This window comes from Lagenorhynchus albirostris, chromosome 9, assembly GCF_949774975.1.
Source record: "Lagenorhynchus albirostris chromosome 9, mLagAlb1.1, whole genome shotgun sequence".
Taxonomy (NCBI): domain Eukaryota; kingdom Metazoa; phylum Chordata; class Mammalia; order Artiodactyla; family Delphinidae; genus Lagenorhynchus; species Lagenorhynchus albirostris.
In genome coordinates this window covers 10,985,553-11,129,731 of record NC_083103.1, presented here as the reverse complement: position 1 = coordinate 11,129,731, position 144,179 = coordinate 10,985,553, and the positions used below count along the sequence as shown (strand labels likewise).

Below are 144,179 nucleotides of genomic sequence, written 5' to 3'. Positions count from 1 at the left end.
GAAACAGCCTTACAGAAACTGCTGAACTAGTCCACACAATTGCATACGGTCGATTCCCTGTAACAAATCTACTTTTTGGCTTGGACCCTGACTGATACACTTAATTTTGATCAACTAACTCTCTGAGCAACTGTGAGCTTAGATTTCCTGTTGTTTAAGCACTCATAATCTAATAAGGAAAATAAAACACGTACACAACAAACATATGCCCCATAGACAGAGCTAACTTATCCCATAAATATGCAATCACAATGCTATAGAATTCATGACATTTTGAAGCAGCCATTTTGATATGCTTTAAAATATAAATTATTCTCATTTTTATTACCAAATGATATTGAAAACGAATTCAATCACCCTATCCCCAATCCTCACCTCTTCTTGAGCCTTAGCCCATCCCTAAACCTAAGAGTCTGATGTGTATAGTGTATATCACTATGTAAGATAAAGCAGCATTTCTGCATTTTGACTCACTGTAGGAAATTAGGATGATCAGAAGAATTGGATCATAACATGCTGACTAAAAATGTAGACAGAAGACTGTGGCAAATCAAATGTTCTGCCTAAGGCCTACGAGATTCACAAAAGACAGAGAATACTTCTCAGTGGAAGCTTATAGCGTTCTTAAAGGAGATTGCACTAGAACTGGCCATTGAAGAGAGGATGGTGTTAGATGTCAGCTGCTATATCCCTGGGAATGACTGGCTAACTCTTCCTGACAAGAACTATGGAGAAAGTTCTTGTTAGACTCAAAATGGCATTAAATTTGGAATATGCAGAACCCTGTAGATATTAGGAGAAAGTCATTGTTGTTTAAACTCATTTATTTACCTAAGTTCCTGACTGTTCTTTTAAAGGTCATCCCCGGTCTGTTTTTGGTATCCATGAATTTAGCTCATCAATGCTAGGAAACTGACCTCAGCTGGCTTCTTCTCTACTTACTTTGTCTTCCCAGCTCTCTGGTCACTGTGTTCAGGGCCTGCTCCTCTTCAGCTCAACCCTTTGGGAACACTGGTCCTTTGGGATGAGCAGGTAGAATCTGTACTTGGAGAAATGGAACTAGTATTAGTTTGCGTCTATTGGCAGTCATGCTCCAGTTACCAAAGACTTCTTTTCATGTTTTGATCCTGCTGTTTTAACATGTTGGAGAATCTTGGACAAATTAATGTTTTGATTTTGCATATGTGTTCCCTTTTACCTGGACTTTTTGTCAGTTATCTGGGGAGAAAAAAATAGTCCCTTCATTTAACCAGGAGGTCCCTTCATGATTTGAGGGGAGGAGAGTCTAGACCAGAACCACTAAGGAGGTGGTTATCTCTCTTTTTTCCCCGCCTTTATTGAGATATGATTGACATATAATGTTGTGTAAGTTTAAGGTGTACAATGTGATGAGTTGATACATATGTACATTGCAAAATGATCACCACAGTAAGGTTAGTTATCACCTCCATCACGTCACGTATTTCTTTTTGCATTGTTGTGAGAGCATTTAAGATCTACTCCTTAGCAACTTTCAAGTACATAATACAACACTGTTAATTATAGTCACCATGCTACACACCAGATCTCCAGAAATTATCTCATAAATGGAAGTTTGTACCCTTTGACCAACATCTTTGCATCTCCTCCAACCCCTGGTCGCTCGCAACCACTATTCTTCTCTGTTTCTATCAGTTTGGTTTTTTTCAGATTCCACATGTAACTGAGATCATAGCGTATTTGTCTTACTCTATCTGACTGTTTTCACTTAGCATAATGCTCTCAAGTTATCCATGTCACAAATGGCAGAATTTTCTTCTTTCTCATGACTGAATAATATTCCAATGTATAGATATACCACAACTTATTTATCCATTCATCCATCTATGGACACTTAGATTGTTTCCATGTCTTGGCTATTGTGAATAATCCTGCAATGAACATGGGGGGTGCAGGTGTCTCCTCAAGATAGTGATTTAATTTCCTTCAGATATGTACCCAGAAGTGGGGTTACTGGATCATATGGTAGTTCTATTTATAATTTTTATAGGAACCTCCGTGCTATTTCCATAGTGGCTGCACCAATTCATAATCCCACCAACAGTACATTAGGGTTCCCTGTTCTCCACATCTTTGACAACACTTATCTCCTGTCTACTTGATAATAGCCATTTAAACAGGTGTGAGGTATTATTGTGATTTTGTTTTGAGCATCTTTTCATGTACCTATTGGCCATTTGTATGTCTTCTTTGGAAAAATGTCTTTTCAGGGCTTCTTTGCTCATTTTTAAACAGGATTAAATATATATACAATATATATTTTTTGCTCTTGACTTGTATGAGTTCTTTACATATTTTGGATATTAACCCCTTATTGGTTTGCAAATATTTTCTCCCATTCCATAGGTTGTTCATTTTGTTGACTGTTTTTTTTCTCTCCATAAGCATTTTTTTTTTTTTTTGCGGTACACGGGCCTCTCACTGCTGTGGCCTCTCCCGTTGCAGAGCACAGGCTCCGGATGCACAGGCTCAGTGCCCATGGCTCACGGGCCTAGCTGCTCCGCGGCATGTGGGATCTTCCCGGAACGGGGCACGAACCTGTGTCCCCTGCATCGGCAGGTGGACTCTCAACCACCAGGGAAGCCCTCCATAAGCTTTTTAGTTTGATATAGTCCCACTTTATTTTTTGCTTTCGTTGCTTGTGCTTCTGTTGTCATATCCAAAACTCATTGCCAAGACCAAGGTCAAGTTTTTTCCCCCATGTTTTCTTCTAGGAGTTTTACGAATTCAAGTCTTAATACATTTAAGTCTTTAACCCATTTTAAGTTAATTTTTAAAGTGTTGTTTGTATCTTGACTGTAGCTGCTGTGGGCAGTCACTGGGACTGGTAAGACTTACTTAAGTCCTGTAAATGAGTTTTTTTTTTTTTTACTATCAAGGTAAAGTCTATTAGTCTCCTCTGTCGTCCTTCTATTCCCCAGAAGACCACAGAATATTTCTTTAACTCAGTATCTGATTTAACAACTCCTGCCTTTCTTCATTTTATTTATGCTCTACTTCCAGAAGACCTTCTAAATCCAGCTTTTGCTCCCGTTTCAAAGTCTTACTCAAATTTCAGGTTTTCCCCTATTGACTCCCTCAATTTCCTCAATCCAAACAATACAAATCACTGTCTTTTCTGCCCTCCCCTAAGGTTATGTACATATTTCAATCACACAACTTGTTACAGTAAATTGCATTTTGTCTTCTAGATTATCAGTCCTCTGGGCAGGGCCTCAAATGATTTATTTTATTATTCTCAATGTTTATTACACACAGTAAGGACTCGATGTCTGTTTAGTGATTGAATGTACTATGTATTTGTATCAACATAATCAATTTAGTCACTCTGCTTACCAAGGGGGAAAAGACTCCTTCATTCATTCAACAAGTACTTGCAGAAGGCCAACTATGTTCTGGGCATGGGAATTTCTACTAGTTGCTCCTCTGAAAAAAGGCTCAGACCAGAATAGAAGTACCTGTGCCATATCTTGGAAAGTATCAAGACAGTAGTAGACATGTATCATTTCTAAAGACTAATCAGACATTAGCGAGGAGCATTTCACAAAAAGATTACATGAAAATATGAAAAATTCAATTTGATGCCAGTTTACTGGGGATATTAAAGTATCAACAAGTACATTTGGGAGAACTTTCTGTACGTGTGTGCACACACACACTGAAAACACAAATACGGTGTTCAGTAAATGCAGTTGACTAAAACTGAGGAGATTCATTTTAGTGGGTTGCCAGCATTGATAGTGGGCAAAGTCCTATAGAGCACACTTTGAAACCTTTGACAAAGCCATTCCAGAACTGGGAATTTATTCAAAGAAAACAATTCAGATGAAGAAAAATACCCTGAAAAAGTTTGTAAAGCAATACAATATTAAGTAAGAGGGAAGTATTGGACACAATCTCAGTGTCTCTCTATAATTTACATAAACTATGATCTATCATTATTTTACTACTCTAGAACCCATTAACATAAAAGTTATGATATATATGTGGTCATATGAGAGAGTCTTAAAGATGAACATGAAAAGGATTAAAATGACAGTGCAGGGGGCTTCCCTGGTGGCGCAGTGGTTGAGAGTCCGCCTGCCGATGCAGGGGACACGGGTTCGTGCCCCGGTCCAGGAAGATCCCACATGCCGCAGAGCAGCTGGGCCCGTGAGCCATGGCCGCTCAGCCTGCGCGTCCGGAGCCTGTGCTCCGCAAGGGGAGAGGCCACAGCAGTGAGAGGCCCGCATACCGCAAAAAAAAAAAAAAAAAAAAAAAATGACAGTGCAAAACTTCTAACTAGCTATAAAGTATTTTTCTGTTCATAGTTACATAAATCATGTAAAGATAAAAAATTAGAAGGAAACACCAAATATAGGGGCATTACAGCTGAGATTTTTAAAATTACATTCTTTTTTATGGTTTTAAATTCATATTTAATATCATCTGTATTGTAATTCTTTTACTAGAATCTACCTTGTCTCTTTGACACTTTAAGCAGGGCACTTAATTTCCCTGGGCATCATTTATCCAAGGGGGAAAAAAGTCTGACTATGTAACTTAGTACGTTACTAGAGGATTAAATAAGATCATATTTGCATAGTATGTCAACAATCTCTGTTATATACTGAGACCTGAACCAGCCTATTCCTTCCCAGATGCTATTACATTTTCTATCACCCATCTACCAATGGCAAGCTCCCAAATTGCTCCAAATTTATCAATTCAGAATAAAAGCCTGTCTTTATCCAGTGAAAAACTTCTCACAGAATTAGGATACTGCCGTACACACAGTAGATGCCTGATACGGGTTTCTCAAAGGGAATAGCTTCTGTTTCATCTGGCATAATTCCGTTTCATCTGGCATAATTCTCAACACAGATGAGAAATTCTTATCCATATCCAACAGTAGCATTTTTATTCATTCCACTTCAGTGCGGAAACAGAAAGAGATGAGGAGTCTCAGAGCAATGATCCTTTGTTCTCACCTGCAAAGCTGTCTTCTCATTCAGTCTCTGCAGAGGTCCTCAGAAAAAAAAGAGGCGGCCGATTTTTCTAGAAGATGAAATATGTCTTCTGGGTATAGTGGTCTTGAAAAGTGTACTTTAACCTGTTTGATCCAAAAACTGCTGAGCTGAGGTTCGTAATAGAATTCATGCACCAAGCTGCATGCCTGGCAGTGGAGTGCGAGATGGACTCCCTCCCTCCGGGTCCCATGTTCAGGGACATGGCTCTGTAACGTTGAGACATTGGCAGAGTGCCTCCTGAGGCTCTTTTTCCAGAAGGCTGAGCTGCTTTCTGGTCCTAAAGGTCCTGTCAACACTCAGCAACTCTGATCTGTGAAACCAGCTGGCTAAGAACTGGGAGGCAGGTGGATCACTACAAGAAATACCTATTTCCTTCTCTCCCCTTTCATAAATACCTGCAGCAAAAGCAAGGGACAACTATTGTTTAGATTTGATGTATAAATCAGAGCTCTATTTTTTTTTTACCATAAGTAAAGAAATTACTTGGAAAGACTAAAGGGTTTAGAATTCTCCCCCTTAGAATAAGCTCAGTAAACCTCAAACAGAATAAACAGAAGGAACACCACACCCGGGCATATATTTAAACTACTGAGAACCCCATTTAAAGAGATAACCTTAAAAGTAGCCAGAGAAAAAACATTTTCTACATAAGGGAATAAAAATACAAATAATGGCTGACTTTCAGAAGTTATAGAGTAAGGTCTAGAAGATAATGTTACCATGTCCAAGCTTGTATCGCTCACAGCAAGATAGGGCAATAAATTGAGAGACAAGTTGTTGGGGCAAGGGATAGTAACTTTATTTGGAAAGCCAACAAACCAAAAACTAGTGGACTTGTGTCCCAAAGAACCATCTTGTCTGAGTTAGAATTCAGGCTTCTTTTATACTAAAAGGAGAGGGACTAAAGCCAAACATTTCCTGGTTCCAGTCAGTCTCTGGAGAGGATGTGTTCATTTCTTCCTTCCTGCAGTCATTCACAGGTGGGCCTGGTCAGGATGTTTCCTGTGAGCTAAACAAAGGTATTTTAGCTTCATGCTCATTATCTGAGAGGCAGGGTTCCCAGAGATGGGCCATGATGTATAATTTAAGCTTATAGGCAACATCTCTTTTGTGATTAACTTATAATAGAATACAAAGGTTGTTCCTTATCACAGTTCCCCACTGTCAGTGTCCATATTCCACAATCTTGTGGGGAAAGGGATGAAGACCACTCTGGCTACTTTCTGCTGAATGGGGGTGATGAATCTTCCTTAGAATCTTTAGTCAGTAGTAAAATCCTCTTTCCTTTTTTATCTACAACTATTTGAATCTGATGAAACCCCTTAGCATTTTGTTGTCTAATTTGTAATTGAACTTGGAGTTTTTGTTCCAGTTCCCAATACATATACTAAATTCCTATGCTATTTATTTGGACAAAAATAAACAAATAGATTGATGCTTCTCCAGCTACAATGAAATTACCATTTACTTCCGTTGCATAGGCAGACCCCATGAACAGAGTTTAGTGCTCAATATTCTACCATATTTGGCAAGCTAGTTCTTTTAGAGCATTTATGGATTCTCCCACTGAGGCAGACACCTGGAATGGCCTATCATACAATATTTCAAAGGGGCTTAATTTAAGCCTGCTTCTGGGAGCCACTGATCCATAGCAGGGCAGCTGACAAGGCTGTATCCCAAGTTAAATTAATATTCATTTTCTCAGTTTTTCCTGTTGATTGCGGTCTCCAGGATGAATGTTGTTCCAATGCCTTAATCCAAATCAGGGGACAATTTCCTTCAGGAGGGCTTTAACCAATTAAAAAGTACTGATTTTTTATTTATGTGTGTGTTTTTCTAAAGTGCTGATTTTAAAAACTACTACACACAAAACAAGTGGTCCACAAAGCATTCTCCTTTCCTTTTGCAGGTTTTATCATGCATTGTTAATCCTTCACCAGTCTTTTACTATTAAATTTTAATGGCTAATTGAGGCAAACAGTTCTGAGACCGTTCTTCCACCACTGATTAAGACTGGGGTGGCAGATACTGGGGATAATATTCATTTAGCCCTCTGAGCTTTCGGGGCAGACTTGGTGACCTTGCCAACTCCAGCTGCCTTCTTGTCCACTGCTTTGATGATAGCCACAGCAACCATCTGTCTCATGTCACAAACACCAAAATGACCAGAGGAGGATAGAGAAGGTCTCAACACACATGGGCTTGCCAATCACCATATCAACAATAGCAGCATCACCAGATTTCAAGAATTTTGGGCTATCTTCCAGCTTTTTCCCAGAACGATGATCAACCTTCTCCTTCAGCTCAGCAAACTTGCAAGCAATGTGAGCTGTGTGACAATCCAGCACAGGTGAATATCCAGCACTGATATGGTTCAAGAAAATCACTTGAGCTGGAAGCCACCTGCTTCCATCAGTGGGTCATTTTTGCGGTCACCAACCACATTGCCATGATGAACATCTTTGACGGACACGTTCTTGACGGCGAAGCCCACACTGTCACCAGGAAGGGCTTTACTCAAAGCTTCATGGTGCATTTCAACAGACTTTACTTTAGTTGGAATGTTGACTGGAGCAAAGGTGACCACCATGACAGGTTGGAGAACACCAGTCTCCCCTCGACCCAGAGGGACAGTACCAGTACTAATTTTGTAGATGTCCAGGAGGGGCAGACACAAGGACTTGTCAGTTGGATGAATTGGTGGTAGGATGCAATCCAGAGCTTCAAGCAGCATGACACTACTGGCATTGCCATCTCCAGGGCTGACTGTCCATCCCTTGAACCAAGGCATGCTAGCACTTGGCTCCAGCATGTTTTCACTGTTCCAGCCAGAAATTGGTACAAAAGCTACTATGTCAGGGTTGTAGCCAATTTTCTTAATGTAGGTGCTGACTTACTTAGCAACCTCCTCATAGCTCTTCTGGCTGTAGGGTGGCTCAGTGGAATCTGTTGTTTTAGCTCCAACAACTAGCTGTTTCACGCCCAGAGTATAAGCCAGAAGGGCATGCTCATGGGTCTGCCCATTCTTGGAGATAACTGCTTCAAATTCACCAACACCAGCAGCAACAATCAGGATAGCATAGTCAGCCTGGGTCAGCATGTTTTTGATAAAGTCTCTGTGTCCTGGAGCATCAGTGATGGTCACATAGTACTTGCTGGTCTCGAATTTCCACAGGGAGATATCAATGGTGATACCACACTCACGTTCAGCTTTCAGTTTGTTCAAGACCCAGGCATCCTCTTCAGAGACTTTCTGTCCAGGTGGGATATGCTTCCACCCATCCTGAAAAAGTATCCACAAATACTGGCAGGTATCTGAAATTTCCTGCAGCTCAAGGCATTTGAGTCCAGTCCTCAGTGGCACAGGTTCCTATGTTGGGTCCTCATCTGGGGACGTCCAACAGCAGTCTTTGGGTTTATTTTTAGCACAAATCATGCAATTCTGATTGGCTCGCTGGATGGTGTTGTGTAGGTAAGGCCCCATTATATACTTTTGAATCCGTTGTAATTTGGCATCTCCCCCGTAATGGGCACTATTTTGAATGTGCTACAGCACAGTGTCCAAGAGCGCCTCAGGGATCAAAACAGCTGTGCACTACATTTCCAGCCAGATGAGGTGTGATCCAAGTGAAACCCCACTCTTTGGCCCTCTCTGTCCTTTTCTGAATACACTGGTTTGTATTTTGACAAGTCAATCTGTGGGAGAAGTGATCCTCTTGCCTAGAGTATATTGTTTTAGATTAGGTGTCCCAGCATCCCTTTTTAATGGTTTTCATACTGGCCACGTGTTTTCGGCCTTCCCTGGGGTGCTGACAGCACACACGTCTGGTCTTATCTTTTTGTAGACCTGGGGGCAGGGGGTGGGGGGAGAGCTCCGTCTCCTTTCCTGGGATTTTCATGAGCGCCATCTGTAGGCTTAAAGTGTGGTCTGGTGAAACTCTGATGTCAAGCTGTTCTGGTGAAAAACTTCAGGGTGAGGTCTATCAGAAAGTTCATCAGCTCATTCCCCACTGTCAATTTCACTGGGGCCTCCTGTGGGGAATTAGATGCCTCAAGTCCAAGGGAGCCTCTGGGCTTCTTCATTCATCACTGGGTTCCTCTCTTTCTACCATATGAGAAGCTCTCATCTTTTATCATCTTTCTTCTGTTTTCCAATGGTTTTCCTTACAGTAAGTGCATTATTCCTTCCCCAATAGTGGCTTACCTCTCTTTGGGTTACTTGCCTTTTAGGTATTCAATGCCGCTGCCAGGAAAGTGGCGTTCTGTTGTTCCCTGTTGCACACGTTAAAAGCAACACCTACCAGTTGAGAAGGGTTCATTCTAAATGCACCATCTAATCTTTGCAAACTTCTCTTCATATCTTAGGTACTTAGCTCAAAAAAAGGTCAAGTTTACCATTCTAATATTTTCAGGGGCTTTGGGGTCTGTATTAGTATGGCATCTGTAGTCCTGATAAATCCTTTCCAAAAGTTCAGAGAGGTCTTCCTTTGTTTTGCTGAATTTCTTGAACATTGTTTAAACTCATTTGCTTTGGTTTCCATTTTCAAAGCCCTGCCAAGATGCACTAATAAATAATGCTCTAATAAGTGCATTCTTCCTTTATCATGGTCCCAGTTTGGTTCAGCTGTGGGTACTGCCAAATGGGCTTCGGGTGTAGAAGACCCTCCCTGTAAGAAGGGTTGTGATCTTTCCAGTTAAAGAAGTCTGAGAAACCCAACTGTCTGGTCAGTTGCATTTAGCCCCCTACGTGTGATAACAGCAATGGAAATTGCCCTGCCCTGGGAGTGGCTCCTGGCCCAAACTGGCTGCCCTGCTGGGTCTTAGAAGATGATACCAGACCAAGTCCCTGTGCCCCAGAAAGTAACATAGGATTTTCTAACTGATCCCTAGAAGGAGGGGAAGTCCTGGGCCCCAGTGTCAGGAATTGGGGCTGGATAGGAACGGAAGGTGGTGGAAGGGGTGGATGTATTGGCAGAACAGGCAGAGCGGCTGGGACAGCTAGCTCAGTTGGAGGAGTTAAGATTTTAAGATTTGAAGGAACATATCCTCACTCTTTTTCTCTTCCTTTTCTTATTTTCCCTGATATAATAGCACAAATGCTTACACATAAAGGATTTCATCATTCTTCCCTGCTTCTTCACAAAATAGCTATAGAATCATTCAAAAAGCCACTGTGAAACCATAAATAGGATTTGATCATCTCTAACCATTAAAAGGATGACTTTTTGCCTTGGCATCAAGCAACTGGGCTGAATTCTGGGCTGGGGCTTTTGGTGATTTTAGAAACCAAGTTGAACCTTTCTCTTTTCCTGGGGAATGTCCCACAGACAGGTCTATTTTTTCCCTTTCTATTCCTTTCCTCCATTTGACACCAGTAAAAGTTTTAAATATCACAAAATTGATTTGGCTGTAAATGGAGAAACAGTGCCAAACAAAATGAAACGAAAAACCCCAAAAGACAAAGAGAAAATCCTAGATAAACCCCCAAGTTTGGTCTTGGGGTTTTACATATACCAACAACACAGGAGACCACAAGCTATGTAATTAACACAGCAAGGCTGACAGTACATGGTACACAGGGTCCCAAGATTACCCTGCCTAAACCCCTTGTGGAGATCCTAACGGGTACTGTGGCCACACATTGTTACTATAAAATATCATTTTCCTCTCAGTCATGGGTTCATGGCTGTAATCAGATCACTTATCCAAAATGTGCCTCAGAGGATTTTCTTTATAGATAGTGGATAAAAATCCACTTTTAAAGACAGAAATTCGGGCTTCCCTGGTGGCGCAGTGGTTGAGAGTCCGCCTGCCGATGCAGGGGACACGGGTTCATGCCCCGGTCTGGGAAGATCCCACATGCCGTGGAGCGGCTGGGCCCGTGAGCCATGGCCGCTGAGCCTGCGCGTCCGGAGCCTGTGCTCCACGGAGGGAGGGGCCACAACAGTGAGAGGCCCACGTACTGCAAAAAAAAAAAAAAAAAAGACAGAAATTCAAGACAAACAAAACACAAATGGCACACACAAATGCTAGCATCCAAAGAAACAGACAAACCGGTTCACAAATTGGGTAAAAGTCCAACAACTCTTTTCTCTCTCCAATAGGGCCTCCCTCTCAAATACAAAATAAATTAGCTTATTCCAGAGAAAAAGCCCCAAATAGAGTTTCCAGCTATCCACACCAGAGCGACTTACCCTACTGTATGGAGCCCGTCATCTCCCAGATGTCAATTCCTTGCTCCAACTGCCGAGCGCTGCTTTGGGGAATTTTGAAGGGCAGATCCTCAGGACAAGTGGTCTCAGCAGCTGCTAGGGCCTTACCAGAAAAGTCCCCCAATGGGGGTGGGGGGGTGGGGCATGGTGTGTACTGTTTGCGGCACAATAGGCCAATAAATTGAGAGACAAGCCGGTGGGGCAAGGAACAGCAGCTATTCAGAAAGCCAGCAGACCAAAAAGATGGTGGACTCGTGTCCCAAAGAACCATCTTGCCTGAGTTAGAATTCAAGTTTCTTTTATCCTAAAAGGGGAGGGAGTAATGTCATACACTTCCTGGTTCCCATCAGCCTCTGGAGGGGATGTGTTCATTTCTTCCTCCCTGCAGTCATTCACAGGTGGGCCTGGTCAGGATGTTTCTTGTGAGCTTAACAAAGGTATTTTAGCTTAATGTTCATTACCTGAGAAGCAGGGTTCCCAGAGATAGGCCATTATGTGTAACTTAAGCTTATAGGCAACATCCCTTTAGTGATTAACTTGTAATAGAATACAAAGATTCTTTCCTATTACAATAAAATAACATTTTAAAAATGCTGGAAGAAAAATGACTCTCAACCTAAAATTCCGTATCAAGCAAAACATCCTTTCGAAATGGAGGCAAAATATAAACATTTTCAGACAAACAAGGCACATCTGCCCTACAAGAAAAAAAAAGTCGGTAGGCCAAAAGGGAATTAAATTCAATGACATTTTTGGAACTGCAGTTAGAAAGGGAGACCATTGAAAATATTAAGTGGTTTAAACCTATGTTTCTTTTCTTAAATTCCTTCAAAACAATTGACTATTTTAAATCCAAATATAATAACTGGATACCACAGAGTTATAGCAAATGTAGCAGAAAATTATTTAACGATAGCACAAAGGGGGGAGGCAAATGAAATTATGTTGTTATTACATTGTATGTGAAATGGAGTCATATTAATTCAAGATAAAATATGATAATTTAAGAATTCATATTCGTAATTATTAGGGAACCACTGGTCTGAGCCATCAGAGCGTGACGTTCTCCTGGAAAGTGTAAGTCTGGTTGGAACTTCTCTCTGTGTATCTCTTGCATGTTAACAAGCAGCGAAATCAATCATAAAGAGAACCAACCTTAGAAGGAAACCAATGGTGATCACAGAAGGAAAAAGAACCTGGTTCCTTGAGGACATCAAGGGCTTGCTGATAGGAACCAACCTCAAGCCTGGTCCACATTTGGACTCTCAATTTGATGAGATACCAAATTTCCTTATTACTACAGCCATTTTGAATCAGGGCTTTTTTTTTTTTCTTACTTTAAGCCAAAAGCACCCAAACTAATATACCATGTGACTATATCATGGAATCATTTAAATTGTGTTTATCAAAAGACTTTAATAGTATGGGAGGGCTTCCCTGGTGGCGCAGAGGTTAAGAATCTGCCTGCCAATGCAGGGGACAAGGGTTTGTGCCCTGGTCTGGGAAGATCCCACATGCCGCGGAGCAACTAAGCCCGTGAGCCACAACTACTGACCCTGTGCCCTAGAGCCCACGAGCCACACCTACTGAGCCCATGTGCCACAACTACTGAAGCCCGTGCGCCTAGAGCCCGTGCTCCACAACAAGAGAAGCCACCGCAGTGAGAAGCCCATGCACCGCAATAAAGAGTAGCCCCCGCTCGCCACAACTAGAGAAAGCCCAGGTGCAGCAACAAAGACCCAACACAACCAAAAATAAATAAAAATTTAAAAAAATAATAAATTAATTAAGTTAAAAAATAGTATGGGAAATATTTATGTCATAACAGTAAGTATAAAAACATTGAATACAAAATGTTAATGCTTTTCCTTCAAGCATTAGCTACCACGGGATCTAATATTATTTCATAAGCTTCTAATATACACCAGACACTGTGCATGTTAGGATGTATTCTTTTTTTACTCTATCTTCACAACTACTCTATGAAGTTGCATTCATTCATTTATTATTTATTTATTCATTATTTACATTCATTCATTATGCATCCATCAAGTGGGTATTGACTGATAAGCCCCTAGCTAGGGACTACCATTGCAATATGTTCTTTGACTTCATGGAATCTACTTTCCAGTGTCAAGGAGGAGGCATGCATCTTACAAATAACTGTACAAATATTTATCTGCATTTGGGATGAGCTATGTGAAGGAGATATACAGAGTTTTAAGAGAACATGCATCAGAAGAAATGGATCTAGCTAGGGTATTAGTGGTGGATGAGTCATGGAAAATTTCCCTTTGGGAGTCATTCTTAAGTTCATAACTGAATGCTGCAGGAATGGAGGTGTAGTGAGGTGTTTTCAGGGATGGGGTAAGAGTAGGTGTAGAGAACCAGTGGAAAACCTGAGGAAATTAGACTGGATAGCTTCTGAGGTCTTTTGAGTTCAAACGTCTAAAGATGTCTTAATAACTTCTAAGCTTTGACCTTCACATAATAAGTCTCATTAACTTATCAGACAAAAGAAAGGGGCAGGTATGACAGAAGATGTGTGACAAATATCCCTTGACTCCAGTAGACTAGGATGATTTGGGGTCACTGATGGGGCTAAGCTGAGTAGGAGTACACTGCCACTGATGCCGGCTGCAGGAAGCAACTCGGAAACCTGAGCGTTTGTTGATTTTTCAGGGTTTGTTCATTTTGCTCTGCCACGTGTCCATAAAATGAAATGCCTTTGCTCAGCGAAGGATTTCGCCATGTGTCCTGTGACCTGCTCTTGCGAAACCATAGTGGTGGAGATCAGAGTGGGTAAAAGGCATTCTCACTTCTCAGGGCTGCTCCGTCACACTCCAGAAAATGGAGTGGGCACAGTAGGTCAGCAAATGCTGGATGCAGCTTTGGACATGACTCGGAGTCCATCATTCAGACCAAATTTCCAGTTACTGTTCACCAGCCCTTCATGGGAGACCTCTAGCAAAGACGTTTTGCAACCCATATTTTCTCTGCAAAGAAAAGTTCCCAACCAAGAACCATATGATATAGAGATGAAGAATTTTTTGATTCTAGATCATTCTGCCATATATCTTGCACAGGTTTTCCCTCATATCTTAGCTCAGTCATCCTATACCCAAATTCAACCACAGTCCCTCAAATCATATCCCAAAGTAGCCACTCATAGGTGTGACACCCCAAACCAATCTATCCCAAGATGTCCCTCCTCTCCAACACACCCCAAGCAACTCTACCCTCTGCTATTTTAACTCCTTGGGCTACCGAGCAAGATAGTTCAGTAGACAGAAGTGCCCAAAATCTATTCTCACCCTTCTTCTCCATCATTTGGACTGGATGCCTCAGAAAGGTTCCAATCTGATTTTTTTTTTTTTTGAATCCCTGAGTTGGTTTGGATCTCACCCCAAAAGAGGTAGGTTTCTTGTAGAGTCCATTTGTATTAACTTTGAAGCTACACTCCTTATCACCTGATCCAAACTCCCCTGACAACCCTGACAGATAAAAATAAATAACAACATGGAATATTTATAGAAAGTTCATGTTCTGGGCACTGTAAGAAGCATGTCTCATGCATTATCTGTTTTAGTCATCATTATAATTCTGTAAAGAAAGTTCCATTATTGTCCATTTTAAGATGTGATAACTCAGGCTTAAAGAAGAACCAGAATTCTAAACAAAGGCTACCTGATTCTAAAACCTGGCTGTTAACCCTTGCTTCTATAACCCTCAAAAAGAGAAGAAATGCAACCTAGGCACTAACTTAAGGCCCTTCTCTGTTGCCCACCCCACATACCCCTGCAACTATTTTATGGGCCAAGAGTTTAATTTTAGCAAATCTGGAAACTTTAAACAATAAAGTCCAACCCAGTTTAGCCAGTTTACCATAACTGCTTACCACTGCCTGCTCCTTCCTCAAACATACATCTGTTTTGTCCTTCCTTTTTCCTTGTTTTAATACTTAAAGACAAAGTTAAGTATGTGTGTACTTACTTACGCATCCTTAAGGTGGAAAGGTGTTCAGTGAACTGAGAAAGGACAGGTACCTGGCAAAATTTCAAAATACTTTATTTTTCTTTGTTATTTACCCTTTCTATTCTCCTAAGTCATCCTTTGGGAAACAATCCTTTCCCTTTCTTCTACTACTTTCTCAGAAATATTTCCGTGTCCTCTGATTATCACATCATGGTCCGCCGTGTCCATATTCCAAACATTTCCTAGTTCCCCAAATCCCTCTTTTGCACTAGGCACTGGGGGTGCAGAGTAATTACGTTACACTATTATAACAGACTGATAATACAACTGCTTGTATCCCATTAGTTGGCCCACGCACACACACCCATTCCTTCTGTTTTCACCAGCTGACACTTCTAACTATGGCTTTAAATGCCCTTTCAAGTAGATTTTGTTTGTTCAGTCTTTTTACTCGACTTCTATTATTAGAAAGAAAGATTATCTGACACAATAAACTCTGGGCATCTGTCCATTTTAATATTCTTCCTTAGCTCCTATTATCTGTCATTCCGTGCTTTTGGATTTTGGGTCCTACCTAGCCAGCTTGCAAAATAGAATTAGTAAGGAAGAGAAGACAGCTAGTATGATTTCTTAGGGGACCTCAACTTCTTCCATCTTGTAGCATACACTTTTTTTAAAGCTTGGCTTATAAATGCTCAATCTGTGTACCCTGAGATAATACTTATTATTTTCATGTGAACAAATGAACATTTATGCTAAATTATCGTGAAATTTATGGAGCAATACACATACTTTAAGATGTGTGTCATATTCTTTTGTTGCAGACTTATTTTCAACACGAAACTCCACATAATGTCAGTTGGATTTATACAATACCATTATAACTTGAATTTTTTGTGATTTCTGATTTTCTACTTCTGTGTTTGAGAACTGTTCATCTGTTTGTCTGTTCATCATAGCTGACCTACAGGGACCCTGGGGGAGACGAGGGCTGTGCGTCCACATGGGGGGCACTGGAAACTTGTCTCTAAGTCTTAATTCTGGTCCCTGCTTGTGCTCATCAACTACCTATTGGGTAAGATTTGTATCTCTAGCTTTGTGCTGACACTCATCACTTTTGCCTGTGGATAAATGTTGCTTAGGAGAAACAGAGATGTGAGGATGGAGGAGAGACAGGGATTGACTAGATATCCTAGGCCATCTCCCACCCAACTTCCATCATGCCCAAACTTCAAGTTTTTTTTACAGTTCCTATCTTCACAGCAGTCTGCTCCCATAAGTGTTTCAATTTGGTGTTCATTTGTCTGCTCAAAATTTCAGGCTCCATGACAGTACCTTATTGGGGCAGATTTATTCTGTTTTTGTTTCTTTTTATTTTTTCCATTATTTCATATAGTTATTGGTTTGAAGAAGACAGACACGTGTTTGGTTCACCCTCTCCACCTAACTTTCTCCCTTTCCACTCTTTCTCCCAGGCTGGTCCCACCCTCCACGTCATATCAGTTCCTTCATATTTGCCTTATACTGTTGCCCTTGCAGTCAGATGAACCTGGGCCAATCCTACTTTACCGTGGATACAAACTCCCCTGAAACAGTACCTGAGTCTTGGGCTTTACATATGAATCTTCCCATGACCCAGTGAACAGTCTTTTCTTTTACCTTCAGGGAAAGCCTCAGCTCAGGAGTATGGGAAGCACTAAAGTTGATCCCAGTGGACTGTCTCTGCTGTGCTCTTTTAGAGTCCTTTGAACAGGGAGAGGGAGTAGGTTACTAGGGACCTTCCCACCTCCCTTCCTTACCCTGAAGAAGCACCTGTTCTCACAAAGAAAAATTAGGGACAGTCCAACAGAAGCTCTTGGCAACCAAGCCTTGCCTTGTCACCATGGGAATAGTAGCCTGTGCGAGATATTTTTAAAAATTGAACGATGATGCCCAGGAGTAATAATAAAAATATTTTAAAATGGTAAGGGCACCAACTTTTTAGAAGAGTCTGTCTTCCCAAGGACCTACTCCAGGACCTGGAGATCATGGTACCTCACTAGCAGCCTAACGGCTACCCACCTGTCCCTATATGAACACACACACACACACACACACCTCTGCTAGCCTCTTTGGCTCCTGATCTCATCTAAACTTAGTCCAAATCTTTAGCTTTCTGTGTCCCAAACTCATGTATTATAGAGGCTTGTGAATCCCTTTTTGAGCATACTCACTGACCACCTAAAAAACTATTCATGAGAAATATATCTAAGGTAAAATTTTCATTTCCTGCCAGATCAGCCAGTCTTCTTATGCATGAACACTGAACTGCTCAGCTTCTGTGAAATATGTTGAAAAGGAGTTATTATGCTTGCATAGTCATCAATTATCCCAGGAAAGGTAGTGTCTTGAGAATGGGGTGAAAATTAATTTATTTCCCCTGTATATGCTTTTTCTCTTTTGAAGATTGTACCCTGTGTCTATTCAAAAGATAAGGGCTGTTTTTTACTGGGGATATTGCCTCCACTATGGAATCTTATGAATTCACTTATCCATCATATTCCCTTATTAGCTTTTTATTTAATCAATAGTATTTTTCTTCCTTTGTCTTAGATTAATTGACCATGAGTGTGTGGGTTTATTTCTGGGCTCTCTATTCCATTTCATTAATCTATGTCTATTTTTTTGTGCCAGTACCATACTGTTTTGATTACTGTAGGCTTGTAGTATAGTCTGAAGTCAGAGAGTGTGATACTTCCAGTTTTGTTCTTTTTTTTCCTCAAGATTTTCTTGGTGATTCCAGGTCTTTTGTGGTTCCATATAAATTTTAGGATTATTTGTTCTGGTTTTGGGAAAAATGTCCTGGGTATTTTCATAGGGGTTGCATTTTAAATCTGTAGATTGCTTTGGGTAGTATGGACATTTTAACAATATTAATTCTTCCAATCCAAGAATACATGATAGATTTCCATGTCTTCATATCATCTTCAGTGTCCTTCATAAATGTTTTATAGTTTTCAGAGTATAAGGCTTTCAGCTCCTTGGTTAAGTTTATTCTTAGGTATTTTATTTTTTTGGATGCAATTTTAAATGGGATTGTTTTATTGTTTTCCCTTTCTCATGGTTCATTATTAGTGTATAGAAAAGCAACAGATATTACCTCCACTAAGGAATCTTATGATTTGCTTATTCATCACATTCTCTTATTAGCTTTTTATTCAGTCAATAGTATTTTTCCTAGTGCTCAGAGCTGAACAAAAATTCGCTTCTATTATAGATGGGCAAAGTATCAATTACTCTCCCTCTGCTTCCACTTGCATCCCAATAAGATGACATCTCTCCAAAAGATTCATTTCCCCTATTCATCTCCCTCCCCACATCCAGAAGAGTATGACGCGTGAGACAAAATGCGCTACTCCTCTACCTGTGGTCCCCCTGAGCCAAACCCTGAATGTTTCAGCTCCAGATATTATAGAATTTCCCTTGCAGTGAGTCACTTCCACTTAAAGAATGCTTTTTTAAAACTTTTATTACACATTCCCAGAGTGTCTATCACTGTCCGTTTAGATTTAACTATATAGATAAAATTTGCCAGACTCTTTTGCTCACCACTGTTTGCTCTCCTTTTTTTCTGCTCCTAACTGAGGTCTCTGCTCCTATTTATTTGATGTTTGGTTAGAATTCTTACTCTAGTATTTTCTATGTATGAGTATGTTAGTGATATAATTTCTGAAGTCTTCCAAATCCACAATATCTTTCTTTGACCCTGTGACCCCATTGGTTTTAGAATAACCAATTTTTTTTTTCCATTCTAAACGAAAGGAAATTGAGGCTCAAAAAAGAAGGTAACCTGTTCAGGTCACATAGCTAGTAAGAAGCGGGTGACTAGTAATTGGGGGGGGGGGCTCAGATAGGGAGTAACAATCAAAATCATAGGATAAAATAGAGTTTAACCCAACTTCAAGTTTATAAAATGGTGTAAGAGTGCAAAGAGCTGGCCAGAGGTGAGGCGGGCATGGGCGTGCACCTTGTCAGTACAGGGAACCTAGTGCATGTCGGTGCACTCCACTTTATACCGTGCTGTCCTCCCTGGGTCTTCAGGGGTGTGTGACTGCTTCTCATCCTTGGTACAGCTGGGACCCAATGATTATAAATCATAATAAAAATCTCTACACTTTGTGTAGGTTTCTCACCATGTTCTCCTTACATTACACAGAAACAGGCAACCATGCAGGATTCCTCATTTCTCATTAGTTCAGGACACAGTTTGGGTAAGAAGCTCAATCCAAGATCAACTCCTAGGTGTCCTTGGCTCCTGTGTATGGGATGGAAGTCAGATAGTGTGGGAATAGGGTGTTCAACCATCCCCTTTACTCTTTTCTTCAGGGGCAAATCCAGTTACAGAGATGAGGTCTTCTGGCTCCTAGGCCAGAACACTTTCTACAACCACAAACGTCTTAAGTGAGAAGATGCTGAGAGAAACAAACAGCAGAGTCTTTGTGTATCAGACCTTTACCTTTGCTACCTGTGGGGGGTGAGGACTGAAAATGTGCAATTCCTCACTAAAAATCAGAGAGAAGAAGGGGAGACTATAGATAACTGGGGGAGAGGGAAGGGCTGGGTGATACTGGCCCTGAGCATTGCAAGAATGCAGCAATCAGGAGAGGAGTGAATAAACAGTCCCCATATTCCCTCTACTCCTACCCCAGCCCAGGGGAGTTTCAGGATGCACTGGGTAAGGCTTTCTCCCTCTATCCCCAAACTTCTGGCTTTGTTGCTTTTGTCTCAAAGCCCCCAGTGTTCAGGACTCCTTCCTGCCCCTCTTGAAGCTTTCATTATTTTTTTTTAATTTTATTGAAGTATAGTTGATTTACAATGTTGTGTTAATTTCCACTGTACGGCAAAGTGACTCAGTTATACATATATATATTCTTTTTCATATTCTTATTCATTATGGTTTATCACAGGATATTGAATATAGTTCCCTGTGCTATACAGTAGGACCCTGTTGTTCTTTGAAGCTTACATTCTAGTGCAAGGAGACAAAAACTAAACTAACAAAAAATAATGATATTTACTATACAGTGAAATGTAGTATATGAAATATTGGGATAAGGGGACAGAAGATGACAGAGGAGGAGAGGGAGTGGTCAGGGAAGGCCTCTCTGGAAACCTGGCATTTAACAGAGATCTAAAGAAAGAAGGGAGAGAGTCAGGCATGTACCAGGCCTGGGGGTTCCGGATCACAGAAGCTCTCCAGGAAGCGCCCAAGATGCTCCACTGGAGTGAATGAAAAAAATGCTTACACCTCCATTTATAATTTTACCCCCAAAATAAGAAATTAAGTGAGCTAACATTTAATGTATCAATTACAAAAGAATATATACATATATAACATAAATAATATATATGGAGTGGATGCTCAGTTAGTTAAAAGTTGTGGGGGTGGGAAATTAAAAGTTCAGAGATTACTCCTGCCTAAGGCCTCCTGAAAGGCAAGGGTAGATTTTATCCATGTCTTTGTCTTCAGACACCATCATATTATCTGGAACAAAATAGGTATCACTATTCCGTGTATATATTTTTTTAACTCTCCTGTATATATCTTTTTTATCTCCTCTACTTCATAGCAGAGTTCTTTTTTTTTCTTTTTCTTTTTTTTTTTTTTTTTTTTTTTTGTATTTTTAATAGCAACTAGGCCTATGCCTTGCGGGTGGGTCCCTAATAAATGAATAGATGATCGGAAGGGTGAATCTATGTGGGGAGAGGTGATTTACCGGAACTGTATGCACTGAAACGCTGCAAAGGCAGCCTTGGCACAATAAAAAGCCCTTGGGCGTTGGCGGCTGACAGGAGTCAAGATCATCCAAGGACTGCCCACGGACAATTTATTCACCTTGTTCCCTCATCTGTGAAACAGGAAATGGATTAAAGACAAAGATGATGAAATGAGACAATCCTGTGGCAAACACCAAAACACAATGCCTGGCATTTAGGGGGTGGTTCCCACCTTTCATCCCTCACTCTGCTCCCCTCATCCCCACCCGCCAAGCAGCCCGCTCTGCACCGTCTGTGCGGGAAACAGCCGCTAAGACAATGACAGGTAGCGGAGGAATCAGACTCCCTGACTTCAGACTATACTACAAAGCGACAGTAATGCCTTTTACCAAAACTACAAGGACCCAGAGTGATGGAGACACAAGTTTGCCAGAGACTGTGGTAAGATGTGCCTCAGTGAACTGAGAGGAAGATAAGTTGGGGGGGGGAAGGTTGAGCCCCCATGAGCTATTGCAACCTTGGACTAACAGGGGTACACTCAGGGACCACGTGACGCAGCAGGCGGCTCCTCCACCTCTCCGTTCCCTGCCACAATTGCAGCCCCCTAAAGCGGTGGGAAGCTCTCGGGGGCCAGAGCACGGAAGTTGGGCAAACCACACCATGCTGCCATTGGCCGTCATGACTGTCAATTCTCACCCACCTCCGCTTTCCTCCGCCTCCTTCCCCCACCCCGTTCCCCAGGCTGATCCTCTGGCGCCATCTGCAGGCCTCACGCGGAACTCCATCCGCCCTGAAGAAGTTTTTGCCCGCAGCGAGTACTAGCTGCTCTAGGGCTGGGCGAGGTTCTTTCCGGCTCTGCTGGTGTGCCCGGGCGGACCTGGAAAGGGGCTGTCGGCGCCGATCTGTCCAGGAGCAGTGAGGGAGGGTCACAAAGGGATAGGTTGGGGCATCGGGGAGCGGGACTGGAGTGGAGCAGCCCCGGGAAGTGCTGAGATGGGCTGGGGTAGTGAAAGCTGATTAGAACAATAGCGGAGAAGCAATGTCGGGGCGGGGGGGGAGGGGAGTCACGTGCCAACTGCTTGGTGGGTCATCCAGGCTCTGCTAAGAGCTGTGTGTCTTGAGGTCAATTGCTTGATGTCTCTGTGGAGACAGTTTCCTTTGAAATGGGGATGACTGTAGCTGCCTCCTATGGCTGTTATAAGGATAAAATTAGTTAATATTTGTAAAGTCCTTAGAGTAGTTTTGTTCAATGAAGAAAGATGGTCACCAGCACCATTGGCATCAGCTCTTGAGAAATGCACCTGGCCACACTCTAGCCTTACGGAATCAGGATCTCACAGGAGCTCAGGAATGTGTTTCAGCAAGCTCCCCAGAGGATCCTGATGCAGCGTAAACTTTGCGAAGCACCGGTCTGAGTTTCTCAGGCAGATCTGTTGATGCCTCTACTTGTTAAAAGATGCAGGTTACGGAGACTCACCCCAGACCTATTGAACTTACACTGGGATTGAGTCCCAGAATCTGTGGTTTTTAAATGCTACTCAAGTGATGAGTCTGAACAGGAATGGATGGAGAATCACAAATGGGCAATCACTTTAATTTACAAATAGGGAAATAAGAACACCCACCCCCACACCAAGAGGGAAGGGAGCTTGCCTAAGGTCTTCCCGCAGGGTCCTAAGAAGCTGTGAGGCTCTAAGGTTAAACTCCTCCTGGACACCCCTACACCCACCGCAACTAGACCCGTAGCCTCCAACAAACTATCCTGTTTCGTAACCTGTGAAATGGGGGCAAAAGTCACACCTAGATCAAGGGGTGACTGTGAAGATCAAATGCGACCCAGATAAGTCCCCACTGGGGATATAGATTGGACTGAAGTGTCCAATACAGTATTGGAGTATAATTGCTTTACAATGGTGTGTTAGTTTCTGCTTTATATCACAGTGGATCAGTTATACATATACATATGTTCCCATATCTCTTCCCTCTTGCGTCTCCCTCCCTCCCACCCTCCCTATCCCACCCCTCTAGGTGGTCACAGAGCACCGAGCTGATCTCCCTGTGCTATGCGGCTGCTTCCCACTAGCCATCTACCTTACGTTTGGTAGTGTATATATGTCCATGCCTCTCTCTCGCTTTGTCCCAGCTTACCCCTCCCCCTCCCCATATCCTCAAGTCCATTCTCTAGTAGGTCTGTGTCTTTATTCCCGTCTTACCCCTAGGTTCTTCATGACATTTTATTTTCTTAGATTCCATATATATGTGTTAGCATACGGTATTTGTCTTTCTCTTTCTGACTTACTTCACTCTGTACGACAGACCCTTGTATTTCTTTTACTGGAGAGAGAAAAATTCTGGCTTGCTGGCGGCCTCCTTCTTGGAGCCTCTGGTGTCCCAGGAGGGAGGGCTTTACCCTTCCATGAGTGCACTGTCTTCCTAGGATAGGAGGGACCAGGGGTCTCTGTAGACAGTTTAGCTGCTAGGCCTTCAGGGCTGACCCTATGTGGCTTCTGGAAATTTAGAGACCCCACTCCTGTCCTCTTTTAAAAAGGAGGACAACTTCTAAGCCAAAGGGAGGTGAGCCCACTGTGAACCTATAGGAGAGGAGGAATAGACCATCCCTTCTGTGCTTTTGCGTATCTCAGGGCCAGTTCTGGAAGAGGATATCCAGGCCTTCATCCCCAGCTCCTCCCCAGAGGCCAGCGCTCTAGCCCTCCATGCTGCTTTTGCATTTGTACATCAGATGACAGTCCCCTTCATCCCTCACCTATCAAGTTCAAATCTACACCCCTCTCTCCCTCTTCCGCCGCCCGCATAGTGTCCTCAGGTAGAGGCAATAGTCTCTTCTCTTTTCCCAGAACATGTTGTTTGCAACTAAATACAGAAATCAGCCCTCTTTGTTAGGATTTTTTGAGTGTTGGTGGGGGGAGAGACATCTGTCAGGATTCATGGAATAGTCACTATTCCAAAGCACTGGCCTTGCCCCCTGACTCTCTCAGGCTTGGCTTTAGTATCTGATGAATTCCCATCTCTCCAGAACATGTGAGTGGTCTTTACCTCATTATGGGATTGACGACAGTTAAATAACCCAACCACCTGCGACTTGGCCAGACGTATTCTTGTCACATTTATAATGAAATGCAGACTACTTATTACATACGGCCAACAAGGTGCCGAGTCCAAGGGACTGTGCAGTGTGTAGTCTTATCAAAGGCAAACACCTGTTCTCAAGGATGTCAAACTATTTCAACAGCATCATCTCAGCATCAGCCGAAAGTGAAGTCTCCTTGGTGACTCAGCAGATTCCTTGAGCAATTCCTACTCTGTCACTGTTGCCAAGTTGAGGTGGGTTTGCACCGAAGCTTTCAGAGCACAGCCTCGAAAGGGAAAGCAGTGCTGGGGCTCTGCCACGGACCTACAGGTCCTGATTCAGCCAGCTCTAGGCTGTTAGTTTTCTGGTGAGGGTCAGTTTTACACTTAAGACAGAAATGGAAGACTGCCACCTAAAATGACATCAGGCCAGTGATTCCAAGCATATGGTTCAGTTGCTATTCCAGTGACCAGTAAACAGACAAGGAGTAAAGCATCAGCTATTAGCTAGGCTCAAGGAGCCAGGATGCTCTGGGATTGGCAGGAACTATGTGCTGGTTGAGATGCCATTACAAATGGGCAAAAGTCCATTGGGAGGTAAAAATATAAATGTCACCTAAGAAACAGAGGATCTGGGGAAACAAGGCAAGCTTTTTCTTTATCTTCTGATGAGCTATCTCCCTTGGAATTCTTTTTTCCTTTTCCTTTTCACTGCATCTCAAATTTAGTTCTCAGTTAATGGCCAACCTCATTACCATCATAAAGTCCAAGCTTTTCTGTCTCTCTCTGTGTGTCTCTCTCTGTCTCTCTCTCTCTTTCACTTTGGTCTATGTTATTCCTTCCCATGTCCAGTCCTGTGTCCGTTCCTGACCCTCCCTGGATATTCACTGTCACGTATTGAATGTGAATCCTTTCACTTCACTCCTTGTCATTCAGTTGGAGTGGATTAGTATCTCTAAGTCAACATGTCAAAAGTAGAATTCACACACACACACACACACACACACACACACACACACACACACACACCCCTCCTTCCTTGGATTTCTCATACCCGTCAAGGAAGACTTTATCCTTGCTCAAGTCGCTCAAGTCAAAAGCCCAGGAGTCCTCGCTGAGCCCTCTTTTTCTCTTGTTTCTTGAACTCCCCATCCGTAAACAAAGCTCGTGGGCGTGCCTTTCAAAATAAATGCAGGGGCTTCCCTGGTGGCGCAGTGGTTGGGGGTCCGCCTGCCGATGCCGGGTTCGTGCCCCGGTCCGGGAGGATCCCACGTACCGCGGAGCGGCTGGGCCCGTGAGCCATGGCCGCTGAGCCTGCGCGTACGGAGCCTGTGCTCCGCAACGGGAAAGGCCACTACAGTGAGAGGCCCGCGTACAGCAAAAAAAAAAAAAAAAAAAAAAAAAGGAAAAAAAAGGAAAAGATGTAAGGATGGTGAAAAAAATGTGACAGTAATCATTCATCCAAAAAAGTTTATATTCCTATTACCTTAAGCCAAAATGTATTTTATTGAAAATATATTTAAGGTTTAAGAATTACTTACTTTACACCCTTTTCCCAATAAACCAACACCTAATTTACCAAGCCAGAAATGTTTTTTATATATAGATTATTTAAATTGTACAAAATTACATAAAGATTTAGAAAAAATTATAGATATCTCACTACATAGTAGGTTTAGTAGCATAGATATTAGAGGAACAAAATTTATACCCTCTGTAATCGTAACGTTTTATTATCTTCTTGTGCACTGTTTCAGTGAACAAAATTTATGAGTATGTTGAATTCTTAACATCCATGCCTTAGAAAGTGTTAAAGCCTATTGTCTATTAAATCACTTTGTTTATACTTTGAAGTATACAAAAGGCAAAAGGCAAAAAAAAAAAAAAAAAAAGAAAGGAGGGAGGGAAAAACCACAGAAAATGATTCACATCTGCACAAACACATTCTCAGTGGACTCAGTTGTATTTATTACCATCATAGTTCTTCTCACTGTACATGTAGTGGCTTCAACAATACCTGTGTTTATTCCAAAAAAGGATGACTTCACTCTTCTTTATATGTTTCTGAGATCCGTGTGTTAATTTTCAGGCAATGTCTCAAAAGCCTATCAGATATTAATAAGTCAGATCGAATGGCAGGATGCTGTTCAGTGTTTGGAAGCCACCAGGATAGCTCAGAGTTTTCAGCAATTTCAACCCTAGTGTTCTTTACTCCTTGTACTTGTCACGGAAATGTTTGCTGCTTGAGAATCCACAATGAAAAAAAAAATCAGCCAGATACTAATTCTCTGGTGATAACTGCAGAGATGTAGAAACCTACAAGGATTCAGGGAATGATAGTAAGTGGTGAAACTTTTGTACACGCTGGGTTTTTTGTTGTTGTTGTTGCCTTTTTTTTTTTTTTTTTTTTTTTTTTTTGCTTTTTAAAGGTTCCTCTATCCAAACAGCAGAGAACCCACAGAAGAGGAAGCAGGAACTTTAGCCACTTCAGGTGTATCGTATGCGCATAAAGGCCAGTTCTCCCAAATCACCACACGTACTGAAATTACCAACACACTTTTCAACCTGTACCTTTATATACATCGTATATTCCTCTGTCAAACTGCATAGAAGTAGTCACTGTTGCGACGCTGATCCCTTCCCGAGCACAGCCTGGAACACTTGCATGCCTGCTCTCCACGGAGACTCTTAAAACAGCAGGCTGCCTCTGCAAGCCCTTTCCGATCGAGATCTTTGTCAGCTTTGAGATGCCCCGTCCTGGAGTTCATAATGTCTCCCCCCTCCGGTTGGTAAACTTCTGCACGTATGGAGGAGGCACGTTTGGAGAATCGGTTTGTCCCACGAGGCTGTTCACTCCGCCTGCATTCGCGGCTTCTTCCTAATTGTCCTTGTCGTGGGTCCTGTCCCAGCTGCTGGGAATGACACCCCTGGAAAGTGCCCGAGTCGCCCTAGGCCCCTCCTCCCCACCCACGCGCTGTGTCCTCTGTGCGCCTGCGCAGCTGGAGCTGTGCGCTGCAGACGCCAGGCTAGTGTCTCCTCGCCTCGTCCCGCGCCGCGATCTCCAGGCGGGGCCTGCCGGGCACCCGGGAGCCCCTTTTCCGCCCGCCCACTCTGCCTTCTGCAGCCTGGTCTGGCTCTTGGGGCTAGGGCCTCCCCAGGGGCCCCTCCTCCCGCGATCAGGGCCTCCCGCTCCCGAGTCCTCTCTAGCCGCATCCCCGGCTCTCCTCCCCGCCCCCGGACCCCTCTTCCTTCCCGGACTCTTTCCCCTGTTCAGGACTTAGAGAGCTGAAGCAGGCCCTGTTGGCAGTGAAGAGCGAAGTAGCGGAGCACGATCTTAACCAAGAGAAAGAGCTCTTGGGAGGGAGGTGGACCAGCCCACACTCATCTTTTCTCTCTCTCCACACCTAGGCTAGAGCTCAGCCAATCGGCTTCCTCAGTAGCAGAGTTGTTACCCAATGAGAGCAGGACTCCAAGATCTCTCTGTCCACTGGCAAGAGGCGCAGTTCCCCAGATCTCGGAATTAGGGAGGTTCCCGCCTCGTTACCTGAGCAGACGAGTGGGAGATTGGTTGGGGAAAGACACTTCTTCCCTTACGTGAGTTACACCTTTGATCCTGGGGCTGATCTGGAGTTTGGGGGAAATTCACTGGCTGGGGCACAATTCGAAAAAACCCTCAGGTTTGGTGGAAGAGCCGGAACGTAGTCCTGGCTACAGCTGTTTCTGAAAGGGGAGATGAGGTCTGTCCCTGGAAACGTAAAAAGAACAGAATAAAGTAAAAGGATGTGTATTTCTTTTGCGGTGCCCAAGGAGGGGGGGAGCACGTTCTAATTTTAAAAACGGATGGGTCTTCTAAGACCCAACATTAACTTCATAAAAAATGTTTCCTAAGATCACTCTCTCTCTGAATTCTGTATGTAACAAATAAATCATGGCAAATGTGTTTTCCTGAGTGAACTTCTTTCCAGGATAAAATACTCTAAGTGACAAATGTTGATTACGTTCTCACAGGCAGGTTCACCATTGAGAGAACTGAAGCCATCTACGTTCACATAGATCTATAAGTGACTACGTTTATATGACCTATTCACTCTTTTTCATCAACGTAATTCCGCAAGCTTTTGCCCAGGGACATGAAAGCTGCAAATACCTTCATTGTTTATTTCAGTAACTTTCCTCAAACACCCAACCATTCTTCAACAGAAAAGCTCAAAGTACAGTTTACATCCCAAGACTTCTTGAACCCTTGCCTCAACGTCCTCGCCTTGTTATATCCACATCCGAAACTGTTACCCAACCCTTACCTTATCCTAATCAATCCTCTACGTTAAAGACACAACTTAAACCAGACTTCAAAACCTTAATAAAGAACCCAATCTTGCTCTCCTCCCTCGGAGACACAAACAAAATTCTGTCAAGTTATTGCTCTCCATGACTTCTAGAAGCAAATGACGTAGCTTTGTCGTAGCAACAGGTTGCTTTGCGGATATTTCTAGGAGCCGACAGTTGACATTCTTGGAGGTCCCAGCAAGACCTAGTCGGTTTCTGTTGCCGCAGCCCAACACCTCCGACTCAGAACCCTTGTGTTCCTCTGAGGTCCCTTGAACTTTCTCTCCGGGCACTTTGCACTCAAAGGTAGGGAAAGTGAATCATATATTAAGTTGAACTCCAGTTTCTCTTTGTTGAATTCCCCAAGTGATGAGTTTATTTTGCCCGTGGGAGCAAAGAAACGTCTTTAGGGATCGTTTTGCTTATCTGATCAAAAGATTTAAAGTCAACTTCGCGCTTCCCCGGTTGTCCAAAGAACAGAAGAACCCAGAGAAGGCCGGAAGAAGTCGGGAGGAAAGGAAGGCGAAAAGCCTCCGAAGTCCCGAAAGTCAGGCAGTCTTAGTCCCACCTCCCTCCTTTCAAGCTGTCCGAGCGGAAGAGGGAGCTCTGTCCTCCGCCAGCCTTGGACGGAGCTGCGAGGCCTTCGCTTCGCCAGATGAGGAGCGACCTGGGTGGGGCGCTGGCAGCGGGCGAGGTGCGCGGCGGAGCGGGTGAGCACGGGGGAGCCAGGTGCGCGCCAGCCCCCGGGGCTGGGAGGGGAAGGGACCGGGGCCCCAGGGCCTGGGCCAGGCAGCGTCCCCCACCTGGGGGACCCAAGTAGGAGCAGGGGGGTTTTTTGCTTGTTTTTTTTTCATCTTTATTGGAGTAGAATTGCTTTACAATGGTGTGTTAGTTTCTGCTTTATAACAAAGTGAATCAGTTATACTTATGTTCCCGTATCTCCTCCCTGTTGCGTCTCCCTCCCTCCCCACCCCTCCAGGCGGTCACAAAGCACCGAGCTGATCTCCCTGTGCTATGCGGCTGCTTCCTGCTAGCTATTTCAGGGGCTGCTTCGTGTTACGCTCCGTGCCGGCGGGAGCGGGGTGGTGGGCTCGGACGAAGCCTAGGGTCAGCCGCGATCTGATTCCTACCTCTCGACAATGGCCAGCCTCAGCTCTGGGGAACCCGAGCCAGGGAAGAGTGAGAAGGGGGGTAGGGAAGAGGGAGAGGAGGCGGGGGGGGGGGGAGAGAAAGAAGGGGGCCAAGGAGGGAGGAGAAGAGGGAGGGGAAAGGGAGGAGAGAGAGATAGGAGAGAATCATCTCGCATTTTACAAACAGAAAACTAAGGCTCAGAGAGGCTGAAGTGAGTTTCCTAAATAGCTCATTCCCAGTAAATGATGAAGCCAGTACCTCTGCTCCATTGTGAAATAGTCATGTGAATAAGCATAGTCTTTACATAACTTCTTCTTGACCAGAAATGCAGGGGCTAGAACTTAAACTAAACAAGGTGAAGAAGGAATCCAGGAGGTGAACATTCTACAAACAATTTCTCTGTTCTCTTCAACAAATCGTTGCTTTTTCTAGAATAGAAGAGCTCAAAAGACATAATAATTAAAGACAACTTATGTACCTCAATTGGATCTTGGTCTGATATAAGAAAAAGTCCAAAATTTTTCAGATGGAAAGTGGTAATTAGGATTAAAATGTCATGATGTCTCTAAGTGTAAAATAATGTAGTAAAATAAGAAAATGATGTAAATTTGCAAATAAAATGAGCACATTACCCTGTGTTACAAGTATATGGAGGCTCATTATACTATCCTTTTTTTTTTCTATTTGAAAATGTTCATAATCGAAAGTCACCAAAAATATACTCTCTGGGGCTTTGTGACCTTGAGTAAATAGTTTGATCTGTCTGGGGTTCAAAGGCTTCATTAGTGAAGTGGGACTAATAATACCTATCTCACAGGGTTGTAAGAATTATATGAGGTCGTTTATGAAAAGCAATTAGAACAGGGCATAGTTCCTCACGTGCACACTTCATTCATTCATTGACTATATCTTTGCTGAAGGCTTGCCCTGGGCCAGGCTTTGTGTTAGATGATGGAATTCTGAAGACAGATGGCTGCTACCCTCCATGGCTTTCATTCTAGTGGTATATATCACTATTGAAGATTTCACTATTTTATTTACATTGTTCATTCCCTTCTGGGGAGACATCAGAGGGAAGATAGATGGGGAAAAATAATACAGAATCCCTCTTTAAAACTAAAAACTAAAGCTGGAGCAAAAGTTTCTCACTAACTTCCCAGGTGGACTCTCACTTTACATTTATTTAGCCTTCATGGCACTACACAATTCTCTTCCCATCTGTTTCCCTATAATTATACCATCTCGGTATCATCTTCATCTTAAATGGAGGCCAGATTTTAACATCAGTGTATCTAGAACACACTTTTGAATTCTCCAACTGAAGAGCCATCTGTAGGGTATTTATACCTGCATTTGAATTCCATCTCTGCTTTGTAACTCTGGGCTTGGGCAGGTCACCTATTTTCTCTGAGTTATACTTTCTCCATCTGCAATATGAAGACAGGGCTTCCCTGGTGGCACAGTGGTTGAGAGTCTGCCTGCTGATGCAGGGGACACGGGTTCGTGCCCCGGTCCGGGAAGATCCCACATGCCACGGAGCGGCTGGGCCCATGAGCCATGGCCGCTGAGCCTGCGCGTCCGGAGCCTGTTGCTCCGCAACGGGAGAGGCCACAACAGTGAGAGCCCCACGTACCGCAAAAAAAAAAAAAAGCTATTGTAACACTTCCTGAACAACACCAAGAAATCAAATGTAACATATTACAGTAAACTATGGAATGAAAACAAAGTGAATGCTATTTCATAGCATGAAAATATACACCATCCCAAACATGGCTGATCTATTCAATAACAATAGTAACCTACATTTATATAATGCTTTACAGTTTATAAAACAATTTTTTTTAATGTTTGTTCTTACCATAACCTTGTTAGGCAAGCAGGGAGGATTTTATTATCCTCAATTTGTTGACGAGGAGAGAGGAGAGTGAATTGTTGCTTAAGGCAGAAGTGGAATGAAGACTTGCACTTAAGTTTACTGACATTAATTCGGGTCTCTTTCTACTAACTGGGCTCTGTTATCATATCAAACCATCATCTCCTTTCCTGAGTCTAAAACGCTCCTTGAATTTTTCAACAAGAAGGCTCAGAAATGGTAAACATTTGAGACTGCAAGTTAAAAACCTTTAACTTTTCTTTTATCCGGTTCTAACTAGAACATCCCTGTATCTAGAAAAGCCAAGACCAACATAGTTCTGTTTTTCTCTGTCCTACTCCATGATCCAGTGAGCTGATAACCATGTACTACCCCAGTCCCCTTTTTTTTTTTTTGCGGTACGCGGGCCTCTCACTGTTGTGGCCTCTCCCGTTGCGGAGCACAGGCTCCGGACGCGCAGGCTCAGCGGCCATGGCTCACAGGCCTAGCTTCTCCGAGGCATGTGGGATCTTCCCGGACCGGGGCACGAACCCGTGTCTCCTGCATTGGCAACGGCAGGCGGACTCTCAACCACCAGGGAAGCCCCCCAGTCCCCTTTTGAAAGTGTCTATATCTGCCCAAGAATCTTTTAACTAGTCAGAAATCCATTACAGTGTTCCATTGGGGTGTATGACATTTCTGAAAGCATTAGGCTGACGGGATACATTTTGAGAGTCTGTATGTATACCCAGAGTACCTTTATATTACCTTTTGTTCCTTTTTTGGGTTTTTTTTTTGGATCCAAAATATTAGTACCATTACCAAGAGGGAAAAGAAAAGTTAACATATTAATGTGTCAGTCATTGTGCTAGTCAGGCACCCAAGTCACTTTCTTGCCCTGGAAGAGGAAAAGATTCTGGGCACAGGAGCAAGCCCTGAGGGATGGAGCTGAGGCAGTGTGTGTGGAGGGAGAAAGAAGTCCCTGAACTTGGTTCTCAGCAGACACTGAGATGTACATGGGAAAGCAAGTAGCACTGGCACTTGGGCAATGACCCTGGAGCAAGGGGCCAAAGGAGGAAAGGAGACTGGCAATCAAGTTTCCTCTCTCCTACCTCCACTAGCGTCCCTGTTCAACCCTAGCTGGCCTTTCTCCACCACCCTGGACTTCCCTGGGCCCCCTAGATGGTAGCTTCTGTTGCAACCCCCGATTTACATTGTGCTTCTATAGGAGGAAAGGTACCTAGTTCAGTCGATGGGGTTTAAGCAAGATTTGAGGTGAGGAAAGAAATGACGTGAACTTGTGGATGAGACCCTTTGGATGGACTCAATGTACGGCTATTGTGGAATTGATGCCATATATGCCCCCACTCCCATCTCATAAGTACCAGAGGGGATTCTCCTGTTTAGGAACTGCTTCATGTGGGATGTGTAGATTGTCCCCAAACTAGTTCCCTGTCCCTTCTGGATATTCCAGCAAAAAAAATAATACAGAATCCCAAAAGGAGAAAGCGAATTCCGGGCTTTGCTTAAAGACCGAAAGGGGGTCTGAACTCTCAGACAGGCCGTTTCCTGGTACCACATCGCCACCTGCCGGATGGAGCTACAAAATGCACACTTTCTAAACAAAAGCAGCCCTTCACCGGTGGTTAAACTGATGTTGAAACTGACCAGGGGAATTTCCATCTGGCGTCCCATTTTGGGGGGGTTTTCAACTCCGACTCACCGACTAACAAAGGAAGGATTGAAAGGCATTGGCAGTCAAATGCAAATGGTATATTCAGGAGCTCAGTCAGCCCCCAGCCTAGGCATCTTGTTGGATTTTACATGAAAAAGTGGCAGCTGCCTTTCCGGGAGAAATCTTCACCTCTACTTCATCCCCGCCCTGCCCCAGCACTTTTTTTTCCCTCCAAGGAGGAGTCACCTTGCCTTCTGATGGAGAGAAATTAGATCATCTTAATCCAGTCAGAGATGAAACTGCCTTGAAACGGAGTTACAAGATGTTGAGGCTCTCTGTCTACCTCTGGTCTGCTCTGCCCTCCAGGGGTCCCAGCTGAGAGCTTGGGATATTTACTAACACCCCTTCCCTTATCAAATTCTGAACTCCAATTTTTATCTCATCAGCACTATAAGCCTTTAGGCAACTCTGCTCCGCTTTTCATTGACTTACCTACCCTCATTGGGGTGGGGGAAGCCTGAAAATTAGTGCGAGCCTTAAGGATCTGAAGAACACAGAACTCACCATCTCTGTCGTATATGCGTTTGCTTTAACAGTCTGGCCCCTGCAGAAATCTAGTAAGTCCCGGAGAATGACAGTGGACTTCCACAAAGTCAGCCAAGTGGTAGGTCCAGTTGTAGCCACTGTGTCAGATGTGGTATCTTTGCTAAAGCAAAGAAACATGGTCTCGGGTATACGGTATGTGGTCATTGATTGGATGAATGTGATTTTTTTTTCTTTCACTATTAGAAAAGGGGATCATAAGTAGTTGAACTCACACAGAAGAGACAATAGTATATATTGTTTAGTTTTGCCCCAAGACTGTATTAACACACTCTCCTTTTGTTACAATAGAGAGAGAAAAATCTGGGCGGTGTGTACTTCCGGCAGACTATCCCATTAGTCCACTATATCAATGATGTCATGCTAATCAAGCCAGATGACCAAGAAGTAGTCAACATCTTAGAGGCCCTGGCACTCACACATTTCAGATATTGGGAGATAATTCCTATGGAGAACCCCCTAAGTCAGGGGCATGCCAGGACATCTCATCTAAAGAAAATGATATATCCCACTATGAAGAAGGAGGTAACATTGCCTCTGGTTTCTGACAGTAGCATATTTCACACCTGGGTATACTGCTTCGGCCCAGTTACAGGCTGCCAGCTTTGAATGGGACTGAGATTAGGAAAGCGTTCTGCCGAAAATCCGGTCTGTGGTGAAGAGCGCTGCTGCTTGGGTGACTCAGCCTAGCTGACCCTATGGTATTAGAAGTATCAGATGTGGAAAAAAGATGCCATGTAGAGTTTACGGCACATGTGGGAGAATCACAATGCAGACTCCCGTGGTTCTGCAGCAAGGCCATGCCATTTGCAGTGGAGAATTATATGTCTTTGGAATAACAACTTTTGGTATGCTAGTGAACCCAGGTAAAGATGGAGCACCTGACCGTGAGACGTCATGTGACAATTCATCCAGAACTGCCCATGGTGTGGTGAGTTCTATCAGATTTGCCAAGTCATAATTCAGGTGTGGCCAAAAATTTGGAAGTGGTACACCCAGAGCTGAGCATGAGTGAGAAAAAAATCACAAGGGAGTTGCATGGGCAATGTGGGGAGCATTCCTGCAAAGACATCCATGTTCTTATTCTTGGAACCTATGAATATGTTAAGTTATTTGATAAAGGGCAAATGTGAGGCATCTCTGATTGATCATTTTTAGCTCCTGAGCTTCCCGTTGGGCAAGAGTCTTATAGGGTACAAGTTCCAAAGTTCCCAAAGACCAACTTCAGGTTCAATAATTTGCTAAAAGATTAGTAGAGCTCAGAAAACCATTATACTCATGGTATGGTTTATTACAATGAAAGGATACAGATAAAAATCAGCAAAGGAGTAAGATTTATTCTAGGCATACAGGCTGATTCAACATTCAAAAACTTACTGATGTGATTCATCACATGAACTGGCTAAAGAAGAAAAGCCATATGATCATATCAGCAGATACATTAAAACATTCAAAAAGACATGACACTATACACAGAAAATCCTAAAGATGTCGCAAAAAAACTACTAGAACTAATCAATGAATTTGGTAAGTTTGCAGGGTACAAAATTAGTGCACAGAAATCTCTGGCATTCCTATATACTAACAACAAAATTAGTAAGAGAAATTAAGGAAACAATTCCATTTACCATTGGAAGAAAAAGAATAAAATACCTAGGAATAAACCTACCTAAGGAGGCAAAAGACTTGTACTCAGAAAACTATAAAACACCGATGAAAGAAATCAAAGATGACATAAACAACAACAACAACAACAAAAACAAAGATGACATAAACAGATGGAGAAATATACCATGTTCTTGGATTGGAAGAATCAATATTGTGAAAATGACTATGCTACCCAAAGCAATCTACAGATTCAGTGCAATCCCTATCAAACTAGCTATGGCATTCTTCACAGAAATAGAACAAAATATTTCACAATTTGTTTGGAAACACAAAAGACCCTGAATAGCCAAAGCAATCTTGAGAAAGAAAAACGGAGCTAGAGGAATCAGGCTCCCTGACTTCAGACTATACTACAAAGCTACAGTAATCAGGACAGTATGGTACAGGCACAAAAACAGACATATAGATCAATGGAACAGGATAGAAAGCCCAGAGATAAACCCACGCACATATGGTCACTTAATTTATGACAAAGGAGGCAAGAACATACAATGGAGAAAAGACAGCCTCTTCACTAACTGGTGCTGAGAAAACTGGACAGCTACATGTAAAAGAATGAAATTAGAACAGTCCTTAACACCATACACAAAAATAAACTCAATATGGATTAAAGACCTGGACACTATAAAACTCTTAGAGCAAAACATAGGAAAAACACTCTTTGACATAAACCAAAGCAAGATCTTTTTTGACCCACCGCCTAGAATAATGAAAATAAAAACAAAAATAAAGAAATGGGACCTAATGAAACTTCAAAGCTTTTGCACAGCAAAGGAAACCATAAACAAGACCAAAAGACAACCCTCAGAATGGGAGAAAATATTTGCAAATGAAGCAACTGACAAAGGATTAATATCCAAAATATACAAGAAGCTCATGCAGCTCAATATCAAAAACACAAACAACCCAATCCAAAAATGGGCTGAAGACCTAAATAGACATTTCTCCAAAGAAGACATACAGATGGCCAAGAGACACATGAAAGGATGCTCAACATCACTAATCATTAGAGAAATGCAAATCGAAACTACAATGAGGTATCACCTCACACCAGTCAAAATGGCCATCATCAAAAATATCTACAAACAATAAATGCTGGAGAGGGTGTGGAGAAAAGGGAACCCATTTGCACTGTTGGTGGGAATGTAAATTGATACTGCCATGATGGAGAACAGTATGGAGGTTCCTTAAAAAACTAAAAATAGAACTACCATATGACCCCAAAATCCCGCTACATACACCCTGAGAAAACCATAATTCAAAAGGACACATGTATCCAATGTTCATTGCAGCACTATTTACAATAGCCAGGACATGGAAACAACCTAAGTGTCCAACAACAGATGAATGGATAAAGAAGATGTGGTATATATATACAATGGAATATTACTCAGCCATAAAAAGGAATGAAATTGGGTCACTTGTAGAGACATAGTTGGACCTAGAGACTGTCATAAGAGTGCAGTAAGTCAGATAGAGAAAATCAAATATCGTATATTAATGCATATATGTGGAATCTAAAAAAATGGTACAGGTGAACCTATTTACAGGGCAGGAATAGAGACACAGAGGTAGAGAATGGACATGTGGACATGGTGGGGGAAGGGAAGGGTGGGATGAAATGAGAGATTAGGTTTGACATAAATACACTGCATGTGTAAAATAGATGGCTAATGAGAACCTGCTGTACAGCACAGGGAGCTCAGCTCAGTGCCCTGTGGCTATCTAGATGGGTGGGATGGTGGGGGGGGGGAGGTCCAAGAGGGAGGGGATAAGTATACGTATAGCTGATTCACTTCATTGTACAGGAGAAACTAACACAAGATTGTAAAGCAATTATACTCCAATAAAAAAAAATTTGACCAAATCCAATACCCATTTATAAAAGCTATCAACAAACTAGAAATAGAGGGAAACTTTCTCAAGTTGATAAAGAACACCTACAAAAATCTTACAGCCAATATCATACTTCATGATGAGAAACTAGATGCTTTCTTGCTAAGATCAGAAACAAGGCAAGGATGTTGGCTTTCACCACACCTATTCAATATCATACTGAAAGTCCTAGCTAATGCAATAACACAAGAAAAGGAAGTAAAAGTTACACTATTTGGGAAGGAAAAAATAAAATTAATCTTTGATCACAGATGATATAGTTGTCTAAGTACTTTGCAGAAAATCCCAAAGAATCGACAAAAAACTCCTGGAACTAATAAGCAATTACAGCAAGGTTGCATGATACATGATTAATATACAAAAATCAGTTGCTTCTGTATGAACCAGCAATGAGGAATTGGGAGTTTAAAACATAATACCATTTACTTTACCATTCCCCGCAAAGAGAAATATTCAGGCATAAATCTAACAAAATATGTACAAGATCTATACGATGAAAACTCCAAAGAACATCTAAATAACTGGAGGTATATTCCATGTACATGTATAAGACGACTCAGTGTTGTCACATTGTCAGTTCTTCCCCACTTGATCTGTCATCAATGTAATCCCAATCACCATCCCAGCAAGTTATCTTGTGAATATCGACAACCTGATACTAAAGTTTATAAGGAGAGGCAAAAGACCCAGAATAGCCAACACAATATTAAAGGAGAAGAACAAAGTTGGAAGACTATGACTACTTGACTTTACTACTTATTATTATAAAGCTGCACTAATCAAGATAGGGCTGTGTTGGTCAAAGAATAAAGAAGAAAATCAGTGGAACATAGCCCAGAAATAGACACACCAAAATATAGTCAACTGATCTTCCATGAAGGAACAAAAGGAATACAATGGAGCAAAATGGTTTGTTCCACGAAAGGTGCTAGAACAACTAGACATCTCCATGCCAAAAAATCAAACAAACAAACAAAAAATCTAGATATATACTATACACCTTTCACAAAAGTAGACTCAAAATGAATCATAGACCTAAATGTAAAATACGTAACTATAACATTCCTAGAAGATAACAAAGGAAAATCTAGGTGGACTTTGTTTTGGCACGAAAGCATAACCAAGGAAAGAAAAAAATGTTATGCTGGACTTGGTTAAAATTGAAAAGTTCTGCTCTGTGAAAGACACCTCACCCCCACCACCATGCAGTGCAAAGGTAAGTGCTGGCAAGGTTGGAGAAAGTCCATGTAAGCCTGAGCACTGGGACACGAGGTACTTCCTGTCACTCTTGGGCCCTGCGGCACCTGCAGCAGGCTAGCTGGGGCAAACTCCTGTTACTTTAAAGAGAGAAAGAGAGACAGAGAGAAAGAGAAAGAATGGATAGACAAGCCACAGATTAAGATAAAATATTTGTGAAAGACACATCTGAGAAAAGACTGTTATCTAAAATACACAAACACTTTTAAAACTCAACAAGGAGAAAGCAAATAACCCTATTAAAAAGATGGGCAAAGATCTTAACAGACGTCTCACCAAAGATAGATGGCAAATAAGCAGGTGAAAAGATGCTCAATGTCACATGTCATTAGAAAACTGCAACTTAAAACAGTAATGAGCTACAACTACCTATGTTCTATGGGTTCTATATAAAAACTCAGAATTTACAACACCAAGAGTGAACCCTAATGGAAAATGTGGCCTTTAATTAATAATAATGTATCAATATTTGCTCTGCAATTATAGCAAATGTACCACACTAACCCAAGATGTTAATATTAGGGGAAACTGAAGGGGTAGGGCACTGATGGGATACATGGAAACTCTATGTATTTTCCACTAAGCATTTTTATAAACCTAAAACTGCCCCCAAAATAAAGTGTATTCATTTTTAAAAATCATCAAAGGGACAGACGATAGGGAGAGAACAGGTGTGGAGCTGTCCATTGTCTGTCCCTTCCCAGAGGATTTGTGTGGCTTGTGTTTTATTTCTCCAGCAATGACTTGTGACAATATGCATGAGGAGTGCTAACCAGGGAAGTTCCCCAAACTTTTGAGTCCAGAGTTTTTATTAGGGGCTTGTCATGTAGATGTGGTTGACCACCCATGAGGCTGACCTTCGTCGCCAGCCCCTCCAAATGTCAAGTTGATATTGTGTGCCCTAAGTCCTCTACCATATATCATGTTGTGTTAGTATAAACTATCTGTCATGGCCCAAGCCCGCCAGGTTAAACAAAGACACTCTTATCAATCAGGACATTCCAAAGGCTTAGAGGTTACCTCCCAGGAGCCAAGGGCAAAGGGCCAAATCTTTCTTTGGGTACAATTAATGCTTTATTGCCCACAGAACCTGCATTCCAGCGCAGCTCCCTTTGCCCAATCCTTGCCCCCTTTTCCCTTCCTTCCTTCCTTCCTAGGTGTTAAGGCAAAGGATGCTCCTTTATAAACATTCTGCTCACTAAGCTCTGTCTCAGAGTTGGCTTTCTAGAGAACCCTACCTGCAACAGAGCTTGTGATAGGATACTTAGTCTGTAGTTTAGGTCCCACGTCCAACTCTGATCAGATTTTATTCCCCAGGTTTTGAGATTTATTCTGAACTTTCCACAGAAAAAAACTGTACATCGTGTACCAAAATAGAAGCAAAAGTTTCAGTTGCTTCAGGAATTTAGATCTGTGAAGTATTTACTTTCAGGACTCCAAAGACAACTAAGGTAAGTCAGGTACTCTCAAAGAAATCTTTCTGTTTCTGGTCAGAGAGGCTTCAGGAAAAGTTCAAGAAAGATGACTGGCATTCACATTCAAGGATTATATTCATCCCAAAGGGCAGACAACTCCTTAAAAGGAGAAATTAACCACTGCTTTGGATACAAACTACATGAAATGCAAAAAAAAAGTAAAGGCAAGCTTAAAAGTGATGAAAGTGAAAACATGTATGTGTCACTCAGCTGTCAAAACAGAAGGAGAAAATCAGCAAGAACCTGGTGGCATTGGGGTGTCTCATGACAGTCTGGCAAGGACATAGGTTCCCCACTCAGCTTTTGTGGTCACTGGTGGGGATGGGACCACGGTTTGGCTAGAGTAGAGTGGTTACTATTTAAAAGTTTTCAGCTTTGCTATGCTGCCCCTTTCTTTGTTTTCTTGATTAGAGAGAGTAGGCTTTTCGTGTTGTGTTTGTTCATTTTGGGTCCATGCCCACGGCATTTCCAAGTTGCTGACTTCTTCCAATCCAAGTCTTGGGTATAGGAGGCAAAAGGAAAACTAGGGAAACACCACCATTTTGTTCCTTGGGTCCCAAGGTCCCTAAATGATCTGTCTTTCCTCCAACTTTCAGAGTCTTCACATGGTTTGCCAGGTTTTTTAGTTGTACTTAGCTAGAGTCATAGGGAAAAGTGTGTCTACTTCTTCTTCTTCCCAGAAGTTGAAATCCCATATTGACTTTTACACTTTATTGTCTTTTATAACCTACCCCTGAATGTCAGATAATGTCGTTTCTATTGTGGTGCCCTATTAGACAACGCAGCTAAGGATCCCACAGATGGAACCTCTTCATAAAGGAGTGACAATGTTCTGGAAGAGCATATGGGACCAGAAATATTGTTGAGGGCGTTTCTGGAAAATATATTCTACCATGCTCTTTGCCTTGGGAAACTGATAAGCAGCTGCACTCCAGTTAAAGTAACCCAAATTTGTTTCTCATCTCAGTGACTCAGTTGACTACATATCTGGAAACAGCAATCAAATCAGGACTCTCCCACCTGATTTGCCTTAACTTCAGAGGATTATTCACGTCACGGTGAGGAGGCACTATATAACACTGCAGGAAAAAGAAGAGAGCCAACTAACTGGGAAAAAATAATCAGTCGACAGAACGTAACACTGATGTGGTCCTAAATGTATATAGAGCAATTATAAATGGGGGAGGGTAAAAAGAGTTAAAGGGAAGTAAGATTTCTGTACTTCACTTGAACTGCCAAAATGACTACATTAGTAGATTGTGATGTTGTAAATATATAGTGTAATGCCTAGAGCAACGTCTAAACAAGCTATTCAAAAAGAAACATTGAAAAACACTATACATAAATCAAAATGGAATCTTCAAAATGTGCAAGTAACCTGCAGGAGAAAGAAAACAGACAGAGCAAGCAGAAGACAAAAAATAAACAGGCAGACTTAAGCCCTAACGTATCAATAGTTACATTAAATGTGAATGGTTTAAGTACACCAATTAAAGGGCAGAGATTGGCAGAGTAGATTAAAACATGACCCAGCTATAAACTGTCTACAAAAAAACTCAGTTCAAATTGAACATCATAGGCAGATTGAAGGTGAAGGATGGAAAAAATATACATCACGAAGACATGGATAAAAGAAAAACATGTGTCTATCTTAATATTAGATAAAGGTGACTTCAGATCAAAGAAAATTACCACAGAGAAGGATACTATATAATGATAAAAGGATCAATCTACCAAGACAATGTAGCAATCTAAAATGTGCAAAGCACAAACAACAAAGTGGCAAAAAAAAGGTGAAGCACACCCTGATAGAACTAAAAGAAGTAGACAAATCCACAGTTGTAGTTAGAGACTTCAATACACCTCTTTCAAAAATTTATAGAGGGCTTCCCTGGTGGCACAGTGGTTGAGAGTCCACCTGCCGATGCAAAGGACGTGGGTTCGTGCCCCGGTCCGGGAAGATCCCACATGCCGCGGAGCGGCTGGGCCCGTGAGCCGTGGCCGCTAAGCCTGCGCGTCCGGAGCCTGTGCTCCGCAATGGGAGAGGCCACAATAGTGAGAGGCCCGCGTACTGCAAAAAATAATAATAATAATAATTTATAGAACAACTATACAGACAGTCAGCCTGGCTAAAGAAGAATGAAACAAAGTCATCAACCAATAGCATTTCATGAAAATTTATAGAACACTCCACTCAACAACAGAATACACATTCCTTTTGAGCACCCATAGAGCATGCCCCTTTTAGCAGGGTTAGGCTTTTTCTACTTGGGAATTTCTGGTTTAGCTGGTCAGATGCTGTTTTCTCCCTGGTACTTCCAGCCTCCCCTTCAGTCGTTACTGATAGTTTATAGTTTCTGGATCTGTACCTCCCAGACCACAAGAGAGTTTCCAGGGTCTTCATACACTTGGTCTCATGATTGGAAGTAAAAATAGCTCAATACAAATTTACAAGACCTTTTTTTTTTTTTAATTAATTTTTTTTTTGGGGGGGGTACGCGGGCCTCTCACTGTTGCGGCTTCTCCCGCTGCGGAGCACAGGCTCCGGACGCGCAAGCTCAGCCGCCATGGCTCACAGGCCCAGCCGCTCCGCGGCATATGGGATCTTCCCGGACTGGGGCACGAACCCGTGTCCTCTGCATTGGCAGGCAGACTCTCAACCACTGCACCACCAGGGAAGCCCTACATGACCTTTTCTTCAATTCTACTTGTGTCCTCTCAGAACACTCTATCCTCGTTTTCTCCCTTCCTTTCTTTCACACTGAGGCACTTTTACATTGCCATATGTCTTGCCTCTTATCACACCGTCTCCTCATCACATAACTTGTGTTATGGAACAAGGTGAGTTTTTTGTTTGCTTGTTTGTTTGGTTTGGTTTGGGTTTTTTTGCCCAACTAATTTTTGGATACCAGTTTCCCCTCTGCTAAACATGTAACTGGGGCAAACTGCTCAAATTCCCTAAGCCTTGTCATTTATAACATGGGAATAATGGTGACTCTTGTTAGGATTAACTGAGGTAGCCTTAACTCCTTTTCCTTTTGTCCTTCAAACCCTAAAATTCCATGTTTTAATGAATGGTGCTGATTGGGTTGGGTTGGGAGACTGGCCTTAGGGAGGACGTTTACTGGAGATTCTGGAGGTCACCCTGGGGAGATTTCCGGGCAAGGGGACCAGCAAGAACAAGGCTCAGAGTAGCCTCAAGCCTGGTGCTTTTGGAGGCCAAAGAAGAGCATGTTTGATATTTTTCCTTTTATTTTGTACTTAGAACTCAGTGAGGAGGGAGGTAAATAAAGGCAGAGGGGTGAAAAAGATTTGGAAAGAACTAGTGATGGGAGAAAGGACAGGTATAATTCAAGAGAGAGCAAGAAACAGGGAGGGAAAGCAAATCTTCCAAAGCAAAAGAGATCATATATTATGAAAGAAAAGGATTATTTCAGAAAGGTTCATAATCCCGGTTCCTAACACATAGTCTACTTTTATTTTTCTATATCCTATCCTGGCTCTTGAGTGTATGAATTCATTGTCCTACGTAGCTGCAACTGTAGCAAAACAAAGTTTGTGTTTTCTGGCAAGATTAATATGTAAGCCCGATGTCAATCTACCTTTTTAGTCAGAACGCACCCATTTTAGATTATTTTCCACGTTGACTATTGATGACCAAAATAACCAAGTCTAGCTTGTGTCTGTCTTAGTGTCTCATTATTTCGGTCATAGAAATCCTGCAAAATAAATCAATTTAGCATGTGTCTTCTTGATTCTGGTAACGTCTAAGCAGGCCGGAAAAACCACATTTGCTCCCTACCGTAGACAGTGTTAATCCGTCACCTCTCAAATTGCTGCATCCCTTTGGACTGGGTCTCGTAAGCAGAGAGGCCCAGTTAGTTGAGCTAACTAGTGTGTGGCCAGTGGCCGGCACGCGTCTCTTTAGGCCAGCAGGGAGCGCGTGAGCTCCAGGGCACCTGCTCCAGTCGTCAGGGGGCGTGGCTCTGCATCCTTGACGGACAGCTGAGGATGCGGACGAAGATGAGGTAATACAACCACACCAAGGAGAGCGTGCGGATGTGGGCGCGTGTGCGTGCGAGCGTGAGTGTGCAAGACACTAAGTGTCTCGGAGCTCGCTGTACGCACATCGATCACACTGCATTAAAGAGAAAGAAAGAAAAGAAAAAAGAAAATTCCATTTCTGGGAGGGAGACTGCAAAGTTACGGCCGGCGACAGCTGCAGTCCCGGGGCTTTGTCCTGGGGGGTCGCTTTTCCGCGTCTAGGGACCAGAGAAACCCTCCGCAGGCGCGGGTTTGCCCGAGCGCCGGGCTTGGGAGGGGCGACTCATTCTAGAAGCAGCTGAGCGGAGCCACAGGGAGGGGGAGCTCTGTTCCAGGCGGCGACAACTGAACGTGCGGTGAAAGGGTGGGGAGGGAGGGGAGGGGAACTCGGCGTGCCAGTCCGAGCGCGATCGCGCGGCGAGATCCCACCCCGGCGTCTGCAGAGCCCGAGGCGCAACTGGTGCGAGGGCTTGATGCTCGCCTCGCCGTCAACCCCAGCTCGCGGCCGCCGGGGCTCCGGCCGCGCGCCCGCCGGGTGGCTTTGCTAGGCGGGGGCCAGTTTGCAGAGAGCCGGACATTTGCATGAAGCGACTCGACCCCACGGAGCAGCGGCAGCAGCGGCGGACCCGGGCGGCGGCGGCGGCGGCGGCGCGCGGTCGGAGCCCGGCGGCCCTGGTCTCCGGGCCCCGGTGGATGCGCGGCTGGGGGGCGGCCCATGGGCCGGAGCTGAGGCTGCCCGGGGTCTCGGGGCGCGGGGCGGGGGGCGCGGTCGAGGCCCGGAGGCGGCGGCGCAGGAGGAAGCGGAGGAGGGCGGGCGCGCCGGGCCCGGGAGGCAGGCATCGCAGCGCTGCCGCCGCCGCAGCCCCGGGCTCGCCATGCTCCTGGCCTCGGCCGTGGTGGTCTGGGAATGGCTGAACGAGCACGGCCGCTGGCGTCCCTACAGCCCGGCCGTGAGCCACCACATCGAGGCGGTGGTTCGCGCCGGCCCCCGCGCCGGCGGCAGCGTGGTGCTGGGCCAGGTGGACAGCCGTCTCGCGCCCTACATCATCGACCTGCAGTCCATGAACCAGTTTCGCCAGGACACCGGTGAGCCGGCCGCCCCTGCCCCGCCCGCGCCTCCTCCCCTGCCTGCCCTGAGGTCTCCCACGTCGCGAGCCCACCGGGGCCCACCTTTGTCCGCATCTCCATACACTGGTATCACCGAGAGGGGGTCGTGGAGGGGGCGCTTGACGCCCCACGATGCTCTTAAGATACCCCCTGCAATAAACGTCCATGCAAATAGTACCCGTGGTTTGGTTATGCAAACCGAGCTTCAACCTAGCTCCTAAAAACCCCTTTCACGCCCCCCTTTGAAACGCTTGGTGGCTCTTGTAGAATGCCGGGGCTCACCAGCCCACAAGCAATCCCAGCTGATAGGAAAGGCTTGCTGCTCTCATTCCCCACACATCACCTTGGCTCACTGACCCTACCGTGCCTCAGGCACCCTTGGGCCTGCCACATGTTCCCCTGGTCAACCACCTTGCTGCCTCTACCCCTCCGGGGTGGGATGGCTTCCCACAGCTGCATCCCGGGGGGGTGGGGGGGGAGGAAGAAGGGATTCCCGGGAGGCTTTCACTGTGGTCTAGTACGGGCAGGAAGGGGCCTTTCTGGGAACAGAGGTGGACTTGGGGGATTCCAGGGCAGGAAACGCCTGGGTTGCTGTGGCATTGGTGAGTGCCTCTGCTTGGGCACTCCAAGCGTTGAAGCAACAGGCCAGAGCAGATGGAGGGAGGCGGGGGAGGGACACAGCTCCGGAATGCCTGGCTGGGAAGCTGATCGCTTTGTCCTTGGAGGAGAAGAATTCCTAAAAAGAAACTGTCCCCAAGATTCACCCCGTAAAGGTCCCCTATGGGGGACACTAAACTCCTATCTTTTTGTGAGAATCAAGTTGCCACTGTGGCCACCGCAAATCCCACATCCCAGCTGGCCAGCCTTTCCAGGTCAGAGCCAAGAAGAGAGCCTGCAGGCTGGAGGTCAGGGTGGCGGGTCCTTGACGTGAGGGGCAGAGGGGGGGCTGCATCTTTTGCGTGGCCCACGCATGGTGCCCAGGCTTAATTTACCTGGGACAGGTCTGTCTCTCCAGCAGCCTCTTCATGGAGGTGGGCAGTTGTTTTGGGGATTCTGGCTCTGCTCTCCCGAGAGTGTGACCCAGGAGCCTGGAGAGACAGGTGTGGAAGGGAGGGACCGGAGGGGAGGACCGGGTGAGTCCCAGAGGGTCAGAGAACAGCTGTGTGAGCAAAGGCATCTCCGCCTCCTTGGAAAGCCCCCGCATCCTGTGCGCTAATTAGGATTGTCATGGGAAAGGGGTATCTCTCCACCCTCGTGTCCTCATCTTTAGTCATAACTCCTAACAACCTCTTTGCCAAGGACTTTGTAGACACCGACCGACCGGGTGAAGCTTTCTGGGGAAAGGATTCCAGAAGCGTTAGCATCTGGAGGGGCTTAAACCTTGGTGGGAAAGGGAGGGGGTTGGAGCTGAGAGGGACTGGGAGGAAGAGGGAATAAGGAGGAATGTGGGGAGGTCGAGAAAGAGGATTAAGTGTGGCCAAGGGGGAGGGGGGAGAAGGTAACTGTGTACTTTGGACAGAAGTCCGAGAGGGGAGGGTGGAGGCATCAGACTGTGGGGAGGGGGAAGCTAGCCCTGTAGGTGGGGTCAGAGAGTCTGACAGTCAAGACACCTACCTGACAGGGGACTCCAATCCTGCTCAGAATAGATGGGCAGGTGTTAGCTTTTCTATTTCAGACTAAGTCTCAGCAGCGGATGGAGAGACGTCTTGGTGACATAAAGGTCCCAGGCCTTGTCCCACATTTGAGAAGGGGGAAAGTTTCATCGGTGTTTAGGGATGTCTGAGATGGGCGTGGTTCCTAGGAAGGGTCATGGCCTGAAGGGCTCTTACTACAGAAATGAAGTTCTGGAGGAAACTGGATTGAAGGACAGTTGCTACTTCCCCCAGGTCTGACCACCCTTCCCTGAGGACAGGCTGCCCACTGCCTGGTGGTTCACAGTTAAGTCGGAGGCTGGAGCTCCTCAGATTTTAGACCCGACCTGGCCCTGGATCATTTTTCGAACTGCCTCAGGGTGTGTTTTACATTTTTTGTCTGTCTCTGAGGGATTCAGACTGCTTTGGTGTCATCCACTCATTCTACTGGTTCATCGGCCAACGTGGGCTGAGAGCCTCCATCCTCAGCGCCAGGCCCCGCGCTGGGTGCGCTGGGTGAGAAGGCACTGGGCTGAATTCCCAGGACTGCTGGGTCTGTCGGGGAGCTTGTCAAAGCAGAATAGAATCTCTGGGTTTCTGGGCTCACAGCCCCCCTCCTCTGTCTTCTCCATCAACAGACACACAGTTCCTCTCAATATAGCTCATTGATGAAGCCGTGACAGGGTAGGAACTGTAAGCCACCGGCTCCCAGGCAACCTCCGCCAAGCCCTGGCAACGTTTAATTAAATTACCCACCATCCCCAAGCCACAGTTTGAAGCTGGGAACCAGAAACATCCCCATAAACAAAGGAGAGCTGGAAGTCCCCTGCCCAGAGGCGATTCCTCTCTTTTTTTGTTGTTGCCTCCTCTGTGTGGGGACATTTCCTGACATGGGAGCTGTGTTTTTTCAGAAGTTGCCTGCCCTGCTGCCAAGGAAGTCCTCAGACTCTCCACTCCCCTGGGTTCCGACCTCATCCAGTCTGTCTCCAGGGAGATGGCTGGGAGGTTGCAGATACCCCCTGCCCACCTCTGTCTGTCCTGGACCCTTCTCCTTCCCCAGACCGTCTCTGAGTCTGCGCTTATTTGCATTCTATGCTGGTCTCCTCTAGGCATTTGGGGCTAGAGAATGGGGAAGAAGGGAAGAGACAGGGCTAGATAGAGGTGAAGGGGTCTTGGCTGCTTCGAAAAGCCTCTGTTGGGTCCTCTCCACCCACAATCATTCACCTGGACTGGGCTGACCTTCTTCTGTTGTAGGGCAGTGGCTGGAGCTCTGTCCCCTGTAACATCCAACATCCCTGTGCTCTGTATCTTCCAACATACCTGATCATTGCCATTTTCGGGGCCTGGCAGCAGGATGGGGGAGGACCAGGGCTGGCAGTGGGAGACGTGACTCAGGGTCTCATTCCAGCCCCACTGGCTTACTCTGTGGCCTTCAGCAAGTGCCTCGACTGCTCAGGCCTCATTCTCCCTCGTAGAATGAAGAGCAGCCTTAAGGTTCCTTCTGGCTCCTTTCCTCCCATCATGCACATCGGCAGGTGAACTCTGGACTCTGAACTCTGAACTCTTGGACTCTGCGCCAGTGATGATGCTAATTAGAAGTAACATGGTATGAGGGAGGGTTCTTTCCAGCTCAGTTTTCTGTGCAAATTTTACCTCCTTTATGTCTTTAACGCAGTGACAGGAGTCAGATGGAGAGTGATTCAAGGGTTTGATAGAAGCTGATTTTTAGTGCCCCCCCCAACTATACTCCCCACCCTGTGCGAGCACAAGAGTGGTGGGAGCAAATGTCACGACCATGTGATAGCTCCAGTATGAGGGAGGCAGCAAGCACATTGCACACATCATCTGGTTTCATCCTCGGCCGTCTTATGAAGGACCCATTGTTCTCACTTCATAGGAAAGGAAACAAGTTGAAAAAGATGAAGTCGCTCAAAGTTTTACAGCTAGTCCACGGCAGAGCTGAGATTCTGAACCAAGTGCCCATGTCCTCCTTCATTTGGAGGACCACCTACTTCTTGCAGGCACTGTTCCACGCTTGTGGGATATAGCGATAGCAAACCATCCAAGTCTTTGCCCTCATGGAACATTCTAGTGAGGGTGAGGGGTGCTGGTAAGAGAGGCCTGGGATTTCCTGGGTACAGGAGCACAGTGTTGTATGGACGTGGGTGAAATGCCCTGGAGTCCTAGGGTCATGCCTGAAAGGTGTCGTCTCTCATTTCCCAGGAGCCAGAACAACTTGGGTGCTTTGGGATGTACGTGTCTGAGTTGCTGGAAGAAGCTTTTTTCCTCTTTCTTCCTCCTTAGTCTGTGAAAACCGTTATCCCTGTGCCATTAGAAGCCTTGTCCTTGGGTCACACTGCACCTTAGGACCCAGTGGCTTTCCTCAGATCATCTAATTCAGGGTCCTGATTATAGAAAGGTCCAGGACTCGCCCATGTCAGATGGAGTGATCTCAGAATAATCAGAGAATGTAATCCCACCATCTCTCTTGTCCCACGACTTTCGTGCTGAGGTCTGCCTTCTGTTTTTAACTAACCCTCTAGGGCTGAACTGAACGCAGCATCTTTCCTTCCAAAAATCAGCTCTTCCTTGTGACACCCCTCTTCTTGTTAAATGGCGTCACTACCTTACCGCTCGCCCGTGGTCAAAGCCTCAGGGGTCTTTGACTCGTCTCGTCATTCTTTTTGGATGCCCCACATATACAGGCATGTGGAAGCTGAAACTTGAGCATACGCGATGAACACTCTGCAGTTGTTCACGTGCAGATTCCCGGGCTCAGCTCCCAGGGATGCCGGCCCTCAGGTCTGGAGGGTGTTGCTGATCTGTTCCCCAGGAGATTCGAAAGCACGTGATCCTGGATCACTTGGAATGCATTCAGCTACTTGTGGTCAGGTCCTACCCATTACGTAGGGTCCCTCTGGTCTATCACCTGCTTTTCATTTTTGCTGCCAGCAACCTCCCCCTTCCCCCCCCCATTACTTCTCATTTGGAACTAATAAACAGAGCAGCTCTAGTGTCATCACTTCTCTGTGTCACAAACCTCACTGGTTCCTCTTGGCCTGTACATAAAAGCCCTCATAGCCTAGCAGTCCAGACCATCTACGCCCTGGCTCTCACGCGCCTTTCCAAGTTTATCTTCCTGTATGCCCATATTTTCCTCTACTCCCGCCAAACAGATGTGCCTTTTATTCTCAGGCATTCCCTTAGACACCCTCCCGCCAACTATTCACAAGGTCCCTTCTCCTGAGATGCCCTTCTTCATCGTTTTCACCTGTTGAGGTTCTCCTCATTCAGGCCCTATGTTCTCTGTTATGCTCTCCATTTCTTGAAATATTCTCCAAATTATGATTACTTCCTTTCTTCAGTGGATATTTACTGAGCCCTCAGGACATGCTAGGCATGGGGGCTACAGCCATAAGCAAACTCCTGGATGCCCACCCTCATGAGATTGGGAGTCCCATGAGGTAGGTGGACATTCATCAAATGAATCACACAAATAAATGTGTAACTGCACCTCAGGACAGTGCAAAATATAGGAGCAGGAGTTTTACCTGGTCGGACAACCCAGAGAGCTTTCCTCGAGGAAGTGAGCTGAAATCTGAAGGATGGGTAGCCAGGAGGATGCCAGAGTGTGTGAGGGGAGGGACCAAGATTGTGAAGCAGCCCAGAGAGGAGAAGAGGCAGTGGCGAGAGTCTGCAGGAGGCCAGTGGGGCAGAAATGTGGGCAGAGTGTGTTAGGATTCGAGGAGACCACAGAGGTTGTGGGTGGAGAGCATCTTGGTCTTGACCTACGAGGAAGTCATGGAAGGGATCGAAGCACGGTGGGGTTGTGGTTACATTTTCTGCTAGCGTTGCATTTGTTGACACCCTTTTTGGTGGCGTGTCTCATAACTAGGCACTTGTCTTGTTTTAGACTGGGAGGTGCTTCAGGAGTGCGTGAATCTGCATTCCCCACAGCAGCTAACGCATACTCAGCAATATGGGCTAAATGATCAAATGCCAACGTAGCCAGAAGTCCTCACCCCATCACAACACGTCTGTGGAGCCCTCATTACTGCCGACTCTGCGTTAGGCACTGATATGAAAAGTGCCAAGATGCTTGTACCCATCAGACATAAGCAGCTGTGCACCCCAGACTCCTTGAAGATGGAGCCCGGACTAGGAGAGCATTTCAAGAAATGGATGGCAAGTCGCATAGGACCTGAACGATAAGGAAAGTTTTCAGTAGATCAAAGCAGCAAAGGAGGGCATTTTGATAGACGGGACCTGGTGAATAGCAGGGGCAGCGGAGAGTCAGGGAACACTGAGGGAGTGCAGGAGGAAAAGGGGGCATCTGTCCAGGGCAGAGAGGAGGATACACCTGGAAAGAGGCAGGGCAGAGTTTCCAGAAGTTCTGGGGCAACTCCCAGGCATAGCTGGGACTGACACCACCCTTGTGAAAAATGCCTTTTAAGCACATTTATGAGAATTGGTCAAGTGCATTGTTTGTCCCTGCTACCCTGGAGAGAGAATAAAATAGTGTCATTTAAGCTCTCTAAACTTAATGTCCTCATCTTTAAACATTGTTTCACAGGATTGCCAGGGAGATCAAATGAGATAGGATAGCTGAAGGTGTTTTCTAAGTAACAAAGATTGTGCAAAGAGAGAGTTTAAACTCTCTCTCTGGTCTTCCTCTCTCTGTCTCTGTCTCTGTCTGTCTCTGTCTCTCTCACACACACACACACATACACACACACTTCACATCCCCTGGACTAAACTTTCCCCGTGACTTCTCCATCCTGCTAAGACATACAATAAAAGATAAATTACAATCATAATCACCAACTTTTATTGGGCCCTTTGCCAAGCGACAGGTATTATCTTAGCATTTATATTCATTCCTGCATTTAATCCTCAAATCCACCCTTTGAAGAAGCTACCCAGGACCCAAACAGATGAGGAAACTAAGGCTTCATCACACAGCTGGAAGGGATGGAAACTCTGCTGTTGGATCCAAAGGTTGCGCTGTTTGTCCCCCAGCAAGCTGGCGCCTTAGGAAGGAAATGGCGGCAAACCAGGGGCCTACTGGCCACCCCGTTCCTCCTGCTCTCCCACTCCCCCCACATCCAGCAGACCTCCTGGCGCTGAATAGGGAGGGGATTGTTCTGCTTCTCCCTCCTGCTTCTGAATGTTGATGTTTTGGGTCATTAAGGGGCTTGGAGATGGGGGCGGGGGGGGGGGTTATGACCTGGCAAAGGCCTGAATAGTCATTGTTCCTTTTCTTCCCCCCTTGAATGAGATTCTGTCCCCAGTCTTGGTGTCTCCCTCTGGGTTGGAGGAGGGGGTGGGTCAGAGGCCAGGGAAGGGGAGCCTTTTCCCACCACTTTGATGGATAGAGCTTAAGCTGACGGATGCAGAGATTCCAGCATCCTTGGAGCTCTCCCCAGTCTCCCTACCCGGCCTTGAACCAGGCATCTTCAGCCTTGATGTTAATATCTATGAAATGAGCCCTGGTTGGGCATGGATCTGAATTCAAGGTTCCGGTAGATAGAGGAGAAAGAGGCAACAGTTACAGGTTTAGTTTTCCCTGACAGTCCTGCAGGTTCATTTCTGCTGTCCTATTCCCCTGCAACAAACCCTCATCTCCTCCCTGCCCTCACCACCCCCCATCCCCCCCACTGTGAGACTATCGAAATTGAGACTCTCCTATCTTTAGGAGGGTTGAGCTTCTCAGGGGCGGGGGGGGGGGGGGGGTGGGGGGAAGACGTTAGATAAATAGAAAGTTATTCTTGCGATCACTCTTGCAGTTGTTGATATAAGACTTAATGCTGGGAAGTATGAGAGAGTTCTTCCAACCTGACCTTTTATTTTTTTTTTACCACACCCAAAGAAGTCCAGAGAACCAGCCATCGCCCCCAGCCCTGGGCAGCCTTCCTGGGTTGGGGGCAGAGTCTTCCTCTATCCTCTAGGGTCCCATGACCCTGTGTTCATTTCCCCTGTAGCCTTCGGGGCTGAGGCATGTGGAGAATCAAGGAAGAAGGGAAATGATATTTCTGAGTGCCTAGCACGTGTCAAGGGCTTTATATACCTTATTGCAGAGTACAGGGCGCGTGAGAAATCCAGGTCCTGCCACAGACAAATGCATATTCGTTGATTGAGTGAGCCACATTTAATTTTACAAAAACTCAGCAAAGGAGTTATCATCTTGTTTCTTGGGGGAGAAAAGAAGGTTGTGGGGTGTTATATTAAGTGATCCAATTTGCCTGCAAACTAAGGTCTCCCGACTCCAAACCAGGAAGTGCTCTTTCTGGTACCCTGTACTATCTCCCACATCCTTCCCCGTGTAATTCATCTGCTTCCACCCCCATGTGACTGCTGGACTTCAAAAGGGCAGGAATGAGCCTCATTCAAAGCTGATATCTCAACAGGCAGCCCAGTGCCGGCACGCTGTAGGACTCGTTTAATGTCTGCCTATTAACGTAACACGATTCCGTTTCATCCCTTGGTGACCCTGATCCTCTCCTCTGTCCCACTCTGGCAGGGACCCTCCGTCCGGTTCGCCGCAACTACTACGACCCGACCTCGGCCCCTGGGAAGGGCGTGGTGTGGGAGTGGGAGAACGACAATGGTTCTTGGACGCCCTACGACATGGAAGTGGGCATCACCATCCAGCACGCCTACGAGAAGCAGCACCCCTGGATCGACCTCACTTCCATCGGCTTCAGCTACGTCATTGATTTCAGCACCATGGGCCAGATCAACCGGCAGACCCAGCGCCAGCGCCGCGTCCGCCGGCGGCTGGATCTTATCTACCCCATGGTCACTGGCACCTTGCCCAAGCCCCAGTCCTGGCCGGCCAGCCCCGGGCCTGCCGCCGCGCCGCCCGCCGCGCCCTGCTCCTGCCCGCAGTGCGTCCTGGTGATGAGCGTCAAGGCCGCGGTGGCCAATGGGAGCGCTGGACCCCTGCAGCCCCCGGCTGCCCGCAAGCACGTGCCCGAGTCTGGAGTGGTCAAGATGCCTCCCCCACCAGGCCCCGGGGCCAAGCCACTGGACGGCACGGGCACCATTCGAGGCCCGGTGAAGATGGTCCCATCGCAGGCGATCCGGCGACAAGCCTCCAGCACGCCGGCAGGGGCGAATGCGGTCTCCCCTGCTAGCCCCCCGGGAGCCAATGGCAAGACCGGAAGGGTGGCCCTGGCGACCTTGAATCGGACCAACCTGCAGCGACTGGCCATCGCCCAGTCCCGGGTGCTGATCGCCTCCGGGTAGGTGCTTCCGTGGCTGCCTCTGAGCATCAACTGATCAGGGCATCAGACGTCACTGATCATCCGGGTCAGAGATGAAGGAAGGGCTGGCGAGGCTTAAGGTCCTCCTCGTCTTCCCCTGACCCCCTGGCTGCAGGTGGAAGGCAGCACGGTGTGGTGGGTAAGCAAGGATGTGGCCTTTGGGATCCAGCAGATCTGGATTCTAATGGAGACCTTGCCTCTTCCTAGCCCTGTGATAGGGGCGGATCCCTAACCTCACAGAGCCCCAGCTTCCTCATCTGTAAATGCTGGCCGTAATCTTCATGTTAGGGTTGCAGTGAGCATTAAAGGATGTGATGCCTACCGAGAGACAGCAGGCAACATTCAGGGGCTCCCACCATGTTCTAGTTTGGGGGCTTCATCACTTTACTTAATCCTTACAACAAGTCTATGGAGTAGGCTTTTTTTTTTTTTTTTTTTTTTGCGGTACGCGGGCCTCTCACTGTCGTGGCCTCTCCCGTTGCGGAGCACAGGCTCCGGACGCGCAGGCTCAGCGGCCGTGGCTCACGGGCCCAGCCGCTCCGCAGCATATGGGATCTTCCCGAACTGGGGCACAAACCCGTGTCCCCTGCATCGACAGGCGGACTCTCAACCACGGCGCCACCAGGGAAGCCCCTGGAGTAGGCATTTTTGATCCCATTTTACCCTTGAAGACATGAGAGTTTCACTCGCTCCAGGGCACATACCTAATCATCAGTAGAGAACGGGATTCAGACTTCAGGAGGTCTGAGCCCAGACTCTTCCCCACTCAGCCATGCTGCTTCCCTGTCAATCACGGTGTCCAGCACACAGCAGGTGCCAGGTGGGGGTTAGTCCCTTTCCTCTGGTGCCTCCAGATTGGAATAACAGCCCGTGTTTAATGAGTACTTACTACCTCCCAGGCAGTTCCCATGCACCGTCTCAGTCGTTCCTGTGACAACTTGGGGATGTTGTAGATTCTGTTATGACTGCTTTTTATCATCCTCTTGGCCTTCCTGATCATAAAATGGGAGAGACGCAGGTCCACGTGGTACCCGTAGCCTTTGCCTGCCAGACCCTGATTTCTTGTGAGATTGGCCTCTTACATCTGTCCAATCTTCCCTTTCTCTGGAGGAGCCTGGCCCCGCCTGCCACCCAAGCCCCAGACATTCGGCATGGTTCAGAGGTAGGTTGGACCCAAGAGTGTGAAGGTCAGGCTGCCCAGAGGAAGATCTCTGTACATAGAGGCTCAGCGCCGGGAGGAGACAGGAAGGAGGGTAGCTTGCAGACCGTGAGGCCGGGCCTTTACTCCTGCCTCTGCCACTGGGTGAGGCGTGGAATCTTTGCAAGGTCCGTGTTCCCCCTGTGTGGAATGGGGATCATCATGCTTGCCTTGCCTACCCCATGGAGTCGGTGTCAAAACCTCAGCTAAGAGCAGTCACCCCTTAACAGCTGACCCGATGCGCTCGCCGGCACTAACTCATGACCTTACACCGTGATGCAAGTGTCAGGCATGGGCACTCAGCTAGGAATTAACTCCCCAAGGAGAGAGGCACAGCCCACGTGTTACAGAGCGGGAGCTGGAACCTAGATTTTCGTCTCCTAGTCTGCCGCTCTTTTGGCCAAAGCCCAGCTCCTCGTTGTATTCAAAGGCAATTTATAAATGGTCAGATGCTAGTCAGATGCCTGGGGTTTTCATGACTTCCTCTGAGCCTGCAGAAGTATTTGGCAGAGGGGAAGGGGTACCCGCACGATGCCGCTGCTCAGTTTCTCCACACTGGCGTACAGCAGCATCCCAGGGCGCCTAACGGAGTTCCAGGGTGACTGCTGGCATGGCAGAGGGAGGCTCCTATAGTGGGTAAGAACACAGTCTTTAGAATCTGACTGGCTGGGCTGGAACCCAAGTTTCTGGCTGTGTAACTTGGGGCAAGTTTTGCATCCTCTATCTTCAGTTTACTCATCTGTAAAATGGGGATAGGAATGGTACCTTGCTTACAGGGTTTGTCATGAGGACTAAATGAAATATCCAGTGTGGAATTACTACAGTGCTTGGCACATAATAAGAGTCTTTTCAGTATTAGCTGCTATTACTATTACGAACAGTATCTATGCGCCCTGTAGTTACTGAGTCGAATCTAACACCCTACTTCATTTCTGGCGCCCTACACAAAAGCCAAGTGACCCCATGCCATACTTGAGGGAGGGGAACCCCAGATTGCTTTAAATGTCAATGAAGGATTCGTCAGCTCTTTATCTCTCTGCTCGAGTATCTGCCTGCCAATAGAATCCGAGCAGCAGAATTGGGGCGGAGGTCTGGGCAGTGCAATTTCAAAAGGGCTATAGAAACAAGTTGTTTTTTTCTCTGCTCTGTTTTCCTGACAAGGGAGGCCCCTCCCTACCCTCTCTGTCTTCCAGCCCTCTCCTTTTCACCTCTTACCACCTCCCTCACCCCCACTACCATCTTCTCCTCCAGTCTTTCTTGGCCATTTAATTAGCGTGTTTATTCCCTTTGTCTGCCGTTGCCATCGACCTTCTGTCGTCCAACGGCCCCTTCCCCCTCCCCTCTCTGCCCATGACCTCTTCCAGTAACTTTCCCACGGAAAAAAGGAAGACCAGGGAGGGCGGGAGAGGTGGGATGGAGAGAAGGGTTTGGGGGGAACAAAAGATCCTGTGAATTATTCAGAGACACAAGCAGGGGGTTTCTAAAGAGGAGAGAGGAGGGCTGTGCTGAGGGGGGCGGGAGTCGCCCCTCTGGCCGTCTTTTCCAGAATGGAGGCTTCTCTATCTCCAGCGAGACCTCAGTTGCTGGAGAGACAAGACCATTGTTCCGCCGAGGATTCCTGGGTTGGCTCGTAACTCCCAGAAAAACACTTCTCACCATGGTATCTGCGGAGCTATTCTCCCCTCATCAACCCCCCCTTCCCCTGCCACCTTGCCAGCTCGTCTCTTTTCTTAGTTTTGTATGTTAGAGACAGAAATTAAAACATGCACCCTCCATAACTGGGAACTTCGGCACGGGGGGCAGGGGGTGTCTGCTGACTGGCCAACGAGTAGTTGGGTCAGGCAGCTTTTGCTGAGCTGAGTTGCCTGGAGGATGTGAATGCTCACCTGCCTTTGGGTTACTGACCTCTAGGAAAAGGACTCAGGCACCTATAACCCTGGGGGCCCCGACAGGGTGTGCCCGGTGTGGACCATACAGGCTGTTCTCCTTGGTTTTCATTTTAACGAAGAACGGTGAGGGAAGGGTGGTCAAGTGTTGCCAGCCCAACGATCTGCCCAGCACTCAACTTTGTATTAACACTTTACACCTGACATCCTCAAGAATCTGAGAAAATTGGAATATTAAGCAGGAAAAGGCTTTCTATCAAGCCCAACTTCCTCTTACCTTTGGGAACCAAAAAATGTAAACAGTCACCCAAATTTGCATAGGGCTTGGCTATCTACAAAGTATTCGACCTGGATCCTAAATCCTCCCTCCCTGGGAACCCAGGGACAGGGATTTAGGGTGCCCTGTTTACTGCGTAGTAACTCGGATGCGGTCCTGAATGGCAGAGAGGCTGCACGGTACTCCCAAAGGCACAAAGTCGGTGCAGAGCTGGGCTAGAAGCAGATATCCTGACCCCCTTGCAGGGCCCCTTCCGCTGGACCCTTCTGTATTTCATAAGCAAATATCCCCTCTTCCCCAAGCCCTGCTGCCACCATCCAGAGCCTCCTGACAAGCCCTTCCGCCATGTTGTCCCTTTCCTGGCGTGGCAGGGACACCCACCTGTTCCGCAGTATTCACCAGCACACCCTCCCTCTCCCCAGACCTTGCCCCCAGCGCTGAGTTCTCGGGCTGCCCGGGACGTGCGCTCTGGGGATTGGACTATTTCCTGGTTAACCAGGTTGGGTGTGGAAACCTGCCAGTCCAGTTTGTGGGAACAAAGGTGGCTTTTGTCACCCAGATCACAGCTACTTATCAGCTGAAGTGGGGGCCTTGGAGATGGTGAGGGGGGAAGGCAGGTGCTGGGCTGGGTGGCGCCCTCTGCCCCCTGGTGTGGATCCAGGCGCATAGGAGGGACCCTGCCCACCCCCCTCCCCAGAGAGAGGCGGGAGGAGAATCGGCCCCAGGTGGGGGACCCAGGGCAGAGACTGCACCTCGGGTGCCCAGGTGCTGGGGTGGGAAATCATCAGGAAGTCTCCTCTGCAGCTTCCAACCCAAGACTTTCACAGTTTTACAGACAGGGAAATTGAGGCTCAGAAAAGCTGATGGACATTGTTACTGGCAGGACTGGGTCTTTAAGCTGATTTCTCTGACCCCCCACCCGCTATACCATGCCTGGCCCTGTGGGGCAGGTTACAGAGTCCGGAATCAAGTCTGTGCCTCTTTTTCTTGGTATCTTTCTTTTGTGTTGAATTCAGCTTTCACCTCGTCCCATCGGGATTTGACTTATCCTGGGGACAGTTTCTGAGGACAAGTAGCCTTTGGGGGCCTGTTGAGACACAAACACACCCACATTTGTTACTTCCACATCCTTCTCACAGCCTGGTGCACACGTCATCATCCCTGGAAAGGGACAGAGACCCCAGAAGACTCAGCATGGCCAGGCAAGCACCCATCCTTCTGGGCACGTGAGGGACAGACAGACCCAGGGCTCAGCCTTGAGGTGACATTCCAACCTCCCCTCTGAGTTGTGGGTTCATTCCTTAAACCTGAAGCTTCGTGTTTTCTGTCTGCAGCATGGAATGTGATGAGGATTACACAGACACAAGAGCACAGCCTAGTGAGTGGCTAAAACAATGGGCTCCGGAGACAGATTTCCCGGGTTCTAATCCTTCGCCGTGTGACCTTCGTCAAGTTTGCTTAACCTCTCTGTGTCTCACCTTCCCTGCCTATTAAAACGGAGTTAATAATAGTAACACCTCTTGCATAGGTTGTTGGAAGGGTCAGATGGTTGTATATACTGTGAGCAGGTAGAACGGTGCCTGGGATTAAGTGCCTGACGCTACTCTTGTTAGTGATTTTAACACAGGGATGAAGGGCTGTGGGCTGTCTTGTTCACTGCTGTGTCCCTGGCATACAGCAGAGTATGCAACACAAAGTGCGCTCAGTATGAATGGACAAATAAATTAATAACAAATAAACAAGTGCTTTTTCCCCTCCCCCTACTTTCCCAGCACCACCCTACCCCCATAGCAGAAACTCTGGCTCCTGGAGTCGTCGGTGACCCAGTCCATCTCCAAGCCCACATCCCCTTCCAAGCCCAGCTGTGGAGGCCTGGGTGACAACGGGATGGTGCAAGACCTAGCCCCGTGTGTCTCATATTTTTCCATTCAGCACCGTGGGAGGCCTCGACTTTCCCAGGCAGCTGTGCTGCCTTCTCTCCATCCTGGCTCAAGTTGCTGGGGAGAAGGACAGAAAAGGGAGGAGGCCCTGCCTGATTTATGCTTCTCAGGGAAAAGGAGAAGTGACAGCTGTTAGAGCAATGGTTTCCAAATGTTAGACTAGGGATCGGCTGCCTCTGCATCCTCTCGGCAGAAGCTCGTCAAAATGCAGATTCTCCCGGCCCACAGGTAGAGCTTCTGACGCAGGCAAGGGGCTTTGTCTTTTCAAAAGCTTCTGCGGTGACTGTACCCCCAAGTTTGAACTTGCTTCTTTATGTTTTTTTCATTTCTTCAACCAATATTTGTCGAATGCCTACTAGTGTCAGGCCCTGAATGAAACAGACAAAGATATTTGCCCTGGTAGAGCTTAGATTTTAGGAGGGAAGATAAGAAGCAACAACTTATTTTCAAAGATCATACATGGGAATTCCCTGGCGGTCCACTGGTGAGGACTCAGCACTTTCACTGCCCTGGGCCCAGGTTCAATCCCCGGTTGGGGAACTAATATCCCACAAACCATGGGACGTGGCCAAAAAAAAAGACCAGGGTAAGAGGGCTTGTTGCGGGGGGGGAGTCTCAGGGTGGGATGGAGGGGTGGGTAGCAGTATTAAATAAGATGGCCTCAGGAACATCACTGAGAAGGGAACATTTGAGCCAAGGCTGAAGAAGTTGTAGGAGGGAACCAAGTAGGTGTCAGGTGAAACAGCATTTCAGGCAGAGGGAACAGCCTATGCAAAGGCTCTGAGGCAGGAACGTTCTTGGCCAGTAGGAGGAACAGCTAGAGTGCAGTAAAGAGGCGAGTGACTTGAGGAGAGGCCAGAGAGCTGGGGGGACTGGGGTGGGGGATTTTGGCAGCTCAGGTAGGGCTGTGTGGGCCTTCCTGGGACTCTGAGGGAACTGCGGGGCCATTCTGAGTTTTGAGGTTCTGTGGAGTGGACTGACAAGGTCTGAAGGTATCAGCTCTGGCTGAGGGGCTAAGAACTTACTGCATCTTTAGTAGGAATAAGTAGTTCCTGTAAGAAAGGGGAACCCCTCAGTGGGTGAAGTTTTGGGGTCCCCACCACTGGCCCATTTTGTCCCACTTGTCAAAAGCATGATGTGTCTGTTCTCTCCTTTTTCAGGGTCCCCACTGTCCCAGTGAAGAACCTAAGTGGGTCCAGTCCTGTCAACCCAGCCTTGGCAGGTAAGAGAAGACCCCGGCTGAAGGTAGAAAAACAAAAGCAATGAAATAGGTATAGTGAGCATTTGTAAAAAGAGAGAGAATTCGGATGTTGATTAAGACAAATGAGGATGTGAGGAGTTGGGTTGGACGGGCAGGAAGAGTTTGGGCAGAATTGATCGTGAAAAGCAAAGCATGCTGTTGAAAATGAGGGAATGGATACGTTTCCGAGAAAAGCAGAGGCTACGTAGAGAATCCATGAGTTATGAGAATGCTGGTGGAAAGGAGGCGAGGAGGTTACTGGGAGGGGGCGAGGGGGCTGACTCTCCAGTCCTTCTTTCATGCTCTTGCCCTTCCAGGAATCACTGGGATCCTAATGAGTGCGGCAGGGCTGCCTGTGTGTCTCACCAGGCCACCAAAGCTGGCCCTCCACCCACCCCCCGTCAGCAAGAGTGAAATAAAGTCCATCCCAGGGGTTTCCAACACAAGCCGCAAGACCACCAAGAAACAAGCCAAGAAAGGTATCGGCCTCTTTATCGAAAGGGGTCCTGGCGGGGAGGTCACAGACGTGGCTCCCAGCCCTGGCTCTGCCTCCACCACTGAGGGTCACACCCATGCCTTCCCCCTCTGTGCCTTAATTTCTGCATCTGCTAAATGGGCCTACCTAGTACCTGTTCTGATGATTACATCAAAGTGGGTGAGGTATGGATCAGATGGCAACACCTTGAGAAATATAAAAATGCAGCGCAAAAATATAGGCACATAAAAATAGGATGCGGACACAGATAAAATAGCAATACATTAGAGAGAAAGATCGCTTTGACATTGGAACCCAAACAGACTTGACTCATATCCCAACTTTGTCCCTTGCAGTCTTGTGACCCCAGTCTCTTCTTTTCTCACCTTTACAAGGGGCACAACCGGTACCCAGCAGGTATGTCCTGTAATGCATCCATGTCACTAGGGAAGTAACCACTGTCTTGTGTCCCTCTGTAGACTCCAGGTGCTCTGGCCCCTCAAATCCCCCTTTAGGAGCTCCATTCTCCCTTTTCACATCGCACAACTAGGAGGTCAAATACCTGTGCTTATCAGGGCCCCAAGGACCCCACTTCAGCTCTGTGGCTGGTCTCTCTAGTCTCTGGTATTGGTTGTTAAATGATTTCACCGTCACCCCCAAGTCCCCACCTTGCAAACTTGTTATGAAGTTTCAGTGGGATCAAATGTATATTGTGACTTAGCCCGGCAAGCACTAGGCTTTCAGTTAATAGAAGCTTGATTCTTCTAAGAGAAGCAGGGCAGTGGGAAGGAAGGACCTGCATCCCAGCTTTTGAATGTTGCAGGATCCACTTCCTCAAACCCTTGTCCTACTTTCCCAGTCTATCAAAAGCTCTCTGCTTAAATAAACTTGATTGCCTTGCTTGTAGTCTCATAGGAAACGGCAGGATTTTGCACTTTCCCACTCTTCCTGTTATTATTAATAGCATATATCAGACTCTTAGCAGGTAAAGTGCCAAAGAACTGTACACCCGTTCGCTCATTTAATTGTCAAAGCATCGCTCTCAGTACGTGCTAGCGGTTGCTCTTGCCCATTTCCTAGGTGAGAAAACAGAATCTTAGAGACGTTAAGAAGGTCACCCAGGGAGGCACTGACCCTTTCTTCAAATTTCTATGCCTCTTTGTGAGTCCGTATCATCCCATTCCCTGCCTTTAGGCTAGGCTGCCTAGCCTTAGGGGTCCGATTCCTCCCCTCCCCAAAATTCCAGAATCAATGCACCTTTCAGGTAATTGCTTCCCAGAGCATCACCCTTTCCCTACTGCTGGGCTACCTCTGCTGGCAGCGATCATGCCATCAATAGCCGAAGAAGACCATCCTGAAGCTGTGGTCATAAATTCCTGGTTTTCCATAAAAACAATAGCACTTTGATTCCACATTACCGATTGAGACAGTACTTAGCACATTGTAAAAGGAATGTCATAAGCCTACCTAATGCTTTTAAATGTGTAACAGTTTACAGTGTGCTTTCTTTTTTTTTTTACATCTTTATTGAAGTATAATTGCTTTACAATGGTGTGTTAGTTTCTGCTTTATAACAAAGTGAATCAGTTATACATATACATGTGTTCCCATATCTCTTCCCTCTTGCGTCTCCCTCCCACCTTCCCTATCCCACCCCTCCAGGCGGTCACAAAGCACGGAGCAGATCTCCCTGTGCTATGCGGCTGCTTCCCACTAGCTATCTATTTTACGTTTGGTAGTGTATATATGTCCATGCCTCTCTCTCGCTTTGTCACAGCTTACCCTTCCCCCTCCCCATATCCTCAAGTCCATTCTCTAGTAGGTCTGTGTCTTTATTCCTGTCTTACTCCTAGGTTCTTCATGACATTTTTTTTTCTTAGATTCCATATATATGTGTTAGCATACGGTATTTGTCTTTCTCTTTCTGACTTACTTCACTCTGTAGGACAGACCCTAGGTCCATCCACCTCACTACAAATAACTCAATTTTGTTTCTTTTTATGGCTGAGTAATATTCCGTTGTATATATGTGCCACATCTTCTTTATCCATTCATCCGATGATGGACACTTAGGTTGTTTCCATCTCTGGGCTATTGTAAATAGAGCTGCAATGCAGAGTGCTTTCATTTGTCATCTCATTGCATCGTTTGGGCGGGTCCAGGCTCTTCGATGATGTGGAAGAGAAACCCACTCAACCTCTGTCAGTTAAAAAGTAGGTTTGTTGAAATTAGGCAGGGGGCTGTCAGGGAAGTGACCTAAGGAGATAAAGGCGGATGTGAACACCTCCCACCTCCTCAGACCACCTCCCTCCATCTTCTACCACTCTGTTCCCTTTCAGTTCTTAAATCCAATTGCGCAGTGAATTGCTTGCCTTTTCTGCTTTGAGCCTGGCTAACAACTCCCCTCCCTCTGGCGCATCCAGCTTGTCTCGGTGGCCCACTGAATATCTTGTCCCCACAGGTAAAACCCCAGAAGAGGTGCTGAAGAAGTATCTGCAGAAAGTCCGGCATCCACCAGACGAGGTGACTGCAGGGGAGACAGGGCGGGGCTCACCTTCTCCGTCACCCACAAGCACCTCCTCTGCTGGAGTTTTCCACAGCATGCGGCAGGAGCTGCTTTCTAAGTCCTGACTGGTGCAGAGCTGGTCAGAGCGGACGCCCAGGCTCCCAGGTTCATGCTCCTGAGCGATAGCTGCAGCTTAACCTCTCCCACCTCCCCATTCAGCAAACTGCTGACTGATTCTAAACTGCCTTAACATGAGAGTCTGCATTTAAGAAAGGCAGTATGATAAGCTATGGGCACTGACTTTAAAAGGGGCTTGATGTCCCAGCAGTTCTCAACCAGAGGTGATTTTATGCGACTGGAGGGGAGAGGGGATGCTGATAGTATCTAGTAGACAAAGGCCAAGGATGCTGCTAAACTCCCTACAACGCCCAGGAAGGCCCAGGACAGCACCCACAGCGAAGAATGATCTGGCCCCGAATGTCAAGGGTGCCAAGGTTGAGAAATCCTGCTGTAGACTTATTTAAGCAGCAGCCTCTCCAGGACGCCTCAAATACAATTCCTTTACAGATGTTCCATTTAAGTAAAGCTTGTCGGTGAGTCTCTCAGCAAGCATTGATTTCTGCCACAAGCCAATGAAGGATACCAAGGAGGGACGGTCAGTCACAGCCCCCAAGGAGGTTATCATTCTGTTGGCCAGCCCAAATGAACATGTACCACCACCAGGAATCGTTTCAGGAATTTCTCTGTGGTGCAGAGCAGAGCAGAATTCTATTTAGATTCCCAAAGGCATGTTTACCCTGGTTTGTGGGCTTTCTAGAAGAGGAGAAGAAAGAGCTCACCTGACCTCTGAGATCACGCGGGAACCACCTTGGAGACGCTTAGGCCTCCTAGGCTGATTGAGAGCTGATGTCCTCTTTCCTCTGTCCCCTCCCACCCCCAGGACTGCACCATCTGTATGGAGCGCCTCACAGCCCCCTCAGGCTACAAGGGGCCACAGCCGACGGTCAAGCCTGACCTAGTGGGTAAGCTGTCCAGATGCGGCCACATCTACCACATCTACTGCCTGGTCGCCATGTACAACAACGGCAACAAGGTTAGTGCCAGCCCGTGGGGTTGCTGCCACCTCCCACGGGGGCCCTGGGGTGCGAGAGCGTGGAGGCCGTATTGGAGTGGCACGCAGGTGGTTTGGGGAGTCTCAGAGGCATCCCAGGGCAGCAGGAGTGATGAACTTGGTTGTTCTCAGCAGGATCAGTTTTCCACGATATTATGATGTTGGTAAAATCTATCTTTACCTTCCTTTTGGTCTATGCTACCCGATTCTCCCCCTGTATCCACACTGAGTGGTGGTCTGAAAGGTGTAGACTTCTGTCCCTGAGAGTTCCGGGGAGGAGTGGTCCATGATGATGGGCCAGGGGTTAGTATCCAGTCATACTGGCATGGATGGATTTCCCATCACCCTTCCTTCTCCCAGGGCTAGTGATTTTCAGTTACAATTCATTTTCGGTGGACAATTTCAAAACACCTTTCACCGCCCCTTCAAAAGCACTAAAGATTTTATCAAGGTATAACTGGAAGTCCCTTAGGGTCCTAGTTTGAGGAGAGGAAGGCTGTCCGTGATGCTTGTCTTGTCCAAGAGAGCTGGTTTCCAGGAATCTGGGAGTGTCCTCAGATGATAACTCTCTGCTTACAATGCCTAAGCCATTGAGTTTTCTCACGTTCTCTCCCGTGCCTGGAATAACCTTCATTCCCCATCTGCATGAATTTGAATTCTACTCATTTCTCCAGGCCCAGCTTGGATTGCCTCAGAGTCTGAGATTTTTGTGATATCCTCCAACCGCTTATTCATCCAAAAAAATGTTTGGCTTTCAGACGCTGCTCTGTACTTCTCTTGCTGTGGGAAAAGAGTAAAGGCAGCAGACCTAAGCTCAAACCCTGGCTCAGTGGCCAAATGGCCTTGGGCAAGATTTTCAACCTGCCGGACATTTCATTTTCCATCTGGAAAATGGAGATAAAACAATCCCTACTTTATAGGGTGCTGTTAGCATTGTTATTCAAATTGGTATCTCCTTTGTATTATGGCTGTATGTTTTTTCCCTTCATCCTAATATAGCCCTGTGGTTGAAATTCCCGAAGGGCCGATCTTGGGATCTCTCTCTGTCTCAGAGAGCTCAATTATTCGTGAACGACGTGTGTCTGTATCCCTTGCCCAATTTCCTGACCCTAAGACAAAAGGTTTCATCGGGATTTGGCATTTGAAGAGGTTATTTTGGGTTTAAAGAGGTTTCTTAGAACATGTATTCCCTTTTTTGATAACTGTATTCAAGAATAATCTAGGACTCTTGCGTTTATTTCCGTGGTGCTTCAAAAATGTTGAAGACACTATCCTTTATTCTCTTTTGCACTAATACTTTGAAGCACGCAGTTTTTATCTTCTTTACAGAGAAGCGGGGTGAAAAGACCCAGAGAGAATTTATTGGATGGAGTGATTCATCCAAGGTCACGAAGCAAGTTAAGGCCAGAACAGAGAGTGGGACCCTGGCCTTGGATTCCCATCCTTTGATCACACGGAGTAACTTCCATTGCCCTGAATACAAGCTGTCCCTTTAAATGAGTAGAGTTTGAATGGAAACGTCCTTAAATAGCCCCGCAGAGGATCCCAGTCTTCCCCAAGGAGATCTGGATGTCCTGGAGAGCTCTGGTCCCCTCTGTGTGACAGCACTTTGTACACATGTTGTTTCCTGCCCACGCTTTCCTTCTCCTCACTCCCTTTCTTTTTGCAAGCTGGGAACAGGATTTACTGTCCAGGCTCTCTCCCAAGCTCTCCTCCTATCCTTCCAGAAGACACATCACCAGGTCCCGCTGTGAAAGCACGACCCCTCACGTCACTGTACCCAGAGTCCCCCACCATCCCCCCATCAGAGTCCTGAGATGCAGGGCAAAGCCCGGTCTCCTTATGAAGGATGGGGTCTCTCTTACATGTCCCTTAGCGTGGAGCATGGGGTTGGTGTGGAAGTTTCCTCCTCTTATTTTGGAGAAAGCTTCAGCTTTCAATGGCCTCAGTGGCCAAGCAGGGGGGCAACTCAGGTCTGTTACTTATTTGGGTGCATTTTGCCCCCGACCCCAGCCCTTAATCTCTGGTACCTTTAGGGGTTGGGTGGGAAGGTCATTACTAAAACTGTTTCCTATTCTGACCTTGTCTCTTCAGGATGGGAGTTTGCAGTGTCCAACCTGTAAGACCATTTATGGGGTGAAGACAGGTACCCAGCCTCCAGGGAAGATGGAGTACCACCTCATTCCCCACTCTCTGCCTGGCCACCCAGACTGCAAAACCATCCGGATCATCTACAGCATCCCCCCTGGCATTCAGGTGAGCCCACCCTTAGCCACTGGCTTTTATCATTTAAAGTTCAAATGTTTGCAGGTAAATGTTTGTCTTCAGTCCATTCAAGCTACTGTAACAAACAAACAAAAAAACCCACAGACTGGATGACTTTTAAACAACAGAACTTTATTTCTCACTGTTCCGGAGGCTGAGAAGTTCAAGGTTGAGATGCCAGCAGATTCAGTGTCTGGTGGCAGCCCGCCTCCTGGTTTGTACACCGTCTTCTTACTGTGTCCTCACGTGGCAGAAGGGACGAGCAGCCTCTCTGGCGTCTCTTTTATAAGGATACTGATCCCATTCATGATGGCTTCACCTTCATAACCTAATCACCCACCAAGGGACCCCACACACCTCCTAATACCATCACATTGGGGATTAGATTTCAACATAATAATTCATGGGGGGGGCCAGACTTTCAGTCTACAGCTCTCCACCCGTGGCTTCCCCAAATTCATGTCCTTCCTGCACACAAAATACATCCATTCCATCCCAATAGCCCCCAAGTCTTAACACATTCCAGCACCCACTTTAAAGTTTCAGTCCAAAGTCTTATCTAAATATCATCTACATTAGATAGGGTGAGACTCAAGGTAGAATTCATTCTGAGGCCAATTCCTCTCCAGCTGTGAACCTGTGAAACAAAGCAATTTATGTGGTGTTGTCTCACCAGACACTGAATCGGCCGACACCTTGATCTGGAACTTTCCAGACTCTAGAACTGTGAAAAATGAATTTCTGTTGTTTACAAACCACCCAGTTTATGTTATTTTCTTATAGCAGCCAGAGCTGCTAAGACAATGTTATGCTATGAAAAGTCTCCTTCCCACTCTGGTCCCCCGTCTACCCAGTCTCACCCTCCCCGACTCTCTGCCACTGTTCTCACTTTCTTATGTATCCTTTCAGGGTTCTTTGTGCATTTGCAACAAAGATTTCATCCACTCCTCCCATCTTCACACAAAGGGTGACATATCAGACATATTGCTCTGCACCCTGCACTCTCTTTCTTTTTTTTATAGATCTTTATTGGAGTATAACTGCTTCACAATGCTGTGCTAGTTTCTGTCGTACAACAAAGTGAATCAGCCGTATGCGTACACATGTCCCTACGTCCCCTCCCTCTTGAGCCTCCCTCCCATCCTCCCCAGCCCACCCCTCTAGGTCGTGGAAGCACCGAGCTGATCTCCCTATGTTGCTGCTTCCCACATGTACCACAATGTTCATTGCAACACTATTTACAATAGCCAGGACGTGGACGCACCCTGCATTTTCAATGAACAATATAGTCTGTAGATCTTTCCATGTCAGTATAGAGAGAACTTCCACATTCTTTCTTAGCTTTGCATAATCATCCCTTGTATAAATGTACCATAATTTATATTCAGCCATTTCCATTTGATGGGCATATGGATTGTTTCCAATCTTTTGCTACAACAAAATGCTGTCATGAATAACCCTGCACGCATGTGAGTATATCTGTAGAATAATTTTCTAGAAGTGGATTTTTTTTTTTTTTTGTCAAATGGTATTTGCATTTGTAATTCGATAGATAGTCCTTGACTTTTGTGGACATTTCTTGTGATTCTTCAAAAGACAGCCCTAAGGAACAAATTGAACAACTTTCCTGGCAGTAAACACAAACGTGTCCCTTCCTTCACACGTTGAAGCTTTTTCTAAATGTTTAGGGTGTTCACTGGATTCATTTATTTAACAAATATTTATTAGTTTACCTTCCTTTCCTCCTTCCTCCTTGCCTTCCTCCATTTTGTCTTTTGTTTAACACACATTTGAGTGTGGACAGGGGACCAGACGTGTTCTAGATGCTAGAGAAAGAATGGTGAGCTAAACAGACACAGTCCTTGCTTCCCTGGAGTCCCCCTTCTAGTGACATAAGGAAGAAATAAAAAGGGAGATGTAATAGTCTGTAAAAAATTGAATTAAAAAACATGGTTCTTCTTTGAAGGACGTATCAACCAGTCAGGCAGAAATAAATACACATCACTAAACTATAGAGTGAACACTGATGTGCGCCACCGATACAAGCTGTGGGAAGCAGGACGGACAGACAACACAGGGCTTCAAAGTCTGACAGGACCTGGCTTCCAATTCCTGGCTGATTCCTCCTGAGCTGGTGATTTGGGGACCTTGACCACTTGACCTTCCTGAGCCCTGTTGCTTTATCTGCACATCCGGGAAGCTAATGTGCGGGGGTTTTGTAAAGATGGGTGATAATGTTTATATGTGCATATTGTGGTCCAGGGTACAGGACCAAGGTGCTCAGTACCTGGTCTCCATCATTAATGAGTATCTTACATGTCAGGGTAAGGAAGAGGGCCTACGTCTGTCCGTCTGGGAGGGTTGGAGGAGACTTTCTGGGGTCAGGGTACTCACTAGTAGAGGAAAGACATGAAGAAGTGGAGGAGAGTGTTTTTAGTTGGAGGACACAACAGAGTTGCCAAGGGAGAGAAAGAGGGGGTGTGGAAGGCCCATAAGGAAGAGTTTAATTTGGGTTAAGATTTGCCGAAGTAGGCGACAGGAGGAGGGAGTAAGGAGGATGTGAGAGAGCGGGCAGAGAAGGGGGACTGTGGCCAGGTCAGGAGGCCTTCAACACCAGGGTGAAGGCTGTGGGTTCTCCTTGACAGGCTGGTGGCAGGGCGTCCCTCAAGGTGGTCGGGCGTTGGTTAGGATTATGGAACGTCATGTGATTGGGAAGCTGCTTTAGGAAGGCCAGTCTGGCAAAAGAGTCGGGGGTGACCTGACAGACCAGTTAGGAGACCACTGTGATAATTTAGCTTCCAGTCATGAAAAAGGGAGGGGCCGGGACCAGGGAGATATGGTTGGATGTGAGGGCAAGTGAGACTTCTGGGTTGATTCTAGGGCTGCCAGGGAGGGTATAATAGGGCCAAGAATGAGAGTACGGGAGTCCCGAGAAACAGCCAATGGCCTTGGGGGGAAGTAGGACAGACTGACGTGGGCAAAGCCGGGGTGGGACAACCACTTTGGAGGATGTTCTTTGTTCCCGGACTCCAGGACCAAAGAACGGGGAGCCTGCATTAGGGTATAGAGGTGCCCACCTACTGCCTCTGGAGGTGCCATGGCTCCCCTAGGAAAGCCCAAGCTTGTGTCAAAGGAAATGCATCCGTGCACTGTCCTTACAGCCGTTCCGTAGACCACCCGTGAGAGTCAGTAGCAGAACCCTCAGGGCAAAGTCCCTTCCTGGAGACCCCAGGGGCCACACAGCTTGGGCTTTCATGAGGAGTGAGGCCCTGTAAGCTCTGCCTTCACTGCAGACGATGATTCTCTGGGGGAGAAACTCTGAGCGGGACCAAGGCAGAGTCGTGACTGCTGAGCTTAGCACCGTGTGGGGAGCACACAGCCTTGCTGGGCTGGCCAAGCAGGTGTCTGTGTTGGCCGTGTAACAGGCAAGTCCCGGGCGGGAGAGGAGCGGGCAGAACTGTGGTGAGAATCGGCCATCAGTTGTCCAGCCTGGCTTAGAAACAGCCGTGGCCATGGGAATGTTGTAAATGTGATTTCATAAGAATGTCAAATTCAGAACCTTCAAGTCCCGCGTCTCCCAGAAGACACTGTTGCCTCTTTCCGTTTTCTGTGATCTTTCCCTTCTCTGAGACTCCACTGTACTCGTCATGCTGTTCAGTTTGCAAAATCATGCCTGATCCGGAACACGCTATTAAAAAAGATTGTTTTAATCACAAAATTTTTCAATCATTTTGGAACTGTCGTCCATAGTAAGAGAAAATGGAAAATCTGTGTTTTCTTGAAGTTTTGTCACTCATTCATTCATTCCTGCATTCACTCGCTCATTCGTTTGTTCAGCCAGGATGCGGTTACTGATCTACGGTGTGAGAGCTTGTACCAGGAGCTGTGTGGAATTATCAATATTATATTGGCTTCATCTAGAAGGGATTTTAAAACAGGGTTTCACAGACTCTGAGGGGGGCCAGGGGTGCTCAGAAATTGTAGACTTTGTGTGTAGGGGGAAAATATGTGCATTGTTACTGGGAGAAAATCCCTCATTTTTCATGAGCTTCTCAAAGGGACCTGTAGACCAATCTGAACCCTGATTAGGAAGCCTTGTTTTTGGCTAACTTCTGCTTCCGTTTCTTTCCCACCTGGTGGCTTGAGACCGCTTGCTTAATAGGGGTATTGGATGATGACAGTTGAAATGTCAGAAGAGTTTTAGTCGTGAATATGCCAACGTATATTGTTAAATAGACAACAAACCAAAACCCATGAGGACAAAGGAGAAAATCCCCAAGAATCATTCAGATAATTCTGGTCGCATGGCTCTTGGCTCAAAGCTCACAGGCACTTATGTTATTCTGAGTAGTTTAGAGGTTAAAAAAGTCCAGAGTATGCTTCAGGAAACCTGGGCTTACGATTTGGCAAAGCCATTACCATAACGGAAGTCATTTAACCTCTGGGGCTGCTGTTTTCCTCTTTTGTAAAACAAAAGAGCCAGAATAGATGATGATGAGGGTGATAAACAGCTGCTGAGCTCTGAACGTGCGCCTTAACATTCATAACGTCCCACATCTTCCTTATTTAAGGGGTGGGGAATTAACACCCCGAGGAAGAGCAGCTCCAGCTAACACAGCTGGGAGGCAGCAGCTCTGGGTCCAGAGCCAGGTCCGAGGACTCGAGTATGTGTTAAACCGCTACTCCCACCGCTGTTTGGGTCTGTTCTCTGTCTAGACTCTGCGGCCATTAGTATTCATCATTATTTGAATCAATCACAGCCTGCACCCCCTGTATCCAAAAGATTTTGAAAAATGCTCCTTGCTCTCTTTTTTTTTTCTGCTTTCAGGGGCCAGAACACCCAAATCCTGGGAAAAGTTTCAGCGCCCGTGGCTTCCCACGACACTGTTACCTTCCAGACAGCGAGAAGGGGAGAAAGGTGAGAGCAGGTTTCAGCGAAGGGCTGGGGAATTTTCTTGTCTCTTAGGGCCTCAAGTTTGCTCCCTAAACAGAACTGGGTCTCTTGTAACTCTAGATGCCCATGTAGCAAAGTCATAGTCAAGGCAACTAGAGGTAGGATGGATATGTTTAGAATTTTATTTTTGCAGGGTGGTGGGGCCTGGGCTTTTGGCTTTTTCCTCTCCTGGATTTTACTGGCAATAATTCATCTATTTTAGGATCCTTCCTCTAGAGCTTTGCTGTCTAATGGCAGATCCTGGGACCAGCACCAGTGACAAGACCTAAGAGTTTGATATAAATGCAGAACCTTAGGACCTACTTCATTTTAACAAGATCCCAAGCGATCTGACAGCGTATGAAAGCTTGAGAAGCACTGCTCTGGGGCAGGGATCTTAATTTGTGGAATTTTATTTGCTTATTTATTTTTTAATGAATACTTTGATTTTCCCCAAAAGAGTAGAGGGAAAAATCATTGGGTTTCTGGATTCTTAGTGATTTCCGGTGAGACTTCAGCGGTTCTATGAACTCTAAAATTAGAATTAAAATTTCATGTTCATTTTCCTGTGGATAAGGCCAGAAAATCATTGGATTTTCAAAACATTCCCTGATCTCAAAAGTGAAGAGAACCGTTGATTTATTGAACAAGAGGTGTGCCTTTGTTAGCTTTCTCTAGGTCACGCTGCGTAACAAACAACACCTAAATCTCAGTGGCTTCCTTCAACCACTGTTTATTTCTCGTGTACTTTGCATGTTAGTGGCTGTGTCTCAGTTGCTGCTGTGGGTCAGCTTTCATCTGCTCCATGTGGCTTCCTGTTTTGGAATCCAGGTCAAAGGAGCAGCCCTTCCGTGGTCCATCCCCTTCCCGTGGAATGAGGCAGATTCCCAAGAGAGAATCCAAGCAGGAGTGTACAATCCCATTAAAGCTGCTCCTGGAAGCTTGTTACTCCCACTCACCTTTCATAGGCCCCAGCAAGTCACGGACAAGCCAGACAAGGAGCTGGTGCCCTGCCTACAGGGAGGCCCCTTGGCAAAGAGTGTGGCTATAGTCTCTCAGAGGGGAAGAATCAGATAGTTCAGGACCATAAGAGAATCATATCATCCTGAAGAGGTGCCCAGTTCAGTGTCCCCAGATTAGGAGGCAGGGCCAGTCCTGATACCTGTTCGCCCTGAACAGCCACGTCTCTACGCTCGAGATCTACAGCTCCAACTGCTGGCTAAAGCTGGCTAAACGTCTCCACCATCAAGTCCTGCCGTCAAAATTAGAATCCTCTTGCCGAGAGCTGCTCCTCTGCCAGGCTTCCCTCTTCATGTTAATGACATACCCTGCATCCCTGGGACCAAACTGGACACATGAACATCTCGGACTCTGGCCCTGAACCACACATTTCTCCCTGCACTGCCCTCCAAACCGCTTGCATCCTTTTCTAATCCTGCCACCGCCAACCTAGTTATCTGTCACCAGAATAGTAATCCTGAAACACAGTTTCTGGCATCACTCTCCTTGCTTAACTGAAATAAAGCGAGAGAAAACAATACAAAATTGTTAGGATGGCTTTCCCTTCCTTCTTCACAAGGACAATCTTCTCTGCTTAATATACAAGACCTACTACAGTGTGGGTCCCCTATCACCAATTCCTCACCCTTATCCCTCCTGTCTGCCGTTCCCAGATGCTAACCTTGGGCTCCTTTGCAGAGCAAAGTAATAAGAGCATGGGCTTTGGAGCCAGACGAGCCTGGGTTCAAATCCTAGTTCTGCCGTTTACCAGCTGTGGGAACTGACGTGAAGTTGACTTAATCTATAAAAGAATGGTGATCACTTCTAGCTGTATGGACAGGATGTTGTCAGAATTAAATGAAGGTCGCGTTTGTAACATGCCCAGCGTGGTGGCAGCAATCTCAATTATCCATGCCTTGGATGATATGTGTTTCCAGTGTCTCTACGTCCTACTCTATTAATATACCTCACATCCTCCCCTCTCTCTGAGATCAGCTCAGAAGCAGCCTCCTCCGTGAAATCTATACTGACCCCCACCTGAGAGTCAACAGAGACATGACTGAGAGCAGGGATGGGAAAGTCAAGCAGTCCTAAAGCCAAGGCGCCCTCTGGCACTTTCTAGCTGTGATCAAGGCAAATCTTTTGTCTTCTGAGCCTGTTTCCTCTTCTGCAGAGAAGGGATAATGAGTATCCTGTCTTGGCCAATTATTATAACCATTACATGACCCAGTGCCTGGCATTAGTAAGTAAACACTCAGGAAATGGTAACTCTTAGTTTCAGAGCCTGCTACTCTTATTACTATTAAGATTCCCCACCTCCAGTTGGCACCGTGGTTATAGTCATTCAGTTTTGAACCCAGTGCATTTTAATCGGGTGCCTTCTTCATGCTGGTCAGGGTGTCAGGCATTCATCTTAACAAAGATTTTTCTAATGCAGCTGAATTAGAACATTCTGCAAGCCCTAACACCTCTCTGAGCCTCACCTATAAAACAGAGATAATATTAGTACCTGCCAGACCTGCCTCAAAGGGTGGCTGTGAGGATCAGATGAGAAAATAAATATGAAATAGCCTGGAAGAGGTCAAAACGCTTCCACCATGTCCCTGGAGAGATATTCCACAACTTTAGCTGTGGATCAATTAATACCACATTCAGGTGGTGGTGATGGCGGTGGGGGAGGGCATAGCTCAGAAGATCTCAGATCATAAGTGCCTTGGATGCCCAGATCCCAGCTTTTAAAATGCAGCTATGATGCTCGCACCTAGCATTTGTTGAGTAGGTGTGCCAAGCACTACTGTGAAAGTGCTTTTCACATAGTACTCCCTAAGTTACGCACACAACCTTCAGGGGTAAAGTGTACCATTGCCGTTTTATAAGTAAGGAAATGAAAGTTCAGAGAGGTGATGTAACTTGTCCACTGTCACACAGTTAGTCAACGACAGAGTCAAGACTTAACCTGCAGGTCCCTGACTCCATTTGCAAATCCCTTTCTATTCACTGTGCTACTTAGGGTATCACGATGCAGGAGGGGCTAGGACCTTTGGGAGGACTCTCCACTTCCCAAGGGATAGTCTTTGACCACCACTGAATGCCTGACTCTGACCTCCTGCCTTTTCTCTTAGGTCCTGAAGCTGCTGCTTGTGGCCTGGGATCGCCGTCTCATCTTTGCCATCGGTACGTCCAGCACCACAGGCGAGTCAGATACCGTCATCTGGAATGAGGTCCATCACAAGACAGAGTTTGGCTCTAATCTCACTGGCCACGGCTACCCAGATGCCAATTACCTGGATAACGTGCTGGCTGAACTGGCTGCCCAGGGAATTTCTGAGGACAGTACTGCCCAGGAGAAGGACTGAACCAGAGGGGCTTTGGGGTGGGAGAGGCCATGGGACCACAGGTCAGGAAGTGGGGAGAGTCAAGGTGGAAGTTGGCGCCATGCCCTCCCAACTCCCTGTCTCCCCTCCTGTCCTGCCTCCACCCCCCATCCCTCCCAGCCCCAGGCTGGGGGGAGCAGTCAGAATGAATAAGGTGGTTGGTGTCATCCACAAACCTCATCCAACGCAAAGGGGACGTGGGATGAGGGCCATCCTCAGTCTGTTCCCATGGAGCTTTCGGTGCTGGGTAGGCAGGGACCCCCCTCACCCCCCTAAGCAGGGGGCACGGGCAGCACGCTTAGGGTATGGGCACTCCTTATCCTGGCCTTGTGAAGCTGGAGGTTCATGGCTCAGCCGGTTTCTTGCTGCTTCCACTCTGCTTCGAGAGCGGAGTTTCTGCTTTTCTCTCCTCCGCTGGAGGTGAGGGGCTCTCACTGTGCAAGACTGGGGGGCAAAGTGGTGAACCGCGAAACTGCTGTGACGTCAGAAATCCGTGCCTCGGTGTACAGCAAGGAAGCACGTCTCACCAGGAGGGTCAGGGTGGCACAGGCTCCCGGGAGCAGGCTCAGCTCTCATCATCGCCCTGGCTTCTCTGGGCCCTCCCTCCTCCTCCCACCTTTGACCCGTCCAAAGAGGCATACAGATGGATAGGCTCTGGGGTTCCTCTCTGGGGCCGCATCCCACGATGTCTCTGGCCCCTCTCTGATCAGATCCGAGCCTGCATCCAACTTAGCATCTGAACAGTCCTCAGGGAGAGGAGCCCATAGCCTTCTTCCCAACTCATCCCAGACCGGCTCAAAGATTCCATGAGTTTCATCCAGTCACTGTGAGTGGAGCCCAGGCTGGGTTCTGTGCCATCTGTGTGCGTGCATATATGTGTATGTGCATGTGCGTGTGTGCGCGTGTGTGCACTGCTGGGCCAGGTTGGTGGAGGGTCTCGTCGTGTTCTCACACTCTGTTTTGCAAGATGTCAAACCCCCATTCTGGTGGGGATGAAACAGCCCTTGACTTGCTTCACCCTTTGCCAGCCCATCCCATAGTCAACTTGGACCCAGAAGAAGACAGAACTATGCTTGGGAAGATGTGTAAGGTGAGGGCTGGACTGACCCCTTTGTATATCTCTTTCAAGATGAGATCTGAGCCAGACGACAAGGGCTTCACTCTGTCTCCGTGCACATTTGCTAACCAGAGCCCGGAGGTGGTGCTGGGCCCCTCACCTCCCTCGTCGATTACAGGATGACCCAGAGCGTGAGGGAGACCCTAGCCCATTCCCAGCAGGATTGGGGCCACGTTAGGGTCCAGTCCAACCTGCGTCTGGGTTGTGTCCCAAGACCCTGTCTAGCCCCTCCCTGACATTCCCTTCAGCTCCCGTTAAGGAAGGGATTGTGTGTCAGGGAGGAGAGAAGGGGGACCAAGAAGGGAAACCCAACCCTCCCTTTGAAAGTGGGTTCTTTGAACTACGTGTTTGGGGGAAGTTCCTCTGGATTCTAATTTGATTTTATATACCTCACGTTTGGGGATTTGACGTATATATATGCATATATATTTCATAGTATGTGGAAGGTTTTCGATGCTAGAAAGGTGGAAACGGAAGAACCTTCAAAACTGGTATTTAAGTTAGAAGCAGAAGCCAAGCTTTTCTGAGAGCGGGCTCCGAGCTGCTTGCTCCAAACGCCTGCAGGCGTTTTGACTGTCGGGTGGCCAGTGGGCTCACCTGGGTGTCACCCAGCTTCTGGGTCACGCTCCCCTCCTTTTCCAAATGGCTATAGGGGTGTTAATCGGCTCCAGCAGAGGGAGCTCTGACAGGAGGAATGGCTCCTGCTGGCTGAGTTCCAGTCTCTCTCATCAGTCATTTATCTCACCAGCAGACCAGGGCCTGAGTTCACCGCACCATGGGGCAGTTTCCTGCCACAGTGGGGAAGGAAACATCTGAACTCAACGGAAGAGACATCCCTGCAGCTTTTGATGTCACGTCCATGCCCTTTGCCAGGCTAAGGCTACGCCGTGCCAGAGATGAGCCACGTTATACGCCTCGTACCATCCCTACCTTCATTCAAGCACCCTTGTCAAGTATCCCCTGGGTTCCTCACCCACAGGGGATGAGGAAACAGACCGAGCGTCAGCGGGTAGATAGAGCTGTGCAGTAGGAGACGGGAAAGAAAGAAGAATGCTTTGACAACCGGCAGAGGGCCGTGGGGAGAGATTGATTTCCCTGGATCAGGAAGAAGAAGGTGTGGGTGGAGAAGGGGGCGGCCAGGAGCAGAAAGAGGATGCAGGGAACATGTAAGGCAGGCAGTGTGCCGGGGGCAATACCCCTTTGAGAGTCCATCTTCGTACCTTCAAGCCTTCCCCCCCAGGGCGCTGATGGCATCGGCGCCCCGTGTCTCTTGCTCTCTAAGGATGCTCAATAGGGACTACCTCATCCTCATGCTGCTCTAGTTGTGGGACCTTCTCAGAAGAAGGAATCTTAAACTTCCTTCCTAACACTGTGTCAGGCAAGGCGGGAGGCATTCCTTTGCCCTCTCTCTTGTGCCAACCGGGAAAGGTACAGTCTCGGGTTCGGTGAGAACCCCCTCCAGCAGAGGCCCTGTGCGTCCATCACTTTGACACAGGACGTTCTCCCAGCGGAAGCCCTGCTGTGTTCCCTGCCCCGGGCAGGGAATTTCATGCCTTTCCTTTCATGGTCTTAGCACCAGCAGCCTAGTTTCTCCCTTCCTGAGTCTCCAGGGATGACACGTGGGATTGGAGACAAACCTTGTTATATGCTCATCCCTTAAAAGATGAATTGTGTATGTGTAGTTGTGTGTGCCTTTGTGTTTTCGTCCCCCATTTGTAAAGCTTGGACTTCTCTGTGGTTTTATACTTGGTCAAAAGTGCTCGTCCTGGTATTGCACTGTTGTGGGCATGAGAGGATTGGGGGAAGGTCCCGTGTGGTACAAGAAAGGACCCTGTCCTCTTTCCTTGTTTGTGGCCACTGACACTGATGGGGAGTGGGGAGAAGGTGGGTCTGGGAGAGGGCAGGTGAATGTCCTGTCGCAAATCATTGTTTGAAACCAGCGTCTTTTGACGTCCTTGGTGTTGCTCTGTGAGAGGACATCGCCACCTGGTGCTCATGAGGTGTATGTGCAGAACAATAAATGATAAATGAACAACCACAAAATTGCCGTCAACCTGCTTTCTGTAGACCAGTGCACCGACCTGTGAGGCATTGGGGTTACCTCCCTCAGTCCGTAAGCAACCACAAGCCCTTCCACTGAACGGGAGAGTCCCTTTTTCTAATTTTTTCACATCTTTTCTACCCACACGTTTGACCAAGTTACCTAGCTTGATTTCTTGTTCCTCTAAAGGAACAGACCATGTGACAGGGGAAGTACGTAAGTGAAACTGTGGGGGAAAGACCGTCTTAAAAGCCATGAACGTTTGCTTCTTAAAGTTCCCTTCACCTGACTACAATATCGTGTATGTTTCAATAGTTTACAGGCTGTTGTTTTTCAAATACATGTTTAGTATTGATCATCTCGATACTAATGAGATCACAAAAATAAAATGCAATTGCAAAGCCGCCTTTGTCACCCAAATGTGTCTCTATGATAGTCTGTGGAGTGTCTTTCCACAGATGCCAGCCTGAGCTAGCCGGTCAGGAAAGCAGGATTCGGAAAGCGGAGCCTGTGAACCCCTCATGGAGGTTCTGATTTTGTAAAGTGAATTGATGACTGTACGCCACAGACTCCCTGATTCTGATTTCCTGGGGATGAACAGTCGAACAGAGTATTCCTTAAGTACACATTTGGATGCATATTTATGTGCAACGTTGTTAGAAATATAAGTTGGTGAAGTTGAGAATCTGCCTGCTAATGCAGGGGACACGGGTTCGAGCCCTGGTCTGGGAAGATCCCACATGCCGCGGAGCAACTAGGCCCGTGAGCCACACCTACTGAGCCTGCGCGTCTGGAGCCTGTGCTCCGCAACAAGAGAGGCCGCAATAGTGAGAGGCCCGCGCACCGCGATGAAGAGTGGCCCCCCGCTTGCCACAAGTAGAGAAAGCCCTCGCACAGAAACGAAAGACGCAACACAGCAAAAATAAATTAATGAATGAATAAACTCCTACCCCCAACATCTTCTTTGAAAAAAAAAAGTCTGGGAGGCTTTAGCTATACTTGGTCTCTCTGACTCAGTAAACTTCAAAGAATTCACGGGGAAGTCAGTATTGGCAGGAAAGTGGTTAGCTTGGCTGAAACATACCCACAAAACACCCAGAGCTTAAGGAGAACATTTTAATGCTTAAGAAGCAGGGGTTTGGTAGAGAGGTTGTAGAAATCGATGTCTCTGGCTGAGAGCACGACTCAAATTCTGTGAATCACTTCCCTGTATCACAGTGAGAGGTGAATGTGTGACGCCCCCTCCCATCTCCCCACAGTCTGGGATGCTTCAAGCTACTCAGAAGAAGGACCTAATATAAGCCTAAACTCTTGACTGTGAATGTTAATGAGGACAAATTATCCTTCATAAAAGATAACTCAGCAATGACATTTGATTTGGTGAAGAAATATGTAACTCTAAAAAATGTTGCAGAAGAATATTAACAGATTCACCCTAATAATTACAATTAGGTGACACTGTTTTTAAAATTGGGAAAAGCCCCAACTTCCAGGTAACAATCGTGTATCATGCTACATGACCCGGGGGAGTCAGCCTGGAACTGAAATAAATGTGTCACAAATGACGTTGGATGGCTTTTTCGTTTCATTTAAAAGAATTGATTTGATCATGTCAACCCCCTTTCTGCTGGAAAAAAAAAATAAGGGTAGGGTACCTAATTGGTAATTTTTACTCTGTTTAGGTTTTAGGGATGAAGTGATACTTAGGTGTGGGCTTACTTTGACTTCTTGTGTTTTTCTTGTCTCCCACCCCCAGAAAAATGCAGACTTCTTGTTGGAATGTGGTGTGTGTGTGTTTGAGGGTGTGTGTGCATGTGATGGGGACGACCTGAAGGGGGGATGGCCATCCACGGAAGAGAAAGGGATTGTACCTTGGTAACAGAAAATGAGATGGTAATGCTTGATCTATCCAAACCTGCAGCTCCTTTCTTTGCCCATTTATGATGAGCTAAGAGGACAAAACCAAGTAGTTGGCTGTGGGTAAGAATTTCAATTTCCCATGAGCACCAGAATCTTTCCTAGTTTTTACCCTTTCTTCACTCACTCCTGGTCTCCAAACCATCCCTTCTCCCTTGGCCTCTTAATAGAAGTTTATATGTTAAAATGTTTTCTGAGGACTTTATGACCCTAGTCTGAAGTCCAAGAGTAGCCTGGTCTCTGTAAGTCTTAACTGTGGTGAAGTTGGAGAAAGTGGGCCTAGTATAGGCACCATCTCTCGGTTCAGATGATGTTGAGAGGACCCAGAGGAGATGACACAGTTCATCAATTCAGAGCCCTCAGAGCTGAAAAGCAATAGTCAAGCAGGACCTCCTGTGTCTTCTGGGGGCTCTGTCCGCCTCCAGGAGTATGAAATCCAGACAGCTTTTTAAAAACACAAAATAGTGGGAGGGTAACACGTAAAGGCATAAATTCTTAGAGCTCATGAATTGGAAACCATGGCTGACCTCAGATTAAACGCGTCTTCAGATTCAAATATCAACATTCTCCCTCCTCTCTTTTTACACATGGGCATTCAGGTGAAGATACTTACTGACGCAGGTAGAGAAAAGACACCTCCCTAGTGTTTTAGGCTCCAGGAGGACCTTTGCTTAAAAAGTCACAACTGTTCTCCAACTTCTCCCACAACTTTGTCCACGTAGCTCTATTCATTTTCTGGCCCAAAGACCTAAGAAAGTCCCAAAGTTATACCTGCCTTTTGTTGCATTTACCACATCAATACTTAGGAAAGCAGAAGTGGAAAGAAAAAATGAAAGACATGTTTGAAGCTCTGGCCGGAGACGAGAGAAATAGTTTCCTGGGAGAGCCTAGGCTGGACTCTGCACCTGTTCTTGGTCAAGAGCATCTCCATGCACAGCCGTGTCTGTAACCAAACTCTGCCTCTCGTCTTGGACCGCCTGGTATCCCCTCTTCTTGTACTTCCGGGTGCCATAGATGGCCAGGGCAATGACAGCTGCCAGGACGGTGGTGATCCCCAGTGTGACCCCAGCCGCCGCCCCTCCAGACAGGCCACTACCATCCCCATGGATGACCTTCATGGCCCTGCGGAGCTCGAGAGGCTCCCCGAGCCTCCACTGGTGGGTCTGGGAATCTTTAATCCAGGAGCTTGCAGTCTCAAGATTAGTCACTAGGACAGTGTTGGTGGCAGCCTGACTCATGAGGGGTGGTTGGGTGTAAGGTGGGAGCCTGACGGGAGGCAGAGACCCTCCTGTAAAAAGCCCGGCTTTGACGCAGTAAGACACTTGGCACCCGTCACTGATGAGGGCTAGGTGTTGGCTGAAACCCCCCGGACACTTTTTTAGAGAAGGTGCCCCTAAATCTTTGTACATGACAGAGTCCACCAAGGGGTTCCCGACTGCACAGCTGAAGAACCCGCCAAACGGGACGGAAAACCTATATCCCAACTCATAGTCCTGAGAGGCACATACCTTGAGGTTTTCAAAAAGTCTCAGCGGAAAGTAGCCAGCTGGGCATGACTGTGCATTTGTCAAAGGGTTGATGTTCTTATCGCTGAAGAGGCCGCCAAAGAGTAGTCCTGAGTTTTCAGGTACTTGGCCACTGGCCACGCACCAAAAAGCCCTAAATTCTGCTTTGGCCACCCGGAAGACATCTTCACACACCGTCTTGCAGAAGATAAGGAGGGTACACTTCCGTGAACACTCCAGGTGGTTGTAACCCTCCTCGTGGGTCTGGGAGAGCAGCTGGACTGGGGTGTAGCCAGAGGGGCAGGAGAAATTGCCAGTGAGTGGATTCTTCTGCTCCAAGTTTCGGCAGAGTTGGACAACCTCATTCCCTGAGAACTGGGTGCATTCCTGGTAAACCCCGCCAAAGGAGAAATTGGTCATCTTCCCCTCGCAAGAGCCATCATCCATGTTGGCCTGGAAATTGAAGTTGGGCGAGTTGACATCTGTGCAGCCGGGGTAGGTGTTGAACGTGTAATAGCGTCTCACGGCAGTTTCCACTGTCTTAGACAGCTTTTTCACCAAGGGTCCTGGCAAGTCAGGCAGCCTGTCAGGGTTGATGAAGAAATACAGAGGCAGGCCAGCTCGGTCCATGGCCACCAGGTGGTTGGTGATGCCCTGCTGCCAGGTCTGGAGGGTGATGCCTGGGTAAAAAGGAAGCCCTCCAATGCTCTGCACCCTGGAGTCGGTTCGGTTGGAGAGGTAGCTCTTGGTGAAGGCGTTCTGTGAGGTGTGGTTCTCCTCAAATTTGAAGTTCACGATGTTTAGGAAGGTGATTCCAGCGGACGCTGTCACTGCACTGCGGCTGTTCTGGCTGTCCTGGAGCAAGGAAGATCTGATGTGGTCCTCCTGAATGAGAGCAGCCCCTGCATCCACACTGGTGATGACATGGGTACCATAGTTGAGGACCAGCAGTTCCGCCAAGTAGGTGGCCATCCGCGTCTGGTTTTTCTCCAGACGCTCAGAGATGTCCATGAGCTCCTTCTTAAACCCCCAGCTTAGCTCTGCATCTGGGTTGATTTTGACTGTGTAGACCAGGTTTCTTACCTGAACCTGGGTAGTTACAGCTTGGTCCTTCACCTGAAGGGTCTTCATCCTCTGGAACTCAGGCGAGAACTTGCCGTTGACTTTGGAAAAAAGGGAGAGCTCCATGTTGATGGAGTAGGAGGTGCTACTCTGGTAATTCTCCCAGGACTCCAGGATTTTTGAGTTCATCTCCAGGTTGCTCTCTTTCTGGGGAATGGTAAAGACCTCATCAGGGACGATGTACTGTCCATCCTCTGTGGTCCTGCAGTAGGTGTAAGTCAAGTTCATCACCCGTCCCATGTCCACATTCCGCAGGTTATCCCAGCCGCCTCCAGGTAAGACTGCCAGAACAGGTAGTTTTAAGGCATTCTTGCATTTTTGAAATCCATCCTCATCTGTGTCTCCCAGAGGTTTGTTCATTTTAGCCCATGCTGCCACTGCCCAGATAAGCACGGCACCCCTGACGCTGTTCATGGCTCAGATAGCCCCAGCCTGACACACTAGCACCAAGTAGCAGTCAGCAAGCTTGGGGCAGACTGAGCTGATGGGAAAGAAAGCCGTGGCTGAAACAGAAAGTTCAGCAGTTCTCCTAAAGCCACTAGTTCCTCTTTAGGCTAATCTAATCGCAAAATGGGAAAATGAGAGTCGATTGGAATATTAAGGTCAATCGGGACTTTGAAAAAGTTGTGTTGTACTAGATATGCAAACTTAGCCCTATACCCTTACCAGTTAACTACCCTAACTGCCCCCCACCTCCCCCAGGGCTGGTTACTCTGCAGCAGCAGTGGGCACTCAGAAAAACTGTAACCACACACTTTGCTGTTACCCCCAGGAGAGTTTTCTAGCTTTGAAAGAAAGCTTTGGTTTTGTTCCCTCTCTTGATGTTTCAGCTTTTCCCTGACTACTCTCTCCTGGGACTTCAATACCAGTTTCCTTTTCCTGTGTGTACAGTTGGCAATAAGCTGGTACCTACTACTATAACTTTAATTTTTTCATTCCATTGTTAAGTGCATGTAACCAGGATAGGTGCGTAAAAATGAATGGGGCTCTTCATTACTCAATTTTTTAGAGCAACAATTCATTTATTATATTATTAGGAGAAGATAATTTCCTGAATTTGCTTCTGTATGCTAATGCTAAGTCTATTAAACCCCATAATTCAGACCAGTGTTTCCAGGCCCATTGATCTAGAACCAGGTTTAATTGAAGCCCAGCTCTGTCAATTCTGTGGGACAACTAGTAACTTAGTGGGAACCAGGGAATCCAGAGGAGTTAATGGAAACTCCCAGTTTCACCCTTATGGCTCCGTAAACCATACCATGAAACGGATGCAGTGCTGAGACTGAAAAAGTCATGTTTCAATTTACAGGTCACCTGTATGCATTCTGGAAAGAAGGTTTCAAGCAACTGAATTACCACAGATTGTCACTGATGCAGCTGACAAGTGTTTTCAGAAATAATGAGGCCAGTTGCCTAGCTTCACAGGCTGAGCACCACTAGTTATTAAAACCTTGATGTAGAGCTGCCATATGACCCAGCAATCCCACTCCTGGGCGTATATCTGGAGAAAACTCTAATTCCAGAAGATACACGCACCCCAATGTTCATTGCAGCACTATTTACAATTGCCAGGACATGGAAACAGACTAAATGTCCATTGACAGATGAATGGGTAAAGAAGACGCGGTACATACATACAATGGAGTACTACTCAGCCATAAAAAGAATGAAACAATGCCATTTGCAGCAACGTGGATGGACCTAGAGATTATCATACTAAGTGAGGTAAGTCAGACAGAGAACAATAAATACCATATGATATCGCTTATATGTGGAATCTAATATACGACACAAATGAACTTATCTATGAAACAGACACAGACTCACAGACAGAGAGAACAGACTTGTGGTTCCCAAGGGGGAGGGGGAGTGGGAGAAGGATGGATTGGGAGTTTGGGATTAGCAGATGCAAACTATAATATATAGGATGGATAAACAACAAGGTCCTACTGTACAGCACAGGGAACTATATTCAGTATCCTGTGATAAGCCATATTGGAAAAGAATATGTAAAAGAATATATATATAGATAGATAGATATCTGAATCACTTTGCTGTATAGTAGAAATTAACACAAAATTGTAAATCAACTATACTTGAATAAAATAAATTTAAAAAAAAACCTTGATAGTATTCTGTGAACCCAGAAATACCACATTCTGGGTCTATTCATGCTTCAGTTATCATGCTCTGGGGAATTCACTTACTTTGAAGAGGGATTAATTTATGAACCAGTGTCCATTTTCTACTTGGCTAGAGAAGCAAGCCTCTGGTTAATTTATAAATCAGTTAGTTATAAATTTATAGCTCGGTAGAGTAATCCTAGAATTAGAAAAATTAGAGTTGAAAGCCCTTGAGTACTTCCAGTAAGTCTGTTGAAATATCCAAATACTTCTCTTCAAACTCTTTCAGGGCTAGTTCATCAGAATTAGAAAACTCACTTACATTGTTATGAAGACATGCTGACAATTTCTTACTTTTTTTTTGGTTTTAATAGATCCTGATGAGACTTCACTCTTCTTCAGTGAAAATACAAGCAAGGTGAATATAGATAATTCTATATTCAGGTGTTCCTATATCTCTAAACACTTAGTCATTGTCATTTACATTTGGACAGCCTTCCTCTTCACTTTTATCATAGCAAAAAAAGATTGAAAATGACTAAAAGAGCCAAGAAAGAATGAAGTTATATTACATCCATATGACAAAACATTTTACAGCCATCATAATTATATTTTCAAACAATTTTAATAACATGAGAAATTCTTATGCCATAATGTTATGTGAAAAAGGCATGACATACATTCAATATGACCTCAACCATGTACAAATATAACTAGAGGAATATACACCAACGGACCCATTGACAGTAATTATATCTAGTAGGTAGGTTTTATGAATTATTTAAATTTTTTCCACTCTTCTCTACATTTTGAGTTTTCAACAATAAGCATGTTTTTACTCATTTAACAAATTTTTATTGAGAATCTACCAAGTACCAAACACAGGGATGGGTAGCCATCACTTTTGCACTCAGAAAAGTGAGCAGCAAATATACATTTAAAAAACAAAAGAAACCAAATATTTCTGGAATTTCCATATTCCATATACCATATATCATTTGGAGATGATCCAAAGCCTATGACTGTGTTTGCTGTGCTCAAGGAAGTTCTCTTTGCAATTCATGGGGAAAAAATGAAAGAAGAAGTGCAAATGGGAATTTCGGCTCAACTTAAATTTGCATATGCCACCAGCAGCGATTGGTGCTCGTAATGGTCACGTAGGAGGAATCGACCTCCAAGAGTTTGACCAGAGCATTTCACCCATTCTTGTCTTGCTTTACTCTGCTCACCAGCAATTTCTTCCACTTTTTCTTGTCCTGAAAGGCACAGGCAACCGCATAAACTCTCCAAATGGCCACTCTCAAGGGCTTGTGTCTAAAAGCTAAACTTTGGTCTCTAAAAAGGCAACTTTTCTACAAAAGTTATGCATCTGAGGGAAGAGATATGGGAACACATGTATATGTATAACTGATTCACTTTGTTATAAAGCAGAAACTAACACACCATTGTAAAGCAATTATACCCCAATAAAGATGTTAAAAAAAAAAAAGTTATGCATCTGTGTTGCAAAAGAGTGATTTCACTTCCTCCAAAAAGAGGCAAGAGGGAAGTCCCACATCTGCTTTCTTTCTCAGTTTGAGCACGTGCTTTCTGACACCAGCTCATGCAGAGCCAAACCATGATTCATGTCTGAGGTTCAGTTCTGTGTGGGCTTGGAGCTGGTCCAGGTGTTCCCTACTTCTGCATTTCACCTGTGGTCTGAAATAGGGAGGAACGTTTGGCTGTGTTTGCAGGGATCAAACTTGCTTATTTTTAGCAGGAATCTAGGAAACTGGATTTAGCAAGAGTCTGAAATCTGACAGTCAAATAGTCCCTAAATGGATCAAAGAACTATGACTCTCAAAGACTCTGGAATAAACTTGGTTCTGGCAAATCCAGGAGGAATCAGTAACAACGGGACGATATTTTCTTTTCTGAACAGTTGATTGCTAACCTAATGCTCTGAGAACTGCTTTGTCAGCTCCTTCTCCTCAGAGACTATTCTTCTCAGCAGGACTGTTTATGTCCTGACCACAAAAGTCAGAACACAGTGGTTTCTTGATTCCTTTTCATCTTGTGAGAAAAAAAAAAAAACAACAGAAGGCCCACGTGAAATTCTACATATTCCCAATAAATATGCCGGAATTTGGCCACCTCGACCATTTTATTTCTTTTCTCTATTACCATTTGTCCCTCGTGTTGTTTCTAATTCTTTTCCTCCTCAACAACTTTTCCCCTTCTGCTCTTTTTTTTCCCTTTGCCATTTCCATATTTAGGTTTGGAGGACACAAGTCCGTGATTTAAGGTGATACTTCCACTGCACTAAAGAAGGAAATCTTAATGTGGCAGAGACTTCCTCTTTAAGCTACCACTTCCCTATTGCATGTCATGGCAGACATCACTAATCAATCTCACCATTAATTCCACTGAGCTCTGAGGCTGCCTCATTATCATTCTTAGCCCAGTTCCACAGAACACTCTAAAGGAAGCCTATTTCACCCACCCCTTAAATAAATACTCATTGAGCGCCTATTACTCAGGCACCCATTGTAGGTACTGTTTTTGCCGTAGCCAATGTCAAATTTAATGCTCTTAAAGAGTCTGGCTGAGCCGGTGTGCCCTTGGAACCACTGCTTCCTTTTTTTCTATTCTCCAAGCTAAGCTCCACTGGACTGAGCAGTTAGGACCAACCCATTCCCCCCTCCCCATCAGCTTTCAGGTTTCCTAATGACGCCAGTCTAATATGAAGAGTGCCTCTTTTTTTTTTTTTTTTTTTCTTTGCGGTACAAGGGCCTCTCACTGTTGTGGCCTCTCCCGTTGCGGAGCACAGGCTCCAGACGCTCAGGCTCAGCAGCCATGGCTCACAGGCCCAGCCGCTCCGCGGCACGTGGGATCTTCCCGGACCGGGGCACGAACCCGTGTCCCCTGCATCAGCAGGCGGACTCTCAACCACTGCGCCACCAGGGAAGCCCAAGAGTGCCTCTTATATTCTCCTTCAGCTGAAAGCAGCTAAACACAGAGAGCTTTGCCCACAACAGGACTGGAAACACAGTGGGATTTCTCTTATTCCCTCGTTTCTTAGTCCCCGAGCATTGCCTGTCACGTAACTCCTCTTTGGAGGAAGATTTGAGCAAAAGAAGTGATTGGGTGGCCTCTGGACTCTGGACTGCTGGCGGAGTTCACATTTCTATACTTGTTGCATTATTGGGTAACACAAAACCAATCTAACATTCAATCTTTTCCTCTTTTCCTGCAGGATCTTCAGAGGGACTTCAAGCAGAGATGAAGTAAAAATTGCCACCATTTTTCTTTCTACCTGAAATAACCATGGAAACAAGTGAGTTAGGGGAGGTTGTTCTTCTATCATGGAATTATGTGGAATTGGGAGCTTTGGCTCCTCCACTGAAATTTTCCTATTGTCTTTACTACTTCTTTGTGATCTAAATACGAAATTAAGAGCATGGGCTGGGTTGTGAGTCTATTCAATCTCTAGACTTTGTTCTGCTTTGTACAGTCACTGAAAATATCTCAACAGCTAGACTGATGTGCACAGATGTGAAATAGAGGTTTCAGAATTAAAATACAGGTAATATCCTGGCTCCATATGTGACTTAGGGCAAGTTCTAGAGTCTCCCTAAGCCCCCATCTCCTCAACTGTGACACACAAATAGCATCTACCTCTACGCAGTAGATGAAGTTGTTGAGAGGATTAACAGAAGCCATGCATGTAAAGCTCTGTAGGACCCAAGCAAGAGCTCACTGTATATCAGCTTTTAGCTTTGCTGGACTTGTCGCTGCAGGTTTCAGACTGACTCTGTAGTTCAATCCTCACAGGAGGGGAATGGGAGAAAAGCCGTATTAGAGCATCTCAGGAACTTGACTTTTTTCTGCTCATCCATTTGATAGCACGGGAAGTCCTACTGATTCAGAGAGACCACCTGAATATTTTTTATTAATATCCTGAACAAAGATATGCATATCTTTAAGGAAAACAATATAGTAACCATGCCATCTAGATTAACAACACAGGTAAATCAGAAATGACTGGATGCTTTATCAAAGAGTTCATTTCAGGAGTCTCTTAGAATGGGAATAACGAACTTTTTATGTAAACGGTCAGCCGGTAAATTTTTCAGGCTTTGCAACCAAATGGTCTCTGTGGTAACTACTCAACTCTGCCATTGTACTGCAAAAGCTGATGATACGTGGGACTTCCCTGGCGGTCCAGTGAGTAAGACTCCATGCTCCCAGTGCAGCGGACCCAGGTTCGATCCCTGGTTGGGGAACTAGATCCTGCATGCACGCCACAGCTAGAAGTCCGAATGCCGCAGCTAAGAAGTCGGCATGCCACAACAAAGATCCCACGTGCCACAACTAAGACCTGGCACAGCCAAGATAAATGAATTTATTTTTAAAAAAGTAGACGATATGTAAATGCATGGGCATGACTGTGTTCCAATAAATCTTTACAAAAACAAGTGGGGGCTGACTTTTGCCTGGGGTCTGCGGTTTACTGACATCCTGGTTCAACCTCAAGGGATACACGTAACAATATCTTTGAGCTCTGCTTTTTTTTTTTTTTTTTTTGCATGTGGACCAATTTTAAAGTCTTGATTGAATTTGTTACAATATTGCTTCTGTTTTGTGTTTTGATTTTTGGCCTCGAGGCATGTGAGATCTTAGCTCCCCGACCAGGGATCAAACCCGCACCCCCTGCATTGGAAGGTGAAGTCTTAACCTCTGGACCGCCAGGGAAGTTCCTCTTTGAGCTCTTCTGCAGAACTAAAACCCACAACAAATGGAAGATAACTACTTGATGAAACATTCTTCATTCTAGAGAGAAGGTCGCAGTTTGATAACCTCGAGAACCACAGAAGCTCATCAGGAGGGCACCTGAGGCCAGATTAAAGGAATGCAGGCCCTGCACGCACCCTGATCCCATCAGTGACCCCGCCCTGGAATCATTGCTATAAAACTCCTCACCAAATCCCGCCAGATTGGGTCACACAGTTTTTTGTTTTTGTTTTTTTGTGTGTGTGTGTGGTACGCGGGCCTCTCACTGCTGTGGCCTCTCCCACTGCGGAGCACAGGCTCCGGATGCGCAGGCTCAGCGGCCATGGCTCACGGGCCCAGCCGCTCCGCGGCATGTGGGATCTTCCCGGACCGGGGCACGAACCCGTGTCCCCTGCATCGGCAGGTGGACTCTCAACCACTGCGCCACCAGGGAAGCCCATGTCACACAGTTTTGAGGGCATTAGTCTGCTGTGTCCCCCTTTGCTTGACAAAACAATAAAGCTCTTCTTTTCTACTTCACCCAAAACTCTGTCTCTGAGATGCAATTCGGCACTGGTGCACAGAGGCCGAGTTTCGGCATCAGTACCTAGAAGCAGCAAATTCATAAAGACAGAAAGTAGAAAGGGGTTGGGGCAGAGAAGAATGAGGGGTGTGAAAATGCAAGAAAATGTTGACAATGTGTATTTATTTGGGGTGTTGCAGAGGCAAACTCGAACTGAAGAGCTCTCTTTTGAGATGCAGGCAAAAACACAGCTAAAGGCAGTTACACAAACTTGAAGTCCTCTGTCTGGGTGCTGAGCAGAGAATGCTGTTTATTCAGATTGAACTACTCCCCAGATTCTCCAGGCTAAATCTTTCTTCAGCTGCAGTAGCCTCCCAAACCCTCAGATACTTCCCCTGCGAAGAGTTCTGGCTGGTCCTCCAACCCCTCACCCCCAAAGACCACTTGACCTCTCCCAGGAGGAGGTCTGGACTCTGACATAGTCTCCACCTGACCCACAGCAAGGGGAAGGTCGCTTGATTTAGCAGATACGAATGTGGGATGCCCAATTACATTTAAATTCCAGTTAAACAACAAATAATTTTTTAGTCAGAGTATGTCCTATGCAACACTGGGGGCATACTTACACTCAGAAAGATATTCATTGTTTATCTAAAATTCAAATTTGGGAATTCCTTAGTGGTCCAGTGGTTAAGACTTGTGCTTTCACTGACATGGACTGGGATTCGATCCCTGGTTGGAGAACTAAGATCCCACAAGCTGTGTGGCCAAAAAAAAATTTTAAAGTAAATAAAATTACTAAAAAAAACCCCAATAAATAAAATGCAAATGTAACTGAGCATCCTGTATTGTATCTGGAGACCCTAAACGCTACTGGACCGAAAGAGGCCTGGCTTCTTCTCACTTCTGAGCTCACATGAAGCACTGGGCCACCAGATGTGCGATGTGGTTTCTCCAGTAGTTGGTAAGAGAATACTGGATAATGCAGCCCAGAAATACAGAGGACTTAATTCCTTGTGCTAGTGACACTGAGAGAGAGGAGGAATCTGGCATGTAATTTGCTCTTCGTTTCTCCCTCCAGTGGACTATTTTGAGGACTGGTGGTTTTGTGTGCTCTCTCTGAAGACATTTGCGTGACTAAACAATTGTCTGTGTCTTTCCTTAAACTGTGATCAGCTCAGTAATACAGCCCCTTAGACTTCCTTTGTCTCCTTTGCTGCCTTACCTCCCTTTTCCTTCTACATTTGCTGCCCTGGGATTGTACCTCCCAATGAAACATTAATTAATGTAGAGTATTAATTAATATTATAATGTTCCTCTATGTGCTCTATAGCATCCCTTGCATTTATCACTATTTTAATGGACTTCTTGTCTGACTCTCTCCCCTAGTAAACTGTAAGCTCCTAAAGGGAAGAGATCATGTTTTTTCGGTTCATCCCTGTGTTACCCAAGGCTGGTGCTATATCTGGTACATAGCAGATACCCAATCAATATATGTTACTATTGAATGAATAAACAAGTGAATAAAGCCAACACAGCTGATAATATTTCTAGAACATGTCCTCAGTAAATCAGGTCTTGAGTGGTTGGGAATGAATACTTGAGCTGAAGCAAAATTATTATAGGATCTTTGTTCCAACTTACATTAGTATCTCTGAGCACTTACTCTGAGCCTAGCTTGTGTGACTTGTATTTCTTATTACAAAATTTAATTTGGTTTTCTGGTCTGTAATTGTGTCTTGGTGAATTTGGGAGGGCGTAAGCTTAGTGTCTCACATAATACATGAATCATAAGAGCCCAGATGGAATGTCCCTATGTGCCAACTCCTTCTGCCTTATTTACGTCTGATCTGGTATTTAAAGCTTTGATCCTGCAGGACTGAACCCACACCTGCTTGCATACCCACCTTGGTTCCCATCCCTGCCAAGTATCTGCATCTAGTGAAGCTGGCCTTGGGATACTTGGTCCTCACCCCATTCCTCTTCCCTTTCCGTCTCCCTAATCTGCCTATGCAGTGTGCAAGCAGGGCTTGCCTGGAGGGTAGGACAGAGGTTAAGAACGAAGGAGCAACAATCACAATTCTTGCCCAATTCTGATAACATTTCCATTCTGCGGACAGTCAAGAGAAGGACTAAGGGAAATAGGGGAAGAATAGGAAAGAAAAACAGGTCAGTATAATGCAAAATGGTGATAGGAGGGGTTTAATAAAAAATTCTAGAGGACCTCCCTTGTGGTCCAGTAGTTAGGACTCCATGCTTCCCAGGCAGGGGGTGCGGGTTCGATCCTTGGTCGGGGAACAAAGATCCCACATGTCGTGCAGCATGGCCAAAAAAAAAAATCTAGTTATTCGAACACCAAACCTGAGCTTTGCTAATAAGAGTCAGAGCCCTGATTTGGGGGTTTCCTGGGTCTTAAGTAGGCTTTTCTGCCCCCCTTTCCTCCTGGTCTTCTCTTGCAGGTAGGTTTTTAATTTCTATCTTGGGAAATTAGGGCATCGTGGGGCAGTAAAAGTAGCACAGGGTTAGAAATATGGAGACGTGGATTCTATTCCTCATTCTATACTAACCTGCTGGTGACCTTAGGCAAGTCATTTCCCCTCTCTCTCTCTGTTTCCCAATATGTAAAATAAGAGGGTGTGTTGAGGTCCTTTCCAGCATCTTCATGAGGCACGAGTCTGCATTCCAGTTACAACCTGCCTCAATTTGAAAGCTATGGCTGCGATCTTTTATTTTAAAAGTTTTAGAAGATTTTGTTTTGTGCAGGTCATGGCGTGTATGTTCTCCCATGTTGTTCCTGCTGAAACTTCCTCTTGGTGACTTATTTCCCTGTGTGGTTTGACATTTGTGACTCGAGCCCCTTTTCCACTGAGGTTTGCTGTGCAGGGCTGGTTTGCACCGGTTTGTTCAGCTCTTCCTCCAAGATGGTTTTCATTTTGTCTCTGCTGAGGCCTTATAATCATACTGGACCAGAGTTTGTGTTAATTTCTTGGTTTGGAGTCGATGTGAACTAAGACCTTCCATCTGTGTCAACACATGCCTGGGGTTCTCTGATCTCTGTTAAGATGGCAGGAATCCTAGCCATTTTCCACGGGCGCGTGGGTGGAGTTTTCCTCATCGGCAGGTGGTGGCAGAGGCAGCGCTTCTTGACTCCCAGGACGGTTCCAGCCTCCCTTGAACATTGTACACAGGACCAGTGGCCTGGGTGATCTCCCACAGCCCTTAAAGCCCCAGTACCCTGCTCTGAGGTCGGCGTCTGGCTCCGAACGTCCCTCAGCCACGGGCTTAAGTACCCACTCGCTGCTCTGATTGTGAGCGCTCTCTTTCTAGCACCCGCAGATTTCCCTTTCTTGGTTTTGAGCTTGAATCTTTGTGTTTGAGCTTGAATCTTTGTGTTTGCGGAAATGGGTCTGTGCCTGTGTGTCTAAGGTGTGGGAGTCTCCCCTGGGTCAGCTCAACCAGCCAAATCCTCTCTTGTTATGATTATTTTGTGCAGTTAACTTTTTCATAGGTATAATGGGGGTGCGGGCACATACGTTGCAGCACAAGGGCTTTGGAGAACAAACTTTCCTGCTGTCACGTCCCTTCCTCCCAGTAAAAGAACACCTTCACTGAAGTCTGAGACCCTGTCTCCAGAGGGGACAGCTCTCCTTCTGCAGGGAGAGTCGGGCTTCTAATGTGCTCTGCTCTCCCTCTCCCTGCGTCCCCTGAAGAAAGATGGAGAACATCGTGAACAGCTTCCACAGGAAGTGACGAGAACAGAATGTTTCACGAGGCACGGGGCACGGAGAGCAGCTGCTTACCGCGTGAGATGGAGGGAGGGAAGGATGGAGAAAGCCGAGGTCCTTTGGTGGAGAAAGATCTCGGACCAATTTTACAGACAGTAGGATGTCAACGAGAACCATTTCCTTCCCTCCTTCCCCTTCATTTCCACTCTTATGTGTGTGTGTATGTGTGTGAGAGTGTGTACTGTGTGAGTGCATGTATGTGTGAGTGCATGTTTATGAGTGTGTATGTGTGTGTATGTGTGTGTGAGTGTGTGTATCTGTATGTGTGTGACTGTGTGTGTGTGAGTGCATGTGAGTGTGTGTATGTGTGTGAACATGTCTGTGTGTCGTGTGTATATATGTGTGTAGTGTGTGTGTCTGTGTGTGTCTGTGTGTAGTGTGTGTCTGTGTGTGTGTGTAGTGTGTTGTCTGTGTGTATGCATGTGTGTATGTGCCTATGTGTGTAGTGTGTATGTGTGCATGTGTGTAGTGCGTGTATGTGTGTGTGTGTGTAGTGTATGTGTCTGTATGTGTGTGTATGTGTGTGTAGTGTGTGTGTCTATGTGTGGTTTTGTGTCTGTGTGTGTGTCTGTATGTGTGTGTGTGTATGTGTGTGTGTGTAGAGAAAAATGCGTGGTCAAGACACAGGGAGGCGGGAGAACTCAGTTTGAATCCCAGCCTCGTTTTTCTCTTGCAAATTGCTTCTCTCCTCTGGGCTTTTATTTCCTAATTCTAATTCCCCGAATTAGAGGATTGTATTAAATTTGTAGATTATAAACATGATTTTAGCTGTGGAACCCTTATTTTCAAATGCAGTCTTTCAGGGAAACTTTCATGGAAAAGAAGAGCTGCCTCCAATGAACAAGGGCCAGAGCCCCAAAGCCCAATGGCTTCATTTCCTTCTCACCACTTGGAGGAGGCAGATCACCAGGGTCCCTGGAATACAGTTTGAAAACTGCCAGTCTATGTACAGTTTCTACAGTTTCTTCCAGTTGGGGCATTATAATTATGATGAGAAGGAGAAAACTTTCCCTAGCCATAAAATTCATGAGACAGAGCTGAAGTGGCAAGATTTCCCTGAAAACAGGAAGTCAAAGCTGCCAGACTGTGAGGCAATATGGTTTTTAGACCGTATTGCATTCTTTCTTATAGGACCTTTCACCGCAGTTTCGGTAAGATTTTGATGGTAACAGCCAGCTGTTGTGTAGACATGGGAAGATTGCTGGGCTGGAGAGGAGTGCTTTCAGTAGCCAGCTGTGAGTCATTTTCAAATTATTTCACCACCCAGAGGCTCAGTTCTTTATTTGTGAAAGAGGGAAGTGGAATAGACTAGTCACTAGCAGATCACTGACGACTAAAAATGTTCTGAGATAGAGCAAATTACTAACGTACTCACAGAAACTTATTGTGCAAATACTGCATGTCAGACACCACTTGCTCTGCATGGAGATTATGGTCTAATGGGAAGATAGACACTGAACAATGATGCTTTATATGGAAACGGAAGTACAGGGTTATAAATGACCAGAGAGGAAGGTCTCAACCTGGACCAGCGGGTCGGGCGGTCCTCCAAGACAGACAGAGATAGAGACAGACAGAGACACAGAGAGACACAGAGGTAGAAGGAGATAGACACAGAGAGACAGAGACAGATGAGAGAAGCAGAGAGAAAGAAACAGAAAGAGACAGAGAATGGGGAGAATGATGGAAAAGTCGTCTTGGATGACTACAGATGAGGGAGATAAGTTTGATTTCAGCTAAGGTTAGAGATATAGGTGACCCAAAGAACCAAAATGGATTCACTTTCTAATGCACCGACCTGGTGGGTAAAGCGAACTCTTTGGTTATCTTTATATTCTACTTGGTTCCAAAATGTTTGAGCAAGCAGCTTGCAAAGATATATAAAATGTACAAAATAACAGATTAAAAGAGTGGTGAGAGAAAAAAAGTAGAGTTGCAGAGTAGAGCCAGAAGTAAGAATAAAAGTGCTCCTCAGAGTTACCTAAATTCTTGCTACAGATGAGTCACAAATTTTACTCAAAACTTCTCAGCAGGGCTTCCCTGGTGGCGCAGTGGTTGAGAGTCTGCCTGCCGATGCAGGAGACACGGGTTCGTGCTCCGGTCTGGGAAGATCCCACGTGCCGTGGAGCGGCTGGGCCCGTGGGCCATGGCCGCTGGGCCTGCGCGTCCGGAGCCTGTGCTCCGCAACGGGAGGGGCCGCAGCGGTGAGAGGCCCGAGTACCGCAAAAAAAAAAAAAAAAAAAAAACTTCTCAGCAATCAATGTAGAAAGAGCTTGTGTTTCCATATTCAATGATGCAATGCACAGTGTTAAGGGGACACATATGGAAACATTGTTGATAGGAAAGCAGTTAGAGAGTAAAATCCTTCTGGGGTCCTCCACGATAAACAATTCACTATGAGGCTGGTACAATGTTGTCTGCTAAATTCTTTTTTATCTGGCTTAATCCAGAGTGAAACTTCAAGGCATCAACCTGCCCTGCCTCTTATTATCCCCCTAACCCTGATATCTTGATACATTGCCTCTCAAGACTTTTCCTTCACCAGAGCCTACAGCACAACTGGTCATTTCTTTATCTGAATATAGAAACAGATGCTATAAGTTGGGTTGGAGCTCCATTACTATTGTTACATTTGAAGAACATTATTCATTCATTACTAATTCAATTTTGGTTTTGTTTTAACATTTTGGTTTCTCCTTGTTTCATAGTTATTTGGGAATCAAACCATTCAGAGGGAAGAGATATGGGAACATATGTATATGTATAACTGATTCACTTTGTTATAAAGCAGAAACTAACACATCACTGTAAAGCAATTATACTCCAATAAAGATGTAAAAAATATTTGTTCCATTAACAAATCTATTTTTGAATAATGCTTTTTAAATTATTGTTTTAAATAAAGCTCCTGGTATAGAACTTAAGTGGTGATCTTATTGAAACTAATCCTAACTATTTAACAGAAGTCAGTCAGTCGTCCTTTCTCTTTATGCACTGAAATCAGGCCTGACTTGAGAAATTAGTTGTTTTTTGTTTTTCTGTTGTTTTTTTTTTTTTACAGAATTTGCTTTAATATTTCCTTCTTCGCCTCTGGACGATGCCAAGCATACATGTAAGAATATGTATTTTCAGTGAATGGCCTTGGTGTCGTGTAGACATGCACTTAGGATCTCCTTAGCTTGTTAGTGTGTGCCTTTGTGTATGTTACGTAACCTCCTTCCCGAGTCTTACATATGTCATCTCTTAGATAAAGACGATTAACACCCCTATCTCATAGTGTGGTTGTGAAAACTAAAGGAAAAAAATTGTGTATATTAGAGACTTTCTGTAGTAAGTGAATGAGGACAATAAACGATCCTATCTAATAGGGTCATTTCAAGGATTAAAAGAATACATTTAAAGAGGCATCAGGGAGGAAAAATAAATCAGTTTGATAGTATCATCCTTCACCAAGGGTATGAAGAGATAGCTGCCCTATTACGTTGCTGACAGGAGGGTCCATTGGTAGCCGCTCTAGAGAGAACTTGGCAGTGTCTATCAAAATTTTAAAATATACATGTCCTATAAGCAGCAATTCAACTCCTCAGTTTCTACCATAAAAGTGCATATTAGCAGGAAGTGTATGTACAAACATGCATGTTGCAACACTGTTTGTAATAAACTAGCAAAAACTGGACACTACCTAAATGTCCATCAGGGAGGAATAGGTACATACACTTTGGCACATCAATTCTACGAAACAATGAAAAAGACTAAGGTAGATTTATATGTATAATATGGAAAGAGGTCCAGGAAATAATGATTGAATTTCTAAAAACTCAAGGTATAGAATGATCATTCAATATGATTTCATTTATGTGAATACATAGAGAGCTACATAAAGCAGTACGATATATTTTTGATTGGTACATATGTGAATGTTATTAAGCAGAAAAACTATAAATTTACATGTCTGCCAACATAAACCATAGCTACCTCTTGGGGAGACCAGGAAGGGATTAAAATTGAGGGTTCTGGTTTAAACATTTCTTTACCTATGGTGTTTTAATTTTTTTTTAATAGGGAATTTGTATGTTATAGAGTTGAAATGAAGTTTATAAAAGCTTCTGAGAACAATGTCTGGCATATAATAAGCTTCTAATAAGTGTTAATTCCTTCCTTTGGCCTAAGATGAATCTCTAACTCATCTACCAAGTGAATTTGGATTTATTTATTCATTTATTTAACAAATATTTATTAACACAGAGTTTGTCCCAGTCATAGCTTATGCTTCAGGGAAACAGTAGAGAGTAGTTTTCAACTTGAGTAGGAAGGAAGAAAAATAAACAAGAAAAAAATAGTAGTGTTGTAGGAGCTGATGGATGAAATAGAGGATGCTATGGGAATACACTGCAGTAACTCTTTACTATGTCTGGAGGAGTCAAGGGCCAAGGAAGGCTTTACAGACAAACCTCAAAGTCATACCCCTCCTATACCTAAACTCCCAGTAATCCAAGTGGTCAGAGGAGAATGGATCAAATACCAGCATGAACTGGAAGAAGGACTGAAGCAGAAGAGTTACAGCCAAAGTTGATGCAACTTAGGGAAGGCTGTCACGATTCACCATGATTTATATACACAACCACTAAAGAAGCAAGGCTTCATAAATGTTTGTCCTTTGCTCAAGAACCATCTTGTAGAATAGGATCAAAGACAAATTAAAATCCACATTCAATCCTGCTGCAAACTCACTGACTTGGTTGTCCTATCTCAAATCATGTCATAGAGATCTGGGATAGGACATAGAAGGGGCCCCTTCTGAGATAATGCATGAAAATGAAAGCAGGAGTGCCACAATCAGGGAACAGGCTGCGTTCAAATTCCGGAGCAACAGTGGAAAAGATACCAACTCTAGTATATGGAGTGAAAGTCAATTGGGGATGAGGTGAGAACAGAGAGTAAGTCAAATATGCACAGAGCAAGAGTGGAAGCTGGTCTAGGGAACAGATATGGAATCAGAGCTGCCAGAGGAAGACTCTCTTCTCTGACTCTGTTCCTTAAATCAGGTCCCACCCAATCACTAGGCCGTTTCAGTCAAGAAAACTAACCGTATGGCACTCTGCTCTCCTTTAGGGCTTCTCCCTTACCCTTATCTCTGCTCTTTGCTCACTGTGATTTCACATCTTTGGATCTGCTGGTTTAGGTCCCTGTTTCTGACCCCAGGGGACACCATGACCCCACAGATGTGACCCTGGTCTCTTTTCACACACGGTTTACAGATACCCTATTGCTTTGCTGGCTCCGAGTCACCACTGCTGAACCCAGTTCAATGAGGGCTCTCAGGTCAGAGAGTCAGCCTTCCTGGTCAGTATCAACCTTTGGATAGGTAAGTATCCAAGGCAAAGGGAACAAAAAATGTGTCCCAAATAGTGAATGGACTGGTATGAGTGGTGTTTTGTAAACAGGTCTCTAATCAATGCTCATGGTCCTAGGCCATGCCCCAGCTGGCTCTGAGGCATCCTGGACACAGCACCTGAGGCCATAAAGCTAAGGAATATCATAGCAAAGCATATTTATTTTCTATTGCAAGTGATCAAAATTGAAACCCTACCAGTCTATGACAAGAAAAGTAAAAGGAAGGAACAAACCTTTGTAGAGTCTAATTACACAGTAGGCATGTAGGTTGGGGATCTTACTTGAAAGAGTTTCTTTAAATTATTATTCAGATTCCTATTATTACTAATAATAAGTGGGCCACTTATTATTATGATTACATATAGCAAAACTTAAGGGATTTTTGTTTGTTTTTTCTTTTAAACTCAAGGAACTATAAGACACAGAGAGGACATCTGCTTCTTTCTCTCCTTGAGCTTTTTCAATGTATCTTTGATCTCCTTGATGGGGAGATGGGGCTCATCATGGGAATCACAGCTCCATAGAGCATGGACACCAACTTATCTTGGTCTAATGAGTAGCCAGCACTAGAATGGAGATATGAGAAGAGACCAGAGCCATAGAAGAGAATCACTGTGGTCAGATGAAAGGAACAGGTGTTGAAAGACTTTGTTGGCCCTTGGGTTGAATGGATCTTCATGACAGCAGCAATGATGTAGCCATAGGGAACCAGGACCACAAGAGCTGAAGTCCCACCAACTGTACACACAACAAGAAAGTTCATTACCTGACTGAGGAAGGTACTAGAACAAGGCAAGACCAGCAGCGGTGGCAGGTCACAGAAAAAGTGGTTAATGATTCGTGGCCCACAGAAATGGAGCCAGAATATAGAGCTGGTTTGGACCAATCCGGTGAGGAATCCTCCAGCATGCGCTGTAATGGCCATCCCCATTAGATGGTGGGTGTCACGAAGGCTGTGTAGAGCAGAGGGTTGGAGATGGCAGCATACCAGTCACATGCCATGGCTTCCAGGAGACAGCCCTCTGTGCTTACCATGCCAATGAAGAAGAAAAATTGAGCATCACAGCCCACAAAGGAGATGGTCTTCTGCTCCTTGAAGAAGTCACAGAGCATCTTAAGGGCTATAGAGGAGGTGTATGAAATATCAGTGAAGGACAGTTACAAAGGAAGAAACACATGGTGGGGTGGAGGTGTGAGTCCATGGCAATCAAGACAGTAAGGCCCAGGTTCCAAGCCAGAGTCATGGAGTAGATCCCCAGAAACAGCACAAAGAGGGTAACTCGCCGCTCTGGAGGCTCTGAAAATCCCCAAAGGATGAAACTGGTCATCATGCTGATATTCCTTCCCAGGGCCATCTCTCTTCTCTCCGCTGCCTTCAAAGCCCCAAAATGAGATTCCTGGGGCAAAGAAAATCCAGGTGAAGAAACCATTTTGTTCTGTCATGGAAACATAGACGCCCCAGAGCCAGAAGAGACAGTGGAAGGCAAATGTCCTACCCCCATCCAATGCAGAAATCCCCTTTACAGCATTTATTGGGTCTTTCAAAGAGATTGTTGTCACCCTGATCTGATTCATCTGTTTATGCAGAAGTGACGGGTCCCAGAAGAGACTGGCATTTTTGCATTACCTGGATCATCACCTTCACTGTCAATGTCACGACTTCATCAAAGGAGATTGTTAATAGCCCTTGGACTAAGTACCCCCACTTTTTTTTCCAGTTGATCCAAGCATTGTGATTGGATTAAGGAGCCACTCGGATTTATACTAGATTTTTTTTCTTTTTTGAGAAGAAATGCCTAAAGAGGCAATTTTGTGTTTCTTATCATCATAGTCTGTTCTGACCAGGTTTTATGGGGTCAAGGTGTTCTTTTTCCTTAAAGCAGAGGAACGAAGCACTTAGAGATCTGAAACACTGGCATCCCCTTTAGAGATTCAAGAAAGGGATAAGGAAACAAAAGTTCAACCCTGTGAAAAGCTTATGCTCATTTTGCACAAATATTATCAACTCACCTTGCCCCATGTGTTTGATAGAGAAATGCGGATGATGTGCGAAGTAATAAAACATTCCTATCAAGTTGAAAATATTCAACATACTGTATAGGATAGTCAGGAAACAGACAAATCACAGCACAGCATGACAGTGCTCTAAGAGCAGTATTTGCACAGTGCCCTGGGTCCTGGACATAGCTTCTGAGAGGAGATGTGTTTGAGGAGGAGTCCAGCAATGAGGAAGGGGTTACCGGAATGAAAGTTGTGTGTGTGAGCGGTTGACAGGTGGTTGGTTCAAGAGCTTTATATTAAAAATGGGAAAAGTATTTGTAAAAGTACAGGAGACCATAGAGTTTGAGGCACCTTAAAAACATGAGCATGGCAGGAGCACAGACTAAATAGAATTAAGAGAAGATAGGGGCTTCCCTGGTGGGGCAGTGGTTGAGAGTCCGCCTGCCGATGCAGGGGGCGCGGGTTCGTGCCCCGGTCCGGGAAGATCCCACGTGCCGCGGAGCAGCTGGGCCCGTGAGCCATGGCCGCTGAGCCTGCGCGTCCGGAGCCTGTGCTCCGCAATGGGAGAGGCCACAACAGTGAGAGGCCCGCGTACCGCAAGAAAAAAAAAAAAAAAGAGAAGATAATATAAGGCTACTTTTGAGAGACAGCAGGGGCTGAACAAATTGTGAAAGATCTTCAAAAGCAAAGATTGTGAAGACATTTGTTGAAATGTTTCATATACGTAATTGCATTTGCTCCATATATAATTGCACATACTCTATTATATATAATTGCATATATGTGTTTACATATTCATGTTTAATTTCAACCTTCTCTCTGCTTCTGGGCTTCTGTCCCGTTTGCCCTGCCCTCTTCTTTTGATAGGACTTATCACCTCCTACTATTGCATATAGTTCATTGGTTTGTTGATTATTGTCTCTCTCCTTCATCAGGAATGTAAGCTCAATGGAGACCAAGATTTTTAGGCATTTTTGTCTCTTTCGTTCACTGAAGTATCACAAGCACCTAGACCAGTGCTTAGCACATAGTAGATGCTCAATACCCATTTGTTGAATAAATATCATGCTAAGGAGTTTGACCTTTCCCCTATGGCCAAAGGGAAGACATGAACATTTTATTTTTGTTTGTTTTTTAAATTTTACTTTTTTTTGTAAGCAAGGAACTAGATGTCAAGTATGTGGTTTCTGGGCCTCTCACTGTTGTGGCCTCTCCCGTTGAGGAGCACAGGCTCCGGACGCGCAGGCTCAGAGGCCATGGCTCACGGGCCCAGCCGCTCCGCGGCATGTGGGATCTTCCCGGACCGGGGCACGAGCCCGTGTCCCCTGCGTCGGGAGGCAGACTCTCAACCACTGCGCCACCAGGGAAGCCCTCAAGTACATGTTTAACAATATAACTGAGAGCAGTGCAGAAGCAGTGTAAAAGATGGATGAGAGTGAAAGAAGGCTGAGAAGGAAGATTGGAAAGTTGCAAGAATAGAAAGTTGCTTCAAAGGCCAGGAAGAAAGCTGATGATGATTTGAATTAAAATAGGTAGATTTAGAAACAAATTCTTCCCTGAGATGTAACAGCACCATTCATTCTGCAGTGCAGTCGAGAAGATAAACCATATATGGCCAGACAACTCGTCCCTCCCCCCTCATTTTTCACATTTACAGTTGTTTTCAAAGGTATATTTTAGTAAGATTCATCCTGATTCTTGCTACTTCAGCCTCAAGGTTCTGTGATACCTAGTCTATTACATTTTTAGAGTGTGATAAAAGCTAATTGCCAATTCTTTTATATGATTACTACATCGATAACCTGGTCACTTTGACCTGAATTATCTGAAGGTAATACAGATACAGAAATAGAGTATGAGACATACATTAAATTTCCTTATGATAATAACTATATATAAATTAGTTTGCATGGTCTGAGAACCACCATCACTTATTTTTAGTGTTTTTAAGTTTCTACAAAATTTTCACATCACTCATGGTATTGGTGGTCCTCCAAAGCATGGCCCTGATGTCAGACATAGCTAGTCTCCAATCCTTGCATCACTACTCACTAGCTATGTGGCCTTGCTCATACTGACACAGGATTCTCAAATCTCTTTTGAGTTCCCTCTACTGTAAAGGGGAGGCAATACTAGGACTACCTCCTAGGTTGTGAATATTAAATGAAATAAATCACATCATGTTTTGGAGGGAAAAATAAATATTTTTATTATTTAACAAAGGATCCACACTATCAGGGTTTGAACCCAGATGTACTTCATCCCTAATCCAGGGTCTGCTCTCCACTGCACCGGCTGACTAACCCCAGGTGCATGTGCTTGTACATAATAATTGCTACATCAACCATATGCCCTTTATGATGTAGGAAGTAATAAAAACTTTGTTATTGCCAGTATTTATAGCAACGTGTTGGCTTATTCGATAACACTTACCACACTCTGTATTTACTCTTTGCTCTCTGACTTGTTCTGTCTGTATCCTTAACTGTGAAGTCTGGGAGGGTATTATAACCTTAATTCCTTGCACTGTGCCTGGAACATAGTGGACATTAAATAGTATTTGCTGAATGAGTTCAATTTACAATTCCAAAAGACACGTATTACAGACAAGAATCTCATTGAAGTTATGACAGCTCAAGGAGATATTAAATGACTAAATCAAGATTTAAACGCCTGATTCTTTGACTCTAGAGCCTGTTTCTCCTGAGTGCTTTGAAAGAACCTGGCCATGGGTCTGGGCAATCCATTGGAGCAGCAATAGATATTATCGTATCTATTGATAGATGAAAATCGTATAGATGGAGCAGCAATAGATAGATGGAGCAGCAATAGATATTATCCTTTCCCCATCCCAACTGACTGGACAAGACTGGTTATGTGGAACTTGAACTCTGAAAATCATTGTCAAGAGTTTTCTTCTCCTCAGCCTGAGCAAGTCCATTCATATTTTAATAAAATTAAGCCACTACCAAAATAAAGAGCAATGAGGTTCTAATGTGGTGATTCCCAAATAAATGATATAATTGAGGTATAGAGCCTATTTGCACTTCAGATGACTTTGTAGGGTATGATGAAGAAAACTTAGAGAGAATAACATGCAGGAAAAGAAATGTGTTTTCTGCTTTCATCAATTCTTTCTCCTTGTCTGTTACAGTGCATAGCAGATTATAGGTGTCCAATGAATATATGTCATCTGGTTGAATAAAGGGCTATAAGATAGTTACTGTATAGACATTATAAACTTTCCCTAATTCCAAGACTATTGGATCTGCCCTATTTTAAATACTCCCTGAATGTCCAGAAAATTCTGGTGATATGCCTCAAATAATAAAATATCAGAGATAGAAACCAGTTAGCCTAGCCTTTGTCCGCTATAAAAAATAAAACTGAAGCCAAAGAGAGAGAGCTATTGTCTGTACCTCTGGTTGGTACCAGAGGTGAAATTAGGACCTAAATCTCATTCTCCAAGGTTAGCTCTTTCTGCTTTACCTTATTCTAAAACCTGGAGTTTCAATGGTCACTAGAGAGAATCCAAGGAAATCATATGATTTTTCTTTTAATTGCAGACACACACGTGCACATATTCATGAGTCTAGAATAGCGTAAAAAGCCCTGGACTGAAACCTTAAAAAAAAAGAAAAAGAAAAAGAAAAGTGCTTCAAGTCCTGTTTCTCCTACCTTTCTGCTGTGTTACCTTGGGAAAAAATATTTGCCTTTCTGAATTTTAATCTTCTTATCTCCTGTCTATACTAGAAAAAAATCAGCTTCGATCATTGTTTTCTAGTCCACTTCCCTTCCTTCTTTCTTTCCTTCCTTATTTCCATTTGTAAATAGCAGAAACTTTTTAAAAATGAGAGCTTCTGCAGAATTCCAGAATATAAAATAGGTCAAGTTCAGCTCCTCTGGTCAAAGTCGGAGCAGTAGGGAAGAGGACTCCAGCATATTGCCTCATTTTCAAGGGTCTTTCTAACTCTCTCATTCTGTGATTCTAGAATTCACCATGAACCATATCTAAAGAAGGGTAAAAGGCAAACTCACCCACAACTCCCTAAACTCTGGGTTTCGGTCAGATGGCTAAGACCAGAAGCTTGTGACAAAAATGAAACCCATCTCTGCTTGCACCTGGAACACTGGTGTTGGCCAAAAAGATAAACAAAATTTATGTGTAGCTACTTTAAATTGGCCACCAAGGGAAGGACTTGATGGGGCTCTAAAGCAAGGCCCATTCTCTCCGACGTACCATTGGATCTCTCTAGTTGTGGGGTATGACATATCCCAGAGAGAACCTACTGGCAGCTTGGCTGCCCATCTGGGCTCGGAGGGAAAAAGGATGCCAGCTTTGGTTGGGTGGAGTTGATTTCCATTGGCCCTGCTTCCATTATATTTCTAGTCCCTGGTCTGGTGCCAGTAATGTATCCCTAGAGGCAGTGAAAGCCAAGAGTGGCTTTCGGCTTCGAAATAAGTAACTATATCATCAACGGCAGTTACCTTTGTAAAGCACCAGTTATTTCACAGAACTTCTTCAATGTAAAAATATCTTCTGAATGACTCCAAGGGTTGGAGCTAGGACTGAATGGATAAAATTGAGAGAAAGAAAGAGACAGAGACAGAGAAATTATAAGGAAACAATAGGACAGGCCAAAGGTAGAATGGATGTTCTGGAAAGGAGTACATTCTCCATCACTGGAAGTACGTGAGGAGAAGATAGTACAGTTGACAGTGATGATCTCACTTATACGTGGAATCTAAAAACAAACAAACAAAGAAAGTCATAGAAACAGAGAACAGATTGGTGGTTGCCAGAGGCAATGGGTGAAGGTGACCAAAACAAATTTCCAGTTATAAGAGAAATAAGTTCTGGAGATGTAATGTACAGCGTGGTGACTATAGTTAACAATAGTGCATCATATATTTAAAAGTTGTTAAGAGAGTTGATCTTAAAAGTTCTCCTCACAAGGAAGAACATTGTAACTACGTGAGGTGATGTATCATAACTACATAAACCTATGTGGTAATCATTTCACAGTATATACCTCTACCACATTGTTATGTTGTACACCTTAAACTGATACAATGTTATGTCATTTGTATCTCAATAAAACTGGAAGAAAGTAAAATAAATAGGCTATCTGAGAGAGAGACAGAGAGACTGAATTAGTTGACCTAATGGGTTCTTCAAAATTCTAAGATTCTATGATTTTGTACAATGAGGAAAAAGAGGAAAGAAGACTGACAGGTACTACTATTTTTGGCTGTATAGATTGGGCCTTTTGTATCCTTTGTTTCATAATAGCCTCACGGTAGCTCCCAATGGAAAGCATTCTTAAATGCATTTTCAGGTGAGAAAAAGGAATTTTGGGGAAGTGCTTACCAAAGGTCATGCAGAGAGCTTGTGATAAAGCTGGCATTTGTACTAAGGTCTTCCAGAATCCAAAGTCCATGTTCAGTCCTCTATACCCCACGTCGCCCACCCCCACAAGGACATGAAAAACGGATGGCAATGGGGGAAAAAAATCACTCGATAGGCCTCATTTTTCAAAAAAAAAAAAAAAAACTATGTGTCGGGAATTTAAAAGAAAAATAACTTTTGGTGTTTGACTAAGGCCAGATTTCCTTCATGTCCATGTTTTGTTTATGATTTATCAAATACCCAACTTGAAAAGACTTGAAATCTATTTGTGTATCTGGTGAAAGGACATGGAAGGAACAGAAGGAAGTGGGTATTGTGCAAACCCACAGGACTCTGCGGCTCCTTTCGAGGATTTGTGAAAGATGGCAGCCACACCCTGTTTATGTTGGCAGTTCTTCAAGCTGCAGCCAGATGAGAAAAATCTTCTGCCTCTTCCCTTCTCCACTCCCAGACCCCATCCACTTCTCTCCTATCAGGGTCATAATCTCTTACTGTGAAGCTAAAATAATTATACCCCTTCCCCAAATTCCCAGCTCTTGGCCTTAGGCCTACATTCTTGGGATCTCTCTAAGGCTTGACATTGGGGAAAGGGTCACCATGGTCAGTGCAGTCGTTTGTATGTAATTAATCTTTTCTAGATTAAAAAAATATGTGAATAAAACCCAAAAAACCCTCTAGTTTCTTACTCCTCGTTGCAGAGTCAAGGGTGTAAGGATGGAATTACTGGAAGACTGTGGTGTTTTTAAAAACCCCTGCCTATCTCCTTCCCTTCTTCCCAAGGCAAAATTTCAGAAAGGGCTCTCTTTCTTTGACATTGGCAGAATAAGAATATCTTCAATAGAATAAAGTCCGCCTTCCGTGGCATCTCCATCCCAGTCCCTTTTTGTCGGGCAGTTTTCACCTGATTGGTCATAATCTGCCAAAGTCTTCCAACTGCTTTCTTTTTGCCTTCAGACTCTTTCCAATTCAATCCTTCCTCCTTGACCTGCAGGAAGACCTCCCTAAACACAGGTCCAAACGTGTCTCTCCTTGCTCAAGAATACTCATTCGTATTGTTCATTAATAGCCTGACGACACCCAAGTTTCTTACCCTGATCCTCAAAGCCCTTACCACCCAGTGATGCCTGGTGAACCTGGCATGGAAATCAAAGATAGAAAAATATGAATAAAAAGCCATTGGATGTGGCAAGAAGGAAGTGGTGATCTGCCCAGCACAGTTTCAGTAGGAGCCCATCAATCTCAGATGGGATATCTGGAGTGGGGATCAGAGAGGGTTTGAGTAAAGCGAGGTGCAGAAAAAAATGAGATCCCAGTTTAGCAGTAAAAGAAGAGAAGGAAATGGGAAAGCTGGTGTCATGGCTGGCAAGGTCAGGGGAAAGAATTCTCAAGATTAGGGACATTGGAACAGATCTGGAGACTGAAGGAAAGGCCTTGGAGATGGATACGCTGCTGCAGTAGTTCTCAGTCATGGCTGCTCGCAGATCACAGCCAGCCATTGGCAGAAGCCAGAATTTAAGCTTGTGCCTCCAATCATGAGAGGTGAAGGAAGGTTGGATGAGAACAATGGAGGCAAATGGTAATCAGTGAATCAGGGAACACAGAATCAGGAAGGGAGGGGCTTAAAAAGGGAGGAGGCGGCACAGAGGGCAAAATTATAGGACGCTATGCTTTTGCTTAAAGCTGGTCTCGTCTGCCTTTGCCAGTCATTGTTTTAGCTCACTGAAAATTACATAGAAGTTTATTTACTTTTCTGGGTCCAGGGTAAATGGAGAAGGTATTCTCTGAAATCCATTCTCCGTCTTAGAATAGATCTATAAACCAGCACCGTAAAACCTAGAAAATAGTTGCTCAACCACACGTGTCAGGCAGATGTCGCCCTTCACACACACTGTCTGTTGTCTCTTCTTCAAGAGACTCTGAGCCTTCAGTGCTGTTTGGAGTGATGGGAAGGGTTGAGGCTCTTCTGGGAAGCCGCATTGCTGTGGTATCCCCTGCTGAGAGAGCCCACCCCAGACGTTCCTGAAGAAGCCTTTCTGGGACACAGAACATGGACAAGCATGGAGCCAGTAGGAATCGTGCATCCAATTCACTGTGTATTGCAACGCTGAGTTGTCCCTTAAAACAGACCTTAAAATGACCCAGAGCTGATGTTGCTTGGGAAATGTACAACCACTCTGAATTTGCTTTATCTTAAAAGTAGCACATTTCAGTGGGCTGAATTTCATGGAGAAAAGGCAGGTGTGATTGGATACAGGCAGTCAGGTTGATTAACGTTCACTGAAGAGCGCTATCCAGTTGGATCCCAGATGGTGGGAAAGGCCTTGTCTATGAGGCCATAAAAAGCCAGATGAATAAGGAACATTTTAGTCTACATGGATGTTGCTGTCTTGGAGAGGCAAGAGAGGAGAGAGCAGCTGTCGGGTATCAAGTATCTGTTTATTTTACTGAATCATTAATGAGCTGAAAATGGTCTTGAAATTCTATCAGATGTGGCAGATAGAAAGATAGAGGGAAAACCCAACAGATTCCCTCTGTGCACTGCCTCTATTATATTTCTGATTGAGGTCTCAACACGTCACTCTAACCCAATGTGTTTGGGCAGTCAGCTTAAGAGCAACCACACATGGCTAGGAATGGCAAGAAAGAACCTATTACTCACCCATTTGTTGCCTCTCCTCAAGACCAAATTTTGAACTCAGCAATGCTGGAAATATTTCTGGATTGACTTCACCTCACTCTGATTCTTTCATTCTTCTGTTTGCTCCTCAAGTCAACATTTATTTAGCTCTCTACGATTAAGGGAAACCGGAAAGAGAAATCAGATGGTTTCGAGGTTGACGCCTTGAAATTCCCTAGCTGTACACTGTCTTGACCTCTATGCCTCCACCAACTTCAACCTCTATGCTACTCCATTAACACAATGTGGTAGCCCCATCCCAGACCTCACCACAATGGGAGACTGCTAAATTTAAAAATCTCAAACCCTAACATTTCCCTTTATCAAAACTTCTTCTTTTTCTACTATGCAACTGTCAGTGAACCTATTCTTGGTGACTGTTTGTTCCTCAAACCCTCCCAGGTTCATGAGTCTAGTGGCTCTAAGCTATTCCTACTACCACCCCTCATGATTTTCTTCTTTTTCCCTGTACTATTCCCAGACTTAGGTTGTTGGTGAGATCAGCTATTTAAATGAGGTCTACAATCCCACAAAGAAATTCACTGCTGCGTAAAATCCTTCCTGAGCCTTCTGTTGTCTCCCTATCATATTCCCCACAGCCAGCCCAAGATAACCTTTCTTGACACCCTCAACTGGATATGAATTCTCCCTGTTCTAAACTCTCATAGCTTGTACTTGTTACGCTTTCATGGCATCTATCACTTTCTGACTCAGACAATAGTTATGCGTCTACTTGTATTATTTCTCTTTGAGGTCTTTTAGGGCTTCAACTTCTTATTCATCTTTGTATTGCAGTGCTTGGCATCAAGCAGAAGCTTGGTGACTGTTTCCTGAATTGAACAGGACAATTTTTCTATACAGGAACTTTTAAAACTTCATCAGGGTATCAACTGCAAAGTTCAGAGGGGGGTAGATTTACAGAGAAGCAAACTAAAATGTAAATGAAGATATTAATTTCCCATTGTTGCATAATGAATTAACACAAATCTAGCAGCTTAAAACAATAGGCATGGGCTTCCCTGGTGGCGCAGTGGTTAAGAATCCGCCTGCCAATGCAGGGGACACGGGTTAGAGCCCCGGTCCGGGAAGATCCCACATGCCGCAGAGCAACTAAGCCCCTGTGCACCACAACTACTGAGCCCGCGCTCTAGAGCCCATGAGCCACAGCTACTGAAGCCAGCGCGCCTAGAGTCCATGCTTCGCAACAAGAGAAGCCACCACAATGAGAGGCCCGCGCACCGCAATGAAGAGTAGGCCCCGCTCCGTGCAACTAGAGAAAGCCTGCGCACAGCAACAACGACACAACGCAGCCAAAAATAATAAATAAATAAAAATTAAAAAAAAAAAAGAATGCCAACCTTAAAAACAAACAAACACAACGGGAGAGGCCACAACAGTGAGAGGCCCGAGCACCGCAAAAAAAACCAAAAAACAATAGGCATATTATTATTTCACAATTCTGTAGGTCAGAATTCTGAGCACAGTGTGGCTGGGTTCTCTGCTTACTGTCTTCCTCCTGAACAGGGTAAGAGGAGATGATGGGGTTTTTTAGCTTTACTCACCTCTTCAAGGAGAGTGTCACATCTTGCATCTTATGAAGTTGGGAGGGAGGATATTTTCACATCCCTTTTGCAGATGAAACCAGGTTGAAGTTACTTGGAAAGAGCTTGTTGTTTAGTTCAAGGAGGAGTTTTCTTACAGTGAGAATTTTCTTATCTTAATCCACAGTTATGAGGGACTAAAAGGCTGTGAACCCTTGGGGTGAAGAGAAGTACTGAAGGTAAGATTCATGTGTCCTAGGCCCATAGCAGTGGTGAATGCATTTGGCCTTCCTCAGACAGCCATACCAAGTTTGAAGGGATAATGCCAGCTAAAGTGGCAACTCCTGGGAGAAAAGAGTATCCTATCTGGACCACTGTGGGAGACGTGTTAATGTTCTGTCCCCTTGGATGACGTAGTTGCACGTGCATGCCTTGTCCCTCGTCTGCTGATCCTTTGCTAGGCCACCTTTCCAAATGTGAGCTGAGGTTCTGCTTCCTCATCTATGAGATGAGGGTCTCAAAGCCAAGCTGTCATGAAGACCAAATGTTTGTGGATACAAACTGTAAACAGTTACACTAAAGTCAGTGTCATCGCTGTCACTAGTCAGATTTGTCCACTGCTCTCCTAGTCTTGTGTTAAGTCCTCAGTTACAGTAGAGTCTTCTGATGGAGCTCCCTCTACTGGTTAATGAAAGTCTAACAGGATATCACATGTTGGTGTCTCATAACCGATATATCCTATGTATATAAGACTTTGTTCCATTTTACTTGCCCCTTCAAATTCATTGGTTAATTTGGTCATCTTTATGGCTATGTAATACATTCTTGACGATCTATATGGAACTAAACAAGTCAAGCCATATTTTAAATGCATAAAGAGAAATGGCTATTTCAAGGAAACCTATGGTGAATCTCTTCATTTCTACTTCTGACCAAAAAGGCTCCCTGCACCCTCCTGCTCTTTCATTTGTCTCAGTTCTGTTGTAAGCGGTTTTTCGCAGGAAAGAGCTCTCAGCGGGAGACCCTGTTGTCTTGTCACTAACCTTAAAGCAGGCACCCCCACGCTCTACTCATCTCCGGCCCTCACACATATTTCACATATTTTGGCCACACAATACCATGCCTAATCTGTTGGTTCTTTCTGTAGATCAAAGAAGTAGAAATGAAGAATAAGTAATTAACAGATGACCAGATCTCTTCCCTAACTTCCCCTTTCACAGGCTGCGTGAAAAAGATAGCATCTAAAGAAAAACACAGAAAGTCAGTAAGCCTGCACACAAGCCTACACACAGCGGGGTATGCGGATGACTTTGACCCCATATCTCAATGATTAACTGACATTGCTTCCCTTTTTCCCTTTAAAAACTTTCATGGCCAAGCAGAATCTTTGGAGATGGTTTTTGGGGGACACGGAGTCCACCATCTCCCCAGATTGCAGGTATTCTGATTAAAAGCAACTTTCCCTTCTACCAACATTTGTCTCTCTCTCACGTATGGATTTTTGAGCAGCGAGCAGCCGGACCTGAGTTAGGTAACACTGTCCCAAGAACATTGAGTTGTTCGGAATATGTCTTGTTGGTGAATGATATATCTGGACCATGCCACAGCACAACAGGTGGGGGAATTACTAGATCCTGGAAGTATTGCTCAATCATGTTTCTACCAGGGCCTGAGGTCTGAGACTGTGCAGGGTTCTATGAGGATCAAACAGGGAATGGGGCTTGAACGTTAAACTGGGTTTCTTAGCTTAAGGGTGTCCTCTTCTGTTGGTACAGAGAAGAGCAATTTCTTTTGTATAGTCCCTTTACTCAGGAACAGAGATGGGTGAGTGTTTTGCTTGATTTCAAAATTTTTCTTAGGACCTTTAATTTTCCCTGCTCACTTCCTTTTTCTCTTTCATTACCAAATATTTAAGGAACACCCACCACAGAAATTGTGCCTTCCCAAGACCTTTGCCTTTTGTCCTGTGCACTTTCCAGCCTCTTTCTTTAAAAAACAAAACAAAACAAAACATACAGCTTTACTGAGGTATACTTCACGTATTATAAAATTCAGCCTTTTAAAGTGTGCAATTCAGTGACTTGCAGTCTATTCACAGAGTTTTTCAACGATTACCACAATCTAATTTTAGGATGTTTTCATTAAATATTTTTACCCATATTCACTAGCGGCCACTCCCCTTTCCTCCCCACCCCCTTATCCCTATGCAATCACTAATCTTTCTGTCTGTATAGATCTGCCTATTATGAAGATTTCATTAAAATGGAATCATACAACGTGCGGTCCTTTGTGACTGGTTCTTTCACGTGGCATGACGTTTTCAAGGTTCAGCCATATTGTAGCAGATGTCAGCACCTCACTCCTTTTTATGGCCCAATAATATTCCACTGCATAGATATACCAACGCTCTTCCTTTTGCTTTTTTTTTGAGATATAATTGACATATAACATCATATTAGTTTCAGTGGTACCACATAATGATTCAATATTTGTATTCATTGTGAGGTGCTCACCACAATGTCTAGTTAACATCCATCGTCACATAGCTACAGATTATTTTTCTTGTGATGAGAACTTTTAAGATTTATTCTCTTAACAATGCTTTCAATATACAGTCTCCAGGCTGTACATTATGTCCCCATGACTTATTTATTTTATAACTGGAAGTTTGTACTTTTTGATTCTCTTTACCCACTTGCCTTCTCCCTACTCCCTGCCTCAGGCAACCACCCATCTGTTCTCTGTGTCTGTGAGATTGTTTGTTTGTTTGTCTTCCGCATACACGTGAGATCATATGTATTCGTCTTTCTCTGTCCACCTTATTGGCTCAGCATATGCCCCTGTGTTCCATCCACATTGTGGCAAATGGCAACCTTCTTCCTTTTGGTTCTACAGTTTTTAGCGCTCTGACTCATCAGGTCTCTGACCTATTTTTAGTATTTCTCCCTTTGAGGAGGGGGGTATCTCTTTTGAGGGGAGATTTCATCTGTGTTTCCCCGTAGCTAGGCCTCACTGCTTTATCCTCTTTACCAATAATGCCAATATCTTAAGAGTTTTCAGGTCTGTTTCTAGGGACTATTTTGCCCCTGCCGGTTCTCAGTTATGGGCGTTTGACTCTAGATAGAGGTTTGTGCTTATTTTATTTTTTACAATGAACTGCTCTTTTTCGTTCTTGAACATAATCTGTGGGAATTCTTGCTAATTTATACTGAGGTTATAGCCTTCCAGTTCCCCTGGGGCATGTCCTAAGTCTTGTCTTCTGAGCCTCCACCACCCATGCAGTCCGCATAGTAGAAGTCAGGGGCTCTAGCCTTTAGCAAGACTCTCCAACTGATAGCTATTTTCAGCACTTGTTTACTCTCCTGCGTTCCTGGTTTCACTACTTTTGAGGGTTTAGCTTATTACTCCTTTTCATTAAGTTAACTGGAAGTTCATTTAAAAGATAATTTTATTTCCGATTTAACATTTCAGGTGTTTCAGTTACGAGAGTCATTCAGGTATAGCATATAATTCACCACACCTCCAGATGCAGAAATCCTCCGTTGTCCTGGTCTTTAAAGATAGTTTCAATTCCCCTTCTTAACTTTGACCATATCAGTCATATCTAATGTTTATTTGTATTAAGACAATTGCCATTCCTGATGTCTTTATAGGTTTGACATGACAGGTCTTTCTAGCTTTCATCCATCAGGTCTTGTTTCCTTGTGTACTTTAAGATTTGTACAACTCGATTTTCTTCAGAAAGTTATATGGGGGAATTATTTCAGCTTGGGTTTAAGATTTTCTCTTAAGGATTTGCATTTGCTTTTGGTTGGTACTTGAGGGTACTACCAACCTGGGGCTGTTTTAAAATTAATTCTCACCTAAGATTCCTTTATCTGCAGAGGTTGTGTGAATTCAGACCACGAACCTCCATGAGGATGCATGGTTACAAATTTTCAGTTTACTTTTCCCCATACCCAGCAGTAAGCCTGAGAGAGTTGAGATTTCTTTTTTGTGAGATAGGACTTTTTTTTTTTTTTTTTTTGCTGTACGCGGGCCTCTCACCGTTGTGGCCTCTCCCGTTGCGGAGCACAGGCTCCCGACGCGCAGGCTCAGCGGCCATGGCTCCCGGGCCCAGGCGCTCCGCGGCATGTGGGATCTTCCCGGACCGGGGCACGAACCCGTGTCCCCTGCATCGGCAGGCGTACCCTCAACCACTGCGCCACCAGGGAAGCCCGAGATAGGACTTTTTTTTCCTTAATTTCCTTTCATATCAAGGTCTAGTCCACTGGACTCTGATACGTATATCTAGGTCTCCTATCAAACTCTCCCCGAGAGTTTGGGTTTGGTCTCCTCTCCCCGAGCCTCACGTGCTTGTCACAATACAGGCCAAATATTACCAGAGTTCAGCAGATCCCCCCAATGTGAAAGTCATCTTCAGAGCTGCCTTTACTCTCAGGATTCCTGATTTTTCTTTACATTTGGAGGTTGGAGATCTCCTTTTCTTTTCTTGTTTGCTCAGAAGTGTATTTTTAAATATTTTCTAAAAAGTATTTTGTCCAGCATCTTTAGTAGTTTTGCAGTGGTAGGTGCATCTATGCTATTCAATCTGCCATAATAACAGAAATGTAATCTTTTCAATATATTTCAGAATTCAAATGATCACTTCTTTTCTTTGTACTTTAGCTCTCCCAGGTCAGGATAGTATCATAGAAATCCCTCGTTCATTCTCCTATTGGTGTTAGGTTCTAAAAATAGAAACTCAGAAAACAAACTCTAGACGAAACTCCGTGTGGTATTTTCCATGGTGAGGAAGTTATGTCAAAGTCTAAAGTTATGCTTCTCTCCACATCCCCATTTTCATCAACTGGAATTTACCTAGGCACCCAGAGAGTTTGAAGTCTATAACAAAGTGGTTGTTGTTCTACTTGTGATGTGTATGAGAAAGATCATTTACTGACCTGTGTTTAGTCCCATTCTCTCCTGCCTGGAGTCTGAAATTCTGAAAGGGTATGTAAGGGTCAAACACTGAGAAACTGAAGGTTATATTGACATAAAAATTAATATATTAATTTGTGAAGTCATTGCTGGCGTAAGAGAGGAGGGTCAACTGTCAAGACTCAAAGAAGCCACAGGATTTGCCTGGCACTGAGCCAGTGCTGGATTTAGATGTGTTGACTCACTTGAAATCCTGCCAGAGCACCAGGAATAACGTTAAATGCATTTCTCTTACATAGTCTAGAAACTTCCAGTCAACAGGGTCACTAATCTACCAGACCTTTAATTAACTGTGACAATGGGAAAACATTCTCTTCTTCTTACACCACTTAAGGGTATCTTTGATTTCCTTGTTCCTTAGACTGTAAGTCAAAGGATTCAACATGGGGATCACCACTGTATAGAAGACTGATGCCATCTTGTCATAGACCAGAGAATGATCAGTGCTGGGGTGCATACGGACAAAGAGTCCTGATCCAAAGAAAAACGTCACTGCTGCCAGGTGAGAAGCACAGGTGTTGAAGCCCTTGGCCCTGCCTTCAACTGAGCTGATCTTCAGGATGGTGGCAGGGATATAACCATAAGATATCACGATGATTAAGACAGATGCCACACCAAAAATCACTCCTATCAGAAACTTTATCACTTGTAGGAGAAAGGTTTCAGAGCAGGAGAGGACTAATAATTGAGGCAGGTCACAGAAGTGATTGATACCATTTGGTCCACAGAAATGGAGCTGAAGTAAAGCGCACAGTTGGATCAATGAGCCAGAGAATCCAACTATATACGCTCCAACCACCACCTGCACACAGAGGGTGGGGGACGTGATATCTGTGTAGAGCAGAGGATTACAAACAGCAACATAGCCATCATAAGCCTTCGCTGCCAGGAGACAGCATTCCGTCAGACCCAGGCTAGCGAAAAAGAAGTATTGCATGGTGCATCCCATAAAGGAGATGAATTCAGGCTTCCGGAAGAAGTCTGAGAGCATTTTGGGTGTTGTAGAAGTAACATAGCAGAAATCTAAGAAGGATAAAGATAAGTTGCTGAGGAAGAAGTACATGGGTGTATGTATGGAGGAGTCCATCCTAATCAGGATAATGAAATCCAGGTTCCAGGCCACTGTCAAGAGGTAAGTCCCCAAGAACACTGAAAAGAGACCAATCTTGAGCTTGGGAGAATCTGAGAATCCCAAGAGGATAAATTTGGTGCTGGTTGTATTGTTCCTTCTTCCAGCCCTTGTCTTGAAGTCTCTTCAAACTGCAGAAGAAGTTTGGGTTAATGATTGTCTATTTTTAATATTATGAAGCATACTTGTTTTGGATATAGTCTCAGGTTTTTAGACAAAAATTATCCATAGTCAAGATAACTTTTTTAAACAATGTAAGAAATTATAAAAATTATTTTAAAAAACATTGGGAATCCCGTTTCTCAGTTATACGTGATAGTTTGTGGCAAATTTTTCTGCACACACACATATGCGCACACATAAACACACAGATGTTACCAAACTGCTGTCTAAAAATTGGTACTAGTTTACACAAGTTCAAGATTTTATGACAAGATACCTTACCATCCCATTCAACACTGCCCATAATTATTTAGCTTTACTCTTTGACAATCTTACACATTAAAAAAAATACTTTTTCATTATTTTTTATTTGTACTTTATTGATTTACATATATATATATATAAAAAACATCTTCATTGGAGTATGATTGCTTTGCAATGGTGTGTTAGTTTCTGCTTTATAACAAAGTGAATCAATTACACATATACATATGTTCCCATATCTCTTCCCTCTTGCATCTCCCTCCCTCCCACCCTCCCTATCCCACCCCTCTAGGTGGTCACAAACAACCTACCTGATCTCCCTGTGCTATGCAGCTGCTGCCCACTAGCTATCTATTTTACATTTGGTAGTGTATATATGTCCATGCCTCTCTCTCGCTTTGTCACAGCTTACACTTCCTCCTCCCCATATCCTCAAGTCCATTCTTTGGACTTGTCATATATGGCCTTTATTATGTTGAGGAAAGTTCCTCTATGCCTACTTTCTGGAGGGTTTTTATCATAAATAGGTGTTGAATTTTGTCAAAAGCTTTCTCTGCATCTATTGAGATGACCATATGGTTTTTCTCCTTCATTTGGTTAATATGGTATATCACATTGATTGATTTGCGTATATTGAAGAATCCTTGCATTCCTGGAATAAACCCCACTTGATCATGGTGTATGATCCTTTTAATGTGCTGTTGGATTCTGTTTGCTAGTATTTTGCTGAGGATTTTTGCATCTATGGTCACCAGTGATATTGGCCTGTAGTTTTCTTTCTTTGTGATATCCTTGTCTGGTTTTGGTATCAGGGTGATGGTGGCCTCGTAGAATGAGTTTGGGAGTGTTCCTCCCTCTGCTATATTTTGGAAGAGTTTGAGAAGGATAGGTGTTAGCTCTTCTCTAAATGTTTGATGGAATTTGCCTGTGAAGCCATCTGGTCCTGGGCTTTTGTTTGTTGGAAGATTTTTAATCACAGTTTCAATTTCAGTGCTTGTGATTGGTCTGTTCATATTTTCTATTTCTTCCTGATTCAGTCTTGGCAGTTTGTGCATTTCTAAGAATTTGTCCATTTCTTCCAGGTTGTCCGTTTTATTGGCATAGAGTTGCTTGTAGTAATCTCTCATGATCTTTTGTATTTCTGCAGTGTCAGTTGTTACTTCTCCTTTTTCATTTCTAATTCTATTGATTTGAATCTTCTCCCTTTTTTTCTTGATGAATCTGGCTAGTGGTTTATCAATTTTGTTTATCTTCTCAAAGAACCAACTTTTAGTTTTATTGATCTTTGGTATCGTTTCCTTCATTTCTTTTTCACTTATTTCTGATTTGATATTTATGATTTCTTTCCTTCTGCTAACTTTGGGGGTTTTTTGTTCTTCTCTCTCTAACTGCTTTAGGTGCAAGGTTAGGTTATTTATTCGAGATGTTTCCTGTTTCTTAAGGTAGGATTGTATTGCTATGAACTTCCGTCTTAGAACTGCTTTTGCTGCATTCCATAGGTTTTGGGTCATTGTGTCTCCATTGTCATTTGTTTCTAGGTATTTTTTGATTTCCTCTTTGATTTCTTCAGTGATCACTTCGTTATTAAGTAGTGTATTGTTTAGCCTCCATGTGTTTGTATTTTTTACAGATATTTTCCTGTAATTGATATCTAGTCTCATAGAGTTGTGGTCAGAAAAGATACTTGATACGATTTCAATTTCTTCAAGTCTTGATTTGTGACCCAAGATATGATCTATCCTAGAGAATGTTCCATGAGCACTTGAAAAAAATGTGTATTCTGTTGTGTTTGGATGGAATATCTTATAAATATCAATTAAGTCCATCTTGTTTAATGTATCATTTAAAGCTTGTGTTTCCTTATTTATTTTCATTTTGGATGATCTGTCCATTGGTGAAAGTGGGGTGTTAAAGTCCCCTACTATGAATGTGTTACTGTCGATTTCCCCTTTTATGGCTGTTAGTATTTGCCTTATGTATTGAGGTGCTCCTATGTTGGGTGCATAAATATTTACAATTGTTATATCTTCTTGGATCGATCCCTTGACCATTATATAGTGTCCTTCTTTATCTCTTCTAATAATCTTTACTTTAAAGTCTATTTTGTCTGATATGAGAATTGCTACTCCAGCTTTCTTTTGGTTTCCATTTGCATGGAATATCTTTTTCCATCCCCTCACTTTCAGTCTGTATGTGTCTCTAGGTCTGAAGTGGGTCTCTTGTAGACAGCATATATATGGGTCTTGTTTTTGTATCCATTCAGCCAGTCTGTGTCTTTTGGTGGGAGCATTTAATCCATTTAGTTTTAAGGTAATTATTGATATGTATGTTCCTATTCCCATTTTCTTAATTGTTTTGGGTTTGTTATTATAGGTCTTTTCCTTCTCTTGTGTTTCTTGCTTAGAGAAGATCCTTTAGCATTTGTTGTAAAGCTGGTTTGGCGGTGCTGAACTCTCTCAGCTTTTGCTTGTCTGTAAAGGTTTTAATTTCTCCATCTAATCTGAATGAGATCCTTGCTGGGTAGAGTAATCTTAGTTGTAGGTTCTTCTCCTTCATCACTTTAAATATGTCCTGCCAGTCCCTTCTGGCTTGCAGAGTTTCTGCTGAAAGATCAGATGTTAACCTTATGGGGATTCCCTTGTTTGTTACTTGTTGTTTTTCCCTTGCTGCTTTTAATACGTTTTCTTTGTATTTAATTTTTGACAGTTTGATTAATATGTGTCTTGGCGTGTTTCTCCTTGGATTTATCCTGTATGGGACTCTCTGTGCTTCCTGGACTTGATTAACCATTTCCTTTCCCATATTAGGGAAGTTTTCAACTATAATCTCTTCAAATATTTTCTCAGTCCCTTTCTTTTCCTCTTCTTCTTCTGGAACCCCTATAATTCGAATGTTGATGTGTTTAATGTTGTCCCAGAGGTCCCTGAGACTGTCCTCAGTTCTTTTCATTCTTTTTTCTTTATTCTGCTCTGCAATAGTTATTTCCACTATTTTATCTTCCAAGTTACTTATCTGTTCTTGTGCCTCAGTTATTCTGCTATTGATCCCTTCTAGAGTATTTTTAATTTCATTTATTGTGTTGTTCATCATTGCTTGTTTCATCTTTAGTTATTCTAGTTCCTTGTTAAATGTTTCTTGCATTTTGTCTATTCTATTTCCAAGATTGTGGATCATCTTTACTATCATTATTCTGAATTCTTTTTCAGGTAGACTGCCTATTTCCTCTTCATTTGTTAGGTCTGGTGGGTTTTTACCTTGCTCCTTCATCTGCTGTGTGTTTTTCTGTCTTCTCATTTTGCTTATCTTACTGTGTTTGGGGTCTCCTTTTTGCAGGCTGCAGGTTCGTAGTTCCCATTGTTTTTGGTGTCTGTCCCCAGTGGCTAAAGTTGGTTCAGTGGGTTGTGTAGGCTTCCTGGTGGAGGGGACTAGTGCCTGTGTTCTGGTGGATGAGGCTGGATCTTGTCTTTCTGGTGGGCAGGTCCACTTCTGGTGGTATGTTTTGGGGTGTCTGTTGCCTTATTATGATTTTAAGCAGCCTCTCTGCTAATGGGTGGGGTTGTGTTCCTGTCTTGCTAGTTGTTTGGCATAGGGTGTCCAGCACTGTAGCTTGCTGGTCGTTGAGTGAAGCCGGGTGTTGGTGTTGAGATGGAGATCTCCGGGAGATTTTCACCATTTGATATTACGTGGAGCTGGGAGGTCTCTTGGTGACCAGTGTCCTGAAGTTGGCTCTCCCACCTCAGAGGCACAGCACTGACTCCTGGCTGCAGCACCAAGAGCCTTTCATCCACACAGCTCAGAATAAAAGGGAGAAAAAGAAGAGAGAGAGAGAGAGAGAGAGAGAGAGAGAGAGAGAGAGAGAGAGAGAGAGAGAGAGAGAGAGAGAGAGAGAGAGAGAAAGAAAGAAAGAAAGAAAGAAAGAAAGAAAGAAAGAAAGAAAGAAAGAAAGAAAGGGAAAGAAAGAAAGAAAGAAAGAAGAAAATAAAATAAAGTAAGGTAAAATAAAATTACTAAAATAATTATTAAGAAAAAAAATTTTTTTAAGTAAAAAGAACAAAAAACGGACGGATAGAACCCTAGGACAAATGGTGAAAGCAAAGCTATACAGACAAAATCTCACACAGAAGCATACACATACACACTCACAAAAAGAGGAAAAGGGGAAAAAATCATAAATCTTGCTCCCAAAGTCCACCTCCTCAATTTGGGAGGATTCGTTGTCTATTCGTGTATTCCACAGACGCAGGGTACATCAGGTTGATTGTGGAGATTTAATCCGCTGCTTCTGAGGCTGCTGGGAGAGATTTCCCTTTCTCTTCTTTGTTCGCACAGCTCCCGGGGTTCAGCTTTGGATTTGGCCCCGCCTCTGCGTGTAGGTCGCCAGAGGGCATCTGTTCTTCGCTCAGACAGGATGGGGTTAAAGGGGCCGCTGATTCGGGGGCTCTGGTTCACTCAGGCCGGGGGGGAGGGAGGGGCACTGAGTGCGGGAAGAGCCTGAGGCGGCAGAGGCTGGCGTGATGTTGCACCAGCCTGAGTCGCGCCGTGCGTTCTCCCGGGGAAGTTGTCCCTGGATCCCGGGACCCTGGCGGTGGCGGGCTGCACAGGCTCCCCGGAAGGGGGGTGTGGAGAGTGACCTGTGCTCGCACACAGGCTTCTTGGTGGCGGCAGCAGCAGCCTTAGCGTCTCATGCCCGTCTCTGGGGTCCGCGCTGTTAGCCGTGGCTCGCGCCCGTCTCTGGAGCTCCTTTAAGCAGCGCTCTCAATCCCCTCTCCTCGCGCACCAGATAACAAAGAGGGAAGAAAAAGTCTCTTGCCTCTTTGGCGGCTCCAGACTTTTTCCCGACTCCCTGTGTCTGATTCTTTACAGCAGAGTGAGTCTCAACTCTCTACCATCCTATCTTGAATGCGTTTTTGGTTTCTGTTTTTTATTTTAGGATGGCACTGCATAGACGGATCATGTTCAGAAGGACCTTGCAGAGATTTGGAATCGGGAATAAGAAACATAAATAGTTCTCTTCTCTCCCATGGCTCCAACTGTTTGGTTTAAAGGCGTGAAAGAGAAGGAAAGGGAGAATGAGAGGGTAGAGGCAAGGGTAGAGACAAGGGTAGAGAGACAAGGAGGAAAAAACAGGGAGAACTGGGCGAAGTGTGTAGGAAACTTCGAAAAGTTAATAAACTGATCTCCCCAAAACACACACCGAGGAGTCCTTCCACCTCCCTTCACCCCACTTTGCTGTCTTCTCTCTCAAAATGTACAAGAAGAGAAGTAATTTTTGTTTTGTAGCCAAGACACTAAGGTAGACTAAGCCATTGTCCTTTGATCCTCAAGGTCTGGCTTTTCTCTCCCCAGACACTACATGGGAAGGACGTCTTAGAGGGGATAGAAGAGGCCAGCCTATTTCTAATATATTAGTTGTGATGTATTAGAAATAAGGTCTGCTCATGCTTCTAACATGTCTTTAATCTCTTGGTTTATTCCCATCCAACCCTCTTTTTAAATTTTGCACTTAGCTGTATGTGACAGCTTAAAGACAATAGTTTTGAAATATTTTCAAAGTTTTACCTAATATATTCTTCCCCACATATCTAACCATTCCCTTATTTCAAGCAGATACGTTGTTAGGTTTTTGAGCCTCAGAGAAGACATGTGACAGCAAAAGGAGTTTGAAGCAGACGTGATGAGGTCAAAAACATAGTGAGTCTTCAGGATGGCTTACAGACACAGCCCAAGGGCCATAGCACAGCTATCAAATAAGTTTAGAGACACCAAGAACAGAGAGACCCTAACCAAAAGATGGATAGAGGCTGGGTCAGCAGGCAGAAACTTAAGAGAATGTAATCATAGTGCTTCAGGTCCACTGGGAAGTGACGGCTTGGGTTCCACAGAGTCTCCTCAACAGTTCCCATTGAACCAAGAGTAGCTACGAATAGTCATCAAACCTAACATGTCTTGATGATGGGGATAAATGGCATTCAGCGGCAGAATTCCATGTGTGATTTGACAGCCAGGAATCTGATGAGGCAATAGATATTTCAGGAGATGCTGCTATGGAGAGAGGTCAAGGACCTGAGCCCCCGTTGTCCTGGCATCATTTAAGCCCTCTAGAACTTAGACACAAATGTAGGGAGAAGAGCGAAGGACCCTTGAATTAACCAATTTTTTTCCCAGTAGAGAAGTAAGGGGAGGGCAAAGGAAAAATAATGTTATGGAAAAATAATAAAAATTATTTCTTGAGTCCCTAAATTTGTGGATTGATTATCAAAACCTCATGAGTTCATTACAAATATTATTTTCCTCCATGTGCATTGTAATAGACCCCTGACTTTACCTTAACGTATTTAACCATTTTCTTCACATAGCATATAAATTGTTTCCAAATTTTCAATGAATGTTTCGAATATAGTTACTCTGAAACATTTCTAATGAGTGGGACAGGCAGCCTTCAAAATGGTCCCCAATGATCCTTGAACTTACGTAGACCCTTCCTATATAAAACAGGGCTAACCCATGCAACCGAGAATATTGTTCTCTGCCATCAGTCGGCACCAGCTTGCGAGCTATGTGAGAGATCTATTTGGAAGTGGATCCTCCAGCCTCGATCTAGCTTCAGAAGCCTACGCCTTGACCAACCACTGAATGCAGCCTCATGAGAGACCCCGAGCCGGAACCACACAGCCAAGTTGCCCCTGGATTCCTGATCCACAGAAACTGGATGAGATAATAAACATCTCTTTTTGTTTCAAGGCACAAAGTTTTGTAACAATTGCTTGCACAGCAGTAAGTAATTAATATATTAAGAATAGGGTTGACTTTCGCAAAAAGAATCATATTTTTTTGATTCTTGGTCTATATTACAAAATTACTTCCAGGGTCAGGAATCTTTCATTTTTAATGACAGAAAAAAAAGAACTGATCAAAACAATCAAGTGAATCTATTAGCTCATAAAACTGAAGTAGTCATAATATGTTGGACTGTAGAAGTGGAAGTTGGTGAAGAATTTAACAAGTAATTAAATGCAGATCTTTCTTTGAGGGATAGTACTGGGTACATATTTTGGACTCTTGAAATGACTAAAGCTTCATTTTTAAAATGCAGTTCATTTCATTGATATTAGAGTCACAGATATATACTATTTTGTTTTCTTTTCTCTGTCTCCTGTATATTTGGCTTGCTGGTTATTTATGTACCATTCTGCTAGCCCTCTTAGTTTCTTTGAGCTTTCTGCCACCTGTTTGCTTAGTTTAAATACTCTACATCCAATTTAATATGTCAGTTAGTAGATCAGTATCAATCTGTTTTATATAATTTCCGTGTAGGTTTTACTCTTTAACAGGAATTACCAGTGCGTTTCTCTCTTCATTTTAACTTCATTCATGTACCTTTTGGCAATTAAAAAATAACCTTTATAATTGATCTATTCCATAAAAGATGTGCAATTTGAAAGCTTAAAAAAAAACAAGTAGTGAGAGAAATTGTGATCCAGTGGCTCAAACAGTATCATAAACCTCCAGTCTCTTCGTTTTTGTTTCATTTGCCTTATGCAGAAATATTCCATCCCGTGGTAACAAAATTGTACAAGTTCTAGACCTCACAGAGTCACTTCACATCATCCAAAAGAAGAGAGCATCTCTTCTTGTAGCTTCCACAGAAGAGAAAAACATTTCTCTCCCAAAAGGCCCAGCAAACATCTCCTTGCATCTTCCTGGTTTTGACTGGGCTATACCCCTCACTTCGACACTAAGCTAGCTGCAATGGCTATCAGATATTTTCTTTTTTTTAGATGAAGTATAGTTGATTTACAATATTGTGTTAGTTTTAGGTGTACAGCAAAGTGATTCAGTTATATATTTTTTCAGATCATTTTCCATTATCGGTTATTACAGATATTGAATATAGTTCCCTGTGTTATACAGTAAACCCTTGAAGCTTATGTATTTTACGTACAGTAGTTTGTATCTGTTAATCCCATACTCCTAATTTATCCCTCTTCCCTTTCCCCCTTTGGTAACTATAAGTTTGTTTTCTGCATCTGTGTGTCTATTTTTGTTTTGTATATACATTCATTTGCATTATTTTTAGATTCCACATATAAGTGATATCATATAATATTTGTCTTTCTCTGTCTGACTTACTTCACTTAGTATATTCTCTAGGTCGACGGATGTTGCTGCAAATGGCAATATTTCATTGTTTTTTTATGACTGAGTAATAACCCATCTTCTCAAACCAATCTTCTGTCGATGGGCACTTGGGTTGCTTCCATGTCTTGGCTATTGTAAATTGTGCTGCTATGAACATTAGGGTTCATGTATCTTTTTTTTTTGCTGTACGCAGGCCTCTCACTGTTGTGGCCTCTCCTGTTGTGGAGCACAGGCTCCGGACGCACAGGCTCAGCGGCCATGGCTCACGGGCTCAGCTGCTCCGCGGCATGTGGGATCTTCCCGGACCGGGGCACGAACCCGCGTCCCCTGCATCAGCAGGCAGACCCTCAACCACTGCGCCACCAGGGAAGCCCTCATGTATATTTTTGAATTAGAGTTTCTGTGTGTTTTCCAGATATATGCCCAGTAGTGGGATTGCTGGATCATATGGTAGCTCTATTTTTAGTTTTTTAAGGAACCTCCATACTGTTCTCCTTAGTGGCTACGCCAATTTACATTCCCACCAGCAGTGTAGGAGGGTTCCTTTTTCTCTACATCCTCTCCAGCATTTATTATTTGTAGACTTTTTGATGATACCCATTCTGACAGGTGTGAGATGATACCTCATTGTGGTTTTGATTTGCATTTCAGATATTTTCTAATTGTCCTAAGCCCGTCGGGGTTCAACCCTGAAACCCAGAGTTGGAACCAATCCCACTCAAGCAATGATGGCTGAGGACAGAAACTAACTTCAAACTAACAAATATTTTCCCCTTCACAGTGAGTTACACCTAATTGTAATTGTTAAACAAAATTAAATCAAATGAATAAAGAAGGCTAGAGTTTTCCTCAAAGGTGTTTAACTGGCCAAAGCAGGAAAATCTCACATATGACCTTCTGTTGAAAAACTACCAGGAATAGCACATATGATGAAAAACAATTCCAGAACCTTCAGAGATCTGGAAGCCACAGACACCAAAAGTGTGAAACAGAGAAGGAATACTTGCTTTGCCTTTGGGTAAAAAGAGGAACTGCAAGAAAAAAAAAAAAAAGTGTCATCCAGACAGCACAGATGATAACAGCAAATTATAAATAGTGTATGTCACAGGATACATGAAATAAGTAAAGGAAAGATTGGACTGGTAGGAGTGCTGAGATGCAGGACTTCCCAGAACCCACCTCTTCTTGATTAGGCTCAAGGACACCTCCCAGCTGCTTCTCAACCCCAGAGAGGTTGTTTTCTAGACTGGGGATCAAGTTGAAAGGTGAAACGATCCCTGCTATGCTGCTTCCTTAGCTTATAGTTGTTAGAAAATGGACTATGGGTTTTATTGTGTATCTGATATAAGGATCTCCTCCCTCTGGTCCATGTGGATCAATTTTGCTCCTTAAGGATTCCGTAAGATGAAAACAACCCAGCCTTCCTTTGCATAAAAAAGAGGTTTTATTAGAATAAAGAATATACCATACAATATCAATGTGAAACTTTACACATGCCAGTTTTTCTACTTATGTTGATATATAAGTCCAATCAGACATCGTGATTCTATTTCAGAAGAACTTGGAGAGAGATGAAACCTCTGTTCTTCCGTGAGGTCTCCCTGGATCCCAGATGCCTGTTTATTTCTAGAGTGTGGTCCCACCAAAGTGTGTGGTTTTTCTGTCTTCCAACCAGATGGTGCCAGCCATCTAGTCTGGCAACACTGATGGGAGATGCTGCCACACCCAGTTTATAACAGTTCCAAGCCATGACTGCAAGAGCCCGCCATGGCTATTTCTCTACTTGTAGGAATGAAGGGAATCTCGTCCCTGGCCAGATCCATATGTGGTATTGCACATAGGAGATTCGGGCCATCATTAGAAAGGGATAGGGAAGCATGAAGAGTGAGGATGGAATAAAACCAGCAAAAGTCAAAAATAAACAGTTGGGGGCTTCCCTGGTGGTGCAGTGGTTGAGAGTCCGCCTGCCGATACGGGGGGCATGGGTTCATGCCCCGGTCCGGGAAGATACCGCATGCTGCGGAGTGGCTGGGTCCGTGAGCCATGGCCGCTGAGCCTGCGCGTCCGGAGCCTGTGCTCCGCAACGGGAAAGACCACAGAGGTGAGAGGCCCGCGTACCACAAAAACAAAACCAAAAAAACAAAACTAAACAGTTGGTTTTTCTTCCCCAGTTATTTAGGAGATGTTACAGACAAGGAGATGCACCAAAAATTCAGAGAAAGTAGTCTTGAGACAGGCTGGGACCTGGGACCCTTTGCGGCAGTGCTGCAACGCTTGCATGGGGACACACCTTTCCTTGGGCCACAAAATACAAAGAAACTGTATGGGACTAAAAGTAACTGCATGCATGCACAGTTAGGGCAAATTCTGGACAAAACATACAAAGAGACAAAAAACCCAACTGCCACTTTTGAAGAGCCCAGAGCAAAAGTAGGGTACTGTGCATGCCCCCTGCACACAACACTCCACCTAAGGGGTGGGCAAACCACCTAAGCGACCCCGCTCCAGCCCAACCCCTGGACACACCCCTACCTTCACCCATATAAGGAACAAGCTCGCCGTGCCCCCATGCCCCCCCCTCAGGGAGCTGGCAAGCAAGGGAATCTCTTGCTTGTTCTCACTCCCCTGTGCTGCAGCAGGGGCCCCAACAAAGCCTTTCCTGAATCTCTTGTCTGGCCTCTGACCAATTTCTATTAATTAAGGAGGCCAAGAACCCTGGTTGATAATAGTGGTAGATCAAGATGATGGGAGAATTCTGGGATACATGTTTTATCTCCTTGCAGGCAAGACCTCAGACTCTCCCTGCTCCGTTGTAGGTCAGGGAAATCCAGATCCGTTTTCTGGACACAGGGAAGTGAAATGCAAATGTTTCCTTATTCGTGTGGATCAGCGCAAAACAAGCAAACTCTAGGTTTGCCGAGGTTTAAGGTCAGAAACATGAGACTAGTAATCTTTAGAAAAAAGTTGAAAATCTCATCAGAGCTCATTTAATGCATCAGTTACTAATTTGTGAATGAGTGTGTGTATGGGGGAGTGGGGGTAATCATATATACCTACCAAAGAATTAGGGAAATGTAGAAGGTAGATATGGACACTACTCAGGTTTCTGGAAATGCTAAAAAACAAGCCACAAAACAAGATCACAACAGATAATTAAAATGTGTAAACCAGGCATTTTAGAGGCAAAATATTTCTTAGATCAAAAGAAGGAAAAGCTGTCAATTAGTCAATCTGTAAATAATATATTGATTAAAAGGGAAGACGGTCACTTAGAAGACAGAAAAATGAATGCTTGGGGAGAAAAATTGGTAGCTCCCTGGCCCAGGGCCTCAGCCTATCTGGATGCAGTAGCCGGGCACATCAGACGTTGATATACGTTATCCACTTTGCTTTGATTCCTGTCTCTACACACAGACTTTCAATTGTAATTTGCCTTTCCACGTGGTTTCTTCAGCTAGAGGAGAAATGGTACCACTGGCACAAGAACAAACTTGGGGGCTTTGTTCTTCACTGAAAACTAAAAATGGCACACGGGCGTATGCAGCCAGCTATTCTGAGCGTGGTTAACTTCAGGCCATCTGGAAAAGATTTTCAGACGTTGCAAAATGAGCACCACACCCTGAGTTGTGGTAATGTTACTAAAGTGAATTTATCTCCAGCTAGCTAGCCGCCCCCTGGAGACAGATGTACCTCGTCCTGTTTCAAAGAGCTATAAAATATCTGATTCTTTTAGTGACAAAAATATTCTGTTTGATGTATATCTGATCTGTGTATATGCTTCTTAATGAATAAACTTCTTTGCAAAGTTTTATTTAACACTTGGCTTACTGTAAACCCCAGATCATTTTTGCTTTATTCGTCTTGTGCCAATCCCCATCTTAAGCACTAGATTTAATTATTATTAATGAGTGAGCATTACTTTCTCCTGGGTAGTTGGGTAAACTGCAAAAAAGCCTATCTTCTCGGGCTTCCCTGGTGGCGCAGTGGTTGAAAGTCGGCCTGCCGATGCAGGGGACACGGGTTCGTGCCCCGGTCCGCGAGGATCCCAAATGCCGCAGAGCGGCTGGGCCCGTGAGCCATGGCCGCTGAGCCTGCGCGTCCGGAGCCTGTGCTCCGCAACGGGAGAGGACACAGCAGTGAGAGGCCCGCGTACCGAGAAAAAAAGAACCCAAACAGCATGGTTACAACTGAGATAACTATTAACAAACCATTATGTTCAGAGATGCCTATTTAGCCCCACTATGGAATGTTGCTACCACCTGGTAGAAGTATGCCTAATTTGTAGGGTGAGTTGTCTTTTTCGTTTTGTTTTGTTTTGTTTTGTTTTTTGCGGTACGCGGGCCTCTCACTGTTGTGGCCTCTCCCGTTGAGGAGCACAGGCTCCAGACGCGCAGGCTCAGCGGCCATGGCTCACGGGCTCAGCCGCTCCGCGGCATGTGGGATCTTCCCGGACCGGGGCACGAAACCACGTCCCCCTGCATCAGCAGGCAGACTCTCAACCACTGCGCCACCAGGGAAGCCCATACTGTTTAATTCTTAAAAAGAGGCATCAAGACATAATGAAAGAACAGTCTCAAAGAGTGGGCATCATAGTTTCAAAAAAAAAAAAAAGTGATAATGTTATCACATGGCATAGGATTGAATCCTGCCTATTTTCATCTGTGTGGTCTTGTGACCCTCAACTGATCTCACATAAGCCCTTCATTCATCTGTGAGATGCACCTAAATATGTCAACATTGTATATTTGTGGGAGGATCATATGATATACAACCCATATGAAAACCATTATGTAAGAACTATTCAAATAGGACAGATTATCGTTTTGATTTTTAAATTCCCATTTGTCTCTGAAGAAATACCTCCAACTGTAATATTCTGATACCAGTTTATTAGAAATGCATGGTAATGTATATTATTATTGTTCCCAGCTGACTATATGTTTTCATTAAATACAAGCTAACTATATGTTTTAATTAAAATGCCAACTAATTTGGACATAGTTTTAAAAAGACTTTCATTTTCAGAAAATCTTGGCATAGTGATTTTTGATAAACAATTACCTTTGCTGTCACTGTCAATTTTTTATTATTATGAGATTAATATTATGAGGAACACTAATTACTTATGAATAATGTAACATTATACTTCTGGAAAATATTAGAGTATATTAGACTCTTTGGAATTACTAGATAAGACTTAAACTCAAAATGAGCCATTAAGAAATTATGTGTTGATTAACACATAAAATGAAAATTCCTTAACCATTGATATAATGAAAATTGCAGCAAAAATTTTAAATAACAACCTGTTGATTGGAATGAAATTCAGGTTTACACACAAAAATCTGATAAGCCTGTTCAAAACTATTACAATCAACTTCAGATTATTTTTAAAGAAAATTCTGGTCTTCCTTCAGATGTTAATTCCACTTGGGTAGCTTTAACTCTATTTTTTTTTATGGACTGAACTGGGACCTTTCTCTTCCAGTAAAAAGGACCAGGATGGAATGAGAAACTATGTCCACCCCAGATTTAGTTAATCTGGCAAACCAGCTCTCTCATACACTAGATGAGTCACCTAAGAGAAAGACCACCATAATTTTTAACCTTCATCTCTAGTAAATGAAGCCAAACCCTCCTCGTTTCTGTTATTGCAAAGAGCCAGGACATTGGAAAAAATATTGTTATAAATCTAAGTACTTGCAGCTCTCTAACAAATCTTTCCAGCATCCTCCCAATTCTCCACGATGAGGCTCCAATGAACTACAGGGGCTCTTCCCAACCCTCCCTCTTAACTGGCTTGGAGAAACGTTTCTCCAGATTGGAGATGAATCTCTTCCAGTCCTAAATGACACCAGAGCCACATTCTTGGTGCTCAACCCTGCTATTATAAAACAGCCCCTGCCTTGGAGTCCTAAAACGGTTCAAATAGTGGGGATCTCTAACGAACCTCAAGAGGTTCCTGTCTCTGAACCTATCCCCTATTGTTTAAGCCCTTTGAGAGATACACACCCTCTTTTCCTTAGTTCCTCCACCCCACCCACTTATTAGGCTGAGAGTTCTTAGAGAAGTACCATGCTTGAATTTCTTTCTCCCAAAAGGGGGAAATAATCCTAGAATTTGACAGTCGTCATCAAACTAACCAACCAGGTAAATTAAATGACACTTTGACATCTTTTATTTGTTCCATCTGTGACAGTACTAGAGCTGATTCTGGAAACACTGATCATTTGTCCTTATCGAATTAACTACCATTCTCCTTATGGGCAAAATCTCCAACTGATGTTGGCAAAATTCACAGTGCATCTCCCAATCAAGATTCAAATAGATCCTTCAAAACGTCTTCTCAGAATTAATCAATACCCATAAGTCAAGAAGTCCTTCAAGGCATAAAGCCCATAATAGAAGATTACAAGGTTCAAGGCCTCATTATCTCTTGCTCTAGCCCCTGTAACAACCTCATTTTACCAGTGAGAAAACCTAAGGGCCAAGGGTGGAGGTTTGTCCAGGACCTTCAAGCAATAAACAACCTTCAAGCAATAAACAAAGTTGTTATCTCTCAACACCCTGTTTTTCCTACCTTCATATGTTACCAACATCCATTCCCACCGGAAGTAAATTCTTTACTGTAATTGATCTATGCAGTGCATTCTTTAGTATTCCAGTTGATGAAGCTAGAAACACACATAACAGAAGACAAGGTAAGGACTTTGCTCATATGTTGCTTATATAATAATTGCTTCGGATGAAGTTTTCACTGAAGGCAAACTTTGGAAAACCAAGCAACTGCTGCACTTGATCATTATGTTAGTAATGACGACTACTGTGACTACTAGATGGCCTGTTTGTTTTTGATTCCACTAGAGAGCTTACAGCAAAAAATCGATACGCTTGAGGTTTTAAACCCTCAGCTCACTTCCCAGACAACTGGAGTGCCTCTATTTTATGCATATATATACATATATATAGCCAGCTATATATATAAAGCTAGCAATACAGGCTTTTTTTTTTTTTTTTTTTTTTACGATACTCGGGCCTCTCACCGCCGCGGCCTCTCCCATTGCGGAACACAGGATCCAGGCACGCAGGCCCAGCGGCCATGGCCCACGGGCCCAGCGGCTCCGCGGCATGCGGGATCCTCCCGGACCTGGGCACGAACCCGCGTCCCCTGCATCGGCAGGCGGACTCCCAACCACTGCACCACCAGGGAAGCCCAATACAGGCTATTTTAATTCTTTTTTTCAGTTTTTTTTAATATATATATATATTCATATTCTTTCCCATTATAGATTATTACAAGATATTGAATATAGTTCCCTGTACTATACAGTAAATCCTTGTTGCTTAACTATTTTATGTACAGTAGTTTGTATCTGTTTATCACATACTCCTAATTTGCCCCTCCCTCCTCCCTTTCCCCTTTGGTAAACATAAGTTTGTTTTCTATATCTGTGAGTCTGTTTCTGCTTTGTATATAGATTCATTTGTATTATTCACGTGTATTATTTTTTAGATTCCACATATAAGTGATATCATATATTTGCCTTTCTCTGTCTGACTGACTTCACTTAGTATGATATTCTCTAGGTCCATTCATGTTGCTGCAAATGGCAATATTTCATTCTTTTTTATGGTTGATTAATATTCCAGCATGTGTGTGTGTGTGTGTGTGTGTGTGTGTGTGTGTGTGTGTGTGTGTGTGTGACATCTTCTTAAACCAATCATCTGTCAATGGGCTCTTAGGTTGCTTCCATGTCTTGGTTATTATAACTAATGCCGCTATGAACATTGGGGTGCGTGTATCTTTTCAAGTTAGAGTTCTTGTCTTTTCCAGATATGTGCCCAAGAGTGGGATTGCTGGATCATATGGTAGTTCTATTTTTAATTTTTTAAGGAACCTCCATACTGTTTCCCATAGTGGCTGCACCAATTTACATTCCCACCAACGGTGTAGGTGGGTTCCATTTTCCCCACACCCTCTCTAACTAAAATAAATATTTTATTTATTGTAGATTCAGGGTTGATAAGACTTAAAATCAGGACCCAGTTTAACTGTGCGGGTTGCAGAGCCTCTTGAGTTAATGTAATGACATGTTTGAAAAAGAACAAGACTCTGAGATTCGGACCAGGGACTTATTAGTAGGCTCAAATGAAGCTGGTAATCTTGAACTCCCGAATTACCCTGAGCTTCACTAGCCATGAGACAATCCCTCTTAACCTGTCTGAAGAGACTAGCCATCCTTGCTCAGTGGCATTTCTTAACCTCATGTGACTCAATTGCCTTGCAAGAGGATGCCTATTTATGTCAAGACCCACCAAACCAGGCTTTATTGCTACCAGCCTGTTATTAGATTCAAAATCAGCATGCTCCAGGAGAACAAGTGCAAACTATAACCTTTTAGAAGAGAAATTATTCCTCCCAAGCTTGAAAGATATTGTCGATTTATTTGGGGAAAATCCTGGGCAAATACAGGAATACCTCGGAGATATTGTGGGTTTGATTCCAGACCACTGCAATAAAGTGGAAATCACAGTAAAGGGAGTCTCAAGAATTTTTTGGTTTCCCAGTGTACATAAAATTTATGTTTACACTATTCTGTAGTGTATAAGTGTTCAATAGCATTATGTCTAAAAAAGCTATGTACATGCCTTAATTTAAAAATACTTTAGATATGGGAACATATGTATATGTATAACTGATTCACTTTGTTATAAAGCAGAAACTAACACACCATTGTAAAGCAATTATACCCCAATAAAGATGTTAAAAAAAAAAAACTTTGAAAGATAAAAATATTTTTAATTTTAAAAAATTACAAAATGTATTAAAAATTATTTTTATTTAAATTTAATTTAAGTTCAACTTAAGTTAATTTAATTAAAATTTTTAATTAAATTAACAATTTTTTTAATTGAGTTATTTGTAGTGAGGTGGATAGACCTAGAGTCTGTCATATAAAGTAAGTCAGAAAGAGAAAAACAAATACTGTATGCTAACACATATATATGGAATCTAAAAAGAAATGGTTCTGATGAACCTAGGGGCAGGACATGAATAAAGACACAGACGTAGAGAATGGACTTGAGGACATGGTGGGGGGGGGAGGGGGGAAAGTGTAAGCTAGGACGAAGTGAGAGAGTAGCATTGACATATATACACTACCAAATGTTAAATAGATAGCTAGTAGGAAGCAGCTGCATAGCACAGGGAGATCAGCTCTGTACTTTACCTAGAGGTGTGGGGTAGGGAGAATAGGAGGGAGACACAAGAGGGAGGAGATATGGAGATATATGTATACATATAGCTGATTCACTCTGTTATACAGCAGAAACTAACAACACTGTAAAGCAATTATACTCGAATAAAGATGTTAAAAAAATTTTTAAATAAAAAATAAAAATATTTTAAAAGATACAAAAAAATAAAATTAAAAAATTAATTAATTTAAAAAAATAAAAATATTTTATTACTAAAAAATGACAACCATCATCTGGGTCTTCAGTGAGTCATGGTAGTAACATCAAAGACCACTGATCACGGGACTTCCCTGGTTTGCGCAGTGGTTAAGAATCTGCCTGCCAATGCAAGGGACATGGGTTCAATCCCTAGTCTGGGAAGATCCCACATGCCACAGAGCAACTAAGCCCGTGTGCCACAACTCCTGAGCCTGTGCTCTAGGGCCCTCGAGCCACAACTACTGAACCCCTGTGGCACAACTACTGAAACCCACGTGCTTGGAGCCCATGCTCTGCAACAAAGGGTAGACCCTGCTCACCGCAACTAGAGAAAGCCCATGCGCAGCAACGAAGACCCAATGCAGCCAAAAATAAATAATAAATAAATAAATTTATTTTAAAAAAAGACCACTGATCACAATCATCACAACAAATATAATAAAGAAAACAACAACATATACCATATATTCATACGCAGGATTTGGTGTCACATAGTCATGGGTTCAAATATTGAACCAATCCCTAACTAACTATAAGATTTTGAGCAACTTATTTAGCTTCTCCAAATTTCGGTTTCCTCCTCTTCAAGGGGGATTTTGGAGTATTTAGTAAGTTAACACACATAAAGCACCCAGTACAGTTAGCGCATAGCTTAGCACATGGTAGGAGCTTGATAAGATTGAGTTCCCATTCATCTAACATATTTCAGGCCAAAGAGGTTCTATGAAGGAGTAGAAGAAAGTAAATGTGAATACATGTGTAGATACACATTGCATACTTATATGCAACGTGTATACACAATACAATTATTTCTGGGGGTATATATTATGTAGATATAAACAAGAAGTAACTTTCTAAAAAGATATATAGATAGATAGATAGATATAGATATAGATATACAATCGTGTTTTCTTCTACAGAGTGTTTATCTTATCCTTTGTGTTCTGCTGCTATCCTGAGTTTGATCACCAAGTACCAGAAGAGATCTTGATTAGCCTTGGGGGATCAGAGGACCTGGCCACTGGGATAGAGCTTAATAAGCATTGTCTTCAGAGCATTTATGTGAATATGTGTTCTCCATTCCACCCCAGAGACCAATTAACTACAAATCTGTGAAATTTGGGTGATACATTCCTTTCTCTTTAAAAAAAAAAAAGACCCTCCAGGGCAAATGTAATAAAACATCTCCAAGGAGAGAGAAAAAGCCCTTTTTCTCTAATTCACCCCCAACCCCAGGTTTTAAAACTTCCAAAATGACCTCAAATGCAGACATTAGTTGATACCAGAAGAGATTCTTAAAGATTACATCCTCTCCTTCTTCTCCCGATACATCTTTTCCCTCTACTTTTCTCCCCACAAACACACATTCTATGCAACAAGTGGATATTTTTATCTTTGGTGAACAAACCAACCTCAAACTTGCTCTTCAAACTTGCTAGCGCTTTGGGTACTGGAAGCAGGTACCGAAGCATGATTAGCTCCTTCCAAAGCAGAACGCAAGACAAGTATAAGCTAAATGACAGACACAGCAAGAGGGAGGGGTAAGAGCAGTCATTCATCTTTTACTTTTCATATTCATGTCCATATTAATCTTACCTTATAGAGCACCCTAGATCTACGAGCCTATGTAGATGACGAAAGAGTTATTTGGCTTTCAGTTTTTTCCCCATGTACCTCTCAATTCTACCTGTTTTGCCCAAATTCAGCCCCAATCTTGATTCTCCTTACTGCTCCTTTGATGGGCATCTGGAACCATATTAAGTCCTTGCAACTAGGAATAGAATTAAGCAGACATAAAATTTCTGAAGGAACTTCTATGCCCTTGAACACGGCCCCAATTATTAACAAGTTGTCTGGAAAGCAATTTGGAAGGGCTGTAATTGGGGCAGACTTTGCATAGCAGATTTTCCAAACAATGCAGAGACCTCTAACCTCTGAAACCTTTCATCTCTCTTCTGACTGATGACTTGAATGTTGCCATCTGAATCTTAATGTCTTGGCACCTTTGAGTTCTCACCTTACGTGGAGAGGGACTCATTCAGTCCCGTCAATCATTTGTACATCCAGATGATAGACAGACCTGGAAGAGCAAGCCTTGAGGGCACTGGGCTCTTGCCCAGTGAGGGGAGGAGGCCTCATGAACTCAGGAAGGATGGCAAGATCACAGAAAACCAGTTTGGCTAAGGTTCTCCTTGTCATTATTGCATTTTTTTTCTTGCATTCCCAACTGCATCTGTTAAACTCAGATTAGGCATAGTTAGTTATAAAATTTAACACTTTCTTGAAGATCTTTCATAAAAGATGAGTTGAGTTATAAATCAGTGCTACCAGATCCCATCAGTCTCTGCCTGTCTTCCACGTGCTAGATTGTTCATTTTACTGCATTGTTATCTCTTCACCATGGCTTTGAAGGCTAGTGTTATTCACAGAGATGCAGCCCCAGCAGGTATAAATCCAACAAAGTCACTGAGCCCCTCAAGCTCTCTTCAGCTCTGTAAAATAGGCTTGGTGTTGATTATATCTACACCACAAGATCATAGGGAGTCCAGATTCAGACCAAACTGAACCTCCCAGAGTTTGCTGCAAGAATGAAGGAGATTTCCTTTCTCTCTCAAGGGAAGAAGCACCTCTTTGTGAGCAGAGTTCAGCGATGTAAAGTGCTTCATAAACCCTTAGGATAACTTCCATTTAATGGTCTAGAATAACATTCAGGGCATCCATATGTGAGAATAAAACCCTGGATAAGCTTCTCCTCTTGTTTCAATATGCCCAGCTTCACTTCCTGTTTCTGGGGATGGGAAATTTCATTCTTAAATATGAATGTTTTCCCTCCTAATGGCAACATTCAAAACAGACTTTCAGTTGACACATCAACCTCCAGATCATTAAATTCTGCAACCTCACCCCTGTACACCTCTTATAATCCTATATGGTCCATCAGTGAACTCCTTTTTTCTGTAAGAAAAGCATATTTTAACCTATCACATGAGGAGGAATTGTTTCCAAAAAAGGCTCAGTTTCATAAATAATTATTTAAGGATATTAAAATATGCAGTGCTGGGCTTCCCTGGTGGCACAGTGGTTGAGAGTCCGCCTGCCGATGCAGGGCACACGGGTTCGTGCCCCGGTCCGGGAAGATCCCGCGTGCCGCGGAGCGGCTGAGCCCATGAGCCATGGCCGCTGAGCCTGCGCGTCCGGAGCCTCTGCTCCACAACGGGAGAGGCCACAATGGTGAGAGGCCCGCGTACTGGAAAAAAGAAAAAAGAAAAAAAAAATTCAGTGCTGATAGCAATCACAGTGCCAATTTATTAAGCAAACATTCTATCTCAGGACCCAAGAACCTTTCACACATTGTCTCATGCGATCCTCAAACAACTCTGTTAACTGATCCTCAAACAACTCCGTAGTCACTGTTATCCCTGTTTTGCTAATAGAGAAAGTGAGACTCAGAACAGAGAAATGAGTTTTTCAATATCCCACCACTGGCAAGTGGCAGAGTCAGGATTAGAACCCGGCTTGTCCTGAAGCCTACCCAGAATCATAACCACTACCTTATCCCTTTTCTGCTAACCTGAATAGCTGCCCCAAACAACCTGAACCACATCACGGACCTCAGGTCCCTAACTTGCTAAATGGTGGACCCTACTCAGAATTGGGGGAGGGCTCCAGCACAGCTGTTTCTGTTTAGCTCTCAGTTTCTCCATGTGACTCTCCACCTGTGGCAGACCATGCTAAACTTTGCTGTGGGTCCCTTGCTTTTCTTCAAGAGGAAAGAATCCTCTCTTGATTCTCAGAACTCTACATACCTTTCACAAACAGATGCATAACCTCTGAACATAGGATAAATCTTAAAACCACATTGGTAAGATTAGCATTGTGAGAGATCTCCTAAACTGCACAAATGATGGCATGGTGATGGCTAAAATGAGGTTCACACTGTCTCACTATCCAAATTTGAGCATTTTAGCACTGAAAACTCTGTAGTAGGAACTATTGAGAGGGAAGAAGGTGGACCCCAATTCTAAGGGCATCTCTCTGTGCAAGTACCAAGAAGAAAGTGAAGAAGGTCAATGAGACCTTGACTGGCAATGGGTAGATATGGAATGATTTATGAAAAACTGGGGATATTAAAATGAGGTCACACTCCTAAAGTGAGCCAGAAAAATTCAGAGCAAATAGAGAAAGTGTTACTTCCCAAATTGTGAAGTTACTAACTTAGAATGTTTTCTATAATATATGTAAGTTATAGAGGGTCTGTGTACTATGATACAAACACCCACACATATATACATATCCTTGCACATGAGAAGAATAGGCCAAAATATTAAAAGCTTTTATTTCAGGGGCTAGAAGGCCATAATTTCCAGTTTGGAGGTTTTTTGTATGTCGATGAGGAATTGCACATGATTTTTAGGTTTAGTATTTCACAGTTGTTTGCTGATCAAATTATTTTACAGTTCTCACATATTGCTTTAAAATTCATAAAATAACATTTTGTTTTTGAAAAGTAAATGAAATTTGTGGGATTTACTATATTTTAAGAGTTAGGTAGAATAGGCTGAAAATATGGCTTAAAAGACAGTTAAAGGGGGCTTCCCTGGTGGCGCAGTGGTTGAGAGTCCACCTGCCGATGCAGGGGACACGGGTTCGTGCCCCGGTCCAGGAGGATCCCACGTGCCGCGGAGCGGCTGGGCCCGTGAGCCATGGCCGCTGGGCCTGCGCATCCAAGCCTGTGCTCCGCAACGGGAGAGGCCACAACAGTGAGAGGCCCGCGTACCGCAAAAAATAAATAAATAAAATAATAAAAAAGAAAAAAACAAAGACAGTTAAGGTAATTTGGTTGATTTCCAAATTGTTTAGGTGAAGACGTGAAGAAGGATCAAGATATATTCCAAACGTTTAAGGGTCATTCACCATGAGCCGCCAAGTCCTCTGACCACACTTCTCCTAGAGTCTCCTGCAGGGACAGGACCTCAGCTTCAGAGACCAATGGCAGAGTTCTCTTCTGATTGATGTGGACTGAGATTCAGTGTGGATGTGTGAGGTGGTGATGGGAATTTTTACAGATGTGGATTGAACGGAATCAAGTCCCCGATCTCGAAAGACGCTTCATACATTGAAAATTCTAAGAATTTGGTCGAGGATAGTTTGCAATTTAGGTTTTAAACAATAGCAACAACAAACACTTGTAGAATGCTTACTATGGGCCAGGAATGTCCTAAAGGAGAGTTGAAAGATGACAGAGAGATGATAGGTAGATAGATATGATAGTTTCTAATAACAAGGTAAGTGCTATTATGATCTCTAATTTTACAGAGTGTCATAGAGAGTTCAAGTGACCTGTCCAAGATCACACATCTATTAAGTGGTAAAGCTGGAAATTGATTCCAGGCAGTCCAAATCCAGAGCCCACATTCCTTTTTTTTTTTTTTTTTTGGCTGCATTGGGTCTTCGTTGCTGTGCGCGGGCTTTCTCTAGTTGCGGCGAGCAGGGACCACTCATTGCTGCGCTGCGCAGGCCTCTCATTGCAATGGCCTCTCCCATTACAGAGCGCGGGCTCCAGGCGCACAGGTCTCAGCAGTTGTGGCTCGTGGGGTCTAGAGCGCAGGCTCAGTAGCTGTGGTGCATGGGCCCAGTTGCTCCACGGCATGTGGGATCTTCCCAGACCAGGGCTCGAGCCAATGTCCCCTGCATTGGCAGGCGGACTCTTAACCACTGTGCCACCAGGGAAGCCCTAGAGTCCCCATTCTTAACGAACAGCTTAGAGAGCTCAGAGTGAACACAAATTTGAGACTGGAACCACGTTAGTATATTCAGATCTAATATTTGACAGTTAAGGGCATTTCTATGCACATCTGGCCTAATCCTTTGGATTAAAAACATTCAAAATGTCTGATTGACTGTTTCACAAGTGAAGAGCTGAATACTGTCCATCTGTTGGTTTCTCCATTCCCATACTGAAACTGGAATAATGTCAGATAAATAGTTACTTCAGGGCATGGCGTGATTCCCCTGGGAAACACAAAACTGTTTTCACTGTGGACTTACTATTGTCTGTCACTTTATACACTTTGCTTTATTTTATTCTTAAAACAAATATGTGAAGTAGATAAAGTCACCCTTTTTAAAGATAAGGATATTGAAGCCTAGAGATGTTAACTTCTCATCCAAAGTGACACAGCTACTAAAAGGTAGAGGCAGGAGTTAATCACAGGAGTCTGAATCCAAAGTTTAAGTTCATATAAACCATATTATATTATGTTAAAAAGCAAATATTTAAGATATTTGCCTTCTGAGAGAAAGAGAGAGAGAATCTTTGCATAGGTTGTAACCTCCTGTAATACTCTGCCCTTCCTCTCGTGCATTTAATGATTTGCAGACATCGCCTGCCCTGTGGAGTATCATTATTATCCCAGGTCTGCGTCTCGTCCTTGTGGTCCATGGGAAACATGTCCACAAGGCCTGGAACGGCTTGTCAGTGACCATGTTCATCCTCCTGGGATTTGCAGACCATCCAGAACTCCAGGCCCCCCTCTTTGTGACCTTCCTGGGCATCTATCTTGTGACCCTCGCCTGGAAACTGGCCCTCATCTTTCTGATCAGAGGTGACACCCACCTACACACACCAATGTACTTCTTCCTCAGCAACCTGTCCTTCGTTGACATTTGCTACTCTTCCGCATTGGCTCCCAAAATGCTCACTGATGTCTTCCAGGAGCAGAAGACCATATCATTCTTGGGCTGTGCTGCTCAGTTCTTTTTCTTTGTCAGCATATGTCTAACTGAGTGCTTCCTCCTGATTTCTATGGCGTACAACCGATACGCCACCATTTCCAGCCCCCCTGCTGTACACTGCTGTCATGTCCCAGGGCCTCTGTACACGCATGGTGGTTGGGGCCTATGTCAGTGGCTTCCTGAGCTCCCTGGTCCAAGCCAGCTTCATGTTTCAGCTCCACTTCTGCGGACCCAACATCGTCAAGCATTTCTTCTGTGACCTCCCACCAGTCCTGGCACTTTTTTTTTTTTTTTTTTCTCATGTGAGTGAAGCCATCTTTATTTATTTTTTTTCTAACATCTTTATTGGAGTACAGTTGCTTTACAATGGTGTGTTAGTTTCTGCTTTATAACAAAGTGAATCAGTTATACATATACATATGTCCCCATATCTCTTCCCTCTTGCGTCTCCCTCCCCTCCCACCCTCCCTATCCCACCCGTCCAGGCGGTCACAGAGCACCGAGCTGATCTCCCTGTGCTATGCGCTGCTTCCCACTAGCCATCTACCTTACATTTGGTAGTGTATATACGTCCATGCCACTCTCTCACTTCGTCCCAGCTTACCTTTCCCCCTCCCCGTATCCTCAAGTCCATTCTCTAGTAGGTCTGCATCTTTATTCCTGTCTTGCCCCTAGGTTCTTCTGACCATTTTTTTTCTTTCTTTTTGTTTTTTAGATGCTATATATATGTGTGTTAGCATAAGGTATTTGTTTTTCTCTTTCTGACTTACTTCAGTCTGTATGACAGACTCTAGGTACATCCACCTCACTACAAATAACTCAGTTTCATTCCCTTTTATGGCTGAGTAATATTCCATTGTATATATGTGCCACATCTTCTTTATCCATTCATCTGCTGATGGGCACTTAGGTTGCTTCCATGTCCTGGCTATTGTAAATAGTGCTGCAATGAACATTTTGGGACATGACTCTTTTTGAATTATGATTTTCTCAGGGTATATGCCCAGTAGTGGGATTGCTGGGTCATATGGTAGTTCTATTTTTAGTTTTTTAAGGAACTCCATACTGTTCTCCATAGTGGCTGTATCAATTTACATTCCCACCAACAGTGCAAGAGGGTTCCCTTTGCTCCACACCCTCTCCAGCATTTATTGTTTGTAGATTTTTTGATAATGACCATTCTGACTGGTATGAGATGATATCTCATTGTAGTTTTGATGTGCATTTCTCTAATGATTAGTGATGTTGAGCATCCTTTCATGTGTTTGTTGGCAGTCTGTATATCTTCTTTGGAGAAATGTCTATTTAAGTTTTCTGCCCATTTTTGGATTGGGTTGTTTTTTTGTTTTTGATATTGAGCTGCATGAGTTGCTTGTATGTTTTGGAGATTAATCCTTTGTCAGTTGCTTCATTTGCAAATATTTTCTCCCATTCTGATGGTTGTCTTTTCGTCTTCTTTATGGTTTCCTTTCTGTGCAAAAGCTTTTAAGTTTCATTAGGTCCCATTTGTTTATTTTTGTTTTTATTTCCATTTCTCTAGAAGGTGGGTCAAAAAGGATCTTGCTGTGATGTATGTCATAGAGTGTTCTGCCTATGTTTTCCTCTAAGAGTTTTATAGTGTCTGGCCTTACATTTAGGTCTCTAATCCATTTTGAGTTTATTTTTGTGTATGATGGTAGGGAGTGTTCTAATTTCATTCTTTTACATGTAGCTGTCCAGTTTTCCCAGCACCACTTATTGAAGAGACTGTCTTTTCTCCACTGTATATTCTTTTTTTTTTCCTCTGTATATTCTTGCATCCTTTATCAAAGGTAAGGCGGCCATATGTGCGTGGGTTTACCTCTGGGCTTTCGATCCTATTCCATTGATCTGTATTTTCTGGTTTTGAGTCCTGGCACTTTCTCGCTCTAACACTTTCTTCCATCAAGCGGGCAAGTTCCTCGCGGTGGTCACTGCTGGGGACACACCATTCCTCATCCTCGTCAGCTCCTTCAGTTACGTAGTGGCTGCTTTCTTGAAGATCTGCTCCGCGGAAGGTCGAAGGAAAGCCTTCAACACATGCGCCTCGCACCTGACGGCCGTGACTCTGTTGTTTGGGATGGCCCTCTTCACGTACCTGCGACCCAGCTCCAGCTGCTTACTCGGCAGAGACGAGGTGGTATCTGTGTTCTGTTTGCTGGTGATCACCATGC

The 144,179-nt window shown here is 44.4% G+C and overlaps 4 protein-coding genes and 2 pseudogenes across 4 annotated transcripts in view; 2 read left to right on the top strand and 4 right to left on the bottom strand.

Annotated features, from left to right (window-relative positions):
- Positions 1-6,982: 6,982 nt before the first annotated feature.
- LOC132525150 (elongation factor 1-alpha 1-like) lies at positions 6,983-8,286 on the bottom strand (annotated as a pseudogene).
- Positions 8,287-44,843: 36,557 nt separating this feature from the next.
- On the top strand, positions 44,844-78,858 carry DTX4 (deltex E3 ubiquitin ligase 4). Its single transcript, XM_060159084.1, has 9 exons — positions 44,844-45,092; positions 53,265-53,988; positions 60,471-60,532; positions 60,868-61,029; positions 63,487-63,548; positions 64,472-64,624; positions 66,737-66,898; positions 71,736-71,825; positions 74,963-78,858. The coding sequence occupies exons 1-9, from the start codon at positions 44,882-44,884 to the stop codon at positions 75,194-75,196; spliced, it is 1,860 nt and encodes a 619-aa protein (XP_060015067.1). The 5' UTR covers positions 44,844-44,881; the 3' UTR covers positions 75,197-78,858.
- Positions 78,859-79,857: 999 nt separating this feature from the next.
- On the bottom strand, positions 79,858-83,362 carry MPEG1 (macrophage expressed 1). The gene has a single exon (XM_060157675.1). The coding sequence runs from the start codon at positions 83,328-83,330 to the stop codon at positions 81,177-81,179; it is 2,154 nt and encodes a 717-aa protein (XP_060013658.1). The 5' UTR covers positions 83,331-83,362; the 3' UTR covers positions 79,858-81,176.
- Positions 83,363-99,912: 16,550 nt separating this feature from the next.
- Positions 99,913-100,848, bottom strand: LOC132525148 (olfactory receptor 5A1-like; annotated as a pseudogene).
- A 15,525-nt stretch (positions 100,849-116,373) lies between these two features.
- Positions 116,374-117,678, bottom strand: LOC132526151 (olfactory receptor 5AN6-like). Its single transcript, XM_060160034.1, is given in 2 exon segments — positions 116,374-117,355; positions 117,671-117,678. Coding segments are annotated over 2 exon segments (990 nt in total).
- Positions 117,679-141,692: 24,014 nt separating this feature from the next.
- Positions 141,693-144,179, top strand: part of LOC132525774 (olfactory receptor 5A1) — a 2,573-nt gene continuing 86 nt past the window's right edge. Inside the window, 4 exon segments of the mRNA XM_060159085.1 lie at positions 141,693-141,708; positions 141,711-142,090; positions 142,092-142,272; positions 143,892-144,179. The exon segment at positions 143,892-144,179 is cut by the window's right edge and continues 86 nt beyond it. Of these exon segments, the coding sequence (XP_060015068.1) occupies positions 141,693-141,708; positions 141,711-142,090; positions 142,092-142,272; positions 143,892-144,179 (865 nt within the window).

Coding starts and splice junctions, on each gene's coding strand:
- DTX4 (XM_060159084.1), top strand. CDS start 44,882: ATGCTCCTGGCCTCGGCCGTGGTGGTCTGGGAATGGCTGAACGAGCAC. Junction 66,899..71,735: donor GCATCCCCCCTGGCATTCAG/GTGAGCCCACCC, acceptor TTCTGCTTTCAG/GGGCCAGAACACCCAAATCC. Junction 71,826..74,962: donor ACAGCGAGAAGGGGAGAAAG/GTGAGAGCAGGT, acceptor CTTTTCTCTTAG/GTCCTGAAGCTGCTGCTTGT.
- MPEG1 (XM_060157675.1), bottom strand. CDS start 83,330: ATGAACAGCGTCAGGGGTGCCGTGCTTATCTGGGCAGTGGCAGCATGG.